General features: G+C 52.0%; 3 protein-coding genes across 8 annotated transcripts; all 3 read right to left on the reverse strand.

Annotated features, from left to right (window-relative positions):
• Window positions 1-755: 755 nt before the first annotated feature.
• DGCR6 (DiGeorge syndrome critical region gene 6) lies at window positions 756-8,176 on the reverse strand. The gene is made up of 5 exons (XM_050318727.1): window positions 8,034-8,176; window positions 7,806-7,966; window positions 7,263-7,363; window positions 3,513-3,653; window positions 756-1,495 (listed from the first exon to the last, which is right to left on the reverse strand). Exons 1-5 carry the CDS (start codon window positions 8,168-8,170, stop codon window positions 1,412-1,414), a joined length of 624 nt encoding a protein of 207 aa, XP_050174684.1. The 5' UTR covers window positions 8,171-8,176; the 3' UTR covers window positions 756-1,411.
• Window positions 8,177-17,974: 9,798 nt separating this feature from the next.
• SCARF2 (scavenger receptor class F member 2) lies at window positions 17,975-37,567 on the reverse strand. 5 transcript variants are annotated; one of them, XM_050318483.1, is made up of 12 exons: window positions 37,173-37,299; window positions 36,485-36,692; window positions 31,761-36,364; window positions 30,021-30,122; window positions 29,196-29,715; window positions 28,874-29,092; window positions 28,388-28,516; window positions 25,787-25,890; window positions 25,591-25,708; window positions 24,052-24,173; window positions 20,316-20,468; window positions 17,975-19,990 (listed from the first exon to the last, which is right to left on the reverse strand). In XM_050318483.1, exons 3-12 carry the CDS (start codon window positions 32,017-32,019, stop codon window positions 18,786-18,788), a joined length of 2,931 nt encoding a protein of 976 aa, XP_050174440.1. In that variant the 5' UTR covers window positions 32,020-36,364; window positions 36,485-36,692; window positions 37,173-37,299; the 3' UTR covers window positions 17,975-18,785. The 5 variants fall into 5 exon arrangements, with proteins under 5 accessions (XP_050174440.1, XP_050174443.1, XP_050174441.1 ...); XM_050318486.1 differs by lacking the exon at window positions 36,485-36,692 and having other exon boundaries at window positions 31,761-31,819; window positions 37,173-37,567; XM_050318484.1 differs by adding an exon at window positions 30,817-30,859 and having other exon boundaries at window positions 29,196-30,122; window positions 31,761-36,692; window positions 37,173-37,298.
• Window positions 37,568-41,532: 3,965 nt separating this feature from the next.
• PRODH (proline dehydrogenase 1) lies at window positions 41,533-54,055 on the reverse strand. 2 transcript variants are annotated; one of them, XM_050318657.1, is made up of 14 exons: window positions 53,920-54,055; window positions 52,968-53,164; window positions 47,454-47,488; window positions 47,001-47,150; window positions 46,791-46,855; window positions 46,303-46,419; window positions 46,076-46,155; window positions 45,769-45,850; window positions 45,354-45,446; window positions 45,118-45,264; window positions 44,794-44,969; window positions 44,609-44,707; window positions 44,160-44,248; window positions 41,533-42,499 (listed from the first exon to the last, which is right to left on the reverse strand). In XM_050318657.1, the coding sequence occupies exons 2-14, from the start codon at window positions 53,111-53,113 to the stop codon at window positions 42,318-42,320; spliced, it is 1,461 nt and encodes a 486-aa protein (XP_050174614.1). In that variant the 5' UTR covers window positions 53,114-53,164; window positions 53,920-54,055; the 3' UTR covers window positions 41,533-42,317. The 2 variants fall into 2 exon arrangements, with proteins under 2 accessions (XP_050174614.1, XP_050174615.1); XM_050318658.1 differs by lacking the exons at window positions 52,968-53,164; window positions 53,920-54,055 and having other exon boundaries at window positions 47,454-51,650.
• Window positions 54,056-140,910: the final 86,855 nt, after the last annotated feature.

Below are 140,910 nucleotides of genomic sequence, written 5' to 3' on the forward strand. Positions count from 1 at the left end.
ACGGTAGCAACCAGCAATCCCGGACCAAAGTGGGCTCCAGTCCCCACCCCCAAGGGCAGTGCAGTGGGGCTGAACCCACCAACAGTAACCCCAATCCAAGCTTCTCCAGCCACACCATTGCTCTGTTGCTGCTGCAGTGATTCCAGAGCACTTGTGTAGAGGAAGGGGGGGGACTTCTGGAAGGCAGCATGACCCCCAGCATCTGGGCATCCTTTCCTGTGATAGAACCCATCATTATCCCTGCCCTCCTCATTCTCACCTCGGGAAGCAATTCCTTGCTAATAGCTCTGGCCACAAACACAGATGCTGACTTCACCTGGTCAAGTACCAGTGACTACCATGTATTCCCACTGGAGGATGAAGGTGTCTCCAGAGGAGAATATTGCCCACCTTGCCTGTCACCATTTCAGCAGTGGAGTGCAGGCCCCACACCAGCCCACTTTCCAGCTCAGAATTTTCATCCAGGAGGTGGAGACCCCATACAAGCAGTGGGTCTTGTCTCCAGCTACTGAACCATGGTAGCATCATCCCCATGAAAAGGGGTCTCAGTCCTGAATTTCCAACAGCCTCATTGGTCCTTGTAGCTCAGATCTTCCATGTGTTTGTCTTCTTCACCACCAGCTCCCCCCACTAGTTCTTCCAACACCCTGAAAAGTCTCAGAAACACTCCAGGTTCCTTCTCCACTTCCATCTAGCACACCATGAGCCCCATACTCCTAACTGGGGATGGGACAAACCTAACCATAACCACTGGCATTCAGAAAGCTCCAGCCCCAGAAGGTAGGGCAGAGCATTTTATTTCTCTCCATTTGGAAATTGGTCTCCAGCCTTCTCTGCTCTCTGAGACAGTGGGAACACTGCTAACATTAGTCCAGTAAAACTGGGTGAGGCCTGAAATCCTTCTTTAATACAGATGATACTGGTACCTGCCTGGAGGAGGCTCTGTGAAGGGTCTGCCTGTCTAAGAGGCTGTTTCTGCTTCAAGCACACAGAGAAGCATCTTCCGGTAGATAAACCTTGGAATTGTTTTTCCCCCAAGTTTTATTCATCTAAACACAGGGCCACCATCACACAGCAGGTCTGGGTTTGCTGCCTCGGGTGGTGCAGCCTTGGCTCAGTAACGACCTCAGCAACACTGCAGAATGTTTGTGGCAGGTGAACATGCACCATCAGATCCCAACTGAGCCAGATGCAACTGACACCTTGTTCTGATGACCAGAGAGGCAGCCCGAGGCTCCCAACCCCGCTGTGCTGGGCTCTGCTCACCCCAGCTCTAATCCAAGTGTCCCAGCGAGTTCTTCTATACCCAGAGCCTCTTCCTGACATGATACAAAGCATTTGCATGGACAATTTGTCCTTCAGAGGGAAGTCAGAAGAAGAACTATGGAAAGTGAATAGCAGATTTGCTCCTTCAGGAAAAAGCTTTCTCGGCCTCAGCTTCCTTCTGCTGCAACTTCCGAATCAGCTCCAGCAAATTCATCTGCAGAGTCAGCTCCTGCAAAGGGAAAGAGACATATCTACAAGATGATCCCATTCCCTCCTACAGAAAGCAGAAAGAACTGGCTTATACCAGCCCCTCAAGAGCTACACCTTTTAAGGGAACAAAAAAAACCAACCAGGCAAATAGAAACCAAAGGCTTCATTCTGTTTAAGCATTTCTCTAAAATATAGAGCAGTAACATCTTAGCAGACCTGCTGCAAACTGTGGTTGTCTTAGGAATGCTGGGGCTTTTGGATTCCTTAAGGATTCAGAAATGCTCGCTCTTCTTGACGGTGATAAATGTGTAAGGGCCATGAGGGCTGGCCAGGGGCACTAGCATCCCCTTGCACCTGCACAGCCACACACCCCAGAGGATGTTCTCCAAGTTCCTCCCCTCCTCCTTCAGCAGCATCTCCAACTCCTTGACCCTTTCCCAGCACAGAAGGGTAGAAAGAGGAGAAATCACTTTAGGTGCCTTCTAAAGTGGGGTCCAAGCCAGGAGCAACACATGGCTGTGCTGGTGCATCATATTCCCTGCAGGCATTTCATTCCCCATCAAAAACTCCCTTTCCCATGACTGCAATCAAGTGGAGACACTGTCCCCTGTAGTCACCACCAGCAGCTTATGGTTTCTTTACCATTGGCTCCTTCTTAGTTATGTTTATCTCAGAGACAACACAGTGGAGCTGCTAATTTGCAAGTCCAGGGCTGTGACTCAGCCCTGCAGACATGATGCTATGGAATTAAATATCTATTTTTGTAAAAATACATCCACTGTATAAGCAGGTATTTTACACAGACTGGGAGGAAACACATCAGCTGATGGGAACCATATGGAGAACAGATTCCAGCAGGGATTTCTTGGTGGCATTCACAGTCACAAACCCAGCAAACAGGAACCCTGCTACGGGTTATTACTTACAAAAACAACATAAAAGGCAGGGCAGGAGTGCGAGAAAGGACTGCCTGCATTATACAGCTGGGGAATAGCAGCACAGGGAAAATGAGAGGCTTATTCAAGGCTCCACAATTGGGAATCATGTGGGTGGGTGTTAGAAAAATGCTTGTTTCGCTCTGTTTAAGCCATCTTTTCTCACCAGTAGGTCTTTATCAAACTGACATTTAATCAGCTGAAAAAACAGAGTTAAGAACAGCCTGTCTCTGCGTTCCCTGCAAACTTGTGTGACTTTACAACAGGACTTGGGAAGTTTTTCATTCCTGTGGTGGCATAAAGACAACAGGGACAAACAGAGGTGATTGCTCAGATGTTTTGAGAGCAAATGCACTGAGCAAACTGGGAACAATTCTCTAATCACAGTCCGAGATCATCAGATCCAGAAAGTCACATGCAAGAGGGAACAAGGTACCTAATAAACAGACTCCTGAAGCCAGTTTGTACAGCTAAGCTAGATACAGAAACAGTAAATCACTTATTTTCGTGTTATTCAGATCCGTTTGAGAGTCACAGGACTGCAGGCTGTTGGCACAGTGTTTTTTCTCTCCATACTGGGAAAAATATTGCAGGAAGTTGGGAATGCTGCCCAGTGGTACCTGTGTTTCTGCTCCTTTGTTACAAACTGGGTAAGAGGTCTGCCCAGAGCACATCACCCACCAGCTGAGAGGCAAGGGACAGATCTTTCTGACCCGGAGATCCACAGTTCATTAACAGCAGCTTCTATTTTAAATTAAAGATATTAACCCAAGATTACTGTCAAACAGAATCATTAAATGGTTTGGGTTTTAAGGGACCTTAAAACTCATCTCATTCCATCCCCCTGCCCTTGGCAGGGACACCTTCCACTAGCCCACGTTGCTCCAAGCCCTGTCCAACCTGGCCTTGGACACTCTTCCAGGGATGGGGCAGACACAGCTTCTCTGGGCAACCTGGGCCAGGGCCTGCCCACCCTCACAGGGAAGAATTCCTTCCCAATATCCCATCTAACCCTGCCCTCTGGCAGTGGGAAGCCATTCCCCCTGTCCTGTCACTCCAGACCCTTTTCAAAATACCTCACCCGCCTGCCCAAACACCAACCTGGGGATTGGTGGTGATGTAGAATCCAGACACCCCGGCCTTCTCCAGGGTGCTCTGTTGGTCGATCACTTTTTGGTCCAGCTCTAGGACTATCTTCTCATCCATCATTCGCTGTTCCTCTCGGATCTGTTGCTCCATAGCCTGAAAAACATAACAGTCAATGGAAAAAAGTGGAATATCTGCCTTTCTCCTGGCTTCTTCTCATCTCTAACACTTTTACTGGAACCCAAGAGCAAGAGGGCCCTGAATCCCTCCTGATGAGCCCGGTGACAGAAGCGGGCAATCCACACAGCCCCAAAGTCTTACCACCTCTGCCTCCAAAGTTCCCACTCAAGAAAATGCAGGGAAGTCATGGGAGCAGCCTGCTCTCTGTGTGTCTGGAGACCAAGAAAGACCATGAGGAACCAGCCAGTGTCCAAACGACTTTTCCTGATGAGCCACTGCCTGAGCTATGGCTGAGCTCAGTCCAACAGCTGTGTGCTCCTCTCAACTGAGGCTGAAGGGGGACTTGGAGGAGTAACACAGGCCACTAAAGCTCATCAAGGTGTCAGCTCGAATGCCTCCCAGAGACTCCCTGGACACTAACACAGAGCTGGAGCTATAAATCCCACCCAGATCCCATTTATTCATGAAAGGATCTGAACGCCAGGGCTCTATCTTTGACAGACTGAGAACATTAACAAACAAGGACATTGCCAGAATAGTTCCAACCAGGAGGACACGGCCCCTCCTGCCTTGCCAACATCTGCCCAAACCTCAGCAGAGAGAAGAAATGGAGCACAGCAAACATGTCAATGCCAAAGGCACTCTGGAAATCGGGAGAAGAAGCAGAGAGCAGGAGGACTGCAGGAGATGAGCAGAGCCCAGCTCAAATAAACACCTCTTGTGTGTGCACAGGCAAGGTGACACACCCTCACCAGGTGCACTGAGCAGCAGAATTCCTTTGCAAGCCACATGGAAAAATAGGAAACATCACATTCCATCAAAATACAATGGCAATATCATTCTTCTAGGGTGAGCAGGAGCATGGGGGAGGGGATTCTCCCCCTCTGTTCCACTCAGAGGTTGAAACAAGGTAATCTTTAAGGCCTCTTCCAAACCGAACCATTCCATGATTCTGTGATTCTCCTGCATAGAAATAAATGGCTCAGGTTTCAACTTTTCAGTCATGCAATGCTGTCCCTATATAACACAGAGAACAGAGGCACGTGTTCAGCTGGAAATATCCATGAGGTTAAATTATCCTCATTGCACAGAAAGGGAGAAGTCACAAACCCCAGGATTTCCTGCACCACTGGCTGGTGATTTAACAGACCTGAAAGGGGAGATGAATGCATCCATGCTGCCAGAATTCCTAGGGAAAATCCAGAATTTGAGTGACAGAGATCTCGACGATGAACAGTCTGGGAAAGAGCTGTGTCTGAAGCATGGATATATCCATGGTTCTGCAAAAGGCCTGACCTAATGAAGAGCAAGAGCTACCTCTTGGAACCTTTCCTGGATGCAATCAGCACATCACAGTGAGAGAGTTTCACAAAACCACTTGCTATTAAGGAGGATGCAGGACTTGGATCCACCAGAAGATGATCCTACACCATCAGCTCCAGAGAAAACACTCAGGGCAAGACCTTACTGGAATAAACAGGAGAAAATTCAAAACAGCTCAAGCCCCAAGCGGAGAGGCAGAGGGGTGACTGTTCCTTCGCTACGGGATGCTGAGGAACCCAAGCAAGCTCTGTCCTCACACCTTCTTCAGTCCAGGGGTTCATCCCTCGTTCTCCAGATTTTCCTTCCTCCCAGCCAGCTTAGTGTGCTGCCCACACCATCCTCTCCTCCACTTACTTTGCTGGAGGAGTGACTTCTCTTGGACCGGAAAAAAACCCCAAATTTATGTGCCTCACATTGTTTTAGAGTTGGCATCTGATTCTGGGTTATAGAAAAGTGCCAAATCTTGAAGGAACTGAGGCTTAAACACAAGTTTTGCTTCAGCTCTGATGACTGATGACCCTGTATGATGGGCAAAGCTTTTCTAAATGCCGCAGGTTCCACTGAGAAGCCAAACATCTAAACCCTACACTTTGTATGACCTCTCCTGGGAGCCCAGTCCCAAGCTGTCTCATGGGAGCTGGTCTTGGAAAACTTTAACCACAGAGAGCAGCTCCCGTTAGACACAGATGTTACAGATATGATTGATCTGTTCCCAAAATGCTCTACAGCAGGCTTGTCAGAGCACACAAAAAGGAAAAAGTTACCCTATTAACACCTGGGAGAAGAAAACTGAAGACAGGCGAGGAAAGGTAAAAGGAAGTGGGAAGAAGTTTGCACAGCATGTAAGACAAGGCAAAATGAGATGTATGTGGGTGACTTAATGAGTGACAAAACATTGGAAAATGTTTAAAACAGGCAGGAGAGATTATTACTTACTGCAAGTCTAAGTCACTCAGAGAGGGAATAACAGGGATAGCTTGGCTTTAGTCACCTTGACAGGAGGAATATGGAAACACCAAAGGATCCAACAGTGAGTGCTTATCATGGGCAAAGGCAGGAAAGAGCCTTTCTTTAAGCAATTCTCGTTTGCCTAACATGGAGCAAAATAACTTCCCCATTTTCCTCCATCAATTAATATAACTGGCTACTTGCCTGTAGCTATCAACAACATTAAAAAAAGTCCTTTGGGACTGGACCTACAAGTGCCTTTTCCAAATACCTGGGGATGCTCTCAGAAACAATTGCTACACTTAGGAATCTCGAGATATTTCCTTCCTATCAGTGCTACTAAAAAATGTGGTTTTGAGTATTCTCTGCTTTTGACTTGCTATGACATTATGGCAGATCTTGGGCACCTTCTCCATGTTTTCTATCACTTGCTTCCGTCCAACAGTGATGAATCATTAAACCACTGTGGAGAGCATCGCCTTTGGAGAGGGCTCCTGAACTTCCATGATTCCCAGATCATACCTGGACCGCAGCTCTACTAGATGGCAAGAGCCTGGGCCCTGGGAGGACAAAGGACAGAGCAAGAGGAGGAGACCTCCAAATTGGGGTGGGGGAACCTTGGTCTGTGCTAGCAAGGCCAGTCAGGATGGCTGGTGGCTCCCAAGGCTGCATCCCCTCTGGGGGTGCTTTGGTGCTCCTCCAACAACAAGACCCCCGGGAAGGGACACAGCTCTGCACCCAGCCCCCCTCCCCTCCATCTCCCCCACAGCTCCCCTCCCTCCATCTCCCCACAGCTCCCCTCCCTCCATCTCCCCACAGCTCCCCTCCTCCATCTCCCCACAGCTCCCTTCCTCCATCTCCCCCACAGCTCCCCTTCCTCCATCTCCCCCACAGCTCCCCTCCCCTCCATCTCCCCACAGCTCCCCTCCCTCCATCTCCCCACAGCTCCCCTCCCTCCATCTCCCCACAGCTCCCCTCCCCTCCATCTCCCCACAGCTCCCCCTCCCTCCATCTCCCCACAGCTCCCCTCCCTCCATCTCCCCACAGCTCCCCCTCCTCCATCTCCCCACAGCTCCCCTCACCTCCATCTCCCCACAGCTCCCCTCCCTCCATCTCCCCACAGCTCCCCTCCTCCATCTCCCCACAGCTCCCCTCCCCTCCATCTCCCCCACAGCTCCCTCCCCTCCATCTCCCCACAGCTCCCCCTCACCTCCATCTCCCACAGCTCCCCTCCTCCATCTCCCCACAGCTCCCCTCCCCTCCATCTCCCCACAGCTCCCCCTCACCTCCATCTCCCCCACAGCTCCCCCTCACCTCCATCTCTCTCTGCTGGGCGGCGCGGAGCAGCGGCAGGTTGTGGGGCCTGCAGCACTGCTGGGCCTCCTTGTGCCGGTGGAACAGCTCCTGCTTCAGCCCTGCCATGGGCACGGGGGGCTCAGGAGGGCACTCTGCTGCCAGGTCCCCGCCGGTGCCACCTCCTACCCCGTGCCCTCCCCACGACCTGTCCCCTGCGGCATCACTCCTCGCAGTCCCCTTGTGCCTTCACAACCCAGCCCTCAGCATCCACAGAACCTGACCCCTGTGTGTCCCCCTCCCCAGTGCCCCCACAACCTGCCCCCCCGTGTCACCCTCCACCTCAAAAATGCCCCAGGCTCCCCAGCGCCTCCCTGCACTGCTGCCCCCGTTGCTCCCGAGCTGGCCCCCCGTGTCCCCCCGTATCCCGGGACCGCCCCCCCGTGTCCCGGGATCCCCCCGCTGTGTTCCTCAGTCTCCCGGGACCGTCCCCCGGGTCCCCCCGTGTCCCAGGACTGCCCCCAGTGTCCCCCCGTGTCCCGGGATCGCCTTCGGCCCCGGTACCGCGGTGCTCGCTGTGCAGCTGCCGCCGCTGGCTGTAAAGGTTCTTCTCGGTGAGGTGCTGGATCTCCAGCAGACCCTGCACAATCTCGAACACCGTCCCGTCCAGCAGCGCCAGCGCCAGGTCGGAGAGCGTCGTGTACGAGAGGCGCTGCTGGCAGGGGCTGCGGGAGCGCACCGGGTCAGCGCGGGCGCCGCGAGCGGCCCCCGCCCCCACCGCGCGGGGCTCACCTGGGCAGCGCCTTGACGAGCGCCTGCAGCTCGGCCAGGAGCCGGCGGTGCCGCTCCTGCTGCCGGGACAGCCCGAGCTGCGGCTGCTCCTGCTCGGCCTCGGCCTCCGCCGCGCCGGGCCGCGCCATGGCCGCCATGCCCGCGCCACCGCGCGCCGCTACCGCCCCGCCCCTCGGCACCACCAATCCCCGCCCCCATCGCCCCGCCCCTCGGCACCCACCAATCCCCGCCCACACTGCCCCGCCCTCGCCCCGCCCCTTTCGTCCCGCCCATCGGCATCTACCAATCCCCGCCCCATCCCTCCCTGGCCCCGCCCCTTTGCCACGCCCCCTCAGCCCCACCGGCTCCCGGCCGCTGTTCCCGGTCCCGCTCTCGGCCGCCATTCCTGGCGCTCCCTCTCGACATTCGCGGCACGTCCTCGGTCCCGACCTGTCCCGGCGGCACGGCGGAGCACCGCCCGCCGCCCCGCCTGCCCTGCGACCCGGACTGGCCAGCGGTCGGAGATTTCCAGGCGGTTCCTCTATAGACCATCCCATGTGATGCACGGGCGGGGATCCCGAAGTGTCTCGCTGCTCCGGCTTGGAAGTAGCTGCAGATGTTTTAAATTACTTTGTCAGGACAGTTTCGGATGGAATTCGTCCGCTTTGGAATGGGTGGCACAGGGTGACTTCAATGCAGGCAAAAATGAGGTGACCGCCGGCATCACCGGCACCGGTAGAATTTCACTGTCAGAGGCCATTCCAGCCCGTGAGCTGGGTAACATTCCCTACGGAGACATCGCCAGGGCTATGCTGGGCAATGTTTTCGGGTGCCCTGGGAAGGTCGAGGCTACGTGGCTGCCCAGATCCCTTCCAATCCTTGAAAACACACGGAGTCGTGGAACAGTGATGGGTTCTCCTCGAGAGTGCTGGGGTGTGGGTGATGAGAGCTGGCACAGGCAGAGCTGTGCATTCATGGCAGCAGTCAAAGGAAAAGGTGCCTGGCTTGAATCAGCAAAATGAAAGACTTGTTGAAATGGATTAAAATGCCTTAAAAATATTGGATTTAATAGGACTTCAAAGCCTACAGAAGCTGTGCTGCCTCTTGAGGGAACTGGAAATGGCTGTGCGAGCGATCATGAAGCATCCCCAGTCAAATGGAAAAACATCCCTGAGTAGAGATTGCCTTCTTTCAGTACCCCTGCTTCCCCCCTTCATTGCCTCAAATTTCCATTCAAGGATTCCCAAATCCCAAGTGCTGTAGAGGCTTTGGGTGGGCTGACTGGAGATCCCTCTGCCTCTAGGCTGCTTAGACCTTGTGCAGTTAACCCTGCTATGTCCATCTGTCCTGCCCATCGCCCACCCTGCCTGCTCTTCCTCCAGCCTGGGGGCAACATCCCCACGGAATGACTTCCTCATATGTTGAACAGGCAAATTACTCCAACCCCAACCTCAGGAACCACCACGAGGTTGTGCTGTGCTGAAGCAGCCAGAGGATGAGTGCTGCAGCCTGCTGAGCTGCCAGGGAAGGGAAAAAAGGGTCTTTTTTTTTTAATGCAGAGCTATGAGCTGTGCTGGCCAGCTTTGGCTGGGGCAATATCCTGGATCGGTATGAAAACATCCCCAGCAGTTTGCCATCCTCCACCGTAAAGTTTTGATGGCAGCTTTTGCTAAATATGCCTCTCTGTTTGTCATCTGCTGTCACAGAGTTTTGCTGCCCCAGGGAATTCCCCCAGCAGCACAACCCAAAATCTCTTTGTCAGACTGGGATGCTCAGGTATGGTGACCAAACTTCACCTGGAACAGAAGCAGACCAGCTGCCTCCCCTCACACAACTGGCCACACTGGTGAGGACCTAAATGCCACCTTCCTTGTCCTCTGCAAGTGTCACATCCCCAAAGGCACAACACAGAGCAGCCCCTGCCTTGACTTCACTGCCCTCATGGACTCACCAGGCTTTGCTCCCTTCCCAAGGCTCTTTCGAGGGGGGTTCAAGCCTGGGGGTGTCTGCCTGTGGGGAGGGTTGTGTCGACCGCAGTCCCTGAGTGGCAGCAGGCTGGAGGGAAAAGGCCGAGGAGGCTCCAGTGGTGCATGGCCAGGATGGTGGGCAGGGGCCATGGAGGTCACCCCTGCGAGTAGAAAGGGGGGCAGCCGAGGGGCTCAGCCCAGGGAAGAGGGGGACACCTCAGGGGCACTCTCCGGCCATGCCAGCAAAGGAGTGAGCACGATCTGGTGTCTGTGCACCCCTGTGAAGGCAGAGGGAGGGGGACGCCGGGCCCTCTGCTCTGCCGCGGACATTCCTCTCCCTTCCTTTGTGCTGCAGGAAATCTGCGCTTCCTCCCTTCCCAGTGCTGCTCCCGCCTCAATCGCTAACAGATGTGGGTCCCATGCACTCCTCGTTAGCCTGGCAGCTCCGGGTGCTGCCTTTGCATCCTGCAGGGTTGGGGATTCAAAAGCTGGGATTTGGGGGGTCCTGGGAAGGGAACTGAGCTGGCGTGTGCTCCATGAAGTACCTGGCCCTGATTTGCACAGGGATCATTGCTGGGCCAGGATACTCGTGGGGATGTAGGGCAGAGTAAGAGGGGCTGGGGAAGAGCCATGCTCCCACCACATCATCCTGCTCCAGCTGCCTCTGGCCAATGTGCATTGAGTGATGTGCCCTGCCAGGCAGGATGAGCCCACATGCTCATGGCCATGGGAGCTCTGCAGCGGGAGAGCAGGATGCTCCTTCCCTTGGCACAGAGGAATCTTTGACTGATCCTGTCCTGCTGCTGCTTCCTGAGCCCTCAGCCAGCCACGGGGCTTTCCTCACACTTCCAGTGCAGAGGAGAGTGGACGGAATGAGAACACTTCATGGGATGTAGCCTGTGACCTGGTGTGGGATGAGTGTGGTCATCCAGAGGGCCATGGGATTCTGTATCCCTCTGGAGCCACTTGCCTTGGCCCTAAGAAAGAGGTGGGGTTCAGGCTTCTTGCACTCACCTACACGGAAAATATCTCCCAGGATGGAGAGATTTGGAAAGGTGTCCACTGCCTGTTTAGGGAAGGGATGCCTCAGTGTCCCTTTCCTGCAGCAGGCACATTTGCACATTCAGAAATGCTGGAAAACGGCATTTTTAGGGCTTTGCTGGATCCTGAGTTGAGCAAAGATGGCACCAGGAGTGGAGTGTGCACAGAGCACAGTGCACCGGGGCACACTGCCATGAGGAATAATCCTCCAGAGAAGCCCGAGCGCACACCTGTCCATGGGAGATGGCTATCCAAGCTTGGAGTTCCTGAGGACTGCCACGTTACCACGGCTCTGAATCACTGCTGCAGAGCTGGGAGCACCTCCACAGCCTTTGGTGAGAGCAGTGTCACCGGGCAGCCAGCTGTCACTGAAAGAGGCCACTGCACTGCCAAGTTTGTACCAAACATGGCTTTACTGCCTTTACTGTGGAGCCAGGGACAAGTCAGTATGATCTGATGCCTGTGCTGGGAGCTGACAAGCATGCCACCAGTGGCTCTGCTCCCTATGGCATGTACCAGAGCTGGTGACTCGACAGCAGCTCAGCCTGAGCCGTGGTGCCCTCAGCCCAAGCCCAAACCAGTCAGTCCCTTGCTCAGGCATGGAGCCAAAAAGCAGCAACCTCCCACAGGGCTAGGTCTGGGGGGCTCCTCTCCTCAAGGGCTGGATCTGTCTCTCCTCAGCTGGCTTGGCTTGGATGGTTTCCCCAAGTCTCCTCCAGCTCCTCTGGATTCTCCAACACCTGTACCAGCCCCCTACACCCCTGGGGAAGGGACTACAGCAGCAGCCCCCTGACTCCTCTCTGCAGTGGGTGTGTAGTCACCCACCACAGAGGCTTTGCTACCCATCCCCAGCTTCCTGTCTCCTTTTTCAAGCCGCTATAAGCTTGTGTGGGCCCTCAGCCACATCCCCCAGGTGAGGGGAGCACATGGCTGGGACCACCAGAGCCTCAGCCTTGGGCTCACCGGATTTATTTCAATTTAAACACTGTGGAGTAAAAGCATTTCCCCTGCTCTGGCCTCTGGAGCTGAATATTTGAATGGGAATTTCACCCCCGAGCTGCAGCTAAAATAAGATCTGGATTGAGGTGGTCGCTGTCTCTCAGTGGTGCTGGGTAAAGCCTCCGAGCTCCCTTCCTGGCTTGGCTGGGGGTGTGGTTGGGAGAGCAAGGGCTACTGGGCTGGAAGAGCTCGGCTTGACCTGCCGTGAGGAGCATGCGTTGTTACAATGCGTTGGAGAACATGTCCAGGCTTTGGTTGTCTGGGCTGAGCTCCCTGGGGACTCAGAGGAGATGCTGCACGCATGCATCCTGACTGCATATCCTTCCTTGGGATGGGACGTGGATGCTCAGCCAGGGCAAATTCATGTTGGTTGTGGCTCAGCATCCCACAAACATCTCGTTTCTTCACTGCCTGCACAGAGAGGGGTGTTAGGTCTGTTTGAGGTGGGGTTACGGGTCTTTACCACCCTGTGGACAACAGCCCTGCCTGGAGAATCTGAGCAAGGGGCAGGAACTGCTTCCCCTGGATGCGTTGGAGAGGCTCCCAACTGGCTGGTGTGGGTGCTCCCAGATCAGTGCATAGGGTTTCATAACCAAGAATGATCTGTGATGAGACAGAAGTGTGTGGGCTTGGCTGGGAGTTGTGTGCAGGGGCCATGGGTTGTGAGGGGTGAGAGAGTGCAGAGGATGTATGGGATGCCAGGGACACACCAGGCTGCAAGGGATGTAAAGGATGTAGTGAGATACAGGGGATTCAGAGGGCTGCAAAGGATGCAAGGGCTGCAAAGGCTGCAGTAGGCTATAAAGAATACAAGGCATGCAAGGAGGCTGCAAGGGATGCAGGGAATGCGACAAGATGTAGGGGGTGCTATGGCATGTAAAGGATACAAGGGATGCAAGAGTTGCAGTGAGCTGCAAGGGATGAGAAGGCTGTGATGGGATGCAGGGATGCAGCAGCCTGCAGACAGTCCATTCCATCCTTTGGCTGGGGCTGCTCAGTTGCCATCCATGCCCCTCTGTGTCAGCAGCCAGACTTTGGCCAGGGGCAGTAACCCCAACTCGTGGGTCCTGAGGACCACTTGAGCAGGGGGCAGCTGCAGGCTGCACTGCCCTGCCCTGAGGGGGACCAAACTCCAACGAGGCAGCTGTGACTCCTCTCCTGCAGACAAGGCACCAATTTAGCCCCCCCGCCCCGACCCCGCCCTGGCATCCTGCACAGCTCTGCGGGGGGAGCACGGCCAGCAGCCAGGGCCGATCATGTGTCTCATAATGAAATGCAGGCCCGGGCAGAGTGATGACATTGCACCGTGATTTGTGCTCCCGCACAGACTAAACAAGGGCGGATGCGGTGTGGCTGCGAGCATAGGCCTGGGGATGAATAAGGTACTGGCAGTGCCGGAGCCTCTGCTTATCTTCTGCCTAATTATTCTTCCTCTCCTGCTCGAAGTGCTTGGATAGACTGCCCTTGTGCTTTCCCTGCAAAAATAGGGATTTTTCTCAAATGATACTTTCAGAAGCTGAAATAAAGGCTCAGGCTCTTGGATCTGCCCAGTGATGTCTCCGTGTGTCCCTTTGCTCTGTGCAGCTCATTGTGATCAGGGATTATTTAGGGCTCTGGAACACATGGAAATGCTTCCACTACTCCACGGGGTGAGGAAGAGCCTTAAAATGGAGCCAAGGTGGGGTTGCTGGGTGGGCAGCCCAGGGAGGTGCTGCCTGCGTGCCCAATGCCTGCTGAGCGGGGAGCTCCAGCTGCAGCCCCCTTCTCACACCCAGTGCTCAGGGCACTGCACTGTGCCCTGCAAAAGGCACATTCGTGTGCACCCCTGAAGTTTGAAGCCCATATGATGCATGGCAGCAGAGGGCAGAGAAGCATGACTGGCTTTGCCTAGCCGTGAGTGCCCATCAGTGGGGACAAAATGACTTTAGAATGGTGCCAGGTCCTGCTTGCAGAGCCTCGAGCTGCTGCTAGGAGGTAACGTCCTTGCCAGGCACCCTGCTGCCCTGTTTCCCAGCAAGTCCTTGCTGGAGCCCCCTGAACTGCAAATCCTCAGGGAAGTGCCCAGCATAGCACTTGTTGGATTCAACATCAAAAGACCAGGTCTGTGGGCATGGTGTTGGGAGGTGCCTGAGTGCCACTGCCATGTGGCCAGCTGCGATGGAGCTGGCACCTGGATGCTGCAGGCTGGGGGCAGGCTGAGCCTGACCTCTCCATCCTCACCTTCAGCTCCTACAACCTAGATAAATAGGTAAGTGCATAAGTGTTTGTGTGTGTGTGTATGCACATATGTATATAAAATAAGTAGAAATTAATATAAATATATAAGCATATATATAAACATATAGAAGGGTATATATCTATACTTATATTCTTATATAAGTGTAAGTGTATGTACTATGTACTCCAGGAGTATATGGGAGAACGTATGAAATATAGGAGTATATAGGAGAATATATGAAAATAAATATTGAAATATAAAAAAAATTTACTCCTGGAGTGTACAGGAGGGCATACATATATATATTATATATATACCCCCCCACAAAAATATGCATGTAATATACATACGCACATATATAAATAAATATAAATAAATATATTCTCCTGGAGTGTATATATATCTCAGTGTCCTGTGTCTTGTGGCATCTTGGGCACAGGGAAAGGCAGCAGTGACAAAACCACCCCCTACCTTCTTTCATGAGGGAAAAGGCTGCAAACACCCACCCAAACACTCCATCATCCCAAGGGAAAGCTGTGGGTGCTGGATCAAGGTGTCCATGCCAAGCTAGGGCTTGGTGATCCACACAGCCTGGCAGCAGGGAGCCCTGTGCCAGCTGGATGGTGGCTGCACAAGTATATCACCCATGTGGCCTGGGGACATCCCAGTGCCCCCAGACTGGCTGTCCCTGCAGTATCCTGGGGAAGGCAGTCAGGGACCCCTGCATCTGTTTTGGGGGGCAAAGAAGGAAATGGCCATTTCTCCATGTGTGATGTAGCCACGTGGAGCCACTACAGGGAGTGTCAGCTGAATAGATATTTATATCCCTATAACCTTGCTGGAGTTCCCCAAGCTCCTCATAATCCCCCTACCCAGCATGAAATTGCCCCTAAAGCTGCTGTACCTCTTCCCAGTGAACACTGAGGGATAAATTTTCTATATAGTTTTGGGAGCCCTGAGTTGTCTCCTGCATGTTTTGTTCTCACTGGAGTTTCCCTTCTGAGTTTATTTTTGGTAGGGCCTGAAATAGGAAATGAATTGTTGGCAGCAGGCTGGCTTTTATCGCTGCTCGCCAGCCAAGCCAAAACAAACGTGCTGTTGTCCAACCCAAAGGCTCCTTCTTCGCTTTGGGAAATTGGGAGGAAATGGGAAGATCAGTGTTACAGTGTTGGTGGAGGAGGGGATGGGCCACAAGTGTGGTCCACACTTGCACTCCTCTGATTCCATGGATGAGGTGCTGGTGGAGCAGAGGGCTGGTGGCTCCAACACAGCATCTCCCGCCAGTCTCACCCACTGCTTCTCCTCAGCCATGGCCACCATATTGTCACCAAATGCCCTACCTGTCTATCAGGGAAGGTGGATCCTGCTCCATCTCAAGGGAGCAGAACACTTGGATTTCTCCACATTTCCCACATTATGACTGGGTTCAGCTGTTTTTCCCTGAGGTCAAAGTTTTCTGCATGTCCAAGAGAGAGGTGGAAAGCAGCTCAGAGCAGCAAATGTGTTCAGCATGTATGATCTTCCTGGTAAGCTCTCAGCTGCAGGGAAATGGATGGTTTTCAGCCTCTGCTGATTTGTGGACCTCTCACCAGTGTCTGCCATGGGGAGCTGTCAGTCAGAGATATCCAATGTGTGGCAGTGGGAGGGAAGTCTGCAGGATGCTTGGAAAAGAGATTCACGGTCACATCATGAGGAGACATCAGTCCTTCATGATGCTGAGGTGTGGTGATGTCTCACCCATGTCCTTTGTGGTCCATGGTGTCACAGGACATTGCTTGAAGAAGATTTTAACCTATCTGAACTGGAAAGGCCCTGTTAAAAAGACCCTGGAGGGAACAGAGGACCTCAGGTTGAATATCAGCTTGTTTTTCCTCATAGTAAGGCAAAGCCCACAGTGGTGGCTGCTGGGAAAGGCACAGGCAGACACCTGAGGCAGGGGTCCAGTTGTGGGTCTCCTAGTCCAAGAGTGATGTGAAGAAACTGGAGAGGCCAGGATAAGGGATATCAACATGATCATGGAGCTGGCATGCACTGCTAGGAGAAGTGGAGTGGGCTGGGCTGTGCTGGGGGAAAGGTTCCAAGAACAGCCAGTGACTAAGATCATAGAATCAGAGAATCACAGAATATCCTGAGTTGAAAGGGACCCACAGAGACCATCCAGTCCAACTCCTGACCCTGCACAGGACACCCCAACAATCCCACCATCTCCCTGAGAGCATTGCCCAAATGCTCCTTGAGCTCTGGCAGCCTTGGGGCCATGACCACTGGACCACTGCCCTGGGGAGCCTGTTCAGTGCCCAACCACCCTCTGGGGGAAGAACCTTTTCCTAATATCCAGCCTAAAACTCCCTTGAGAGAACTTCATGATGAAGTTGAACCCTTCTTGGTGGTGCCAGGTGATGTGATGGGGTAAAACATCTATCAACTGAAGGTTCATGTTGGACCCTCAAAGAAAATTCCTCCCTGGGAGAATGGCCTTGGGACAATCAAAGGGGACTGGGGCCTCTCCACCCATGGAGATTCCCAAGACTCAGTGAGACATTGCCACAGCCATCCTGATGTGATAGTTGGGCTGGAGCCTCTGGTGACCTGTCAGGACATACATGAGTGTCTGTGATGTGGGATTTTTGAATTTATCCATAGGCTGCTCACTTGCAGGCCCTCCTCTGGCTGGCTGGAGCTGTGATTGGAGCCCATGGATGGGCTCATGCTTGGATGATGCTCTACTGTCCCAGGATAGCCTAGGGATTGGGGCGAGCTTACAGTGCCTGATTTCCTGAGGGTTTTTTTCCAGTTTTGTATATAAGATGATGCTTCTCTGGCCAGTGTCAGACACTGAACTGGCTCCAGCTCCACAGTGCTGAGCAATGCCCAGCAGTGTGCTGGAACCCCATCCTCCTGTGAGTGCCATGCTGGGCTGGTTGCAGTCCTGGTTCCAGGTGGTCTCATCCCATCCTGGTGTCCACCAGCTGCATCCATCACCTCTGAGATTGCTGTGGTTGACCTTTTGGTCTGTCAGTCTTCTGGGCCACCATCCCCCACTGTGGGCAGAGCTCAGGATAGCTCAGTAGTGGGCACCAATGCTCCTGGCTCCCACGGAAGCAGGCAGCCCCAATTCTCACGGCAGGAAACATCCTTCTGGTCAGGAATCTTGGGCAGGCGCCATGTGGGAGAAGCCCCTGCCTCTCAGCTGCCTCCAGGCTTCTCCCAGCCTTACCCATGGCAGCATCGTGTCTGGGGCTGTGTGGAGACCTCAAATACTGCCAGGGTTGGCAGCCTCTGGGCAGGAGGTTAGAAAGCTGGGGTCAGAGCCTTGCACCCACTGCCACCCTTAGTGTCCTCCCACATTTGTGTCCCAACGTCCCGAGCACCCTGCCAGGTCTGGGCTCTCTTTGCCCAGTGGCCAGAGCTCTCTTGAACCTCAGGTTCTTGACCTAGGCTACACTGGGACGTGTCACTCACCAGGAGGATGCTGGATGCTGGGGGATGAGGGGCTCTTTGTCTTTTCCCCCACAGCTGGTCTCCTGAAGCCAGGTGAGTACATAGCAGCAGATCCAGCAGGACCTCCCTTCCCTTCTGTCTTCTGCTAGTTACCACCTGCTTGCACCTGCTGCAGTGTCATCCATCTCCCCACTGCATCCCACTCAGGACCAGGATAGCACCCAAGCAAGACTAGGTGATTCCCAGCACTTTGCCAGCCCGTGGGGAGCCTGGGGCAGGGAGAGATGGCGTCCAGCTATGGAAGAAATACATTTTTATTAGTAAAGCGCTCTGCAGAGGTGCCAGGCTCTCTCGTACCAAACTAATCCCTCCAACTCTGCTGGATGGGTTGTGGGAGCCTGAAGGGTGTCCAGCTCCGTCCATAAATAGCGCTTCCTCCTGGACAGGAGCAGCCCCAGGGCAGAGGGGAGGGTGGCATCAGTCGAAACCAGCTCGACCCCACGCCGGAACAGCGCAGCTGCGGCAGGACCGGCGATGGAGAGCTGTGCCTGGAGCCCAGGGCACTGGGGCAGGGGGGCTGCTGCCAAGGATGGTTGTGGGCCATCCCCGGCACTGCCCTGGGCACTGAGCAGTAGCTCAATGGGAGGAGCTCTCCGGTGCTCCGCAAGCCCAACAGACCAGAGTGGGATGCAGGAAGCGAGCGGCTCCATTACTGCAGAATATACCGTGGGCACATGGAGTACAACAAGCACTGCTTATGCGATCAATAATACTGCTACAAAAAAGGGGGGGATATGCCACGCACGGACCCCCCTGGGGTGGCGGCCAGGCCGGCTCCCTGTGGTCCTGCCCTGCGTGGGGAGGGAGGGCGAGCTGCCAGACCCAGGCAGGGAGCAGGAGCGGGGCATGGATGGAGGGACCAGGTCCTAGAGTGGGGGTGACTAAAGGAAAAAGGAGGATGAGAGTGGTGGAGGGGCATAAATGGAGGCTCAAGGCTCTTCCAGTGCCCCCTGCCCAGTCCAGGCTCCCCCATCCACTGGTTGTGCTGGCAATGTCCTCCTTCCCAGTGTGTGGCCAGGCAGTGTGGGGCCGGTGCCTGGCTCCTGGTCACTGTACTGCCTGGGCGGGCACAGCAGCTGCCCTGGGTGGCTCCAGGCTGGCTTCTCGGCTCTTCTTCCTGGGAGGCTTCTTAATGGGGGTTTTCTTGGCTGCCTGCTCACCAGGGAGAACCTGATCCTGGCTGCTGCCAGCACTTGGCTTCTCCACCCACTTGGGCTCCCCGGCTGCTGGCTCGGCCGCTCCAGGGATCAGTTTTTGCAGGTGGGGAGAGGTGGGCAGCAAGGGTTTGCTGGTCTTCTGGCCGCTGGCGGCCGCTGAGCGCTTGGCTTTCTGTGGAGGGGTGGGCTTCTCCCGCTGGGTGCCCACCCCATTCGCCCGGATGCCTACATCCCCCTTGTTGAGGCTCTGAGTCTTTTCCTTCAGCTGGGCAGCCAGCTCGGAGGCCAGCTGGGGATGCAGTGGCTCAGAGCGGGGTTTGCTGGTGCCGGGGCTGCGAGGAGCATCCTTGCCATCCCCGACCCACCGCTCGGGCTGGAGGGCGCCCATCTTTCGGAAGGCGTTCTGCACTGCCCCATTGATGTTCTCCATCGGCTCTGAGCTGGCTTTGCTCCTCTGCTTGGGCTTGGAGGGTGACTGGGGCTCCCCTGCGAAGCTGGCTTTGCCCTCAGGGACACCAGGCTCTTTTGGTTGCTTCTGCATTTTCTCCTTGCCCCGCATGCCGCCCTTCTCCTCCACTCTGCCCTGCATGCTGGCTGATGTCTCGCTCGGGCTCCTCTTCCTCTTGGCCAAGCCCTGGCCTTGCTTGGGGCTGCTGGAATGGGCAGCTGCTCGGTCTGGGGATTGGCTGGGTGCTGGCAGCGAGTTGGACTGGCCAGAGTTGTACCTACTGTGGATCCAGGAGACTTTGGGCTTAGTGCTTGGGTCTGGGGGTCGGGGCTTGGTCCTTTCCGGAGATGGTGGCTTCCCGGGGCTGCGGTGCTCCCCAGTGGCATCCTCCTCCTCCCTGGACTGCTTGGACAGGCGGGCGACCCGGGCGTAGAGCGCGGCACCGGCCGAGCCAGAGCCGCAGGAGGAGCGCTCGCTGTCCGAGGACTTGAGCAGGGGGGTCTCACTGCTGTCGGCTGGGAAGGCTCTGACAGAGCCCGTCTCCTTCAGGAATGTGTATTCGCCCGCTTCCTCCCCGCCAGTGGGGGCCACCAGCTTGTCCTCGGTGCTGGCGGGTGTCCCTCTGTCCCTGCTGTCACCCACGCTCTCTGTGGGAAGAGAGCACGGGGATGTCAGGTGGGATGTGCCTAACGAGGGGAAGAACCGAGGTGCTCCTGCAGGACAGTGGGCTCCCCCTGGACTCCCCATGTTCCCACCTCCCAGTCAGGAACCTCCTGGCTCTTAACCCTGGAACAGCAAACACTGGAGGAGGGAGCTTTGAAAATGCGTGGGAGGCAAGACTAACACCTTCATCCCTTCCTGGGGCATGAGGAACCAGGTGACATGGTCCCCACTGTGCATGGATGACACTTCTTCTTCGAGCAGGCCCCTGGTAATGTCCCCAAAGTCTCCTGGGGATGCACCCCTGCTCACCTTCATGGGGAACGCAGTACACCGGCCCCTCGTCCGTGGTGTCGAAGGAGGAGAAGGAGCCGCGGGATGACCAGGATGGGGAAGGCTGCTCCACCACAGAGGGTGGCTCGATGAAACTGCAGTTCAGGGTGTTTTCCAGGTCATGGTGGGCCACTGCAAGGGCAAGAAACTGCTGTCAGTGCCTGTTCTGTCAAATCCCCCACTACCCTCCTGCCAGCCAGGAGGGTGGGATGCTGCACAGCTCCCCTTGCCCACCTTCCTGGTGGTGTTGGGGACAGGGACAGCATCCAAAGCACAGGGACAGCTCTCACTGCACCTCCCCACCAGGTCCTCCAACCAAGTGCCCACAGAAGCCATCAACCAGCAGTAGTGGTGACCAGCATCCCCCATGCTTGAGCCATGGGCAGCAGAGCCCACTCAAGCCTCACACCTCCATCTATCCCCCTCTCCATGGAAGGTCTCCCCTGTCCAGACTGAGGATGCACATGACAGAGGGATGAGCCACCCAAAACCCTGGATCCCACAGGACACAGTGAGTGGCCTGGTTGTCACCCATGAGCTGTGTAACCTGGCAAACCACCCCACAAAGAGGGTCCTGGCACTGTGGCTATTCCCTTATCAGGGGAAGAAAATAGCTGCCAGCTTTCATTCCTCTAATTCCCACTTCAGCATCACTGACTGCATTTTTCTTTTCCATCTGCTCCTGCCCAAAGATGCAGAAGGATGATAAAAGGATGACTGCAGCAGGGGACGCACATCACTCTTTTTTTCCCATCTCTGCCACTTTTCGATCCCTTTGCCAGCTTCTCCCATTCTGAAGCTGAGTAGGAGCAACCCACACTGCTGAGGGGCCACCTGCAGAGAAGCCAAGTGGAAGAGACAAACCACCAGAAAAAGAACTCGGTTTTTAAAAACGAAATAAGGAAGCTGAGCAGTTAAAGTTGTCTGGGCTGGGGGGATAGGTTTTTTTCAGTTTCATCATTTTTAAGGCTTTTTACTGGATAAGTTAATGTTCCAACACACCCCACATGGCTTCCCCAGATGCTCACAGCTTCAGCATTGCCACTGGATACCCATAGGACCATGACAGCAACCAGCTGGCAGGAAGGACCCTCCCAGAAAGCCAGGCAGCATCAGATGCACTTGTCCCAGTCCCCATAACGCTGGCTTTTGTCCCCTGGGACAGTGACAAGTTGCCTCCAAGGCCAGGTAGGGCCTTACTTTGGAGCAAGGGCTGCAAAACTGTGGTCTCAGAGGGTGGTTGGGCACTGGAACAGGCTCCCCAGGGCAGTGGTCACAGCCCTGAGGCTTCCAGAACTAAAGAAGCATTTGGACGATGCTCTCATCACATGGTGGGATTTTTGGGATTGTCCTGTGCAGGGCCAGGAACTGGACTCAATAACATTCCATGATTCTATGAAAACCCTGTGCGCAGACAGGATCCCAGCTGCACATGAATATTTCCAGGTATTTGTAGGCTCTGCCTGTACATCCCATCTGCATCCCAATCCCAATTGTACCCCAGTCATGCTGCAATTTCCTGCTCAGACTGTTTGATTCTTGCACCACATCCCTGTTTTACAATAAAATTCAGTGTTATTGGGATGCCCCCTGGAACGCTTATCCGTTATTAGGGAATCTGGCCTCAGACATGCTGGGCTGTTAAAATGATGGCAGTGCTGCACATTTGTCCCTGCATAGTTTGGCTTCTTGGATTAAGGTAAAAAAAACCCAAGCAGAGATACTTAAAGAGCAAACAACCCAGAGAGGGGGAAGCAGCAGTTCCAAAATGGCTTTCCTTAAAATAAAAACCAAAAAGAGAAAATTAAAAGCAGCCAGCTGGAAGCAGATGAAGGGAGATGCTTCCTGAGAGGAGGCGTGACAAGTGACTGGGACTTACAGCCACGAGGCATCTCTGGTACTCCAGTGAGACCTAGGATACAGCCAAAGAATGAAATGAGGATGTGCAGCTCTCCTAGAGATTTTGGGTGGTTCAGGGACTCCCGCATGGTCCCCAGGGATTTACCTCCCCTGGGCAAAATATCATGGGCTGGTGGGGCTGGGAGAAGTGTGGACGCTTCCCGCATATTCTCTCCTGCCACTGCTCCCTGAAATCTCCTGGAGCCACAGCATCAGGGTGCCAACCCCAACCTCGCTTACACAGTGGCCAACTGATTTCCAGACCAGGATGGGGCAGTGAGGAGCTGCAGAAGGACCATGAGAGGGCGATCCCAGTCAGCCCAAGCTCCTCATGATCAGCATCACCCTCAGGGCTAGTTGATCTTTGCTGCTTGGTGGCTTCTAGCTGGGGCCACACGCTGATGTGGCAGTGTGGTTACCAGGATCAGGAATGCAGCTGCCACAGGCAACTCAACAGGTCCTCATCACCCCATCACCCCAGACCCAGCAGGGACTGGGAGCTGCTGGAACCCACGAGGGCTCTGCTGTGCTGGATAACACAAGGCAAGCCTTTCCCTCCAGTGAAATAGCAACCTTCAACCCCGTAACAGACTCCAGGAACAGCCCCAGCCCTGCTGGGACCTGAGACCATCCTGAGTATCCTTAGCCTTTCCTGAGGCTGCTGCTGTCCTGCATACAGACTGGCTGAACAGGTGCCAGCTGCCCATGGACTGGTATGGGGAAAGCACAGGCAGCCCCCCGTGAGCCCCCCCTGCCCTCACCACACACAGGCACCCTCTGTCCTCCCCAAGCTCTTCCCGGCCCCTTCCACAAACATGGCCTCTGTGATCCTCTGTTATCCTCTGTTATCCTTGCAGCAGGAATGTTTCTTGGGCCCCAGCATACCCTGCTCCAGGGAGAGCTTTGCTGTGCCCCACGTGGTGAGGGCTCATCCCCCCAGCTTTGATGCTGAAGCTCAATCATGATGTGCAGGGATGGGGGTCACCACAATTTGGCCTCACGCTGAGCCACTGTGCACTAGGATGTGACTGCTTGGGACATTCTACCAGCATGGCATGCCCAGGAAGGTTCTGGGCTCAGGAAGGGAGGCTGGGGCTGAACCCTATCCAGCACAAGGTGGGGAGCGCTGTCTTCACCCCAAGTTTATTCAATGGGTTGCAGCATATCCCCAGCTCCTCATGCTGCAGAGGTGCAAGGAGGGTTCAAAGCACACAGGGGACAGCATTTCCCAGCTGCCTGGATGCAGGGAGTCCCCAACAGCCCTGACAGCACCAGGTCAGGGGTTTTGCCAGGTGTGAGCAGTCCCCTACAAGCCCACTCTTTGCGCACAGTGTGGGGAGTTCAACCCGAGTCTCTGCCCATGATTCTGCTGCACACAACAGCAAGGTGGGCATCCCCCGTGGGTGCTCTGGGTCCAGACAAAGCTGGGGCAGGGTTAGCTCAGGACCAAAAGTGTAAAGGAGGCATTTTGCTAAGTGACAGGGACCATTCCTCTCCATGGAAACCTTGGGAGAGTAAACTCAAAATCCAAAACTTCTAAGCAGAGTTCCAGCACCAGGTACCACCCTTGCCTCACAAGGCAAAATTATGTGCTTGGAGATCCAGAGGCTGCAGTCAGAAAGGGTTGAGCCCTGTGAGCCAGGCGGCTTGCATTAACCATGGTAACACTTCTGAGGACACACATGTCCCTGTCACTGCTCTGCTGTGCTCACCACCCTGGTTTGAGGCTCAAAAGGAGCCACGCACACTGCCCTGATTGGAATAAAGCCCCTGAGGCCTGCCTGGCTCTGCTCCCTCCCCAGCTCCAGCACCTTACCCACGACCTTGGGCAGCTTCTGGCGGCGCAGAGGGATGCGGGGCAGCTTCATCCCGATCCGGCTGAACCGTCCACACAAGCGTTTTGGCGGCTTCTTGGCTGCTGCTGGGTCCTGGCTGGAGCTGCAAGAGAAGGTAATGGCACTGTCAGAGAGGCACCATTTCCCTCCCTGCAGACAGACTTCACGGGTGACAGGGACAGCCTTCACGGGTAACAGAGAGAGGCAGGAGCTCAGGGATGCTGCAAACACAAAGAGGGTTTTGGAATGATAATAGGGTGGATCAAAGCAGGGGCATGCCCAGGGTACAGGGAGTTGGGGACCCACTCAGGCTGCTGCCAGCCCTGGGCACCAGTTTGCACTGCACCAGGAAGCAGAGCAGTGCCAGGGGATGTTGGCAAGACCAGAACCAGCCATGGCCATTGGCAGTACAGCCCCAAAACACCCATAACACACAGTCAAGACTCTGAATCTTTTAAAAAAATAAAAATCCAAAGCCAAACACGTGGCTTCTCTTTATTTGCTCTCTGGTTTGGAAGCCTCCCGGGGCTGAGTTTTCAAGTAATTTTCTGCAGCCGTAGGAGTGAGTAGATTTGCATGTGGATGGAAGGGAACCCTCACGTACCCACTGCTGCTGTTACCCCTTGGGATGCTCGGGTAAGGGGCTGCACTGGGACAGCACCACGGGTCACCCAGAGGTTTGGGTACACTGTGGTCTGGACACCCTGGGAGAGATGAAACTGGAGCCATTCCTCCTCTCCCAGTGCCATACCTCACCCCACTGGGCTGCCTTTGGGCTTTATCTGCAGGATAATTTCCTGCAACCCCCAGGCTCTCCAAGCCAGCTATGCTGGGCTGGGATTGAGCTGGCAGGGCTGCAAGGGGAGGCTTCTGGAAAATTCCTGTGTAGTGGCTGGAGGCACGAGGGGTTTTTCTCTGCATCTGGAGGAGCTCCAACAGTTCTCTCATCCCTTGCTGAGCAGTGGAAGCACTTCTCCTTGCTGTGGGTATGTCCCCATCCCTGTCCTCACGGCAGAATGTTACCTGGTGCTGCGAAAACCCTGACCTTGCTTCAGGAACTCACTTTCCCAGCCAAGATCATCCTCATGCAGAACAGTCAGCATCCCCCCTGTTCCCTAGGTCTCATTCCATGGCCCAGGGGTTTGTTCTGGGGGTTTTGACCACGTCTTAATGCCCTTGTTGTATTTCAGGATTCCCTTTGCAGATCAGTTCCAACCCCCTGGAGACTGGAGGAGACTTGGTGGGTCTCCATAAAGTGCTGGTCCACAAGAGAGAAACAAAGTCAGGGAGAGCAGAAGGGGGCTCCCCAGGCCCTCACCCTGAGCCCCTCTATCAGCCCCAATGACTCAGCAGGACCTGCTCAGACCCCAGGGACCAGCACCGTGCCATGTGGGCAGCACTGCTCTGTCTGTTTCCCCACAGCACCGCTGTCCCAGCTTGGTCCCTGCATCCCCCCGTCAATCCCAGACCCCACTGGTCCCCCACATTCCTAGCCTGGTGAGATCCCTCCTGACACTCACCTGCAGGTTTCGTCCTTCTTGCGGCAGACACAGCAGCAGCAGAGCAGAGAGAGCAGGAGGATGAGCAGCAGCGCCAGGAGGGCCCCTGCCCCGATCACCCCCATCCTCTGGTTGGCCTCTGCAAGGCAGACCCGTGGCTCAGCCTGGTGCCAGCCCTGTGGCAGTGGCAGCCCTGGCCGTGCCCTCCAGCACTTACCCATGTGACAGGCGCCTGTCAGGGGGTCGCAGGCGCCATCGTGGCAGCTGCAGGATTCAGCACAGTTGGCTCCGTAGCGTCCAGGAGGGCAAGTCAGGTTACAGCTGGAGGGAAGGGGCTAGGTGAGAGTGGTGCAACCCCTACCCCAGGCACAGCAATGCGGAGCCGCTTGGCTGCTACCTTATTCCAAGTCCTCCTTGCTCCAAGGAGCACTTCTGCAGCTTGCTCTGACAACTCAGCCACACCTGAGGGGCCCTGCAATCTACAGGGATCAAGAGCCCATTGTCCACTCAGCAGTTTCGCCCAATGCTCTGGGGATTTGGCCCAGCTGGATCTCAGACACTGTCAGTGCTCCCCTTCACCCATTTACCATTCCCATTCAGCATTCCCCTTCACCATTATCATTAGACGTGGTAATTAAGAAAGGTCATTAACCCAGCAATCACATCTAAAGACACCTTGGCATCAGGCACAGGGATTCCAGCTCAGCTCAGCAGTGATGTGGCTGCAGTACCCAAAGGCCCATCCCTACCAAGCTGTGCAGAGCCGCAGTGGCCACAAGCTGGGAAGGTGCCCAGATCAACTTTTTTTTTTTTTTTTTTAGCCTCCAAGAAGGAAAAACAACAGAGCAGCCCTGAGGCACACACTCCATCAGAGTGGGCCTGCCCCATTCAGCTCTGCCTGCTGTCAAATCTCCACCACTGGTAAAATGACCTCCATGTGGAGTCACTGAGGAGAGGGGGACATGCATGAATGGGCACCAATCCATGAGCATCAAGGACTCTAGCATGGAAAACATGCACCAGGCATATGCCAAAGCACCTGAGCCTCTCGGGAGTGGGACCAATCCAACACACCTCCCCAGCTGTGGGCCAGGCACTGCAGAGCCTGACTCGGATGGATTTGGAGATGCCAGCCGCACTGCAGGGCACCAAACCCTCCACCAGCTGCATCCTGGCTGCAGCAGCTGCAGCTGTAAGGAGCCAGTGGGCCCCAGCCCAAACCTGCTCCTCCAGGGATGCCACTGCCCCCAGTCCTTGGCGCGGTGCCTGTAGGCAGCTCAGCCCATTTCACACTCCAACCACTTGCAAAGCACCGCCTAGGCCAAGCTTTGTGCCCACCATGTGCCCGTCGTGTGCCTGCCGTGTGCCTGCCGTGTGCCCGCCAGCATGGGCGCTGAGCCCCCACATCAACTCCAATGGCTGTGCTGTGAATCAAATGCAGTAGAACAGAAGCAGAGATGTTCCTTCAGCAACACAAAACCTCTCACCCCACCACTTGGCCCCACATATCTGCCCCATGCTGAGGTTTTGGGAGAGCAGAGGGGGGTGATTTTTTTTCCAGGACGGTCTTGACAACTCTGGGAAAGACAGGGAGAAGATAAAGCACTTTGTGCACACTTTAGCAGCTGTTCCTTTAGTATCCTCCCGACACAGAGCTGAGAGGACACCCCTTCATGGTAAGGACAATGCTTCTGTCTTCCTTCCAAAAATCCCGTTTTTAGCAAAATTACACACTACTGACAGAAACGCTGGTTTGCACATAGTCACAGGGATCCGCCTGAGCGCTGGGAATGTCCCTGAGCCCGCCTGGCGTGCACCGCATGGCACAGCTCAGCTCGCAGTCATGGCACCAGGACACTGCTGGGGCTGGGCTGCATCCTGAGCATCCTCCAACCCCACAGTGCTGGTGCTGTGCTAGGCTCAGAACAGTTTCATCTCAGGTTTTTTCCAACCTAGTTGATTCTGTGGTTCCGTAATCCATGCTCTGTCCTCTGGCACTGTGCCAAAAGCACCACCGCACCCCCATGGTGAGTACTGGGACCCTCTCATCTCTGCCTTCGCTAACAAAGGTGGTCGTGATGCCCAGGCTGAGCATCCTGAGCTGGTGCCTGTGCCAGTGGCTCTTTCAGCACCGTGGGTGATTGGTGAAGCCCCACAAAAATGAACCCCAAAATGAAAATGCTACCTGTTTCTACATCCTGAATGAAATGCCAGCATGAACAGGATACCAGCTCCAAATCCCTGCCCTTGCCATCACCCTTGCAGTTAATTGCTGAGAAACCCTGAGCACCACCTGGCAGGACCTGTCTGCATGTCCCAGCCAGGCAGGAAACTCCTTCCTCTTGTTTTCAAACAATATTTCAGTCCCATGCTGAGAACACCTACCCAGGGATGTGAGCAGACCCTTGCACCCCTTCCCTGGACAGGGGGAAGGAGAAGGCCTGGGTAAAACCCTGGCCAGAGTGAGAGCTTGCAGCAGGACCCCCTGTGGACTCCATGCCTGTGAGGCTGTTCGTTATTCTCTCTTTTTGGAAAGAAATTCCACCCTGGACTTAAAAAAACCCCAACAAACCACCATTTTGTCAGGTTTTTTTGCCAAATTGGCATTTTCTAAAGCACAATCCCTGTCGCAGAATGATCTTGCTGCTAACGGTTCTGTGGGCATGTCCTTCCCCCTCTGCTCCCCACATCATCCGAATTAACACCCGCGAGCACTTCTACAGTAGGAAACCCCTCAGCTGAGAACCACATAGGGTCCAATGGGGCAGGAGGTGCCTGAGCATCACCCCACAAAGTGTGCCCCCTGTGCCTCACTTACTAGGTGCCGTGGGAACCAGGTTGGCAGAGGCACTGCCCGGTCTCGAAGTGGCACTGGCCGTTGACGCAGTCGCTACAGACAAAGGCGCAGTTCTCCCCATACGTCCCGTTCCGGCACTTGGTTTCACACCTGGGGAAGAATGACGGCAGGTGGCTGGAGCATCCATGGCACTTGGGGACCTCTGGCATCCCCCGACATGCAGGGAGATGGGGCTGTATGTCACTGTGGTGGCTTAGGGTTTCTGAAGCCAGGAAAGGGGTACAGGGATGGACTGAGCTCTCTGACACAGCCATGGGACTTGGGCTGCAAGACCTATGCCCAGGTAATGCTGTATACTTGCAGTGAGGCTTAGCTGTCAAGCTTTCCTGCAGACTCTTGTACCCAGGATTGGTTGGAGGGCTGCAGAACCCCTCAGCAACCCTGTTTCCTGAGCAGGGAGAATCAGGGAAGCCAAGCATCACTCTGCCAGGATCCAGCTACACTCACCGATCTCCGATCCAGCCCGGGTTGCAGTGGGAGCACTTGCCATTGATGTGGTTGCAGGTGTGGCCATCCTTGCAGGGGGGACAGACCTTCTCACAGCCCTCTCCATAGAAGCCAGGCAAGCAGGGCTGGTCACATTTGGTGCCATTCCAGCCTGCCTCGCAGGTCAGGCAGCGCCCATCTGCCACAGTGCATGGCTGCAGGCTCTTGCACTGCCCACATCTGCAATGGCCAAGGGGGAAACCATCACTCAATGCAGCCCCAAACCTCCTGCTGCCGCCTCCCACCAGTGCCAGATCACAGCCAGCAGGGTCTGGCCACTCACCGTCTCCGGCAGCCTTGGCCGTAGAAGCCGGCTGGGCATGGCTCGCGGCAGTACTTGCCCCGGTAGCCCGGCTCGCAGGTGCAGGTCCCATCCACCTGGTTGCACTTGCCCTTGTAGCACTGGCAGTAGCGGTCACAGCGGGGCCCAAAGGTCCGCTCCCGGCACTGGCAGCGCCCTGTGAACTGCTCGCAGGGAGAGTTGTTGCAGGAGCACTGGTTGTTGCAGCCGCGGCCCCACCAGCCGGGCTGGCACAGGCAGTTGCCCGTCTGCTGGTCACACTGGGAGTTATGGCTGCAATAGCAGGAGCTGGAGCACTGCGGGCCCCACCAGTTGGGCTCGCAGGTGCATTTGCCTGTCTTCTGGTCGCACTTGCCATGCTTGCAGAGGCAGATGTTCTCACACTTGGGACCCCAGCGGTTGAGGTTGCAGGTGCACTGACCCGTCACGTCCTCGCATTGCCCGTTGGGGTGGCAGCTGCACATCTCCTTGCAGTCAGGACCCCAGAACTGCCGGGGACACTCTGCGGGGAGATCCATCAGCCCCAGACTGCCCAGGGGGACAACCCCACCACTGGAGGGACCCGCAGTCCCAACAGGACCTCTTGGCCACCACTGTCCCTCTCTTCTCTGCAGTGCATTGGATTTCAGAGGAGACCCCGGCACAGGGACAATGCTCAGGGGACAGAGACAGGGGACAGGCAAGGGCAGAGCAAAAACATTCACAGACCCATCCCTGATGCTCTGCTCTGGAATGCTCACCCCAGGATAAGCTGGGGACACCCCAGTGAACCCCACTGAGGACACAAGGGCTCCTGCCAGTACTCACTGGTGTCGCAGTTGGCGCCGAAGTAGCCATGGCGGCAACGGCACTCGCCAGGCCTGACGCACACCTCGTTCTCCTTGCAGGTGAAGTTCCCCTCACACACGGCTGGATGCACAAACAGACAGCAGGCATGAGTGTGAGTGCTTGCTCCCCCAAGCAGTGCCTGCTCATCCCTGCTCCCCCAAACCCTCCCAAAGCCCCCTAGAGCAGGGAAAGGGCTGTGCAGTGGCCCTCTGAGTGCTGCTGAGCTGTGGCACTATCACCATCCTAGCAAGCATGGTGGCTGGACGGGACCCTTTCCAGGAAAATGCCACCAGCCTCCTGTCACCCAGCTCAGCTCCAACCCTGCCACCCACATCAACTCCATCCTGGCCACCAGCCTCCTGCCACCCAGCCAAGCCTCGCCCATGCCAGCAGCTGCACCCAGCGGGGCATTGTCCCTTGCTCAGCTCCACCTTGCCAGAGGGGAGAAGGGGGCATGGGATAGAGGGGTTGTGGGCAGCCACAAGCATGGTCCCCTTCCTTGCACTCCTTATGGACCACAGCAGTGCCACTCCCATACCACCACTGCCTCTCCCGCATGGCCACCAGCCCCCAAAGGCCACCAGCCCCTCTCTTGCTGAAGGGAACTTGTGCTGAGGCCGATGCCTGGAGCCAGGCAGGCACAGGATGTGGGACAGGCAGCATGGACAGGCAGCACTGTGGTGCAGGCAGGTGCTTGCAGATCTCACATGACCCTGGACAAGCTTCCTTAGGTATCAGGAGAGGGAGAGACAACCACCCATCCCAACCACCTTACCTGGGAGTTGTTAGACCTACGGTGATGGATACTATAGAAACCCCTAAAACAGACAGATTACACAGGTTAGGAGCAGTGAGTCTAACAGTTAGTGAAGGTTGGGGGGCAGGAGATGGGGACAGCTCACTGTGGGACTGTCCTCCCCACACTGTCCTGGCAGATCCTGTCCTTCTCCCTTCCAGTGGGGATGCATCCCATTCCCAAAGCATGCAGTGAGCGGTTACAGGGCTCATGCACTGTGGGTTAGTTGGTTACATGGGCTTTGCTACCAGCTGCAAACTGCCACCTGTGGCTCTCCCGGGGTGTGGTGAGCCCCGTGGCCAGCCGAGACTGCAGGGAACCCTGAACAGCCACCTTCACTGTGGTAGCAGTGCTGGGGATGATGCTCCCAGGATTTCATGATGAGCATCCATGCCGGGCTCACTGTGGCCCCAGTAAAGAGCTTTGACACCTTGTATGGCCCCAACCCAGGTGAGGTGGTCCCTGCCTGCCCCAGCAGCCTCTCCCCATTGGGGGCATGATAGACATGTGACTGGTCTGGGTAGCTTCTTCTCCACCAGTGTCTCTGGCTCAGCTCCCTGTGCTGCTGCAACACTTGTGGGGAATCTCGGTCCCATTCCTGCAGCTGCACCTTCACGCCACGGGACACCTTGCTGTCCCTCGAGTCCCTGAGCAGCAGCCCCAAATCCTTAGACCCAGAGCTGTCTGTCAAGGAGAGAAACCCCCACAGCTCTGTGACACCGAAGTCTGGGCCTGAGCACCCTTTCCATCCACATGATGCTGGCTTGGAGCACTGCAGGGAGGCAGGACCCTGGCTGCAGGTCCCTAGGACAGGGGATCCCAGCCACAGGACACACCAGGGTGGCCCCCGACAGTGATGGTGAGGCCAGGAGGGCTCAGCAAAGGATGGGCAGTGTCCAACGAAGCAAAATGCCAGTGTTTACCTATTAAACACTCGCTTCCTTGTTGCCTCCATCCCAGGCAGCACACAAGCACCGAGGAGCTGCAGGGGGGAAAAAGCATCACGAAAGTTACAACACTCAGAAAGTCCTGGTCCTTCCCAATAACCCACAAGGAGCACTGAAACCACGGTGCTGAGAGGCCCTGTGAGGGGTTGCTGCATCCCCATGGGGCAGAGAGAGCTCTTGGCTCTTCCTTCAGCACACAGGGGGTTGAGTTATGGATCTGCAGGGGGGCACCCATGGGTGCTGCTTCAGATGTCCCACCAACCACTGAGGTGACTAGAGGAGCAACAACAAGACCACTTCCTCCCTTTAATGAGTGATGAAACAGCAAAAGTCATGTTTACAACCTCTACAGTAAAAAAAATAAATAATCCACAGAACCCTCCCCAGAGCTGGGAAAAAAGGGAAGATTCTAAATGTCCCAGAGGAAAACATGACCTGAACCTCAAGCTCGCTGCTTGGTGGCCTAGGATCAGCACCCTAAAGGCAGGCTGGAACCACCTGGCCAGAATAGCTGGAGCACAGTCGGTTCCCAGGGGATGCCCCCCAGCAGGGGGATGCCAACTACAGGCAATTGGAATGTGTCCCTGAGCACCTGGGTGTCCTGCAGAGCCACCACCTCCAGGGAGCACCAGGCACAGGATCATCAGGCAAGACCTATTTGGCACAAGCTTGATCAGACCCCCTCAGCGGCTCAGCCAGGGATGCTCAGCTCCCTGCCTGGATGGGACATGTAGGGACACCTCATCTGCACTTGGGGGTCCAAGCAAATGTTCAGGGACTCATGATGCTGCAAGCAAACGTGGGGAGTACAATCCCTGTGCCACAACCTCACAGAATTCCCTGTTTGGGGACCCTTGCTCATCCCCAGAGCCACCCACTTGTCCTCAGGGTGATCCACGCTGCCTGGTCCCACGGGTGATGGGAGTGATGCTGGAGGGTCACAAACAGTCCAAGCAGTTGCTGCAGCCAAGGAAAACTTCACCCGGGCTGGTCTGCAGCACAGCCTGGAATGCATTTGGCTTTTTTTTTTTTTCTCTTTTCCTCTTTATACGTAACAAATGCAGAAGAGGAGGAGACAGCAAGGAAGTATTCGCTTGAAACCCAGTGCAGTCACAGGACCATGTCTGGCTGCCAGACCGCCTCGTCCTGGGGCCAGGGAGGGAGCTGCCAGCAGCCCTTTGGCCAAACTGGGGTACTGGGGATGCAGCTCCCACCACCGGCCCCTGGGCGGGCAGCACCCACATGGCTGAGCCAGGAGCATCGTGTCTCCCTTTTCGTGGATGGTGAAAAGTTGGAAAGGAGGCAGAAAAGAACCACAAAAATGATTCGAGGCCTGGAAAAAATGCCTTGCAGCCAGAGCCCAAAATAGCTCCATCTACGCAGCCCGTGGAAGCAGTCGCAAGATGCTGTGGTGGCAGTGGCGCGTACATCCCCCACCACGGGGACCCCGGGGCTCGAGTGGAGGGCTCTGCTCTCGCCAAACATGCAGGGGGATGCAAGGGGTTTACAGCAAAGGGGGGTCAACCACCAAATCACCTCCCTGAGGACTGAGTGGGCTGGAGTCAAGGTTCTCCTCTGCAAGAGGTTTCAGGCTGCCCTCTCTGAAAAGCTTTGTCATCTGTGCTGGGATGTTCAGATGGGGAAGGGTCCACAGTGCCTCTGCCTTCCCATGGTATGGGCAAAGCCCCCACTGTTCCACCTGGGATTGCTTTCACCACTCCACTCTTTATAAATTCAGTTTGGTGGGGTTTTAGATGAAACCATCATGGGTTTGCAAGAGGGAACCCCTCAACTTGGTAAACCTCCTCCCCCCAAAGGCTCAGCCTGGCCACCAAAAAGGGCATCATAGGGGATGCGCCAAAAACCATCATTCCTGATGAAAGCCCCAAGCTGACAGTGGGAGCTGGGAGTTGCTAGAACACACTGGTAGGAGGAAAAACTCTTCTGCCATGAGCTGGAGGAGGTGAGTGGCACCTTGACCACCACCAGCTGGGATCCAGCCCGCCACCTCTTATCTTTTGGGCTTATCTTTTTCCTGATAGCTAATCTCTCTTTCCCTGTGCCTGTTAATGGCATCCCACACCCTGCTCAGCCCATGCCCCGTTTATCAGCAGCTTTGACAGCAAACACTCTCCCGTGGCAAGGAGAGGTAGCCAGGACAGCACTGGGAAACCAGTGCTCACAGCGTGGTACCTGGCCTGGTCCCCGAGCACAGCCAGCCAGGGGAGGGGCAGTATTGGCTGCAGGGGACCAGCGCCCATCAGCGTGTGGGACTATAAGATGTTTCATGGCCTCAGCTCCTTAAAAGAGGGCTTGCTCCACGTGCCCCATGATCACTGGAAAGGGATAACTGGGAGAGGTGTTTCAAAGCTCACTCCTGACCCACATGAAGACATCCAGTGCACATACATTTCCTATTTCTTTCTCTTTCCTTCAAAGTGCTACAAATGCTGGGAAAAGAAAAAGGAAAAACTGCCTCTGAGCTGTGGCCAGGACTGGGAAGCTCAGCTGATGTGGAGGAAGAGGAGCACGATGTGGGCAGACACGGAGCTGTCACCTGCAGGGATGAGTGCTCCATTCCAGCCTTGGCCCCAGCCCGCTGCCACATCCTGCTCATGCTGAGCATCAGTGGGACCTCAGCAAAGGATCTTGGGGTTTCCACAGAGGCAGAATATTTTTCTTGTGGATTAGTATCCTACATTGTTCCCTGTAACACATCCTCTCTACCAACAGCTATGGAGAGGGCTCCTGAGGCAGGAGGGGTGGCTCCTCACCCAGACCAACACAGCCCTCTCTGAACAATGAGGAGCAGGCTCACACCCCTGAAAGCAGGAGCAAGACCCTGGGGATTGGGTGGGAGCTGCTGCCCATGGTCTCAAGTGAGACCTCCCTGCTCAGCCCACTGCAGAGGAGCCCTGTGGACACCTAGCATATCCCCGGCACTCAGAGCATCACTGGCACCTTCCCCATTCCCTGACACTCCCATCAGCCCTGCTGCTTCTCCCAAGCATCACTGCAGTGCTAATCTCCTTCTTTCTTTGTGTTACCCATCACTTGGTGCCACCCAGCTTCCACTGTGTGGCACACAGCACTCTTGGTACCAGCGGGTCCCAGCCAGTGGCACGCCCCCAGCCAATGCCAGCTGCAGCTCCCCAACCCCAGCTTCAGGGTGCAGGCAGACAGAGATCCCCAAGGCAGGCAGGAATAGGACTGTGTACAAAAACAGAAACCCTTCAGGCAGAGAAAGAAAATAAAAGTAAGTGAATCCCAAAGATTAGCAAATGAGAGCGTTGGCAAGAGAGCAGGACAGGGACAAAGCAGTGCCTAGGCTGTCACCAGCCTGCATCCCCGCCAGCACCTTTGGAGAGGGTCATGCCAATGGGCAACCAATTACAAAAGAGCTTCAAATTTAGGGACAAGTTGCATTTAGAACACAAAACCCAGAAGAACCCCAAACACGCCCTTTTCTTCTGCCCTAAATAGTTTCTTGAATTGCTACTTGTAAGCCAGATCTCAGTAAGTCACATCATCCTCCCCCTGAGCCCTCCAAAACCTGTGGTGGCATCTCCATAAGATGCCCAGGTGGGCTTTGTAGAGCCTAGAATCCAAGCAGCAGTTTCACCAGGCTCAGGTGAGGGACACTGGGACCCCAGGCCACCTCTAGCCCCTCTGCCCCCAGCCCCAGGCACAGGGCAGGACCTGCAGCACCAGGGCATTGGGGTCACCAGGATGGGTTTGGATGGTGAGATATGTCCTCCATGCCCATTGTACACAGTCATGATGGTCTTGGGTGCCAGGCAGGTGGGTGGGGAGGGAAGAAGGGTTTGCGGAAGGGTGAGGGGCGAAAAGTGATGCAAACATCATCTGAGCTTCCTAGGGACCATCCCTGTCCAACTATCCCCAGCTCCCAGGTTGTCTTCAGGTCCTGTTCCCACAGGAAGATGGACACCACCCCCTGCCCATCCCACGGATACTGTGCTACTCAACAGCCAGTGCCTCTTGCACATCCCCATGGTACCCACGAGTGGCACAAGGAGCGAGTCCAAGCCCTGCAGTACTGGTGCAGCATCTTCCCAACCTTCATCCAGTGTGGATGGGGGGGTCCCTGTGCAAGGGGAAGCACCCAGGCACCCCATCCCCAGGACATGGTGGCAGCTTTGCTGGGCAGGTCACAGGCAGCAGAGGAGGGACAGCTCCCTGCATCCTCCCCTGTCGAGGAACAGCACAGGCAGGAGCTGTGGCTGCTCTGGCTCGTGAAATGCCTCCTTAGGAAACTCAGGTTGTAATCTGAGGAGGGGGCACCAGCGCCGTGCGGCCCTGCTGAATGGAGCCATTATGCGGCCCCTCTCGCTCACAGCACATGTTTTCCTTGTGGACTCGTCTGACCTCATGGGTGAGATGTAAAGGTGCATTTATGGCCTGGGCCCCCATCAGGGGCAGGGGATCCAGCTCTCTCAGGCAGGAGGCATTAGCTGTGGGCAGTCTTCCCCTTTGCTGGGGCCAGCCTGGCCCAGGAGCCTGGGCAGCACCATGCCTGAGCTCTGTGGAGAAGCTCAGCTGAGCTGATGCTCTGCAGTGACCTGTGGGACACAGAGAGCATTGGGAGTGGCGACAAGGCAGTGCCACCTCCCAGGACCCTGCCCCCAGCCAGGCAGGCAGGATGTGACCCCCCAGGACAGCTAAAGAGTGCCAGCACTCACTTTCTGAAGCCAAATCCGAGGGTCCTGGAGCTGCCAACTCCATCATCACCAGCAGCCCGGGGCAGCTCCACCATGATACCCAGAGCATCCTGCATCCCACCAGTCCAGGCTCAGTAGCATGACGGGCCCCTGGGCGGTGCAGGACTGACCCCTCCACAGTGCAACCCGATCCCTGGAGGCACCCAGGACTGGCTCCCCACCGCAGATCCTGTCTCAGGGATGCAGGGTTGACTCCCCACCCCTACCTCTCCCCTTAGTCCATTCCCAGAGTCCATTCCCAAAACCAGCTCCCCACAGCAGAACCGGCCTCGGGGTGTACAGAACCGGCTCCAAAAGAATTCAGGACCGGCTCTCCTCAACACGACCAGTAGCGGTGGAGTGCGGGACCGGAGCCGGGGCATTCAAGACCGGCTCCCCGCAGCTCCCCGGAGATCAGGACCAGCCCCCGCCCCGGCCCCACTCAGGCTCGGCTTCTCACCCCCGCCCCGCCGCCGGCTCCCCCCGCCTCAGCCCCGCACAGGACGGACTTTGTCTTGAAAGGCGCCCAGCGCGGCGGCTGCCCGGGATGGGGGATGGACCGGCGAGCCCGTCCCGTGTCCCGTCCCGCGGCCCCGGCCCCGCACCGCGGTGGGAGTCCGGTCCCGTCCCGCACCGCACACCCCACACACCTGCCCGCCCCCGCTCCTACCCGCCGGCCCTGCAGACGTTCCTGCCGCGGGGGCTCAGCTCCTGCGCGGCTCCGCGGCTCAGCACCGGCAGCACCAGAAGAACCAGCAGCGGCAGCAGCGCGGCCCCGGCCCGGGGGCGGCGGGGCGGCCGCAGCCCACGGGCCTCCATCACCGGTGGAGCGGCGGGGCCCGGCCGGACCCGGCACAGCCCATACGGGGTCGGTCGCTGTCCCCCCGCCCCGGCTCCGCCACTCCCGGTCCCCGCCCGCCCCGGTCCCCGCCGGTCCCGGCTGCCGCTCGGCGGGCGGAAGCCGCGGTGCGATCGCTTCGCCACCGCCTCCCCCGCGCCCCTCTCGGCAGCGGCAGGAGGGGCCCCGCCGCCAGTCAGGAAATTCCGCATTGGTTCCCCTGACGGCGGGCCAGGCTCCGGGGGCTGCCGCCGCCGCCGCCCCGGCCCCGGGCAGCGCCGCTCCGACGGCCCCGGGGAGGCTCCACTGGGTGGGCAGCGCCGCAGAACCGGGGGAGGGTCCCCGAGGGAGAATGGGAGGATGCGAAGTCCTGGCTTCCAGAGCAGCCCAGGGGTCCAGCAGCTCCCGGGAGTCCTAGGAGTCCAGTGTACCCGGGGTTTGGAAGGGACCGAGGTCCGGTAGCACTGAGGATCGGCTGTCACGTTGGTTTGGTAGCTCCAGGTCCCCGTGAGGCCCCGGAAGTCCGATGGCCCCGTGGTCTGGCTCTCCTGGGATCCAGCAGCTCCAGGGGTCCGACAGCCCTGGGTGTCCAAGAGTTTTCACTGTCCCAGGGGTCTGGCTGTATCTGGGTTCTGGCAGCCTCAGATGCACAACAGCCATGGGATCTGTCTGACCTGGGGTTCCAGCAGCTCATGGGGTCCCATGGCCCTGAGTGCCCAAGGGCCCGTGGGTCAGTCTGTCTTGGTGGTCCAGTAGCCCTCAGAAGGCTGAAAGGCCCATTATCCATCTGACCCAGGAATCCAGCAACTCCAGGTGCTTGACAGGCCCACGATCTGGCTGTCCTGGAGGTCTGGTAGCCCCAGGTGTGTGACAGCCCCAGAGTCAGACTCTTCTGCGGTTCTCTGGTACTCCAGGTCCTTGGGAGCCAGGTAGACCAGGGGGCCAGCTGACTGGGGGATCCAGCAGCTCCAGGTGCCAGACAACCCCAGGATCTGGCTGTCCCAGAGGTCTGGTGGCCCCAGGTGTATGACAGTCCCAGTGTCCAGCTGTCCTGTAGGTCCAGCTGTCCCAGTGATCTAGCATCTCCATGTGTCTGGCAGCCTGGACCAGACTGTTGGGAACCATGCAGGAACCCATGGTAGCTAAGTGGTGCCTGCAGCAGCAGTGCCAAGGAAGCATGACCCTGCACAGGGACACAAGGGCTTCAGAGCAGCCACAGGTTAACCCACTGTAAGGACACAGCTGGGAACTGGGGGAACACCCTGGGCACCCACAGCGGTCCCACATCTCCGGCCTGGTAGAGGTCAGCAGCACTGCAGTAGCACTGGATGGGCTGGGGCTTCCTTGGCCACCACTCTAGGCCAGCTGCCTTTTCAGCTCAATGGTCAGTGCAAGAGATGCCTCAAACTTCTCTGAGCTCCTGGGACATCTGATAATGGTATGGGCAAAGTGTGGATAGGGACACCCTGGCCTTCTCCCCCCATGGTGGCACAAATGCAGCTGAATAGCTGCATCTGTCTCTTGTGGAGTGCTGGCTGCTTGCAAACTAAGAGCTGTGGAAGGTGTATGGACAGTGCATCTCCCACGGAGCTGACTCTGAGGGTCACACACCTCCAGGGGTCTCCTGTAGATGTGGAGCCTCCATCCCAGTAGGCATGAGTTGGGCAGCATCATTTTGGAGGGGATTAGGGAGTTCTGGGTGGTGTCCTGAGCACCTTCCCAGCCCAAGGATCCCTGCACTGAGCAGTGAGTAAGTGCATTTGGTGGGTTCTCACCACCTTCAGTGTTTGCAGGGACTCACAACGGAAAAGTCTCTAGTGGTCTTACCAGTGGGAATATAACCACTGGGTAGCACTCCCTCTCTCCCTCCCTTTTCCGCTCTGTAGCCCTGGAATGTTCCATGTGTATGGCAGCAGCACCAGGAAGCAGCATACCTGCATCTCCCCCTGCCTCCACAACCCTGTCCCTCTTGTTCCATCCTGCTCACAGGAGTAGGAATGTGAAGACCATGGAATCACAAATTGCTCCCTTAGGATGACTCGGCCTCAGGCTGAGCTCACCATCCCTTTCTGTCAGGGAAAGTGGGATGGGGAGGGGTCAACTCCAAAGTTAGGCAGGAATCTGGGCTTGGTGATGGTATTCCCATGCCTCCTTTGGCAGCTGTGCCCACCTCGAGCTTTAGCCTTTCTCTGGCTCTTTCCATCCTAGGATTTGCTTCCTACCCTGCTCCCTTCATCCCCTCCCCATTGTGCTGAGCAGCCACGGTGCTCCACTGCCCCGGTCATGATGGGCCAGGGCAGCCTCATGCTGCCTCACCTTCCCCTGCTGGTGCTTTGTGTGAGGATGTGTTTGCTTTTGGATGGTTCCTGGCTTCTATAAACTCTTCCTCTTCACCAGCAGACAACATACCCCAGCTGCTCCGTTTTCACCAGTCTAACTCACAGAAGGGTTTGGGCCATAGCCAGGGAGATAAACTGGTCCCTCAAAAGATGCTGCCAACTGGTGTAAAAGACTGTAGAAGCTGAGGATGCTGTGGGACAGAGGTGGAGGGAGATTTTACAGTGCTCTGGGCTGGCTGCTGCTGCCAGGGCCTGAGGGATTGCACAGCCCACAGCTACCAGCCACCCATCCCTCCTCTCCCTGTGATCCTGGCAAGGTTGCTGTCCATGCAGAGCATGGCCCATGCTTTCCATCACACACCACTTACATTTCCTGTTTCAGACTGCCAGGTGCCTGTCTCCTGTGGAACTGCTTTTGGAAAAATACCACAGAAGAAGGAAACCCCAGCACTACAGTATTTCTGAACACAAAACTCAGCGAAAAGATGCTGTTTTGTCCATGGTTCAAAAATCCCTGTGGCTGCTTTGGTGGGCAGGACTGCATGGAGGGACATGGGGTGTCATAGGATGTAAGGTTCTCATCACCATCCTGATGTGACCAGGCTGCCCAAATGGTTGCTGCAAGGCTCTTTCTCCTTCCATCTCCCCCACTGTGGCAGCTAGCATCCTCACACACGGGAATGCTGCAACATGGCTCCTGGCACCTGCACCACCATTCCATGACTCCTCTTCCTCCAGGACAAGCAGAAAGCAGTGTTCAGCAGCAAGAGCTAACACTGAGTACAGTGGGGAAAGCCTGGGACACGGGGTGGGTGTTGGTTGTGTCAGTGCACCCAGAAAAAAGAGGTAGTTGCTGTTTTCTGGCTGAGCATGGGTACAGCTGTGCCAGGGAAGGTTTAGGCTGGATATCAGGGAAAAGGTTCTTCCCCCAGAAGGTGGGTGGGCACTGGAACAGGCTCCCCAGGGCAGTGGTCATGGCCACAAGGCTACCAGAGCTCAAGGAGTGTTTTTACAATGCTCTCAAGCACATGGTGGGATTGTTGGGATGTCCTGTGCAGGGCCAGGAGTTGGACTCGATGATCCTTGTGGGTCCCTTTCAGCTCAGGAGCTGAAAGGTTGCAGGGAACCAGGGATTTGGAGGCTTCAAGGACATTCAATGCCTTGGGCGTTCAGGAGGCAGCACCCTGCACCCATACACTGCCTCTGCAAACAGCAGCACATAACACCTCTGAGACAGACTGTGGAGTCATCTTGTCCTGGAAAGAGGGTTGGGGAGGGAGTTAACTCCAAAAAAGGAGGGTCAACAGGGGCTCCTCCTGCCATGCTACACAGATGCATGGGGTCTTTGCATAATGTCATAGTAGATTACTTCTGCATCCAGAATGCAAAAAGAATGCAGTAGAGCTAAGGCTCTGGGGTACCAGTGTGTTGTATGCCACTGCAGCAGCATCCTGCAAGGGCTGGAGGGGCAGCCCAGTGTCTGGAGCATCTCCCCCCTTCCCTGAAACACAAGGAGCCCAGCTGCTGCCTGCATCAGTCCTGTTTATAAATCCCAGCAGCCCTGACCCTGTGCTCCAGCAGTGCTCCTTGCTCTGCTCCAGGTGTTTTTTTAAGGCAGGAGAGCCTCAGCTAGAGAACAGCAAGGAGGTGAACAGCTCTGGAAATCTAAACATCACCCCTTTGAGGGACTGATCCAGGGAAAAAGGAGACACTGCCACAGCTCTAGGCAGGGAATCCAGAGATGCCTGTGATCCTGCAGAGCCCAGGAATAACTGCCCCTAAGTTGAGATGTGAAAACCAGGGCAGTGTCTGGGGACAGGCGGCTGCCCAATAACTCCAGGGGAGAGACAGAAGCAGGAACAGTTGTGATTTAATCATTTCCATTCTCTGCAAATCCAGTGTACAGCACAGCTGAGCTGTGGTCCCGCTCTGGGTGCTCCCACAGCCCCTGGTCCATCACTGGAGCCAGGGACTGTGGGCAGGGCAGGAATGGCACAGGGATGGGGCCAGCCCGTGCCCCTGGCCCCTCCTGCTCCACTGGACATGAGCCTGAGGATGGACAACCCCAGGAGGTTTTGGCTCAGCTTATCCTGGGGGATGGGGGAGAGCCTGGACCTGCCCAGCTCTGATCAGTGCAAAGCTGCTGAGCAGGCAGGGAGTGGCTGTCCTGGGACAGGCAGCAGGGACTAATCCAGCCCTTTCACAGGTGTGGAAGAGACAAAGCCCCAGCCAAGGCTGGAGATGCTTCTGGTTTGTCCCCAGCTGGTGCCCAGGTCACCCAGCCCACCTGTACCTGAGCCCATGGCACGAAGCAGACAGGTCAATCTCCCTGCACAATCCCACCAGGGGGAAACTCCGGGACAGTGTTCACCAAGGCATGGGGCAGGGCTGGCAGGAGAGCCCCAGCATTACCCCCTGGGACAGCTCAGGAGGCTGTGGGATGGCAGAGGGACATCCCTGGGGCAGTGCCAGATGGGGCAACCCCGCAGCAGTGACTGCCGGAAGGTGTGCGTGGTTCAACAGCAACAAGGACACTTCTCTCAAAAGGCACAGGGTGCTAGGGGGAGCTGCAGCACAAGTGGGATGGGGAATGGTGACAGTGGTTCTGGCTGAAGGCACAGGAGCCCCGGGGTTGGGGTCAGTGGCTGAAGAGGTTTCCTGCGAGGAGGCGCCTCTTGACCTCTTTCCAGAGCAGGTCCCGCTCCCGGTTCGCCCGGTGCATGAAGCCCCTGTTCTCCTGGGCCCTGCGGGACAGGTAGGGCAGCACCTCGTTCACGGGGCCGTAGGGCACGTACTTGTACACGGGGAAGCCAGCCTGGCCTGCAGGGAGAGAGGAGGCTCAGGGGAGTGCCGAGAACGCAAAAAAATGGAACAAAGGGAGAAAGGAAAAAAAAGAGGAATAAAGGGAGAAAAGCCGAAAGGGAAGAGATAAAAACGGGGAAAAGGGGAAGAAAGGGGCCAAAAGGCTACAAAAAAGCAATAAAGAGGGCAAGAGGAGGAAAGGGAGGAAAAAAAGGGGGAAGAAAGAAAAAGAAAGAAGGGGTGAAGAAAAAGAAAGGGGGTGAAGAAAAGAAAGGGAGGAAAGAAGAAAGAAAGAGGGGAAGAAAAGAAAAGGGGGAAGAAAAAGAAAGGGGGAAGAAAAGAAAGAAAGGGAAGAAAGAAAAAAGAAAGGGGGGAAGAAAAAGAAAGGGGGAAGAAAAAAAGAAAGGGGGAAGAAGAAAAGAAAAAAGAGGGGGAAGAAAGAAAGAAAAAAGAAAGGGGGAAGAAAAAGAAAGGGGGAAGAGAAGAAGAAAGAAAGGGGGGAAAAGGAGGGAAACAAAGAGGGGGAAGAAAAAGAAAGGGGGGGGAAGAAAAAGAAAGGGGGGTGAGAAAAAGAACGGGGAGGGGAGAAAAAGAACGGGGAGGGGAGAAAAAGAACGGGGAGGGGAGAAAAAGAACGGGGAGGGAAGGAACAGGAGAAAAAAGAACAGGAGGAGGAGAGAAAAAAAAAGGAGGAGGAGAGAAAAAAAAGTCACCCTCCTTTTCCTGCCAGCTCTCCCACGCCCCTGGGGCTGTGCCGATGCAGCAGGGATGGGTGTGCAGGAGGCTGCAGTTGGGCACTGAGAGGGGGATCCTGGGAGTGGCTGAGCCTGTGAGGAGAGCTGCGGCGCATCTCTCCTGGCTCAGCACCGGGAGCTTGGGAAGAAGCCAGGGGGAGCGGCCCGAGGTCACCAGGAGCCCTGGGAAGGTCAGCAGCTGGGGCTGGGCCAGCTCAAGGAGCGTTCAACCAGAAACATCAAGTTAACACATTTTTCCAGTATGACCAGAGGAGGCTGCAGATGGTTGGCCATACCCCACTTCCGAGGGAACTCCAGGACAGAGCAGTGTCTGTGCTGGACAACTGCCCAGTTTGCCTCCTGCTGCTCTCCTGGCCTTAGGACTCTGCTCTGGACAGCAGTGTGGGCAGGGGGATCAGTCCCTGACCTGACACTTGGACCCTTGCATGCCCCTCTGTCCAGGTCCCTGGCAGTGCTGCTCCGCTCCTGGGCCAGTGCTGAGGACAAGGTCCGGCAAGCGGCTGGTGCAGAGAGCCCAGGACTCAATGTGCACCTCTGACGGAGCCAAGTGACACCCCCAGACCGAGGAGGTACAGGAGGGGCGTGCTGTCTGCCAAGATCAGTCTGCCCCACCTTAGGGCACTGCAATCTCCACTTAGAGTCCAAAGTGGGAATCTCCCTGCCCAGTCACCATGGGCTTATGGAACTCCAGCAGAGAGATGTGATTCTCTACCTACATCCTCACCTACATCTTGCCCAAACCTCACACAGGGGTCACAGCACTCCCCACAGCAGGGCACTGTGCTCAGCCAGTCCTGTGCTCTGTGACAGGCCTGGCTTACTTGCTCCTTCCTTTGGACGCCACAGCAGCTGCTCACAGAGACCCCAGGGGTCCAGATAGGGCAGGAGCACCTCTGCCAAGCCCTCCCCGCCCCATCACTCACCCAGGGGGAAGGTGATCTGGTCACACATGCCCAGCAGCTGCCCAAAGCACACCTTCTTCTCTGAGGGATGGATCCCAAGCTCCATCATCCTGCAAACCAAGCCTCAGCATTAGGGGAGAGCAGAGGCAGCATGGAGCTCACCGCAGCAGTGTGTCCCACCAGAGGATTGAGGATCACCTCCAGATAGGACAGCATAGCACTGACCACATTCCAGATGGATGCTGAGATGTGGAATTTGAGGGATTTGTTTTCACAGCAGCTCCTGGGTGCTGCACCTCAGCTCTAAGCCCCATCTAAAGCCCTGAGCACCAGCTGGGAGCCAGGATCCCTCCAGGTGAGCTCAGCGGGGACCTCAGAAGCCACAGCACATCTTACCACAGCTCTGCTAGGCCCCCACATCCCTCAAGCCCCTAGTCCCTGCATTGCCACACTGCCTCCCCAGCACCCACCTGCGCAGGGTGAACTTCACTGTGTCCTCATTGTGAGATGCCACCATCACGCTGGCTTTCCGTCTGTGCTTGATCTCCTCCAGGACATAGTCCAGGCACCTGAAGGCAGAATGGGCCTCTGGTGAGGCTGCTCGTGCCTATTCCCACTGAGGTGGGAGAGGAGTGTGGCTGGGGCTGTCCCCTACCTGTGGTACATCTCATTGGTCTTCTCATAGGTTGGGTTGATGGGATCCTCATAGCCCATCTGAGCCGCCCTTTCCCGCTCCTGCTCCATGTAGGCGCCACGGACCAGCTTGGTGCCAAAGTGCCAGCCCTCCCGGCGGGACAGCTCCACGTCCCCTGTCACGTTGTCGTAAGCCTCCTGCCACCAGGTGGAAGGGATGGCAACAGGTCATCACTCCGGTGCCACCCCTTCACTTCAGCAGCTCTGCCATTGCATTGGCATGGCTTCAGGAGCTGAGGTCTCCACCCATCTGCAGCAGCAGATGCTGCAAGGTGCTGGATCTCACCCTCAGGTAGCACTGATAGGTGTTGAAGATTATGGGCTGGTTCTTGTTGAAGCGGCGCTGTGTCTCCACGGTGAGGCGGCTGATGGCTGGCTGGAAGTAGCTCTGCTCTGCGTCCACCATCAGCCTCACACCCTTCTCCATGGCTCTCTGGGCGTGAATGACACACAGGTTGGGTTCATAGGGCTGCCTGCTCCATGTCTCTCCCTGTGACTCCCCCAGCCCCAGTGCCCCCTCACCTTGGCAAGGACATCCATGCGCTGCAGCACCCGCTTCATCTGCAGATCCTCCTCCTCACTGAAGCGTGAGAACAAAGGTTCAAGCTGCCCAGTCTGAAACAAGCACAGGTTTGTGGCACCCTGCCTGCACCCAGCTCTGCCCATGGGAGACACAAATCCCCCTGGAGGGAATCCATCCCCAGGGCTGCTGCCTAACCCAGCCTCACAGCACTCACCAGTGAGCACGGTGTGACAGTGCCCACCCTGCCAGCCTGGTGGTTGCACAATGTGGTTACAGCATGGCCAGGTTCTGGCAGTACAGATGCCACCAACACTGCAGCCACCAGCAACCTACTGGGAAGAGCTGGAGACCCACACTCTGCTCCCCCAAACTGCCCGTGGGACCGCTCTGGGCTTAGCATAGTGGGGTACTCACCTGCCTGTTGGGGATGAGCAGAGGCTTGGAGATCTTGGTGCGCCTGTCCAACACACTGTTCCAGTGAAGCAGGTCCACAGTGCTGGGAGCAGAGAGTCAAGTCCCTACCGGTGTCTTGCAGTCTACCAGCTGCCAACCCCCACCAGCAAGCAAGATGCATGACACGTGCTACCCTGACCTGTTTGTCACCTCCACCCTTCCCTCCACTTGGTTGCTGTGGAGACCTCCCCTTGCTGCTACCCCAGGAACAGGGACAAGGTCCCCCAGCGTTCCCACCCAGCTGCCCCCCCGGTCCCAGGTACCTTACCTGCTTGTGCCCAGGCTCTCGCCCACAAACCACTCCTGGCTCTCTGCCTTGCTCACAATGCCGAGGTTGGCCAGTGCCTCCTGCCACCAAAAGGAACATCAGGGGCTACAGAGGTTTTCCTGCTTAAGATGTCACAGCTCAGGGTTGCTCTGGGATCTCTGTGTCCTCAGCCGCCTCCTACAGCACATCCCCAGCAGCACAGCCTCCCTCAGGCCTTCCTGCCTCACCTGCAGCTTCTCCACCTCCAGTTTCATCTCCAGCACTGCCCACCCAGCCTGGCCCTGCTCCGCAGCCATTTGGAGAAAGAACCTCCGCCACTTCACCAGCACCTCCGAGAACCGCACCTGTGGGGACAGAGCTCCAGGTGAGACACCCAGGCTGGAGCCTCCTGTCGTGCCAGGGCTTTGCAAAGTCATACCCAGCCTGAGGCAGATGCTGATCTAGAGTGGGACACCTTGGCCAAGCCGAGTAGTACAGACCCCCTCCCATCCCCTTGTGTTGGGACCTTTAAACTTCTGAGCTCTTTGTATCTCCCCAAAAGTTGAGGCAGGGTCTGTAGGGGTCTCGGGCACACAGGGAACAGCCTGCTGGCGCCCACTCCTCTCTGCCATTACTAGAGATGCCACCGCAGCAAGCCTGGCACCTGCCCCGGTAGAAGCATCCTCTGTGGCCCTGGCTCTGCCCCACCTCACTTGGTCACAGCCCTGGCACTTACCAGGAACTGAGGTCTGGCCAGCGCCGTCAGCTTGATGGCAGAGAAGCCGTCCTCTGAACTGCCACCTGGAGGGAGCCAGGAGGACAGAGTCAGCCCAACAGCAGGGTACTTGGGCAAGAGGGAGGTACCTGAGATACGGTGGTGGTGGGACTGAGGCACCCCTGTAGTCCCCAACACAGTGGGGCTGCCCAGGACACATGGAGCACTCACTTGAGGCATCGATGCAGCGGAGGAAAGTCTCCATGTGCTGGTCACACTTGGCCTCATCCGCGTAGAAATAGGTGTGGGCACTGGTGACCCCACCATGGTGATCCCCAAATCCCTGATGGGCTCGGTATTGCTTCTCCTTTTGTTCTGCTCCTGGGGTGGAAGAGGATGGAGATGGGCCATGCAGCCAAGCTCCAACAGCCTCCCCAGGACCTTCTGCCATGAGTGCAGGGGAGAGGGGCTTTGGCTTGGACCTCAGAAGAGCCTCCAGGGCTGACACATGCCCTGCCTACTCTGTGCCTGAGCAGAGGCTGAGTCTTTGATGAGGAGTAGGATTGGGCCAGGAACCACATTGTTCCTCATTCAGCTTATTTTTTGAGGCTGTGGGAGCTGGGTCCTTCTCCCACAACACAAGGCCCACGGTGCCCAGATCAGCTGGACCTTCCAGTCACTCACCTCCCAAGTCCTTCTCGGCTGCAGAGGTGCGGGAGCTAAGAAGAGAAACAGGGAAGATAAGGGCCAGGTCAGTAATCCCCTGCAACCCCACACTGGTGGCCAGGGCAGCTCTGAGGCTCCTGTGCCACCATCCTGGTGCTGGACCCTGCTCTTCCCTCACCATCCCATTACTGGTGGGATCCAGCTGGCAGATAAGATGCCCCAAACGCATTTGTGGAAGAGAATGGGGCTTTACCATCCATTCAGGGAAGACCTGGAGGCCATGAGGCAGCACAGCAAGGATGCTCTGTCCCAGAGTCCAGAGCTGCTCTCCAAGAGTCCATCCTGTGGCGAGAACAAGGTAAGCCCTGGTGGCGGCTGGGATGCTCCATCTCTAACCAGCTCATGGTCCTTGCTGTGGTAACAGCAAACCTCAACCCAGTGCCTCCCCACCTTGATGGCACCTGCAGCTGGACCACAAAGCACAAACCTGCTCCAGACCCAGAGCACATGGAGCCAAGGATGTCCTGCTGCCTCAGGACACTCCTCTGTGCCTTGGCATCAGCCAACAACTCACAAACAACATCTCAGCTTCAACTCCAGTTGACCCCAGATGTAATTTTAAGTCCAAGCTCTCCTGCCACAGAGATAACAGGGCTCTGGTATATTGGGGGATGCAGGCCAAGTCATGAGATACTCCCTGAGCCTGAGCAGCTAAGCCTTCTTGCTGACATCTTAAACCCAGCCACAGACCTGAGGTCTCATTCAGAAACAGGGCCAGCCCATGAAGAGCAGCCTTGAGTGACAGCAGAGCCATCTCCTCCAGGAGGTCTCTGCCTTGGCATCACTGTCCCAAAACTGGCCGTGCCCAAGGAGGGGGAAGCACATTGTGAGGGAAACAGCAAAGCCACCCATCCAGAGACAGTAGGTCTGGACAAGAGAGCAGAGAGGCATGTGGCATGGTCCCAGGACATGTTGTTCCAAATGGAAACCCAGTGACAGGGATTAGGAGCTGCTGGAAGCATAAACAAGCCATTCCCTCTGGCTTCCTGGAGCCAGAAACAGCTCCACATGGCTCAAAGTGCCACAAAGCCTGAGGTGAGCTGGGGCAGAAGCAGCTGGAGCTCACAAGGAACAGAAGGTATCCCACCTAGCAGGCTCTGCTCCCTGATTCTGTTCCCCTGAGGACAGGAAAAGCAGCTTTCTGGCCCTGAATACAGAAAGTGAATGAAAGGAAGGAGAAGAGATCATACACTTAGGGATGGAATGTGCCAGCAAAGCCCTCAGCAGGTGGCAGGTCCTCTCGGAGCAGACAGTGTGGCACAGGGAATGGCCCTGCTGTGACATGAGGACACACAGACATGGGTCCTGTGGACAGGTTCCAGCTGCAGCTGAGGACAGCTCTGAGCCCAAGGCACACTTGGGCCCAACATCCGAGGTGCTGGGAACAAGCGGCCGGGAGCACTCCTCCAGTGAAGGTACACAGCTCAACTAGCAAACAGCACCCTTGGAGCTTGGTTTTGTGTTCCCAACAACAAACACACCCTTCCCAGGAGCATTCCTGCTGCATGACTGCACCAACCCTTCCTTCATCCCCCAGGGGGGCATTTAAAGCGGTGCCACAGTGCTCACTTTGTTCTTCTGCAACAAGCAAAATAAAGGAAGCTTCTTCCAGCTGAAGAAATAACTCCGTCCTAGATATCAGTTGCTCGCTTTGCAATATTAATCTTGGCCAGCAAAGCCATTCCCTTGTCCACCAAGTGCCACTGAACCTCGCTTGTACCTGGCCATCCAGTTTGCAAACTGACAGCAAGTCTCTCAGAGCAGGATCCATCTCCAGGCACTGCCCAAACGCTCCTGGCAGGTTATATCCAGAAAGGAGCAACCTCAAGGTTGAACTCAGGACCTGGGAGCTCACACTTGCCTAAAGCAGGTTATGAGGACTTGCCACAGCCCAATAGATGGCTGGGAAGGGTAATCCAGCTGACACAGCATCCAGGGGCTTTCAGGAAGTTTTGGATTAGGCTAAATAAACCATCTCAGGAACAGCACAAAGGAACACTGTCAGAAATAATCCCTATGGCCTTGGAGGTTGCCCAGAGGGTACCAGCAGCACAGTGTGTTTGCTCTGCTCATCAGCAAGTGGGTCTGGCAAAGAGGATGTGGGACCAGGGAGAAGTTGTCCCTGAATGACCTTGGAGAGCTTCAGGTTAAACAGAAGCCACCCCATGATCCCGGGCACATGCTGCCAGAGCACTGGGCAGGGTTGGCAGCAGCTCTGGGAGCAGGAGGAGAAGGGGAGGTGGCAGTTTCGGGAGCAGGATTGGCCAGGCTGGATGGTGATCCCACACTGGGGCAGGTATCAGGTATCCACACAAGGAACCTCTAGAGGAAGTCAAGTCCATATGCTGCATGGCAGAGCCTGAACAGTATCTGACAATGCTCAGGGCAGGACTGTCCCTCCCTGTGTTAGCACAACCCCAACCCATTTCAGCCTTGGGATGCCCATTGGCCAGCATCAGCCCCAAGGCTGCCAGGGCACCATAATCACCTCCACTATGGAGGTGGACTCCCTCCTTCACCCCATGGGTACCAGAAGCCCCTGCCCAGCCATGGCACTGCCTCTCCAGCCCCCACCCAGGCTGGCACCCACCTCAAAGCCCCCAGCCCACAAGCAGCATCCAGGGCAACACACTTATTTCCAGCTGTGTCACCATGACATGGCAGAAGCCTCCAGCACATGGCTGAGGCCTCCTGGGACAAGCTGGCAGAGTCCTGGATGCCAGCCTGGGCAGGGCAAGCAGGAGCCTGTGGCAGGCAGGATAAGCCCATTCCTGCCCACGTTGCATTGCTGTTCCCAGATGGAAAGCCTGTGGAAAAGGTGGACACAGCCCATTGGTGAGGTAGAAAGGGTATTTCCCTGCCGTTGCCTCCAGCTTGCTTCAGAAGAGCAACAGGAGACAGCACGAGGAGCCCCAAACACCTGCTGGCTGCTCCTGGTTTGTGCCTCTGTTTCCTGGCTGGTAGCAGGGCCCGACACTGAAGCATTCCCGAGGGGAAGGACATAGCTCCAGAGCTCAGCAGCCACAAGCCCGGGACTCCTCACCCCTCTCAACCACGTGCAGGCCAACTCAGCACCAGCTCTGGCAGAAACACTGAGAATTTGGCATTCTGCCCTAAAGAGAGCCAGGAAGGACCAGAGCAAGGGTTGGCAAGGGGCAGGGTCTGGCACAACGCTTTCAATGCCACCCTGGGCTTTGTCCCCACTCTGTGACATCCCTGGGTAACCTCCAGGATGGCATTCATAGAATCACAGAACATCCTGACTTGGAAGGGACCCACAAGGATCATCAGTCCAACTCCTGGCCCTGCACAGACACCCCAGCAATCCCACCCTGTGCCCCAGAGGATCATCCAAACCCTCCTGGAGCTCTGGCAGCCTTGGGGCTGTGCCCACTGCCCTGGGGAGCCTGTTCAGTGCCAACCACCCTCTGGGGGAAGAACCTTTTGCCAATATCCAGTCAAATTCCACCAGGGCTTGGGGCAAGGATACATTGGGGGGTGCAGAGAATGGGCTTTGCCAAACTCTTGGGTGTAGATGGCCCACACAGCACAGGACCATTGGGGGATCTAGCAAAGAGTACCACACATATGTGACCTCCAGATCTGCTCCAGGGGAGACCAGCACAACCCAGGCAGCTCACAAACCACTGGCACTCAGCAGGCAGGATAGAGGTGCAGAGCCTGCCTGTGAAAGTCTTTTGTGGTCAACCACAGGAAAGCCCTTGGCACAGGCACAGTCAGGCATGGAGGGCAGTAGAGCCAGCCTGGCAGCACAGGCATTGCCAGCTCACCCCACAGGGGTGCTGAACACTGTGCTTGGACTGCAGCTGCATGTGCAGGGAAGAAACACCACTGCTACACATCTTCAAAACAGCCCCCCAGTGCCAGGCTGCAGTGGGGTGTTTTGAAGCTTTTGTATAAAAATAAGACGTTTGTAGCCCAATTTGGGATGGTGCAGCTCTGCCTTCCCCCCACAGCTGCCATGCCAGCGTTGCCCTCACACGCTGCCTGCTCCCGTCATGGCCCTTCACTCCCAGGGGATGTCTGGCAGCAGCAGCGAGGGGCACCCGCCATGGCACACGAGGGCCCCCGATAAGCAGTGCCCGGGTGTGGAGCAGAGATAAGGCTCCCAGCGGCAGCACCTGCAGCACCACCCTGACACACACCGCACTCACAAACCACCCCAAAAAGCCGTTTCCGCTGTTTTTATCAACACGTAACAAGCACGTGACAAGCGTGTGACAGCCGGACAGTGTCCCCGTCCGTCAGCAGGGACAGGGCTGTGCAGTCTTGCCCGGGGGACGGAGCTTCTCCAGCCTGTGGCCTCTGGCCTCTTGTCGTGGGTGGGGAGACACCACCCTCCCCCGTGACCGTGAGGTGCCGGCCAGATCGATCCAGAGAGCGGAGCTGCCCGGAACTGGAGCCCGAATAATGGAAAGTTACCGGCAGCTTTGGGCTGGTGCCCGCTGTTGGCAGAGGGCAGGAGGCAGGGAAGGCTGCCCAGGACAGTGGAGGGGCATTGAGAAAAGAGTGTCTCCACCCTAGTTTGACCGGGTTGGAAATGGTGGGGGAGTGGAAATCATGGAATTGTTAAGGTTGGAAAAGAGGTCCAAGATCATCGAGTCCACGAAAATGTGGGGTGGCACACCCCAGTGTTTGTAGGGTGAGGGATGGAGGGGGTAGGAATGGGGAGAAGCACCCCAGTGAGGGAGAGGGGAGACTTCAGGGGTGGCAGCAACGCAGTGTGCACAGAGCGGTGGGGCGGGATGGGGACACAACACCCCACTGGGGCTAGGGAAAAGTGGGACATGATTGGTAGCAGCCCAAGGGGAAGATGGAATGGGGGGTCCAGTACCCCAGAGGAGACAGGGGATAGAGGTGGTAAACCCACCAGGAGGGTTTAGAGGGGTGCGGCACTGCGGAGCGGGGGCAGGACCCCGGTGTGTGCAGACCCATAGACAGGGGCAGAGGGGGCGCAGCAGCTCGGGGGGCAGCACCCGGTGTGTGCAGAGGGGTTGGAGCAGGAACACACCCCATGGGGGTCACAGCCCCCGTCTTCGGGGCCGCTCGCCGGCTTTGGGGGGACCCATCCCATAGGGCTCTGAGCCTCCGTGTTCGGGGCAGGCGGGGGCGGGGCCATGACGGCGGCCCCCGTGCCCAGCCAATGGGAGCGGGGGGACGGGCGAGCACAGCCAATGGGAGCGGGGGGACGGGCGAGCACAGCCAATGGGAGCGGGGGGACGGGCGAGCACAGCCAATGGGAGCGGGGGGACGGGCGAGCACAGCCAATGGGAGCGGGGGGACGGGCGAGCACAGCCAATGGGAGCGGGGGGACGGGCGAGCACAGCCAATGGGAGCGGGGGGACGGGCGAGCACAGCCAATGGGAGCGGGGGGACGGGCGAGCACAGCCAATGGGAGCGGGGGGACGGGCGAGCACAGCCAATGGGAGCCCGGTCCGGCCTCGCACTCACCGCCCGTCCCGGCGCTCCCGCAGATCCTCCTCCACGCTGTAATCCAGCACCGCACCCACGCCGAACGCCTGGTTCCGCCGCAGGAGAGGCTTGATGGCCTCCTGGTCCTCTCCGGCCACGAACTGCCCGTAGAACGTCATCTTCATCAGCCGCTCGAACAGCGCCTGCCCCAGCACGCGCTGGCACAGCTGCAGCAGCTGCGGGACAGCAGCGGCTCAGCACCCCCGGAGCTGGCACTCCCTTCCCCCAGAGGGAGAGCCCCACCGGCATCCCCCAAAACGGGCACCCTCCGGACCGAGAGACCCCAGCCCGCGCACCCCTCGGACGGAGAGTCTCCCCGGAAGGGGACTGACGCCTCCCGAATTGAGCGCTACCAGGACGAGAGGCCCCGGTTCAGGACCGTCACCCCCCGAAACGGGCACACCCCTCCCCACACCGCCCTGGAGCGGGTCCCCCTGGCCCAGGATCCCGGCACTCCCCAAAATGGGTACCCCCGGAGCGAGAGCTCACTCGGCCTGAGTCTGGCATCCTCCAAAACAGCCACCCCCAAAGCGAAAACCCTTTCGGTCCGGGACCGAAACCCACTGAAACGGGCACCTCCTGGAGTGAGCCCCCCGGCTCGCACCGGCATCCTCCAAAACAGGCACCCCCCGGAGCGAAAGACCCCCGGCCCAGGACCGACACTCCTTTGGAGCAGGCAACCCCGGAGCGAGAGAACCCTAGCCCCCACCGGCACCTCCGGAAAGGGCAGTCCCCATCGCGCGACTCGCACCCCCAAAAAGGGAAGATCCTGCAGCAAGATCCCCGCCGAAATGGACTGACCCCTCCCAGAGCGGGCGGCCCCGGAGAGAGAGCCCCGCCGGTCCAGAGCCGGCAGCCCCCCCACCAGCCGCGGACAAACACTCCCCAGATCAAGCCCCCAGCCCCCCAGCCAGCCCCTCCCGCCACCCACCTCCCGGTTGTGCTGCACCAGCGGCTCCACGGCGCACAGCCCCAGCACCACCAACCCCCGCAGCAGCTCCGCGCTGCTCTTGCTGCGGAACGCCTCGCGCGGGTCCCCGAAATCCACGGCGGGGGGCGGCGGGTGCCGCTCCGCGCCCCGCGGAGGAGGGGGTGGCCCCGGCCGGGGTCCCCTGCCCGCCGGCGGGGCAGCCCCGTGGGAGGCGGTGGCGGGCGCGGAGCGCGGGCGGCGGGAGGGTTCGCCCAGGCGGAGGGCGGCGCGGAGCGCCCGGGCCGCGCTCGGCAGAGCCATGGGCACGGCGGGGCCCCCGCCCGCCACCGCCTTAAGTACGGCCCGCCCGGCACCGCCCCCGGGGCTCCCGCCGCCACCGCCCCGGCCCCGGCCCCGGCCCCGGCCCCGGCTCTGGTTCTGCTGCGCCCCGGCACCAGGACCGGGACCGGGACTGTGACTGATTCTGGGATAGGCACGGGGATCGGCGGCGGGAATGGAAATGGAACCGGCACCGAAACCAGCATTGGAACTGGGAGAGGCACCAGGACTGGGACCGGGATCGGGACAGGAACCAGGAGCGGCACCGGGACTAGGAATGGGAATGGGACCGGCACCGAGACTGGCACTGGGACAGGGACTGGGATCGGGACCAGGACTAGGACCCAGACCGAGACCGAGTCTGGGATACGAACCACGTCCAGGAGAGGGACCGGAACCGGCACCATCACCGGGACCCGCACCGGGACCGGGACCAGGACCAGGATCGGAGCCACCCTGCCCAGTGTACCCCTCTCCCGCAGACCCCAGCCCCAACCATCCTCTTGGCTCAGTCTGTCCCGGGTACACATCCCTCCCCGGAAGGGCCTGGAGGGGCGGGTGCAGCTCGAGGGGAACCCTGAGCCGGGGCTGAAGGGAAGCCTGTTCCTTGGAGCAGTGCTGGGAGTGGGGCAAAGAGAGCCCCATTCCCTTGGAGGAGCCCTTGGAGAGTGATGAAAGTCTTAAAGCCTTGGAATGGTTCCTGGAAGGGACGTGGGGAAGAACTGGGGCCAACCCTGCAGGGCCAAAGCAGCCCCAGGGAGGGCCAAATGATGCCCCAAGGAGACCCTGTCCCCTCGTGACCAACCCTGGGGCAGGCTGTGGCATGTCCAGCCCACAGAGCTGGGCGACCCTTGGGGAGGGGATCTCAGACCTGGGGGACCTGTCATGAGAGAGGTGTTTCGAGCCCCTGCACTTACTACTGGTCTGTGCACGAACAATTTAGGGGTTGCAGCTGAATCCACACTCATTTGGTCTGGGTTCGTGGGTGCTGGGGTGCTGGGGGTTCTTGAGGCAGCAGGCGGGCTGTTTGGTTTTATCTGCTCTGCTGAGCTCCAGAGAAGACTGGCAGGGCCTCGGGATCTTCCCTGGCAGGCTGAGTCCCTGCCATGTTCCTGGCAGGCATTTCCCTGAGCTGTTCCTCCCCGGCACACCCAATGCTGAGTTTCAGAGATCACCCAGCACCTCCCCGACACCCTGAAGCCAGAAACACTCCCAGCTCGGCATGGGAGAGCAGAGAGCAGATACCTCCCTTCCTTTTCACAGGATTGTTTCACAGCAGCATTACAGTTGCATCCTTTCTCTGTGCCCATGTCCCTTCTCCTTGCCCTCTTCCCTTCTCCGTGCCCTCATCCCTTCTCTGTGCCCACGTCCTCTTTCTATGTCCCTTCTCCTTGGCCACCTCTCCAGTCCCTGTTTTCAGCGGCTCCTGGAGGATGACTCCGGGCTGATGCAGAGCTGCCCAAATCCAGCTCTTCAGTGACATCTCGTGCCGGGAATGCTCAGCGCAGGCAGGAGCTGGGAAAATTAGTTCCTGCAACTGTTTTTCCTGTCCTCCACAGTACTGACATTGCAGTGAAACCACGGGGGTTCCCTGAGCTCATTTACAAGCTTTTCTTTGGGAACAACTTGTCCTTCCAGGGTGATAGCCAGACAGTGGCATTGCCCCTGATAGAGCTGGGTACAAAGCTCTGGAAAAGCATCCACTTGCTTCAAAACATTTCCTGTGCTGTGTTAACTCTTGTGTGCTATTTAGAGCAAAAAAATTCACTTGAAGTTCCTCACTGTGATGAGGCTACACACGTGAAGTCTTGGGCTGCAGTTCAAACCTCATTTCTCAGCCAGGTGCCACAGAGAAAATTCCCTTCAAAGGCTCTAATGGCACCAATCTTCCCTGGGAAATACTTGCCTGGTCTTAGCAGGGAAAGCTTCCGAGCACTGCCTGCTGTGCCAGCAGAGCTGCAGCCCCAAACATCCGGCTGAGACTGGAGCTTTGTGGTGCAAAACCAGGTCTGAGTTTCTGGAGAAACTGTAGTCTCAGATTCAAATGCAGAGATGAAATGTAAAAAAGCCATTTCTTGGTGAAAGCGGAATATGATGGTGGTACCCAAAGCAGAGGAAATCTCTGAGCTAGCAGCTCTGTTGATGGTAGGGAGACCAATAAAGGATTCTCCAGACTGCTGTGGGGACCATGCCAAGGTTCCCTCTGGGTCACTGCACTGTGACCTTGCAGAGCACTGACCCCCAGCTCCTGAGCCCCCTCGACTGTGACTTTATACCCTCAGGACACTGCACCCAACCCTGCCATGCCCAGTAGATGCTGCAGGCACAGAGGGTGCACACTCAGGGCCTGCTCCAGCTGTGCCTGCAGCCTGTGGCTGGAACACACACCACGAGGACAACTGTGCTGCTGTTTCCCACACAGGGAACATGCCCCAGGCTGAATAACATGCATCTGAGTCCTTCCATGGGCACTCTGGGCCGCAGCAGTGATGAGAATAAATCCAAGAGATGTGGTTATGTATGACTTGAGAAGCCATAAGATGTGAAGAAGTATTTTTCCTCACAAATGGGTGAGGAGGGAATTTGGCACAGGAGGAGATGGCAGTTCAGAGGGGAGGCCATGCCATGGATATTTCATGGGCTGGCGCCAGGCAGAGGCTTTTTTTGCCACCACAAAAATAAGAGATGGCAAGGAGCAATGGCAGCTGCTCACAGCATCTGGGAGTGAAAGTTGTGGGATGATCGCTCTTCCTGCCTTTCAGCAGAAGCAGGCATGGGCCCAGGACCTGGAGTCTGTTGGTGGTGCTATATACCCTCACTGTTTTCTTCCTCTAGCCCAGTGCTAAGGTAGGGGCAATCCTGCCCCATCCTCGGGACTGGGGCTCTGTCCTTGCCATCCCATAGCTCTGCCAGCCCTCCAGCCCTGCGTGCTCCAGCAATCCATGCTGCCCCGGGCACACCGTGCTCCCAGCATCCCTCCTCTGAGGTTTCCCTGGAGAGTGCTGATTCAGGTCCTTCTTCGGGATATTCCTCACACTGATCATACGCTGGACTCGTGCCCAGCACCAGCACTTCAGCTCTACCAAATTGCTTACACCCCAGGCCAGGCTGGGAGGGGCATCTACACCCTGTCGATGTGGGGAGCTGGGTGGATCCTCATTTGGCTCCTTGGAGCAGGAGGCGATGGCGTGGCAGGAGCTGGATGGGTCAGAGTCTGATGTGGACCCACTGGCAAAACCCAAGAGAAGGTGGACATGAGAATGGCACTTCCCAAATTGCAGCTGCCTGTGGCTCCCCATCTGGTTGAGAGTTCTTTTTCTTCACAAGATGCTTCATCTCCTGCTGTGCAACTCTTCAGGGAGAACCCCGGACCCACTAATGCCCACTGTGAGGGAATAAATCCCTGTGGGGTGACAAGAGCTCCCAGCCTTAGAACGAGGTGTGTTTGGATGATGAGTTGGTTCTCTAACTCCTCCCTGTCACCCTCCCAGGGCGGTCTCTGGCTTGTGTCACAGTACAACGCTCCCAAAGTGTGGTGGAGGAGCCAGCCTGCCCTCCCACAGCCAGGAGGGAACTATGTCCTTCCCTTGCCACCTAAGGTGGCAGAGGCCCCAGGAGGTTAAGCTGCCATAGGATTTGGGGTGGCACAGCACCGGCAGGTGAGGCTGAAGCACCCCGTGTCCTGCCTCCTTGGGATCAGAGCAGGGAGTTTGGAGGACTTGCTGGTCACCCCAGGAGTCACAAGATGAGAGCTCCAGGTTTTGGGGTGTTCTTTGTAAGTTGGGGGCACCAGGGAGAGCAGCTCAGAGCTGCCACAGACCCTGCAGAAGAAAGGGAGGCTGGACGACTCCTCTTGCAGCTGATCTCCCAGCCACTTCAGAGCTTGCTCTCCCAGTGTTGTCCAGATTTTGAAAGCTGAGCTGAGTTATGATCCCTGGCAATTTTCACTTGCATCCCAATGATTTTTGATGAATCACTTGCAGCCTAAGAAATAAATGTCCTCTTGATTCCACCTGTGAGTTCCTGGGTCTGGCATGGCTCAACAGCCATGAGGAAATACCCAGGTGAACTCCTGTCTCCATAAAGGTCAGTGCTATTAAAATATTGGGAAAGTTTTCCCTGAAAGGGAATCTAGGAAATATTCGAGACAGGGAAAGGCACATCAGACTTCTCATATCAGCTAATTAATTTTTTTTGCAGAGGGTCCTTCTGTTTTTTTATTCCCTGGCAGAAGGGAGTCATATGAGATGTCTACAAGTATGCCTTGGGGAACAGGAAGATCAGCAAAGACCTGAACAAATTCTGCTACTCTTATGGCTGAGAAAGGATCACGCCAGAAGGTTTCTGTGTAAGTGTGGCCTTGGGAACGGACATAAAAAGCCTTTTTTCCAGGCTGTCTCCCTTGGCGGGTGAGTTGTTTATGGAGCCTGTATGTTATGTCAGAACATTTGGAAGGGAGCCAACTCTATTTTAGCCCTTTGTAAACGATTTAAACACCTCGTGCTAGGGGAACATTCCTGGGAAAGCAGCGGGGAAGGAGCTGCTTGGCTCTGCTTCCCAGGAGGAGCAGGGATGTGTGTCCCCAGGAGATGGGTGGGAAGCAGAAGGGGCCAGCCCTGTCAGGGACAGTGGGAGCATGTTGGGGGGGGGGGCTGGCTGTGCCCCTCCTGCCCCCATCAAGAGCTGTTGCTGAGATCTGAATCAGGGAGTCCCCCAGGGCCAGCGGCCTCCGAGTACAGCTGGCCAGAAGCATCCCCCAAACCTTCAGCTTCGTCCCAGGTGATGTTACTGAGGAGCCCCTCTACTCCTTTTTGCACCCTTGCCTGCAAGAAGCATCGCCTGGGAAGGTCAATGGAGCTGAAGATCCCCAGGTGCCAGGTGGGACCCCAGTGAGCTGAGGGCAAGGGTCCCTACAGCAACTGGGAGCCAGACATCATGGAACTGGGGCTCAGCAGCACTCCTGATGCTGTAGCAGATCATCTCCAACTCCCCTTACCTTGAGGACCTGCCTGCTCCTTATTGATTAATGTGGTGGCTCATTTTTCTAAGAATAGGCTCTTAATTACGGAGTCTCAGGAAGCAGAGATATCTCATAGCAAAATCTGATTGACTCAAGGGTTGCTGCAGCTCCAGCAGAGCCCCATTGGTTGCAGAGCCTGGATGGCCACTACCAGAGATGGCTCCTGGCTGGATGAGGGTTTCAGGCTTGTTCAGGTCTATTCTCAGCTCAGAGCAGCCAATTGATACTTGTCTTTTTCAAAGTGTCACTTAGTTTTGTTTCTTAACTTTCCCTGTATTTAATTGCAAGCAGGTAGCACTGAGTGGCACCTGGATTTGTCTTCCAGCCAAAGGAAAAATGTTCCTTTTTCCCTTGTGCTCCTGAGGTGTCCATAGGGAAGGGGAAAAGCTGTTCTCTTTATTTCTTTATTTCTTTGTTTCTCTATTTCTTTATTTCTTTATTTTTGTTTTGTTTTCCTGCCTTCTTCTTTTCCACAGACAAATACTTTGTGGGAAGCTTCATGCTTTTCCCTTATTCTTCTGTTCCAGGGAAGCACTGAGCTATGCTCCCAAAGAGAGAGCACTCAGGGAAATGGCCTGATGATTGAAGATCCCAAAAAAGCTGAAAAGAGAAAGAAAAATGGAAGATAGAATTAAAAATTGATTTATTTTTCTATGTTTACTCTTCTCCAAGCTCAGGTTCCTGTGTTGGGAGCAAGTGTCTTGCCAGGTCCTGAAGATGGAGAGGGGTATGTGAGGGCCCTGTGGGCCCCCATCCATCCACCAGCACCATGACCTCTGTGAAAGCAGAGCACAGCCTGACAAGGTGGGGTCAGGGGCCTTCTGGGGACAAATTAAGGAGAAAAAGGAAAGAGAGACTGAAGTTGTTGGCTGCCAGTGCTGGCCATGTCTCCCTCCCCAGCCAGCATGCAAACCATCCGTCATCTGACAGATCAGCTGGACACTGCTCTCCCTCTCCATCTGCTCCTGTCCAGGCTCCATATCCACCCTGTCTCCCATCCTCCTCCATCTTCCCTGCAGGCTCTACCCTGTGATCCCAGCCAGCCCTGCCATGGATCCTGGAGGAGTCACAGGTCCATTGGGTACTCAAAGATCCCTGAACTCCACGTCCAAGCCCACATATCCTTTCTCACTGCATGGGCTGCAGATCCATGCTGAACTACTCATATTTTTTTCACCATTTATACCTTATTTTTTGAAGGCTGAATCCCATCTTTCACTTTGGTGGTTGTGGGGCTTCATTTTGCACATTCAAAGTTTCTTTTGGTTTTATATGTAATCTTTTAATTCCTTGCCCTAAGAAGTATCAAGGGAGCCATGACTGAATCTAATGCTCCTCCATGGGTAGGCTCATCTAGAGATGCCAGGGGCCCTCCCAGCTCTGCTATCACTGAGCCCCATTCCTACTGTCCCACAGCCACTCCAGGACTGCAGGATGGGAGAGAGCCCAGGACAGATTCCACCCCAGAACTCTGCAGAGTGCTCCACAGGGGATGACCAGGGGACACTGGGCCTGGTATAACAGCACTGGCAGCTGCCACCAAAACTTGCACCCTAAGTATATGAGAACTCAAATAATTTTTCAACATCACCGGCCAAATTTCCACAGATTTTCCTGGGGACAGGGGAAAGCAACACTCCAAGTCCCTGTTCCACAAGCTGGCGATGTGACAGCTTTCCACTGGAGTGACCAATTTTTTTAATTCATGAAGGCTAAAGTAATTTTCTCTCATTACAGCTGCTGATACAGCTGGAAAAGTGAGCTTGCTCTTCAAAAGCTCATCTGCTGCTCCAGCGAAGGGCAGTGTCCCCCAGCAGAGCTCAGGGTGTTCGGCTGCCCCAGCTCCAGCAATTTTTGTCCCTCCAGCTGTGACACCTTGCATTGGAACTTGGAAAGAAAAAGACTCCAGGATGGAAAATTTCCAGCCTAAAGGATAAAGTTGGGCAGAATACATGTGGGACTTGCCAGACAGACCCAGCAAAGGTTGTTCCTTGTGCTGACATTTTTGCCTCTGTGCTTTCGAGAGCTGCCCTGTGGCTTTGCTCCAGCCAGGTCAGGCTCTGCCAGTGTAAGGGGTGATGTCAACACCACCACGTGACTTTCTCTGGGCTTACCCAAGTTTTCTCTTGTCTCTGGAGCTGTGGATATTCCAGAAGCAGACACTGCAGTGGTGTTACATCCTGTGGGAATGGTCGTCCCATCACCCCATTGCATTCCCAGAGGTGGCCCAGAGGTTTTGACCCTCTAGTTACTTGTCCACAGCAGATGCTGCACAACCATGGTTGCACCACAACAACCCTGACACAGCCCAGATAAACCACTTGATGGAAATGAGGAGCTGGGATCTTATTGCAAGCTCTGGTTACTGGAAATCAAGAGCAAACCACTACTCCATGTCCGTGCAATGCCGGCTGGCTGGTGTGCACATGAGATTGCTTTTAACAGGGGGCATGCTGGAGACAGGTGTGACTGAATTCACCTCTCTCCTCTGAATTCTTACTTTCAGGCCTTGTCAGGAGGATGTCAGACTATCCCTGCAAGACGTGAGGAGCTCGGCAGAAGGACCTTCGTGGGCTATGCTACATCCTGAGCTCCTCTGCAGCAGGAGGAACCCCACAGCAATCCATGGGGACCCCACGAGTCACTCCTTTAGGAAGTTCCCAAATGCTGAGGCCAAAGGCTGACCAAATTCAGCTGTGGAGAAGTAGCTGTACAAGGAGATTGGGTCTGAGTAATCTCAAGGATTTAAACCTTTTTGCATTATGAAAAATATGTCATTATGGTTTGTTTATTTTTTCTGTTAAGAGAAAGGCAGCTAATTCAAGGTGAAAAAAAGCAGGTTGAAGATGAGTGATGAACCTGCTCCTATGTAAGTTTGGAGAAGTCATCACCAAACGTGATGTGGGATTGCTCTCCTCTCTTTCCCTCCAGGGAGCACTGTGGCACCTCCTTTCCCTTGGATTTTGGAGAGAACAGATTTATTTTTCTTACCCCGAAACAGAAGGAAAGCTCCAACAACCTGCTTGTGCAGGTCTCTTGTCCCTGCTTTGCTGAATATGTTCTGCTGTCAAGAGGATGATCATAGACTGAGGACACACCAGGACCCCTGTATTGTCAGGAACGGGCTTCTCATTCCTTAGGAGGTGGATGCACCTGTGTTATGGAGTAGAGAGGGTCAAAGCACTGTGATGCAGATGTGATGATCCTCAGCAGATGCATCTGGCCTGCCTTGGGTCACATCACCCACCTGAGACAGCAATGCAGCTTGGCTATGTTTTTTGGGGAGTACATGGTGATGACCGTGGTTCCTGGCTGTCCAGTGCTAAGAGGGGGTAGAGGGGGAGCAGAATGTGCTACGGCTGGATGTGGGCTGGTGTGAGGTTGTGTGCTGGTGGACCTGTTGGACTGAGTTCAGATGAGCCCATGAAGGTGCTCTGAGGGCTGGAGCCCCTCTGCTCTGGAGCCAGGCTGGGAGAGCTGGGGGGTTCACCTGGAGAAGAGAAGGCTCCAGGGAGAGCCTAAAGGGGCTCCAGGAGAGCTGAAGGGGACCTGGAACAACGACCTGGAGTGACAGAACAAGAAGGAGTGGCTTCTGACTGACAGAGGGCAGGGTTACATGGGATATTGCGAAGGAATTTTTCCCTGTGAGGGTGGAGAGGCCCTGGCATAGGTTACCCAGAGAAGCTGTGGCTGCCCCATCCCTGGAAGTGTCCAAGGCCAGGTTGGAGGGGGCTTGGAGCAGCCTGGGCTAGTGGAAGGTGTCCCTGCCCATGGCAGGGGTTGGCCTGGATGGCCTTTAAATGTTCCTTCCAACCTGAACCGGCTCAGACTCTGTGAGGGGCGGGTGGGGATGCGGTCGGGGCAGTGTCCCCTCTCCGCCGCTCGGTGTCGCTGCGGCCCCGCCCGGGCCGGGCCGGGACCCCCGATCCGGCCGTGCCCGCCGGCACCGCGGGCTGAGGGACCTCACACACCGGGGACCCGCGGAGAGCCGCACGGAGGAGTCGTCCTGATCTCCGTCCCGCTTTCTCCATCCCCAGCGCGGGGTCTGAACCGCTTTGGAAGAGGCTGCTCCTGTGAATTTATCGCCTCGCAGACCCTCAAGCTCCTTCAACCTCTGGCCTCCCCTTACCCCTCCGTCGGCAGAGCTCTGGGGACCCTTCCTTTCTCTTGTGAGCTCAAGTTATCCGTGCTCCAGCTGTTATCTAGCCGAGATGTCCATGCGTCCACCCTCCAGCTGATGCTCGGGGTCCACGGGCAGTGGAGTGCACAGGGGACAGGGGTGTTCAGCTCTCCCATAATACGGATGGGATTTGCAAGGTGTCTAGGATTTGACAAGGCCCCCAAGGAGCCCTAAGATAGGTGTCCCAGGTGGATGGGACTGAGGTGCCAGACTGCCCTCGGGTGGCTGTGTCTATTCCTCCCCTGCTCTGACCCCAGTGGGCTCCTGAAGGGTGCTTGCAGGTGGCAGGTAGGTTGGGGACACCCAGGCTGGCCCCTGTTCACATGCCACGGGGCATGGCAGCTCTCTGAATAAGCCTTCCTCCCATGTGCATGGCCATCCAGCTCCACCAGTGCCACTGCACGTGTGGGATGAAAGTGTGGGGGTGTTGGGGTGCAGGAGTGAGCCCATGCAGGGCTGTGCACACACAGTGCATGGGTTGTATCTGTGGCAGTGCATGTGTGAGGGGTGTTTGGGCGGGGGGAGGTGTCTTTATTGGGGTACACGCATGTCCAGAAGGTGGGAGGAGGAAGGGGTGGGTGCACGGAGCAGTGCCCAGAAAGATCAAGGTAGGTCTACCAGCCCTGTCCCTGCTGTGGCCCAGGGGTGCCTGGCTGATGCAGGGCTCCCCAGAAAGGCTCCTTGCCAGGCTGTCCTCCCTGTGCCTCATCCCGGTCCAAGTGGCAATGGCATTTTATTGCTGCTCCTGGGATCTGCTGCGGAGAGCATCCTGGGAGGAGCTTCCAGCCCATCCATCACACGATCACTTGGCATTTATAAGGAATCGGACGTAAGAGATTCCCCTTGGGCCCTGCCTGGGTGTTGGTGTCAAGAAGAAAGGCTCATCAAATGCCTCGCAGTCCATGCCCGTTCCTGCTCCCTCCTGGTTCTCCCAGGACCACCCTTTGGCTGGCCCAGGCTGAGGGCACTGCCCTTTCCCACCCTCCAGAGTCCCCTTGGCCACACTGCAGCGTGCCCATCTGCCAACCTGGGAAGAAGTGGGTACAGCTGGGGCTGTGAGCATCTCTCCAGCCGCAGGTCCCACAGCCTGGCTTTCTAATGCAAGAATTAGTGGAAAACCAGTTTTATTTTAAAGAACAAGTGTGGTGGCATCTGGAGTGTTCAATCCAGCTGGGGGTTCCCCGGTACAAGACAGATTTTGGCTTACTGGACTGAGTCCAAGGAAGAGTGTGAAGATGATTAAAATGCTGGACCTCATTGTGACAGAAATGGTGCTCTCCATCCTTGGAGATATCCGAAAGCCCGTGGGATGTGGTCCAGAGAATCCAGCTTTAAGTGACTCTGCCTGACCAGGGGATTGCACTGGGCCATCTCCAGATGTTCCACAACCTCACTGGTTCTGTGAGTTTGTAATGAGTGTCGAACCCTGGAAAGATGGGGCAAATGTCTAAGACCAGAAAACAAAGAGAAATCAGAATCCAGTTTTGCTTTCTTGTGGAAGTATCTCTAGTTGCAGAGGATGGACAGCAATGAAAGGACAAACAGGGTTGTGATGGGAGATGGAAGAGAACCAAATTCCCAGACCTCATTTAACTGTCCAGCATCATCAGAGGACACCAAAGGGAAATGTGGTATGTTCCAACAGAAAAGAGTAATTCAGGCCTAGGCCCAGTGCCATATTTCTTCAGCCATAACTGGATCGTGGTAACATAACTGGATAAGAAAAAAAATGATAAACAATACACAATTTGGCTTTTTTTTTCCATGAAAGGAGCTGGGATTCTGATAAAACCTGATTTTATTGTCATATTTTGCTCTCTGCAAAAACTCTTCTTGGCTGTGCCCAGCACTGTATGTTGCTCAGCAGAGCACAGACAACCTGACAACAATTTGGCTGCTAAGACTTCTAAAAATAAAAACGATCTTTTTTCTTACTTTCTTTTTTTTTTTCCCCCATCCAAAGAAACATTGCAGCATCATACCTTATTATCAGTCCAAACTGTCAAGCATCTCCAGGCTGAGGGTCTGTACACGGTGAACTCTGAGATTGTGTCATTTTGGTTTTCTGCACTATTTAATTATGAAAATGGGGCATTTTCTCAGGTCTTGGTAGAGAAAAGAGGGAAGCAAAGGGCACAGGATGGACTGAAACACTTGTTGTTTGGGGCTGCCCAGACAGGAGCATTTGGGGGAGCTCTTCAGTAACCATCTGCTCTGATGGGAAGGGGGGCTGGAACTTATACCTCTGCACTCTGGGGTGATGGATGGTTCCTGTAGGTTTGTGCTGGACTGGTTCAAACTGGAAGCTCCATTATGCAGCATCACCCCTCACTGCAGCTGCCTGGGGTTCACAGCACCAACGCTGAGCCCTGGGGCTGAGCTGGCAGACGGAGCTGAAGCTGCTGCTGGTCACTGCTTAAAAGCCAGGAGGCTTCCAAGTGGAGAAAGAACTGAATTTTTAATTTAGTGCATGAGCCATAATTAAGTAATAATAATAGATTAATTTCATCTGAATTTGTGTGTATATATGTATTTAACAGGCCTTTAAGCACAACCATGCACTTCCAATCACCTGAAATGATTCAGTTAAGAGGAATTGCTTAATCTTGCAGATGTTTTGAAGAGTTCTTACCCTCCTTACCCAGGGAAACTTGGCACCACTGTCTGTCAGGGGTTGGGGGAGGTCCCTAATGACTTTGGAGTTCCACAAAGGTGTCACCCCTGAATTTTGACATGCCCACCAGCTGTGCTGTAGGAAAATAAAGTTTTCCAGCCCACCCTGGACGGATCTGCCAGCCCCCTAATCCCCAGCTCTCAGTCCACCTGCTTTGCTTTGAGCATTTACTTGCTCTCAGTTTTACTCCTCTCCCACATTTTCACTCAGATTGTACTTCCTTGCCTGTTTATGGCAATGCTACACAGGAGAACACCAGAGAATTTGTCTAACATGTATCACATCCACTCTTGCTTCTTCCTTCACTAGACCGAATACCCTGGCAGAAAAGGAAGTTAGATCACCCTGACATCATTTGTTCCCAGTAAAACTGTGTTGGCTGGTTTTTGTCCTTCATTTTTTACATTATTTTCCTCTAGATGTTGACAAATGGATTGTTCAATAATTTGTTCCAAATTTTTTTAAGTAACTGAAGCCAGCCTGCCTGATCTGTAACTCCCCAAACTCTAAATTTCCTTTATTTATTTATTTATATTTTTCATAGATAAACTTCTGCACTTCCCCAGGATCCTTTGAGCCTTCAAAATTTGTCACAAACTGCTGCTAACTCTTCAAAGACTGCTTACATTTTCCAGGGTGATTTTTATTGTCCCCTGATTGCTGATATATCTTGGCCTCCTGTCCCTGCTTCTTCCCAGACACTGACCTCAGTTCCATCCCCTGGCTATTGGTGATTGCTCTAGGCATTGGTTACAGCCTTGTACTTGCAACCATGGTGAAGAAGTCACTGTTTACATCTCTGTAGGATCACTTTTGTTCCTTTTTCCATCACAAAACGGGAATGCTGAATCTTTTTTTCCCTTCATTGCACTTCCAGTGTGTTTCTGGAACTCCTTGTTTCCTTTTATACCCCTTACTGGCTGTAACTCTACTCTTTACCCTTTCTTGTTCTACCCCATGCACTTGAGTTTCACTTTGTGCTCATCCTTATACCCTCATTCTGAGTTTTATAGTATTCCTTTTTGATTTTCAGGACACTAAAGTGCTCCTGATCCAGCAATATTGGTCTTTTACTGTTGTCCTGTTGTTCCCCTGCAGCAGGATGTTTAGCTGCTGTACACCTCATATACTCTCTTTTAGTAACTTTCCACAGTCCAGCAGTTCTGCTTTTTTCCTTAGGATGCTCTCCCAAGTGACTGTTGCTGGTGGTAAAACATCCCCATGAGTTTGTTCGGTTGTGTAGCTACCTGCCTTTTTCTTTTGGATATTCTCTTTTAATGTCAAAACCAATGAACCCCAATGTTGGTGATTGCTCTGCCCCACAGGATGTCCAGCTGGCCCTTCCATAGGGGTTAGTGTCAGGAATTGAAGAACTACCCCCACCCTACTACCCCAGACCAGCACTTTGGAAGAGAAAAAGTATCCAGAGAACTTTCCTAATGATCTTTGGGTAGGCTGTGTCCTCCTGCATTTGTTTGTATGATGGAATGTCAAAATGAGATTGTTTAGACGTAAAATTTGCTGTTTATCCAGTCAGATGCTTGCTGAATGGAACCTTAACTTGAGAATAATTGCAGATAAAATGAAGCTGTATTTTTGATGAATAAATTCTTCTTCTTTCAAATGTGCTCAATTTGAGGTTTAGTGCTATGATAAATCTTCACTAACTTCTCTTCCTGAGAGAAACAGCAGCAGGGAGGGAACGTGCTCAGCCTCGATGTGGGACAGATGGTCCACACAGGGATTTTGCAGGGAAGCAAATTTTTCTGCAATTTTGTGGCCTCTGCATTTGATACTTAACGAACACGTGAGTGAATATGATTGCAATAGCCCACTAGCTACAAAAAACAATCACCACCAGTCTGGTTATGTCTTCAGAGAAGTGGGGATTGTCCTAGTGAGAAGGTTCTCCCAGCACAACCTTTTTCAATCCATGTCCTTGTTTGTTCTATCCGCCATCTGAGACCACCGGATCAAGGCTGGGAAGAAACAGGCTGTCTCCATGGGGATTGTACCAGCCCAGAGGGATGGAGGAGACTGCCCTGATGGGAGAGGTGGTAATGCCCATCACTGTATGCTTTCCTGCCCCTCACATCTCTCCCATGGTCTGAGAGGAGAGCGGGCTCTGCCGTTTGTCTGGCACAGTGTGGGCATTGTGGGCCCTGGGGCCACAGCGTGGACCTGTCTGGGGACATCTGATGCTTTTGCCACCAGGGAGGGCAGGACTGGTCCCTGACCCAGCGGGCTATGAGGCCTGCCCCATCCTGCTCTTGGAACAACAGTGGTTCAGAGGGCCACGCATCACATATATGACCTCAAAAGGGAAAAACTAAGCTGCTCTTCTTTGGGAGAAGCTTAGCACTTAAAGCTGATTTCAACAGCTTTTGCCTAAAGTTTTAAGACCCGTCACTACTCAGCAGCTGTTTTATGGCTGTTGTAAAAGATCAGAAAAAAATAAGGAAATCTCCCAAAGCGGGGGAGGGGAGCGCTTCCCTGCTCTCCCATCCATCACTGGTGGTGCCGGCATTTACGAGTGCAGGAAGCCATAAATCCACTTGGGGCCGACACTGGCCCAGGACTCTCTGCTGTTTTGTCTGAATCTGTGTCCTGCCCTGGGAGATGCTTATATCAATGCTTTGCACAGTGAGAGAGATGCGTCCAAACCCCAGGACATTCATCTCCAGACTTTGCAGGCCGTCCTGCCCACTCTTGCAGCAGCCTCTGACTCCTGATGGGTTGTTTGATGCTCCCAAGCCTTCTTTGGGCAGGAGATCTGGGTGTTTTGTTGGGAGGGGGAACAGGAGGTGGCACATTTTTCTGTGATTTTGGTTATCTTCTTGTCTCCTCTGATTCGTGGAGCCATTCTGGTGCAAATTATATCCCTCCTCAGATTAGGAATTGAGTGGAGGAATTGAGTCCAGGTTGGTCTTCAGTACAGAACCATTTGTTCCCTAGACAAAACTGCTCTGCTTCACGTTCTGGGATGCTCTGGGCGTTTTCAAGGCATGACTATGGTCTGAGGTGTCTCTTTTTAAGTTCTTCTGCAGACAGCAGGTGCAGGAACTGCTGCTGGAGGAACCTGCTGGGCAAGGCTCCCAGCTCTGTGCCCTAGGTTTGCAGTAAAATTGCAGCCCAAGGGGACTGTGTTGTGAGCAGCACAGCAGTGTCCTGGCTCCTCTCTTTGGGCTGGGATCTCCTGAGGCAGTGGGAGTTGAACTGCCACAGGGGATTGGAAGAACTGGAGTGGTTTCGTTCAGCCTCTGGTGCTGGAGCTGGAGATGTCTGTGGGTTTGTTCAGCCTGGTGCAACCCTGAGTTGAACCTGCTGCCAGCACAGACCAGAGCCAGCCATCTCTCCTGCTGCTGACAGCCATTCCTGACCAACATACCTGTGCATCAGCCTTGCTGCATGGCAGTTATTGCCCACTCTGACCAAGCCTCCGCTCCTCAGGGCAGCCCCATGGTCCTTTCCATGTCAGCCAGGGAGCAAGAAGGAACAAAGGGCAGCTGAAGGGAGGGGGGAGGCCAAAGGAATGGCTCCATCCCCATCTTGGTGACCACAAGCAGACGAGGTGCCTGTGCAAGCCAGTGACTTGTCTCAAAGATGCCTCCAGCAGCCGTGCTTCCAGGGTGAGACCTCACTCCGTTGCCTTGTAAATTATTTTCTTTGCAAACCCAAGGAAACCATATGTGTGTGTACAGGGGGAGAGGCTTGAGATGTCCCCAAGTGCTGCCTTACCCTGCTTGAGATCTTGTAGGAGAGCTGTTGAGAATATTGAGTAATTATAGCTCACAAGGAATCACAGTTGTAAAGGCCCTACAGATTAAACCCTTCTTCCCCCCATAAAGGGGTGCATTTGTGCTCTAAACAATAAAAATAGTAAGTGCTCTTACTATTAACAAGGATGTGCCACAACTGCTGACTCTGATGCACAGCACGTCTCCATATGGCCATTACAGTTGAAGGACAAAACCAGTATTTTATGTTTCTCACAATTATTGTTCATCAAATGTTTATGAAAATGCATAATGACTGCATATGATGAGCATGTTTTTCAATAAAGGGAGTGAGATAAGGACCCTTATGAATTTCCAATCCAAATAAGAAAGACCATTAAATTAATAGCTTAATTACAAGATAAATTTTAAAATATTTTCTAGAATGCATTTTATTTTCGTTTAACATTAGATCACGTTTCACTGCAACTCTTTCTGGGATTCATATAATAAACCTACAGCAATGGTGATGTTTCACAAGTCTCAGTTTCCATTTTTATTGCCCCTCTGGGAGGTGCTGAGGGTGCAGGTCCTGCTGTTGTGTGCCCACAGCACCCGGGCTGGGGGTGTGTAACACACAAATGGGTTCTGAGCAGGGTTCTGAATCACTAATCCCAGAAACACGAAGACATTACAGTGCCAATCTCTGTCCGACAGGACCTGGGTGGATTTGTCCTCCCACTCACACACTCTGAGGTGCCTTGCTGCCAGCTCATGGCCCTGCACAGTGGGCTGTGCAAGGGACATTCAGCACTGCATATTTCCAAGCAAGCAGTTGCTGTTAATTACCTTCACTCTGTCACTGCAACTGTCCAGCTTTTAGCCAAGTCCAGTACTGGGCATGGCCATACCCAGCTCTGAGTGGGTGACTGGATGCTCTGCCAAGGGTGACATCCCCACTTTGGCATGGTGTTGACAAAGAGGGACATGAACAGAAAAGAGCTGCAGGAAGGGCAGAGTGGCTGGGCAGTGAGGGGCAGGTGCACCAGGTTAACATGGTTTGGGATTTCAGGGTCTTCTCAGACCAGCGGGTTCACAGCTGAGCTGCAGTTTCTCTCATTGTGCCCGGTGGTGTATCAGCCGAGCTCAGGGGTCAAATCACACAGAGACACCAGCTGTGGGTGCTAAAGCTGATCTAACTTTATTTTACAAAATGGAGGGTTTTTATATGCAGATAAGGAAGGTTCTGGAAAAAGGGGATAGGTATATATAAACTTGGACAGGGCATTGGATAGGATTTAAGATTGATATACTTAATAGGAGGGATACATGCATCTTCAGATAACTACTAGGTTCTTAATTGGGAAAACTAACTGTGTCTGACTGGACTTTGACCAATCAGAGAAACCTGCTCTCCCCCAGCAGGAGAGAGAGCTCACAATCTAACAAACAGTCTGTCTGTCTGATGCTGTCTAGCCTATGTTGCCAGAAGTCATTTCTTTCCACCTTCTAAACTCCTCTTCCTCGTCCAAATTACTCCCAACACCAGGTGACCTGCCTGCAGTGCAGGAGCCCTCATTTTGGGACACAAGTGTTGGTGGGAGACAGGTATTTGGGTGAGAGCAGCACAGAGAGAAGAGATTGTGGTAGAAACAGTCACTAGGACAAGTCAGGCCAGAAATAAAAAAAACATGTGTTAACAGCTCAATTAAGGAAGTATCAGATTTGATGTCGCTAACCATCTCCTACCAGGGAGCTGTCAGGGAGCATTGGGTCTCTGCTGCCTCAGAGCTTTGAGTTCAGTGGAGAAAGAGGCTGAGAGATGGTCTGAGCTAAATCCTGCAGAGGTGTGTAGGGGCTGCTGGGGTCGGGATCCTTCCTCCACATTCCTTTCCCTTGCCTACCTTTCCTACCCATGTCCTCATCCTCTTGAAGCCACATGCCCCTGTGCATCTTCACTTTCTCCTGTATATCCCATATTGTGCACACTTGCCCAAAATACCAGGGCTCACCTCACGGCTTCATGGGAAAAAACCCTCTTGGGATGGGTTGTGTAGCATTTTTGGGAGCAGTTTCTTGTTGTGGGTCGAGGCGGGACACGACACAAACCCTTATGGATCCAGAGGTTGGAACACTTTATTGCACGATGTCTGCTATTTTTATACACTTTTAGGCTACAAATGTTAACTCTTTATTGGTTCCCAAATTACATAAATATCCTTCCATTGGCGGCTAACAACGTTGTGCATGTAACTCTGCTTACTGTGCATGTCAGTCAACTATGACTCAGCACATTTTACCTGAAAACCATATTGTTACATCTTTCGGGTCCGGGCGTAATTCTCCCCTGAACAAAGGTTCCTACTTAGCTTTAACTCTTCCAGAATCCCCCAGGCCAGCTGGGGGAAAACCACCACAGTTTCTGTGCTGTCACTGTCCTCTGATGGCTGAGCTCTGGGCTTGGCCTGCACACATCACTTTGGAAAACGGGCAGTTTCTCTCCAAATTCATGACAGAAAACAGAAATTGGGGTATTTTCCATTCTATTTTCTGGCTGTACTATCAGTGGAAATGTCCCTGCATGCAGTTAAAGTGTCAGACAGGGAAATTTGAGGCTTGTGCTTCTCATCAGATCTACTGAACCCTCTCTGAACCATAGCTACGGGTATGTCAGTAATAAGCAACGCCCCATTAACAGCAGCAGGGCCTTACAGCAGCTTCTGAGAGGCATCATGCAATTAGCTGAAACTTCTGTAAACTATAAATATATAATTAGAGTCTGTCTAACAAACTAGTGGTGGAGAGAGAGTGCGTGCCCAGTTCTCAGGCACAAACACCTCCCTGGCTGGGAGCAGTACATTCCTGTGGCTGTCTCAGCTTTTATGTCCCACATAATATTCAACTTGCAAAAAGGCATTTTATTAAATGAAAATTAGAAAATTAATTGTATCGTTTTTTCCATTGATTGCATATCTCATTCTAAATGAACTCACTGGCAACTCACTTCCTTACCTGCATATTGAATTAATCTCTACACGGTTGACGTACTTGCAAACACAAGTGTGGATGGAGTGGAGGGAGCTGCAGGTTTGTCGCTTGCCTGTTACCCACTCATGTAGGTGCTGAATATTCACTCTGCACCAAAAGGATGGAGCCAAGGCTTTTGCAATGCAGGGGCTGGTGCTCTCAGGGGTTTCCATCCAGTCAGGTCTCTTGGCCTGACCTTGGTTCTTGGCTTCCTCTGCTTGTTGAAACCCTTTTGGAGGAAGCTCATGATTCACGCCAGGCATGCCAGTGTTGTCACCCTCAGCAGGTATGAGACTCTGAGAGCTTGTGTCCATGGCCTGATGCTTGCTCCAGAGATGTCTGAGCCTCCAAAGGAAGAGGATTGCTCTCCTTTTGCTTGGAAGTAAGAAGTGCCTCTGACCAGGGCCCTCTTTGTGTCCCTGGATTTCTCTTCTGTTCTTTTCCATGGGGATGTGGCTCTCTGTCCATGGCCACCACTGGTCCTGAGCCATCTTTCAGGCCTTCCTGCTGCAGTGGTAGCTCTGTGTCCAGGCAATGAGATGCACAGAGAAGAGCGCAACCCCAGGGGTGTACAGAGGGGTGGAATAGCCTGGGAAGACACACTGAATTGACCACAGCTCATCTACCATCTACCGCAGCCCCTGCTGCTCTCCTTGGTGGGTCCCATCTGCCCCTGACTATGCCTGTCCTTGTCACCTGGAACTGTGCTAGGTCAGTGGCCTTGACTGGTGAATTGAACTCTCTGTGGCAAAGATGCATGACGTGGGAGGATCTATGACACAGCTGAAATTCCCTCCTGTACAAGAATGAGCTTTTGAGGTATGGGAGATGCTGTGCAGTCCCAGATGCTCAATACACTCATGTCCCCTGATGTTGGCTCCAGAAGATGTTTCTTCATCACCAACTGGGATCCTCAGCTTCTTTATCCATAATCTATCCAGAGCTTCCTCCAGATACTCCTGTGACTGAAGAAAGGAGATGTTCCAAAGAAGAACTATTTTCAGGTGCCAAGCAAGGATGTTACTGAGCCCATGAGAACCTCCATGGGCTATTCTCAGTGCCCTGCTGTCCTGGACCCTGCCCAGACCCAAATCAGTGTTCTAGTGAAAACAAAGAGCACATCTCACTCATGAATACTCATGCTCTGGTTCCCACTCCCAGAGAAGTTTCTCCATCCACATTAGGCATGAGAAGAGGCACTGCCAGATGCCCAGTCTCAGTTTCCTGGATGGGCAGGGTGATGGCAGGAACCTGCGGGGAAGGTGGGAGCTGTCTAGTGGCCAGGATGGGGGTGGTGATCCTTCCCTTCAAAGGGACCACTGGGGTGACTATGGGATAGCAACCTGTGTGAAACAGGCACATGCATTGCCTGGCAGGTTTCTGGGGTACATGGCTGGGTATTCTCAGCCCTGTGGAATGGGAATGGGTGCAGGAGCTGGGTAGTGTTCTTGCATGAGGAATTGCTGCAGGAGCTGGGCAATGTCCTTGCCCCAGACACTGGTGTCCCTGCTCTTGCTGCAAGCAAGCTCAGCATCTCTGCTGAACATGAAGATTGTCCCTTTTATAAGCACTAGAGCAGCCATTGCTTTATTCGAATGGAGGTTTCTTACAGTTTAATATCATTAAATACAGATGCAACTTGTATTCCTAAAACCATAATGCACCATCCTTTTACTGCCTCACAATTAACTGGGCTATAAAGCTTTCAAACATATTGCAGGCACAAATTCAACGGGATGGTTAAGAAACACGGTTTTATTGGGCAATTACAGTGCTTGGAACATGTTTCAGCAGTGCGGTACCTTCCCAATAGAAATAGGGGCTGCCGGGCTCTGTGACTGAGAACGGTCCAAAGGTGACATCCAAATGACCAAATCTCCAGGATGCAGGAATGGTTTTATTTACATGTTAATAAAGTGTTCTCCAGTAGCAGTAAGAGCTCGGTGAGCTGTGCAGGTTCAGGGCTGGGCCAGCTTCTTTGCACCTCCACTCTGCACTGCTGACCAACCACCCTCCATCATGTTGCTGCTGCCCATCTGCTCATCCTGGTGCTCCCAGTTTAGCTTCAGATTCCTGGTCTATGCTCCCACATTCAGCTTACACCTGGTGTTTTTTTCTCTGGAGAGCTGTGCAGAGAATCCCTCCATTCCCCTGCTCCTGCTGGACCCTGAGGATGTGCAGATCACTGGGCAGGATGAGGAGTAGGGGGCACAGCATCTCTCTGGGTCTTGGTCCCATGTTGGGGATTCTGGTCCTTCAGAAGGAACCTGTCCTGGTGCCAGTGCACACTGGGAAGGGGGTGAAGAAAGATGCTGAACTGAGTGTTTCTGGGATGCCAGGGGAGTAAAGGAGTGTGGGGAAGCTGTGAGGGTCCCTGGGAGCATTGCTGTGATGGCTGTCAAATAAGAGAGAGTCCTTGTCTCCTGAGGTACCTGCAGTTTGCCCCAGAGACAGATCTCTCAGTGCCTTTGCTCTTGACATGGGACACACATGACATGACATGAGGCACAGCAGATACGTGGGCATGTGGCTGGGCAGGAGATGAGAGCAGGTGTCGCGGTTGAGGCGGGACACGACACAGAACCCTTGTGGATCCAGAGGCTGGAACACTTTATTGCACGATGTCTGTTGCTTTTATACACTTTTTAGGCTACACATGTCAACTCTCCACTGGTTCCCACATACATAAATATTCTTCCATTGGCCACTAACGGTGTTATATAACTCTGCTTACTGCGCATGTCACGAAACACATTTTGCTGTGTTCAGCACATTTTACCGGAAAACCATATTGTTACAACTTCCGGGTCCGGGCGTAATTCTCCCCTGAACAAAGGTTCCTGCTAACTTTAATTCCTCCCGAATCCCCCAGGCCAGCTGGGGGAGAGCCACCACAATTCCCCCTGTTTTTGTATTAAAGAAACCGCCAACGAGTGTCATCCATTGCGGGGCCCCTTGCAAGGGAGACACAAACCACGGCGATATCGATAATACAAAAACAACTAAACAAACAGGCAAGAGTTACAGTCCAGACAGTGCTTTCGTTATTAGTCCATGGCAGTAGCATTCAGTTGTCAGGTGTGGCCATAGATGGACTTCACGTAACTTGTGGGCGTGGTTCATCCAGTACAGGGCGGACACATCGAGCAGGTACCCAGCGTGGTCCTTCATCTGTGGAAACACAAGCATACCCTCTACCCCAAGTTAATAGTTCGCACGGTTGAGACCACTGCCCTGTGTGCAAATCTTTTACCCTGACTTTCACCCCAGGGGAGACAGGTGTGGACTTTTGTAAGGAGCCAAAATGCCGGACCATGGGTGGATCCCGCTGGCCCTCCGCGATGTTAACAAAATTGAGCACATAGGTAGCCTTAGCGAGGCGAGCTTCGGGGGTTTCCCCAGACATTCCCGCCTTCTGTTTTTCTAATTGACGCTTAAGGATACCATGTGCTCGTTCCACAATACCTTGACCCTGGGGAGAGTGAGGAATACCAGTGACGTGAGAAATTCCCCACATTCGGAGAAAAGATTGCACCCGGGAAGAGAGATAAGCAGGGCCATTATCAGTCTTAATTTGGTGTGGCACTCCACACGTAGAAAAGGCCCGCAGCCAATGGCGAATGACATCCCGGGCAGTTTCACCTGCATGGGCAGTAGCGACTATAACAGAGGAGAAGGTATCCACAGATACATGTACGCATTTCAAACGGCCAAATTCCGCAATGTGGGTCACATCAGTTTGCCAGATCTGTAAAGCTTGCAGCCCTCTCGGGTTAGTGCCATAAAAGGCAGGTACCGATTGACCTTGACAGTCAGGGCATGCAGCAATAATGGAGCGGGCTTCAGCAGACGTCAAATGAAACTGCCGTTCCAAGGCACGCCGGCTTTGGTGAAGAAATTGATGCGAAGTGATGGCCTGTTGACGAAGATCGGGCACTGGACCCAAAGCGGCTGGTGAAACAAGGCGATCTGCGCGAGCATTCCCCGTGGCGATGAAACCTGGCAAAGTGGTATGACTGCGCACATGTAAAATATAATAAGAATTAGTACGTTTTTGAATCGTTTCCCACAACAGACGAAGGACCCCAAACAAAAGGGCATTTGAAACCTCTCGAAGGACCGCTTTATCCAGGCGTCGAACTAAGCCAGCCACGTATGCAGAATCAGTGACTATATTGAGGGGGCAGGAAAAATGCTGAAACGCAATAGTAACTGCGCGTAATTCGACGACCTGGGGTGAACCTTCCTGGAGTTCGACAATGTGTTGCCAACTGTGACCATCGTGCCAAGTCACAGCAGCCTTGTTTGTCTTTCCGGACCCATCAGTAAATACAGTGGGTCCAGGCACAGGCGTTGTGCAAGAAAGCAGCTTCTGACTTAACGTGACTTGTTCGTGCAATTTACACAGGGGGTGGGAGGGTAAATGGTACTTAATAGTACCAGTATAATTGGTCAGTGCCGCTTGTAAGGCGGAACTGTTGGCCATGCACCATTCAAAATAGTCTAGTTGCACAGGAACTACAATGACCTCAGGGTCACGTGCAACAAGTTCCGTGCAACGGGTACGTGCTCTGACAATTAGCTGTGCCAGAAGCTCAAACAAACCGGGAGCTGTTTTCTTGGAGCGCACTGACAGGAAAAGCCATTCTAGCACATGCAGGGGATCTTGCCAGGCAGGGTTCCATTGCGCAATCATGGCAAAAGGAACCATGCTTTCGATAAGAATATACACATGAATTGCAACATCAGTGGCAATTCTCCATAAGTGTTTAGTTTGCATGCACTGTTCCACTAAAGCAATAACTTGCTTTGCTTGGGGGGTCAATTTCCGAGGAGCTCGAAGGTCAGAATCGCCTTTAAGAAGATCAAGTAAAGGCTGAATTTGGGATGGAGTCAGGCCAAGATAGGGACGCAACCAATTTATAGTCCCTGCCAATTTTTGGACATCATTTAGAGTCCTAATATTTGTTCCCAATTTGAGGGCCTGTGGCTGAACGGTACGTTCGAGTACCTTCATGCCAAGGTAAAGCCATGGCTGAGCACGCTGTACTTTCTCAGGAGCCACAATCAAACCATACTGTTTCAGAGAAGCATGGGTGTTGGACTCCATGGCAGACAGCATCTCACTGGAAGGAGCCGCTAGGAGGATATCATCCATATAATGGTAACAATACCCTTCCGGATAGGTCTCTCTAACAGGGCTCAAGGCCTGGGCAACAAACCATTGACAAATTGTGGGTGAATTTTTCATGCCCTGTGGCAAAAACTTCCAGTGATACCGTTTAGAAGGCTCAGCACGGTTTATCGAAGGAACAGTAAATGCAAACTTTTCCTTATCGTCTGCATGTAGGGGAATGGTAAAGAAGCAGTCTTTCAAGTCAATGATAACAATAGGCCAATTCATGGGAATCATTGTTGCCGAGGGTAACCCTGGCTGCAATGCTCCCATGGTAGCCATCACCTCATTGACTCGACGTAAATCCTGCAGGAGCCTCCATTTCCCTGATTTCTTCTTTATGACAAACACAGGAGTGTTCCATGGACTGTGTGATGGTTCGATATGACCTGCTTCCAACTGTTCTTTAACTAGAGTGTGCAGGGCAATAAGTTTCTCTTTGTTAAGGGGCAACTGTTCAACCCACACAGGCTTCTCTGATAACCATTTTAAAGCTACTGTGGGTTGTCTCACACCCTGCATCACAGTGACCCCTAGGGAAAATCCGTAGTGAGACGGACTCCCCACTGAGAAAGGCAGTCCCGTCCCCACAAGTTCAAAGGTGCTGCAACCACATAGGGCCGAAGGGTGGCAGCCTGGCCCTCTGGGTTGGTGATGAGCACTGGTTTAGCCGCAAGAGACCCAGTGGAAGTACCTCCCAGACCTATAACAGCCTGAGAGGCCGGGACCAAGGGCCAAGAAGCAGGCCAGTCCTTTAGGGAAATGATGGTAATGTCCGCACCAGTGTCCAGCAAGCCAGATACCTTTGCTGTAGCGGGAGACGCGTGTGCCATACTCAGCACGCAGGTCATTTGAGGCCGACAGTCCTTCACAGTCGTTGTCCAATGGACTTGAGGAACTCCAGTGGATCCAAATCCTCCTGTGCCTCGGGTGACATCTTTTGTCCTAGGAACACAGCTCATAAAGGGTATAAGTTGAGCAATGCACGTTCCCTTTTCAATACAAAGAGGGGGGGTGGGTGTTGATACCATGGCACATATCTGTCCGGTGTAATCGGCATCGATTACTCCGACATGCACCATGATCCCCTGGATGGTAGCACTCGACCTACCAATTAGCAAGGCACTTAAGCCCCTCCCAATAGGTCCCCAAGCGTCCAGAGGGACTTTATGAACCCCCATGGTGGAAATGGTTACTGTTGAAGCTGTGGATACATCCATCCCGGCTGCTCCCCTCGTCTCTCCTGACAATCGGTCGCATAGGCCTGTGGTCTCTGGAAGTGCTGGGTTAGCTGATTGATCGGAGCAGGTACTTGTGTCAGAGCGCGCTGCCTCGCGCTCGTCTTCCCGTTTCCCGACAGCACATGTCCATCAGCGTGATGAGTTGACCGACAGTTCTTAGCAAAATGCCCTGCTTTCCCACATCTAAGGCAAGTTGTTATTGCTGATTGTGTGGGTGAATTCTTTTTTGATTTCTGGGAGCCCTTTTTACCGCAAGAGACACAGCGATGGCCTGTGGTATTAACCGCAGCCATAGCCTTAGCCAATGCAGCCATCTGGTAGTCCACTGAGTCTACTTTTGAACATGCTTGAATCATATCATCAAGTGAGGCATCATCTGGTAAAGTATGAAGGATCTTCCGACAGTCTGCATTGGCATTGTCTCTTGCTAACTGTTTCACCATGGCATCACGCAGATTAGCATCATAAATCTGCTTCTCCACAGAAGCCAGCAGTCTCTCAACAAAAGGCAAATATGGCTCATTAGCACCTTGCCTGATAGAGGCATATCTGGGTTTAGGAGCTGACAGCTCAGCAGTACGAAAAATTACCTCCATGCCTACAGCTTTAACTTGCTCTAATACTAAAGGAGGCCATTGTGCCTGATGTTGAGGGTTAGAAAACTGTCCTGTACCAGTAAGGACATCACCACCATTTCCATACCGGGGGTCATCTTGAGGCCATTGCAAATTTCTTAGTCCCTGTGCTGCAGCCCTTTTAAACCAGACTGACTGGAATACTGAGAATTGCACTGGGGGAAATAGAATCTGGGCAAGCATCTGTATATCATATGGGGTCATTTCCTCCATAGCCAATAGCCTAAGCATACGCATAATAGGGGCCGAGTTGGACCCATACTGTACTGCTGTTTTTTGTAACTCCTGAATCACCTTCCATGAAAATGGGCGGTGCTCATCAGGCTGTCCATTAGCTGGATCCCCCCTCACCACCGGGAAAGCCCCAGCCTCCCCACTTGGTAAGCAGGCTACCTGATGAGAAGCACCCTCCCACGGGGCATCAATCTGATCTGCTAACTCCCAATTTCCCTCTTGCATCGCCAAGCTTTGACCTTTTGCCAGAATGTTAAAGGATCACGGGGCCGGACGGTAACTTGTGCAGGGGGCAGCTTCCATTTTCGAGAAGGCTTCTGACGGACGATACTGCTTTGTGCCTTTTGTGATTGTACAGGCACCAAAGTGTCCTCCTTAGATGTCTCCTCCTCACTTTCATCAGAATGGCTATCAGATCCCAGTGGCAGAGGAGGATACATAGGAGGATCAGAAGGCTCTGGGAGGTGTTTATGAGCCTTCTTGCCTTTGGCCTTGCTGATTTTTGCAGGAGAAGTTTTTGCCAATTCCTGCAGAGATTTATAGGACCTACTCTTGACCGCAGGGGACCTAAGTTTGTATATCTCATCTGAATCGTCCCACAACAGCCCCCGTTTTGCTGAACGAAACCCTTTTACTTTTGAAAGTTTCGCCCCCCCGCCCTTAGAGGGGGGAGGAGGCGAAACTAAGGGAGTTTCGCTCTCACAAGGTTCGAGCGGAGGGGCCGAGGGAGTCACAGCAGGAGAACTGGCAGCAGCAGGATTTACAGGGGGAGGATTTGTGATATCAGGAGTTACAGAGTTCCCAGAACTTTTCCCTTGAGCATTCCCAGAGGTCTCCCTAGGAGTTTCTGTGGAAGCTCCTGTAGAAGCTTCTCTAGGGACAGCAACCGACACTGCCCCAGAACTTCCTGATTTTTTATGGTCTTGCAGTGTTTCCCTTAACACCCGCCATGTAATTAGTAATTGTACTGCTCTCTCATCTCCGTGTGTGGATGCTTCAAATAACCGACGGTCTAAATCATCCCACACAGATTCACTAAAGGCAACCTCAGACGTTGCCTGAAAACCCTGGTCTTTGCTCCACTTCAACATTTTTTGTAGGAACAAGGCACTCATCTTAACTCCATGTTCTTCCAACAGCATTTGCCACATTTGAATGATAGTTTCATCCTCTTTGGACAACATGGAACCCATTTTTGCTCCGGTGGCTCACCTGTTTTTTAAACAGGTGTCTCAAAAATATTTTTGACCGACCTATGAACGACTCCCTTGTCGTTCTTTACTAGCTACACTGGAGTTTTCCCGCCTCCAACAGCTATCTCGAAGCTGTCTTTCTCCGTCCTCGTTCGGGACGTGTAACTATTTACTTGACCAAGTTAGAGGACTGACTTACAGAAATTACTTTAGACTGTAAGGCAGTTTAACGAAGAGAAAATTAAGCAGCAACAAAGGCAGAATAGCAAAACAGTAGTACGGCAATATAGCAACTAAAGTTCGCAGCCGCAGGGGTTAAAAATCCCAGCCACAACTTTGTTACTCAGCTATCATTGTTACCTAGCAACGGGCCAGCAGGCGCAGCTCAGCTCAGATTCCTCAGCTCGGCTTGGCTGGCGAAAGCAGGCGGGGGGGCAGACGCGGCAGCAAAAGTAAAGGCGGAGTTTTCAAAAAGGCAAGCAGCGAGTGCAGACTCCAAGTTCGATCTCCTCAGCTCCGAGTTAGCAAACTAAGCTGCTGCGGCAGACGATTGCAAAAAGCCTGGCTGCTCCGTAACAAAACCGGAGGCAGAGGTAAGGCGGAGACCTCTCCTCTTTCGGTTCAGCAGAAGAGCAGCGGCAGAGGCTGCCGCAGCAAACAGCGCTGACCCCAAGCCCCGGGTCTGCCGTGCTGCGTCTCTGTTTCGTCTTCTGCAGATCGCCGGTCAGGGCTCACTCAGAGGCAAAGTCCAGATCTTCTTTTTCGCTGCTTCCTCTCTTCGCTCTTCCTCCGTTGATCGCGTCGGGGTCTCCAATTGTCGCGGTTGAGGCGGGACACGACACAGAACCCTTGTGGATCCAGAGGCTGGAACACTTTATTGCACGATGTCTGTTGGTTTTATACACTTTTTAGGCTACACATGTCAACTCTCCACTGGTTCCCACATACATAAATATTCTTCCATTGGCCACTAACGGTGTTATATAACTCTGCTTACTGCGCATGTCACGAAACACATTTTGCTGTGTTCAGCACATTTTACCGGAAAACCATATTGTTACAACTTCCGGGTCCGGGCGTAATTCTCCCCTGAACAAAGGTTCCTGCTAACTTTAATTCTTCCCGAATCCCCCAGGCCAGCTGGGGGAGAGCCACCACAAGCAGGCATGAGTTTCTTCAAGTACACCAAATACAGGCCTTTCTCTGGAGAACATTCTCCCACACAAGTGTCCCTACACATCCTACAGGCCCTTGGAAAGGCGAATCTAAGCACTGTAAGCAAACATGCCACAAGGGATGGGTCTAGGCAGGCACAAGGGAGGCAAAGGAAGGTGGCCATGTCCCTACAGCATATTCAGCCCATTCAGAGTGACCTGCTTTGGGTCTGTGCTGAAGACACTTGGCTTTGCTAATGATACTCTGCTGGAGGTGTCAGTGTCAGACTTGTGGGCGGTTGGGACACAGGTGACAGTACAGAGAGGAGCTGGGTGCTCCTGCTGTAGAGTCACAGCTGCTGGTTCCAGTTGCATCCTGAGAAGCACCAGAAAAAAGTTGTTTTTTGGTTCTCTGCGAGGTCAAGCAAGATACAGTTCACTTCTAGCTGGCAGAAACAATGAAAAGCTGAATGGACAGATCTGGGTGTGAGCACCCACTCTGCTCCCATGGAGACTTTCCTGGAAGAGGCATGACACTGTGAATTCTCTGTGCTATTCAGCGGTGGAGGCCTCCACCTGGGGCAGGAGGATAAATCCCCCCAGTCACTGACTGTCTCTGTCTGTGACACCCCTTCCTTGGCAATGAGCTTGCACAGGCAAAGTTGAATAGATCCTCTTCCTCCCTCTTCTCCAGAGATGTTTTATCTGTGGTGTTCAACTCCCCTGGGAACATAAATCCACTCCCACCGTGGTGCTGGCTGTGACTGCCTTTTGCTGCTGGTGACCATGGGTGATGCAGGCAACCTTGCTGGGAGGAGTGAGGGGACAACCTGGTTGGGGAATGACTTTCTTCTCTCTTCTCAGCAGAGGGGTTATTTCCTCAGTGTGAAGAAGGGAGGAGAGCACACCACACTGCTAGCAGACTGTGTTTATGCCAGCGCAGCCCTCCCCATGTCCTCAAGTGGAAGCAGAGGCTTTTTGTAGGTTACAAACATCCAGTTCCTGAGCTCTTGGGACTGGTGAAAGCAGGACTAAGAGAGCAGCTGGGGGCTGTGAGGTAATGGTTCCCTGTCCCAAGTTCAGGAATGCTCTGTGCCAGAGGAGAGCTTAGGTAAGGGCTGGGATGGACGCTGGTCAGAGACTCATTGATAAAGATGTGCCAAAAGGTAGCAAATGCTTGAATATCAACAGCATACAGGCATGATGTCATTGTCTCCATCCTCCTGGATGGCCATTCCTCCTACAGTGCTTTGCCATCCTGCATAAAATAATGTCTCATATGCAGGTGGTACAAGGAAAGTGGTGAAAGAACTGCTTCCTTATCGTGTGTGGTACCTCTGCCAGTGCAGGACTGAGGAAATGATCTCAGAGAGGTGTCCCCCAGGCACGAGAGATGCTTTAGGCTGTTTGCAGTGTGGAACACCTGGTCACATGATGTAGGATTGCTCAGCAGAACTGAAAAGCAAAACATTCAGTGCTGAGGGAAAAGCACCCTGGGTGAGTCTTTGCCCTCAAGAGCGTTTTGTGGTCACCCTTGGAGGTCAGACACAGCAACCAGCTGTGAGGCAGCATGGCCAGGAGCAGCCAGAGGGTTGGGAACAACTGCTGGTGCCAGTATGGCCCTGAAGCCCAACAGCTTCTGCAGGCAGGAAGAGGGGGCAGGGTGTTGGTGGTGGTGGTGGTGGGGGGGTGGTCAGGCTTTGATTTGGGGATTTCTTTGGAGGTAATAATGGAGGTAACTTGTGAAAGAAATTGGAGCCAGATACTCCCTCTTGACCACAGTGGTTTACACTTCACAGACCGGCAGTAAAAGCAGACTATATTAATATTATTTTTTATTTTTCCTCCATTTTGGAAATGGAGAAAATGTCTTAAGACTTGAAGGAAAAAAATTTTTATTTCTGCTCTAATAGCAGATATTTCTCTCCCTGTTTATCCATATATGACTGCTGCTTTCATGGTATTGCCTTCAAGAAATAGCTTCTCATTTATTCTTTCTTCTCTGGAGAGGAAGGTCATATCCCTCACAAATGGGAAAACTAATTAGATAAGTAATTCAACAGTTGCCTGATGGGTCAGATATTGGAAATAAATATACAGGTTAATGCATTATTATAACAACTGTTTTCACTCCTTTAGTGAGTCATAATGAAAACATGTTGTATTAAGAAAAGATTAATTTTATACTCCCCTGGTGGAGGGGACAGGCTTCACACACAGAGTGCTCTGACACAGCTTGCACACAGCTGGGAGCCTCCCAGAGCCTCCCTCTGCAGTGATGGGGGACACCACTGCAAGGGACCCAGATGTGGGCAGCAAAGCCTGCTTCAGAAGAGACGTGGAATCATGGAACCATAGAAAAGCCCTCTAAGGACATCGAATCCAGCCATTAACCCAAGACCATTGTGTTCATCACTAAACCCTGTCCCCATATGCCCTATATACATGGCTTTTAAGTCCCTCCAGCGTTGGCGGCTCCACCACTGCTCTGTTCCAGTGCCTGACCACCCTCTCAGTAAAGAAATTTTCGCTAATATCCCACCTAACACAATTTAACCTCTGACACAACTTGAAGCTCTTTCTTCTTGTCCTGTCCCTTGTTCCCTGGGAGCAGAGCCTGACCCCCATCTGGCTCCACTGTCCTGTCAGGGAATTGCAGAGAGCCAGAAGGTCCCCCTTGAGCCTTCTTTTTTCCAGCCTGAGCCCCCCCAGCTCCCTCAGCTGCTTTTGGTTCTCCAGACTCTTCCTCAGTTCTCTTCCCTTCTCTGGATATGTGAACAAAGCCAACAGCATTAGCAAGTGGATATTCCCCTTCCCTACCCTTTTGCAAAGGGTGCAGCTGACACACAAAGCTTTAGCAAAAAGCAAAGCACCACTTCACCAGCAATAAGCCTACTCAAAATCTCTTAAAATATCTGCTGGGTTTAGGCACAACCCAGGCAAGGCACCGCGAAACAGCACCTCTGGACATTGTACCCCACAGTTCTACATACTGAAGACTGGCACTCTGTTACTTGCCTATAAATTTTCCTTTGAATGTGTCTGCTGGGGTGGGCTGACAAGGCTGGTGAAGGTGGTGGCTGTTCAGAGGCTCATGAGTGATTTCATGCTGCCTGCAGTCCTTCGATGAAAGCCCAGTGTTTCTGCAGGGGTTGCTCATCTGGGTAAATCCCCCTCAGACCTGAGTCCAAGGGGCAGGAGCAGCATCTCCTGCAGTAGTAACCTTTGGGTGGGAAGGCAAGATGTCCCTGCATGGCAGCCTCGGAGCTGGAGCAAGTGCAGAGGGGCCAGCGAAGCAGCATCCCTGTTGTAGCTATTTACTGCTTGCAAATGAGCCACAGCCTAAGAATTGTTCACAGAAACGACTCCAAGTTACAAATTCATTTGAGAAAGGCACAATCTGCTCATGGCTAATTCAAGAACCGAAAGAGAGCAGGGCTGGGGCATGTGATGAATTATTCTCAGGGTGCTGAGGGGGGTGCAGAAGGCTGGTGGTGCAGGGGTGTGATGATCCATGCCTTGGGCTTTGCAGCTTCAGACAGGGTGTGGTCCCCAGTCTGGGAGCAAATCGCTGTCCTTTATCTTGAAATGGTGAGGAGCAAGTACTGTCCTGTCAAAACTCGGTTGCAGGCAGTGAGGTACCTGTGGAGGTTCTTGTGCCTCAGCACACAGTCACTGTGCAGGGAGGAGAACAGACAAATTGCATTAGGTGTTCCTGAACTGGGAAAAAAACCTGTTATGGGTGAAAGAGCATCTGAGTGAGCACCTGAGAGAGCAGGTTGTACAGCATGTGAGTGTGTGCCACAGTTTCAACACCTTTTGGTAGCTGCGGTTGGGCACCTGTGACCTGCATGGCCAGGGCAATTGTGGACATTGAATTGTCTAAATGCAGCTCCAGAGCTACATGAGGACCAGAAACAGTGAGAAAGGGGGAGAGTGCAGGAGGACAAAATTGGGATTTGCATTTGAGAGTGATGCTGAAGTTTATGGTGAAGAAGGGCTGAAGGCAGGGAAGAAGCAGGAGAGATGGAGGGGCCAAGGTTTTTGACCTCTTCAATAAACCTGACCCTGGGAGCCACGGTCACAGTCATGAAGCCTGATCAAACTGACTTTTTTTTTTCATGTGACTGACAACAATGGTCCAGACAATCCCACAGAGAGGCTACTAACAGGACTAGAGGCTTCTGGACCATCATGGTCCTGCCTGGCTGGGAAACTGCCCTAGAGGTGGGGCTGTGAAGACACAAGTCAGCTGCTTCCCAGGAGTCCTGATAGAGTCAGGAACTCCTCAAACTGGACATCAGGAGGAGAAAATATAAGGTTGGACAGAGAGCAGACTGGGAAATTAAACATCACCAGCAGCTGTCTGGCCAGTGCTGATCTGGGGTTAAACTAGAAGAGGAAAATGAGATCAGTCAGGACTGAGAACAATCATTTTCATCTAAAGGGACCAGAAAAACAAACCCTTAAGCTAGAGATAGTGTATTTTCTCCTTTAAGAATTATTTTTCCCAAGGATCTCTCTGGCCTGTGTGGATGAGAGGGGATGATAAGGAGGGTAATCAATCTTTAACCCATCTTCTGGAGTGTCCTGAACCCCTTGCACTCCTCTGCCTGTTGTCAGCCCTGGCAGGGGTGGTTCAGGTGGCTGTAGGTGCCCTGTTCTTTGAGCATCCCTCTCCTACAAATGCCATCTCTGCTCCTCAGCAACCTGAAGGGCATTTCAGTGCCCTGTCATCCAGCCCATGGTGCAGTAGATTTGGCTCTCCCCTTTGTTTCTGCAGGGCAATGCTTGTTGTGAACCTCCATTAACCTGCCCTGTGCCTGTGGGAGGAGGCACTGACCCTATGGAACCATGCTGTTTTTCACGGCTTTGTAATTTAATTTGAAATTAATGATTTGTTTGTCAAAGAGCAGGAACTCAGGTGCTTAGGATCCAGGGCTTGGGAGATGTTGCTGCCCCTCCTGCTCCTCCTGGTCATCCTGGAGCAATCCTCATAGCCTCATAGCCTGTCGATGGGATGTGAGGAGACTGGGGGCCTGTCATTCACACCACCCACAATGCCAGGCTCTTTTGGGAGGGACCATGGAAGGCAGCCAAGCAGTGACTAATTAATAAGTGAAAATTGTAGGCAGAGTTCTGATGTCTAGAAACACTTTTGTATCTCAGCAGGACTTTCTGAGTGATGGAAGGAGCAGTGATGAACATTAGGGCACAGTGTTCCAATATACCTTCCCAGGGCAGGAGCAGTCTGATTGTTAGGAGGGACATCTCCCATCAGAGTGCAGAAGGAGCACTTATGTGGTCAGAACACTCAGAGAAGCAGGTGGGAGATGTGGTCCTGGCTCCTTCAGGGTTGAAGGGATCTGCTTCTGTAGGTTTACTGTGAGGCTGGTGAGACTCTGGCACAGGTTGCCCAGAGAAGCTGTGGCTGCCCCATCCCTGGAAGTGTCCAAGGCCAGGTTGGATGGGGCTTGAAGCAATCTGGGCTGGTGGAAGGTGTCCCTGCCCATGGCAGGGGATTGGAACTAGACCTTTAAAGATGCCTTACAACCCAAACCACTCTATGATTCTATCATTCTACTAGAAGCTGCTGGATTTGCTGTGAGAAGTTGTGCAGAAGCATCTAGCAGGGACTAACCTCTGGTGCCACAACACTTTCTCATCATTTGCTTGCAAGTCTCTGCTCCCAGAGCATCCAGCTTGATGGAGCTTATGATCCCCAAATCCAATGAGGTAGGCTCGCTGTGCTCCACAGCGCTCTGGACACCTCTCACCCTGGGCACGCTGTGGATGCTGTACATAGGGCGTCAAGCTGCTGGCTACAGGTCACCAAAAATTTGGACAATGGACCAGCCAGGCTCCATCAGCTACAGGTTAATGGGGACACTGCCAGATGCTGAAGAGGAAGGTGAAGCACCAGGGGTTACATATTGTGGGATAATTCTGGTGTCTGAGATCTAGAGACTGGCTTCTTCCCGAGGCACCAGGCAGAGTCTCTGCCAGAATTGCTGCTGTGCTCACCAGCATGTGAATAATCTTGTTATCAGTGTAGAAGTACAAGATCTCCTTCTGTCTTACTGCATTTCAAGACTAAATTGTCCTCTCATACTGGGGAAGACCACAGGGGCCTTCTGCAAGAAAATGTTGCCTTTTCCCTTGGGAGCTGCTGATTTCCAGATTCACTGGGTGTCCTCGGATTTTAAGGCAGGGAGAACAGATGCTGCCAATCACTATTATCTCGATCATTTATCACATCATTGTGCCCCTCTGGCCTGTGCTTTCTCCAAAGAAGCACTTGCAGGCTGTCTGACCTCGGCTGAGATGCTCCAGGCGCTGACATTCTCCAAGGGGAGTTCAGCTGTGCTAATTTGTTCTAGTGGATCCATTTTCCTTTTTTAAACCATGACATCAGCACAAACTGGGATTTCAAATATCCACATTTGCTATCAGATCATGGAGGGGCATCATATGCAAATTCTTTCACGGCATGTGCTCTTGGACTCCTGTTTTCTGGGTAGGGGCATCTAGAAGCCTTGCACCTTTCCCACCCCATTAGTGAGCATCATGCCCAGTTTGCATGGCTGGAAAACTCCCAAAGGGCCCCAGGAAAGCTCAAGCTCCTTGGCCAAAACAGGACACCTGTCCTATGAAAAATATATTTAATTGATCAATGTTTTTGGTGACAAGAGGCTCTGGAGGCACATCCCCAGCTGCAGATGCTCTGAGTGCAGGGGGAACATCCATAGGCAGATTTTTTGGAGCAAAAGCAGCAGTTTCCTCAGCTGCCACTGCCCTCAACAAGGAGAATGCCTTGTCTGCTTGATGGGAGGTTTGCCTTAGTGTGTGTTACTTCACAAGATGTCTTGTTTTCTTGGAGAAAAATGGAATTATGGATGGGACTTTGACTTCTAACCTGTGGTGAACAGTCATTTATTTATAGGATATGGGGGTTTTCCTATGGAGTTTATCCTGGGGGAGTGGTGAGGGTTTGCTGGGCAAAGATCCTTGTAACCAAAGTGTTCCAAGTAGGGGAGGAGAAACAATTAAGACACAAGTTCAAGTGGCTTCCTGGTCTCCAGTCTCCAGCATGTCACAGCAAATTGCACTTCACCTGCTCAGCTCTTGAATGGAGATGAGTCACTGGCTTTCAGTTCAAGCATCCCCAGGACAGCAATCTCTCTCCAGGAGACAAGGAGACATGAGGAAGGCATCTGCTTCCCTTTCCCAGTCACTGGGGTATTTCTCCACAGGTTAAAGATCCTTCCAGCACAAAGTATCTCCTCCACAGGAAGGAGATACATCCTGCCTGTCTGGGGTGAATAAGCCAGCCTGCAGAATTTCTATTTGTCAAGACAGGCATTTTTTAACTCTTTTGAATCCTTCGTTTCCCCAACCATCTCATCACTGACTGGCCTAACAGCCAGGCTGGACTCAACACACCCATCACTTGTGCCTGTGCAGAGCTCAGAGGTGACATCATTGCCCTCCTCTCTCTGCCTCCCAGCCCACACACTCACAAAACCCACTGGTGACCTTCAGAGTCCCATGTCCAGCCCTTTAGGGTTCCATGATGAAGTACTGGGCTGTAACATGAGTGTATGGGAAAGGGTTCAGTCTCCTGACAGATCCCAGCCTCTCCCCAAACCTGCTGATAGCTCCATGTGATTTATTAATCCCTCTGTATTTTGTGTTAGCCAAATTTTTTTTATAAATTAATTTTTAATATGTATGTTTGAATCACTGATGAAAATATTGACTACTCTGAGCCTCCCTCTCCAAAATATTTTGAGAAACACAGTTTTAATGAGAGCTCCCCATCAGTGGCTGCTACCTGAGCTCTTCCCTGAGCCTCAGTCTCATCTGTGTCTCTGGATGCAGCTGAGTGCTCATTTTTAATCAGCCATGCAGCACCAAGTCAGGTGCATTCCCCAGGCTGAACTCCATCATATCTATTCAGCCACTTCTATCAGCCACACATGTAATCTCCTCTGTGAATGAAATGAAGGCTGACTAGACCTCTTTTCCACAAAACCATACGGATAGGCTTAAATTCTCTGACTGCCTCCTGGATCCCTTTCATTTGGCTTTTCCTATTCCTGGTGCTCAAAGGCAGATTCACCCAGCCTGCCGTCTCATTTCGGATGCTCCATCTTCCCCAGCCATCCAAGATTTTCTCTTGCACAACCATCTCCAGACCTGCCCATTGTGTAACTCATCCCCATTCAATGCTCTTTAACACCATCCATGATCTTAAAAATGCTGGTGACTTTTTCAGAATCCTCTTGAGATACAGACACAAAGGCAGTCCAGAAACACTTACTGCATTTCTGTCCTATCAAGAATTAGACCATCTCTATAAATAAAACTTCTGCACCAGTTTTTTTTTTTTTTTTTTTTTTACAGTGCATTTCAGTTCTCTCCTTATGTCATTCATTCCTGAAGTCAGGCATTTTCAACTGATGAGTGCAAATTCTTGTATCAATTTTCTCTACTTCATAACTTCTAATTCAATATCAATGGTCATTTATTTCCCCCTACACTCCATATCTGCCTCCACTTCATAACTGAAGTGAATGGGCATCTGGCCAAACACATCCTCTCACTTGATTATGACATTATGGCTCTTTGCCTCTAAGAAAAATTCACTTTTTTCACTCATATTTTTCTTTCAGCGTTGTGTCTTTCCCATTCAATTATAGTATCAATTCATCTCCCTGCTGCGGATGTTCTCCTGTCACTCCAGGTGAATGACTTCAGGTGGTGCATCCCTGTCTACCACAGCATCGGGGAGAAGTGTAACTCTGTCTGCTTTTAGAGTCCCTTCTAGTTCAGTTTGCAGCAATTCTACAAATATGATAATTACAGGAGTCCTTGAGCCACTCTGGTTGTTAGTTTCCCTCCCAACTTCCATCTGAACACCTCCCAGCCAAGTTAACCACTTTAGAGGTGGATTTCCATTCATTACAGGTCTGCAAAACAACCTGTTCCCACTTTTTTTTGTGGTTTTGCCTGTGTGTCACAGTACTGATTCTATCAGAGTGGCCAGAAAAAAGCCCTCTTGGGACTGATGTGGAAGGACTTAATGCCTCCAAAAGACAGAGTCACCCTATTCTGGTGCATGGTGGAGGTGCTGCCCACCTTCATTAAGCCAGAGCATTCCTGGGGCAAACCCTCAGCTGCTGCCCTGGCTCCTTGAGAACATACAACACAGAAAAGAGAAAAAGACGAACAGAAATTAATAATTTATGAGTGACAGTAACAATTTCCAGCATTTGAGGAGGCAAAGAAAATTGCTCCATAAACATTTTTCTTTTCAATTTCCTACCAGTTACTTGAAATTTGATTTCCATCTAGTTTGTTTCATTAAACCTCCCCAAAGTGATTTAAAAGGTGTCACTGGCAATTACCCACTTGCAAAAAGAAAGAAGTAGCTGTGGGGGAAGCTCCAATTCACCAGTCCAAAAGGAACAGGGAGGAGGAGGGTTGGGTTCACTGGCAGAGAGACAATTAGGCAACATCAGAAATTGCTTGTGAGTAGTTCCGCTATTTCAGCCTTGGCCATGCTCAGCTGCACAGCACAGCCCTTGATGTGACAGGGGTAGCACAGTCCACTCACTGGGATAGGGAAGAGGTTCAGGGCCTGTAGGTACAGTGGGACACCATCTGAATGTGCAACAACCTCGAGGTTGCCTTCCCTCTACATTGCCAGTGGGTCCAGCACACACCTGGGGTTGGAGCCCCAGACCTGCTGAGCTGCTCCTTTCTAAGCCTTGTGTGGCTGGGCTTGGTTTCCACCATGTTCTGTTCTGCCTTCACTGGTGGGAGGGGTCCCCTGGGCTTGATGAAGCACACATCCTGCAGAGTGCTGAGGGCAGGTGGAGCTGGTTTGTCTTGGGGGCACAACTCACGGGGTTGCTTCCGCCTGTCTATGATCCTTGACTCTCCCACTTGTTCTCTGCTTCTGTCCCACTTCTGGGGATATCCTTTTCCAAGTAGCCGAGGCCAATCTTTTCTGCACGGCCATGTCTCTCTGATTATGACTCTCTGCATGAGTAGTTCACCATCAGCATGCCTTTCTTTCCCAGTTATTCACTCACATGGCTGATGTGACCTTTAAGCACCACCCTGTGCTCTTCAAGACTGCCATGGTACTGGCACTGGGGCAAAATTATTGTGAGTGTGTCAACAGGTGTTGACTCCTGGCTCCGATTCGTTCCAAAAACTGGATCTCTTCAAGTGCCTCCCAGACCCCAGAACTGCTGGTGGGACTGGACTGGCTCACACTCACTCCATGCCATAATCCAGTGGTAGGGATATATTTCTGGAGATAAATGACAGGTGTTCCTTTGCAGCTGGAGTTCCTCAAGGCACTTGGCTAAGAGGCCACTGGAGCCCTTTGGCTAGATCTCCATGTCTGCCATCAACATTGCCACTAATCTAAATACCACAGACTGAGGCCAGGAAAATGGTCATCTAGAAATGAGGGATTCAAGGGATAGAAGGCTGGTGATCAACAAACATCCACAGCTTGCAGCAAAACACTGCTTATCCTTGAACATCCCTGGATACAGAGGCACTAATTCCAGGGGTCTGGGGAGGGTGGGGAGGGCCAGCTACTTACTCTGAAGGCCTCTGCAAAAATTTCCCATCCTTCTAATAATTGAGAAAGACAAATGTTGAAAAGGCAGGAACCCTCAGTGGACTTCATCCAAGCCTAGAAATGTTTACTGTGTCAACTTGTTGAGCATAAAAGGGAATTACATGAATAGGCTGCCTGAGTTTTTAAAGTAATAGCTTTGTTAAAAGAAGTTAGGATCAGGCACTGCTCATCAGTGCCATGGCTGCCTCATGGTCATGGCAGACACAGATTTGCCATCCTGTGACTCTCTAGCCAAGTAAGACAATTATTTCTCCTCTAAATAAATGAATAGCAAAATTAGGAGCAATTCCCAGCACCTGTTATGTAGGAGCTCACTTAGTGTCTGCTGTCTTTTTGTAGAGCATGGGCAGCACTAATATCTCCACTCTGGCAATGAGCTGTTCTCTTGATCATTTGCTTTTAAAGAAAGACCCAGGTTGGCAATAACCCCTTCAAGTGTGAATACATTGGCAGGAATGGGTGCAGAAAGGTCAGAGGTGTGGCTGAGTTCAGGAAAGAGGCAGCACGGGGTCCACTCGTGGGTATCACAGATGTGTTTTGATGTTGCAGTGCCCATTATTTGCCTCAGCCCCAAGGGAGAGCTTAGCACATACCAGAGGAAGTACCACCACACATGAAGGGCAGTTGTTCCCCCCAGAGAAGAGCATGAGCAGTGGGATGTGTAGTGGTCAAGACAGGGGTTCAAATGGGACATGACTTTGCATGGGTCAGACCCTCTTTGTTGTGCAGACTGATATTGATGTGCTCAGGTAAAGTTGAGTTTAGCATATTATCTCACACTATTTTTTACCACAAAACCCACCGTCCTGCCCCCCAGACCCCATGTAACAGAATAAAATGCCCCACCAGTATCACATCCTCTCATCATAAATGCTGAAGAGGTTTCCATGGAGGTCCTGTTTTTAGCATTTCACCCAGCTACATTGCTCCAAGGACTCCTGGCTGTGCTTTGAAAGCTAATTAGAAGTTTCTTGCAAATTTTGACTGAATTGGTCAACTTGTTATGGAGATTCTTGTCAGGAGGCATTACTTGGATTTGGAATTGCTCTTTAAATTTTAGTTTTTGGAATAGGCTCATTCATCTTAAGTAGAAAATCTTTTCACACGTTCTTGCATTGGGCAGCCTAGGCCAAGGCTGGAGAGCAACAGTAATTAAACATAGCTGCTAATGGTGTTTTTAATCAAGGGTAAATGCACCTTTTGGTGGCAATTCTCAGTGCAGAGGTCGCAGATGTGAAAAACTCCTGAGTAGCTTTCGGCATATTTTTATTAAACAAATAGGAGTGTTGAGTTTCTCTTCCATGTTAGCCCCAAGGCACAGCACAACCTGCTGCTGATCACTGACTCTCCTCCCTCTACTGTCTTTCTCTGTCTTTCTGCCACCAAGCTTTGGGGCGGGGTGGGGGGAGAGGGAGATGACCAGGAAGGCTGTGAGGTGTTAGGAAGAAACAGCTTTGCTGCAGAGGAGAGATGAAGAATGGGCCAAAATTTGGGTGTCTTGGCCATAGTTATTTTGGGTGAGTGAAGAGCATGGTCTGGGGATTTAAGGAGGTGAATGAAATACTGCTGTCTCCAAGGAACTGAGACACGAGTGGAGATGCTCTGTGCACAGAGTGAGGCAGAGCTCTTGGTGCTGGTCATGTGGCTGGCCATGGCAGTGAGGCATAGGAAGGTCAGTCTAGACTGGACATCACCCACTCTTGCAAACAGGTTCTGCAGATCCAGGGCACAAGGGGACACCTCCATGTCGGTGTCATCGCCTCCTGTGCGGGCAGGCTCAACCCAGCTCCCCTCGGCAGACCTGAGGTTGGGTGGCCATTCGTTCCTGTGACTGCCTTGGCCCACCAACACCAGCATGGGCATTGGCCCGGCAGTTCTCCCATGTGTTTGGTCTCATATCATTGCCTTGTCTGCAAGGCCATTCAGTGACAGGGCACTCTGCTCGGCCCAACAGCCTCAGTGGAAGTGGTGTAGGTGGTGCTTTGCCCTCTGCATCCTTCAACATAAAAAGTCTTGAGTTGAAGTGTAACCTTATTTCAGCACTAGAGCCCCACACTAGCCTGGCCACCATGAAAGATGATTTCTGGGATCAAAGTGACACTTTTGGCTAAAAAGGCATTCACTCAAACCAGGAGGAGCACTGAAAAATTGCTGCAATTTTTGCAGGTGTTTGATGGCAGACAACAGCAGATATTTAAAAAAAATTCAGTGATCACATGTAGGACTTCCCTTTGCTCGTTGGAAGGATGTGGTTTGGAGCTCAAAGCAGGCTCCCTCCCTCCTGCCTCCTGCCCGACACAGGCACAGCCACTGCCTTTGGCAGCTCTCACTGGGCTCTGTCTGTGTTGCTGCTCTGCTGTTTCAGAAAAACCAGAGCCCTGAAAAATTCTACGAGGAAAAAACCCAATTTGTGTTTGCATGACACACAAGCCCTCTATTAGGCCTTGTAAACTTTCTCTGACATTACCACTTCATGAAAACTTTGATTTCAGCTGTTGACTAAATCTTTAATCTCCCTCTACCTGCTAGGTCTATCTCCTTTTCTTACTTAAAAAAACATTTTGGATTTGTCTTCAATGGCATCTTTCAAATGTCAGCAGTTACCAGACTAACACAGAATGCAAAGGCCTTGGCAAACAGTCTTTTAAAGAGCTGGGACATATAAATTTAAAGGCATGATATTATCTAGGAGGAATCCATCAGCCAGGGGAACCTCTTGCATGAAGTATATTGAGAAGTAAGCACAATATGAGCAAAGAGAAAATTGCTTTTTCCTTTTTGAATTTTTATTCACTTACCAGCAATATTTACTAGTAGCAGGCAGAACCTATTTTTCATTTTCTGGGGAGATGGGAGAATTCCAGTGCCACTCATCTTGTCACCAGATTAAATCTGTCTACTTGCTGCCAGGTCACTCTTGTATTAATGATACACTAGTAATCCCTTTCTTTTGGAGGCCTGTGGATAGAGAAGTGAAACACTTGACCATTGTTCACAGTTGTAATAGAAAGAAAAATAGCATTTCTGAAATCCTGGGAAATTGCAGCTCCCTCTCTCATTGATTCCCTTTGTGTTGCCACAGCCAGACTGTGATCAGCTCTAGCAACTCCGAATGCAGATGCCTCGCTATGGCCCACTTTGTTTGTTAATTAATGATTAGAGGGGAGCCTGGTGCACTCAGAAGGTGCCCAGGCTCTTCTGCTTCCCAGTGCTTCCATCTTTCAGTCACCCAGGAGCAGCCTGGGCACAGCTGCGGTGCCAGCTCTGGCCTCCATCTCTCCTCTCTGACAGGGGGATGTCACCCACCCCTTGTGCTGTTGTGGAGATGAGCAGCCACCACAACTAATTCTCTTCCAGAGGGACAAACTCATGGCATGCAATGAAGGAGAAGCCCCCAGTAACAAATACAGAACACAGCTGGTGTCACATCTCCTGCTGCTGTGACTTTGAGTAACTGTAGAACTCTGATGTGGTTGGAGAGTGCTTTGGGAGCTGGGGTAACTCCAGGGGGATCTGAAATCTTCAGTGTTCATCATGAGCCAGCTGGGTGACGAGGGTGAGAGCATGGCCATCTCTGGAAGTGCTCAAAGTCAGTAACCTGCTCTAGTGGAAGGTGTCCATGATTACGGCTGCAGACTGTAACGAGATGAGCTTCATGGCCCCTTCCAAAACAAACAGTTCTGTCATTCTGTGATGACTCAGGGGCAGGTGTCTTGCAACAGATAAAGACTCTTTCTCTGTATTATAGTGGGAATTGTTCATTATTTCAACTAGAAAATTCCTCTCATTCAAGGCTCCCAAAAATACCTGCTGTGGTCCAGCTACAAGTGATGAGGAGAAAGCTGGGACATCCTTATGGGGCTTTGGAAAAACAACTTCTTTCTTAGGACAGCTATGTATAAACACAATTCCAGAAAAACTGAGCCCTTTTAAACATTGTACACAGATCAGATGTTCTGTACTCCCTTTCCTTGAGGCTTTGGGCTCTCCAAAACCTGGATGCAGGGGGATGTTTTGGAAATGGAGCTGCTATGGGAAGGGCTGAACTCCTAAGGAGGGTTTTGGCTTTGAACTTCCCCAGTGAGAGAATATCCTCAGAGTTGCTATGCCCCCAGGGCACGGGATCCCACACAGCCTCTGTCCTGCTTTGCCTCCTGGGATGGGCACAGCTTCTCCTCATGCACCAGTCCCTATTCCTTCCCTCCCCTGCAGCAGAGGAGCCCGGAGCGTTCCTTATTCCAGGTTTCCTGCAAGGATGATTGGACACGAGCTGTGGGCTAAGATATTTGGCACATTCCCTCCATTTTCATGTAACAACCTCCAGCTATTGATCTCTCATTAAGAATTAAAGTGCAGCCAAGACCTCAGAAAATGAGAATAAAATGTCACCCTGAAACGTGAGCTGGCCTTGTGCCTCTGGCTACCTGTTGAGGAGCCTCCTACTGCCCAGCCTCTTGTGCTGCTGGAGAGGATCCAGCTGCTCCAAGAAGGGTGGATTCCTCCACTGTGCATGGATGTTGAACCTGGAGGAGAGACCCAGGGAGCTCAGGTTCTCAAGGCTCTGCCATCCTCAGTCATCTCTGGAAAGGAAGAGCCTTCCTCCAGGCTGGGCTCAGCTCTGGCCTGACCCTGGGCAGGTGTGTCGATCACCTCATGTACGGGTGACTCCTGTCTCTGCTTCAGTCCATGTGAGGGTTGTGTGAGGAGCATTCTCAAGGGTGGTGTAGGAGGGGGTGTCACTTTTTTATGTGGGAGAAGAGACTGACCCCAACCTGGCTACAGTCTCCTTTCAGATGGTAAAACTGAGCCTCCTTTTCTCCAGGCTGAGACCCCCAGCTCCCTCAGCTGCTCCTCATCAGGCTTGTGCTCCAGCTACCTCTCAGCTCTGTTCCCTTCTCTGGACACTCTCCAGTCCCTCAATGTCTTTCTTGTAGCATGGGGTCTGGAACTGAACAGAGTAAGTCTTCAGATCCTATTAGTCCCTCAGGTGCAAGGAGGCACAGTCCCAGTCCCCAGTTTGGTACAGGACACTGCGTGTGACTTGTTGCCACCAGGGATCTCATCTGTGGCGACTGTAGGGGACACACATAAAGTGTCCAGCAGGGAGAAGCAAGGTGAGGAAATGCTGAGGTAAGGAAGAATGCTCAGTCTATCCCTACTGAGGGGGTCTGAACCAAAGATGGCATTTGGCAAACACTGAGCTCCATGCACTGCCCTAGCGTCCCTGGCAGTGGCCATACTCAGCAGAGGGAGCTATGCCTGGCTTGCAGTGAGAGGTACACGTGCCATCTGCAGTTACTCACTGTGCCATCCCAGGAAAAATGCAAGAAAGCAGCCAGAAATTCTTCTTCTTCTACAGGAGGCTTTATATCTGCCTGGAATTTCCACATTACTACTTCTGACATTTTATTTCTTTTTAATATGAAAATTTTCCTCTGTGTGAGGATTTCACCATCAAAACTTCCTAGTGGGAGAAACCTAGCAGGAGGTTTGCTGGTGAGTTCTGCCTCCCAGCTCTCTAGCACTGTAATTTTTGCCACTCTGTTGTTGCACCATGCAGTCACTCTGCTTGTGTTTTTCACAGGTTGAGTGATTATTTCCTGTGTTTCTTTTCATATGTGTTTGGATACAGAGACCTGTGCCACAGGGCTACTTTTGATCTGTTTTGTAAGGAAACCAGAAACCCATCAGCCACCTTTAGGAGGTGGAGAGAGAAAACTTGTTCTCATGGAGTCATGGAGTCACAGGATGCCCTGAGTTGGAAGGGACTCACAAGGATCATCCAGTCCAACTCCTGGCCCTGCACAGACACCCCATCAATCCCACCCTGTGCCAGAGATCATTGTCTGAACAGTCCTGGAGCTCTGGCAGCCTTGGGGCCATGACCACTGCCCTGGGGAGCCTGTTCAGTGCCAACCACCCTCTGGTGGAAGAACCTCCCTTCACACATCTGCAGCCATTCCCTTGTGTGGATACTCACAGGGATTGTACCTTTGAGAGGTCCAACTTAGCTGAGGGTGAACCATCACTTCTTGAGAGCTTGGAGACCGTGTCCCAGGGTCCTGCCAGGGCTGTGAGGGGCTGTTGAAGGAGGGTGGACAACAAAGTCCAGAACTGTGAATGGTGCCAGTGGAGGCAGAGCTGCTGCTGCATCCCTCTGGAGTTGATGGAGAGGAGTCACTGGAGTTCGTGGAGAGGAGCAGCGTGCCCAGATGGGCAGGACTGCAGCAATCCTTCCCTCAGTGGGGTCAGATGGAATCCCAAGTGATGAGACAGATCTTGATGTGACTGTATGCCAGAACATCTTATGAGAATAAAGACATTATTGAGAGTTATCTTACCAGTTTGTAGTCTTACTATTTCTTTCTGGCTTTCAGCTCACTCATTTTATTCAGCTTGGGCCAGAAGGGAGTGGCTAAGGCAGAAACATTCAGCCCATGGGGCTAAGGAAGAAACAAAGTTCCTGCAGAGGAGGAAAAGTATAAAGAAAACTGAGAAGAATGGAAAGCAGATGTAAAAATTTGAATGAAAATTTTACCTTGTGTAAGAAATGTCCAGAAAAAGGAAAAATGTTTGAGGATTGATGTCATATGAGAGTAATTGTAGAAAATAGACACAGGCATGAGTAAACCTCATGCTTGGGCTTTGTTTGCATGGTGCTGCAGTAAAATTTGTGTGCCTTGTTCTTTTGAGGTCCACTGCAAAGTCCAGCCCAGCAGAAGTCTCCAACAGCCTCAGAAGGGAAGGTGCTGCTAGAGCTGGCTGTGCCAAAATATTCCTGGACCATTGGTACAGCTTCAGGTGTGCTCCTGCACACAGAACGTGGTTTGTTTGAGCTTCAAGGGTGAGTTTCTACTTTCCCTGTCTTGTTTCTTGGGGTGACCTACTTGTGGCCTTCTAGTGCCTGAGGAAACATGCAAGAGAGATGGATAGAGACTGTTTACAAGGATCTGGAGTGACAGGTCAAGGGGGAATGGCTTCAAACCGAGAGAGTAAGTTTAGGTTAGGCATTACCATCTTGGTTACTTTAATGTCCATGTGGAGTCAGTGTTTTGTATTTTAGCTCTGATTTGAAGGATAGCAATTCCTATTCAGCCCAGTAGTTAAACTGGATTGTCAAAGTTGAGAAGAAAAACCTCTATCCTGGTACTTGCTGTGCTGTGCAACCAGCTCACCTGCCAGTTTTGATATTACAATCATGTTCTGCTTCTGGCTACAGAATCTATCAGCAATGTGGGCACCTCCAAAAACCCCATCCACTGGGATTCTGGTGGGTTTGCTGCTCATATGAGACCTTTTCCTTCCCCATCAACATTCCGAGCCATCTCAGAGGTTTCAGCCAAATCAAGGTCCACATCTTTCCCTGAGCAAGGGAAGAGGAGATGTTTACTGTTAAGACTTTCCAGAGGCTGAGGTGGGCTGGATGTTCCTTTGACCTCCAGAAGCCGGATGACAAAAGGGCTCAGGTTGACAGAAATATTTGCAGCCATTTGAAAATCCTGTCAAAAAATGTCATCCTCTACGTAAATGTGAGTCTGAGGCACCTGCATCCCGCCTCAAGTCTGGGAGGTAAAAAAATATCACTTTTCAGCCTCTGTGTCTCTCTCTGTGTCTCGGTGCTTATCGCAGGGACCTTGCCAGGACACTCGGGCTGAGCCACTGCTCTTGGTTTTGGCCGACTGTCTTTCCTCCTGCCAGGTCTGCCCTTTCTCTATGCCCTGGAACACTGATAGGTGGGCTACATGTCACACATGTACAGGGTTGCAACCTTCCATGTCTGTGCAGAGGAGAAGTTAATATACACAGAATATGCACAGAAAAGTTTATATATCCATATCTATATATGCACATGTGTGCATCCATCTATGTATCTCTCTATGCGTCTATCTATCTATCTATCTATCTATCTATCTATCTATCATGTTTGCATCTAGGGAATAGGTATGCAGGGCTGTGGTTGATCCCTTCCAGGGCAAAACAGGTGCTGCACCAGTGTTTGTGTCACCAGATAACCAAGAGAAGGAAAGAGAAATTTAGTTTAGTGATTCATTTTATGAAGAGCTGATCATAGACTCATGGAATGGTTTTGGTTGGAAGCGACATTAAAGCCCATCCAGTTCCACACCCTACCATGGGAAGGGACACCTTCCACCAGCCCAGGTTGCTCCAAGCCCCGTCCAACCTGGCCCTGGACACTTCCAGGGATCCAGGGGCAGCCACAGCTTCCCTGAGCAACCTGGGCCAGGGCCTCCCCACCCTAACAAGTAATAATTCCTTCCCAGTATCTCATCTAACCCTGCCCTCTGGTGGAAGAAGCTTCCTCAGGAAAATCTGTACTTGCGGCCCCCAGACAGCCTGGAGCCTGGCAGGGACCTTTCCTGTCTCTCAGAGGCATCCAAGCTCAGCAAATAGAGTTGGAAAAGGGTTTTCTGTGGTCCAGGGAGGACAAGGTCTGATTTATTTAATGCGACCCCTTTTTAAAGCACTTGTGATGTTTTTACCTTATTTTAAGTCTGAAGCACTCAAATCCCACTCTACAACCCCCACACTCTCTCCATACCCAGGCTTTTTTCCACCCTCTCTTTTCCCTCCTGTTACATCCCCTCTTATTTTCCCCATTATGTTATCTTATTTATGTTACCTTATCTTTATGTTATTTTGTTCTGTTAACTTATGTTTGAACTTCAGATGACTCAGGAGAAGCATCTGGCTTTTGGATACACCAGCTTGTGGTGCAGGCTGTACCCAGGTAGCTCCAGCAACAGCCAAGTTCTGCCAGGACCTCCTGGCTGCAAACTGTGGTGAGCCTGTTTCCTTTGATAAAATGAGCTCACCTGGGACATTTCATCTGATCTTCCTGAGCCTCTAGGATTCAAGCCCAGGCAGGGCCACATGTGCTCTGGACTCCATCTGCACCAGCAGACAGAGATGGTGGGGTATGAATTTGTCCCACAGCCTCGGTACCTGATAACAGGGGGTAGAAGTGTTGCTCACGCAGTACCTGCAGTGTTTCCACCAAGACCCTGCCTTCTCATGTTTGAGTTTTTAATGGTCCAGGTTACACTCTGAATGGGACAATACTGGCATTCTAGAACAGGGATACCGCCAAGGTGCTTCATCCCAAACCTCTGGCATTGATTTTTACTAAGAAAAAAAAAAAAAAGAAGGAAAAAATGCTGGAAAATTACACGAATAAATCCCAAGCGGAATCTTGGGATTTATTGCTGCCTCCTGAGGGATTACAGTAGCAGGAAGGAGCTCAGCCTGTATTTTTTTTCTGATAGGTGATTGCAATGGATACTGCCTCCCCTCAGCCTTCCTGAACAGAGCTTTGGCTTTGCGTCATGCATCTGAGCTGTGTGATAAATTGTTGGGGTGATCCCATAGACCTTGTAGCAGCTTATGTTACTGTATGGTTTTCTTGCTTCCCAAAGTTCCTGGTGAAGTGGGAAGCAACCCTCCCATGACTGTACATAACCCCAGTGCTGTGTCATTTTGGCTGGGGGTCTTTGCTGTTCCTGTGCTCCCCAGAGCCTGTCACACTTGCCCCTGCAATGATGATGTTTGCTGCACAGTACCTGTATGCTGTGGGGTGTCCTTGGATTGCTCTTTCTGGTCCCATTTTTTGTTTTCATGGGTGTTTCTCAAAGGGCCTCTCTGGAACAGCCCCTGTATGACTTTCAGGCACTGGCCACCCTAGTGCATCCAAAGGAACCACCAACATACATCTCCTGACTCCTTTAGATGCTGCTCTTCCCAGCATGAGCACCATCCCCTTTGGTGTCTGCAGAGTGCCAGGCAGACACATGGCTCCATAATCGTGCTATTATATCAATATCCCATTATCCTAATGAAACCCAACTCAGCTTCATATGGAACAAAGCCTGCCAGAAGCAGCCAATGCCTTAATTACCAGTTCTGACAGGATCACAGACTGCATGACAAAGCATTTCTGCTCCTCCAATGTCTCCCCACTCCCTCTTCCTGTCAATACAAGCTCGTGGCCTTGCACAGGTGTAAATTCAATTATTTGCAGGCACAGGCCCCATCCACCCAATGAAGACAATAAAGAGCAAAGCATGACTCAGAGACTGAGCTGGATAATCACCTTGGCAGATCTGACAGTGACACTTTGTATTTTTAAAACCTCTTTATTCTGCCACCATCATTCAACAGCAATGTATTTCATGACCAGGGCTCCCCAGAGGTTTCCCTTGTCTCTTTTCATCTGGTTCTTGCCAGCTGATGGCATCACTCCTGTCTTTTCCAAGTTGTCCTTCCTGTGTGCCTGCATAGCCTAGAGGCACTCTCTTGCTAAATCAGCCCGTGTTTCGGGTCCTTGTGGGGTCAGAAGGCAGAGGGACAGCAGCCCGCATAGCACACCTGAGCTGGGGTAAAACACTTGATTGAAAAGCTCACAAACCTTCCTGGCAAAGCCTCAGATGTCCTTGGCTTTGATAGCTGCACAGACAGGTGGAGAAGGAGCAGCAGTCCCTAATGACAGAACACCTCCTAGAGCCAAGGGATAGTGGCTGGGCTCTGCGGGGGATGGGTGCAGTCTGGATTTCACAGGGAACGTGGAATGAGCACCAGCCTTGTCAGTGTTCTTACACCAGAGTTTATTTGTGATGCAGAACCACTCAAGGCAGGGCATCAGTTACTGAAGAAATGCCTGCCAGCCTGCAGGGCTGGTTTGGATGGGTTATTAAGAAGCAACCAAAGACCATCTATGTTTGGAAGACAGACCCGAAATATGGCTGATGAACAAAACCCTGTCTGGGCAGAGAAAATGTGCCCAGAAGCTCTAGAATTTTGGTGCTAGAGCAGCTGCCTGAGAGCAGCCCTTTGTCCTCGTGCACATGCCATAGGAGCAGCCTTGAGACAAAGGGACATGGTGGCCATGGGTGTGTGTCCACACTTGAGCTAGTGTGTGAAGGTGAAGGAGATCCCAAGCTAAGATGTGGATGGGACATTTACAGGAGTTACTAGGAAAAATTTCTTCCCTGAAAGGGTAGTCAGGCATAGGAACAGGATGCTCAGGATAGTTGTGGAGTCACCATCCCTAGAAAGGTTCAAAAGGCATTTGAATGTGGCACTTGGGGACACGGTTTAGTGGTGAACATGCTGGCACTGGGTTTATGGTTGGAATCAAAATTCTTAGAGGCCTTTTCAAGCATAATTTAGGTGTGACTCTGTGATTTTATCTCTGTGCCTGAAAGTTCTGAGAGACTGAAACATCTCAGGAAGGACATTCTTACCATTTTATTTTGCTTGGCATGACCCTCTCAACCTGTCTTTCAGAGATGCAATCAGAGAGATTGAACCTAGATGTCCCTAAATATCTTCCCTCTCTGTCCCTGCAGGAGCAAGGGACAAACACCTGGGAGCCACAAAACATGTAACAGAGGAACAGCATTCCAAAAGAACTCAGTGGGGGGACTGAAAGAGAACATGAAGGTGCTAGAGCTACTAGGAGGGATGTGGAAAATAGACATCAGCAGGCATGGAGGAGGGTATTTGCCTGGTCTAAGGCTGGTAAGAACACAATCAGTATGAACCAGTACTATGTCTGTGGTTCCAGTCAAAACTCCTGCATGGCATGGTCATGGAGATGCTGGGTTATGTAGTGATAGAACTAAGGGAAAGAGTTTAAAACTGAAAGAGATTTGGTTTAGATTAGTACTTATGAAGAAATTATTCCCTGTGAGGGTGGGGAGGCTCTGGCCCAGGTTGCCCAGAGAAGCTGTGGCTGCCCCATCCCTGGAAGTGTCCAAGGCCAGGTTGGATGGGGCTTGGAGCAACCTGGGCTGGTGGAAGGTGTCCCTGCCCATGGCAGGGTGTGGAATGGGATGAGCTTTCAGGTCCCTTCCAATACAAACCATTTTATGGCTCCACAATTCTATGATCTCAGCACTGGCAATCTGTGGTGGGGGTTTAGGAAGGGCGAAGTCCCCGGGAGTTCAGATGACGCGGCGCAGTTTTGGCTCAGTCCAGGCTCACAGAAGAGCTGGAAGATGAAGGGTGCCAAGGGAGAGTGGGGTTTGGACTTCAGAGCTGGGGCATCAAAAGGCACTTCAAAGCCACCAGTCTTAAGTGGCCCTGGGGTTTGTGACAATGGATTTCCTTGGACATCGGGCACGTGGTAATGAGCCTTTGTTGTTGGAAATCAAAGATTAGGCCTTTCCCTTGAAAGCTAAGGAAGAATGGCTGGTACCCCCAAGTGCTCAGTAAACAAATACAGCCTGGAGAGGGAAGGAGCCAAGCTTAGATCTCATAATGTGGTCCAGAGAGAAGCAGACTGGTTTTGTAAAAGTTCTGTCAATGCATTTTAGCAAATCAGTACATCCTGTTCGGCCTGGCTTTCCTCAAGTAGGTCACTGGTTAATCTGATGCAAGCAATGAGCCACTTTCTTCCTATTTATTCTTTGGTTTTCTTTTTCTACCAAGTATGGCTTCACAACCATCATGATGAAAGAGTATTTATTGCTGGCACAGAAAATATTCTGCTCCAATAGGTGTCTGCATTTAATTTCAAACACATCAGGATGTCCCTAATTCCCCAGCTGCAGGAAGTTGGGTGTTGTGAAATTTGGAATAAATTTTTATTATTTCTCTAGTAGGGCTGTAGAGAAGCTGAATTTTGAAAGTTAAGATGAAAGATCTGCTTGTCTGGTAAGAATAATCTCTCTTAAAATGGTGGAAATACCAATATTATGTGTGCAAATGAAGTTATTGCAATTAAAAGTTATGCAAGAAAGAAACTTCTCCAAAGTCTTCAAAAGAGTAAAGAGAATATCATTTATAGACTCTAGGAATGAGAGCTGTTAAAGGCAGAGTCTTGGGAAATATTTACTCCAACATATTAAAAGAAGCAGGAAGGCAACTTACTGAAACCAATATTTTTTGGTACTTTGCAGGATGATCAGAGAATTTTCTTTTGGGAGCACAAGGCAACATGGAAGCACTTGATGTTTTTGTTCTCTGTGTTTGTTACTGTGGGTTCTGAGATAAGCACACTCCGAATATTTGTGATTGATAAATCGGCTGGGAAATGATTAACGATATTTAATTTCAAAATTATTGCCTTGTCTCATTAATAGGCAGTTGATAGCTTTTTTGGAGCTGTTATTTCAGGCTGCCTTCAGGTGTGGGGAAGGCTGCCTCTGATTCACATCTGCAAGTTCCTCCAGCAAGCATTGATGCTATAAACTTTTATTTGTAATGAACATTTAGATTATGGAACATTCTGAGGATGATTTCAGAGCCATGCACCTAGTCTACTTTCATGTTTGGAAGATTTTAGGCATTATGACTTTTGATACCTAGATTCCTTAATAGAAATATGGTTGAGCTTCTGAGCTAAGACACTGCCAAGCCATCAGCTCAAAACATGAAAAATTAAAATCTAACAGAATACTAAAAATCTATAATGGCTTTATAGTGGTCTGTCTTCAAATAAAATAACAAATCCAGTTTGACTTTCTCTCACTTTGAGGTTTCTTTCTCAGCTGCTCTCACAAACACACTGTAAGGCAGTGCTGGACAGGGACAGCTGGGTGTGGTTCCTGAGGTTCTGCTTCTCGCCCTGCGTGGGTGTGCAGCTCATCTCCCTGTGATCCAGTGAGGCCTCATACCCAGAGAGCCATTCCTCCCAGTCAGTAGAGGGGAGCTGTGCATGGCACTGACTGGTGTGTGCTCTACCTCCCTTGAGGCACGCAGCCAGCTTCGCTTCCTCCTCACATTTCCCACAAATGCTCTAAGATACAGAAAATCCATTCTCAGGAAGTTTTCCCTGCTCATGGCTCTGGAAGCCACTGTTTTCCTGACCAGCTGGTCCAACACCTTGGTCTTCTTGCAGCTGGACAACTCTTTGAGCTTGATAGGCTTTGACTGTGCATGGAGAATCTGCAATTCCAGGTCGAAGGGTGCAATTGCAGGGCCTGACAGGGTCATGATCACCTCACAGGTGAAACAAAATGTGGGAGTGAAAATGTGGGTGCAAATTACATGTACAAGAGGAGATGCTGTTTGGGACGAAGATACAGCCTGTGAATAAAGGACTGCTCCCACAGCAGGGAACAACCACTGAGATAAACTCACTTCTGGAGAGAGTCCAGAGGAGGCCACGGAGATGCTCCCAGGGCTGGAGCCCCTCTGCTGGGAGCTCTGAGGGTGTCAACCTGGAGAAGGGAAGGCTCTGGGGAGATCTAGAGACCCTTCCAGAGCCTAAAGGGACTCCAGGAGAGCTGGAGAGGGACTGGGGACAAGGGATGGAGGGACAGGACACAGGGAATGGCTTCCCACTGCCAGAGGGCAGGGATAGATGGGATATTGGGAAGGCATTTTTCCCTGTGAGGCTGGTGAGGCTCTGGCACAGGTTGTCCAGAGGAGCTGTGGCTGCCCCTGGATCCCTGGAAGTGTCCAAGGCCAGGTTGGAGGGGGCTTGGAGCAACCTGGGCTAGTGGAAGGCGTCCCTGCCCATGGTAGGGGGTGGATTGGGATGAGCTTTAAGGTCCATTCCAATCCAAACCATTTAATGAATCAGTGATTATCCTTCCTGATCCCTACAATGAACTCAGCCCCCCAGGGCCAGTTTTGGCATGTAGAGTGTGATGTCACCATTCTCCAACCTTTTGGGCCCCAGGTTGGGCTCCTAAAAGGACTGTTGTGGTTTTAAGCCCAGATGGAGATAAAACACTGCACAGCCACTTGCTCAACCCCCTCTCCATTGCCCCCCTACTCCCTGGAGTAGGCAGAAGAATCAAAGTAAGACTTGTATGCTGAGATAACAACAATTTAATAATTGAAAATAAAGTAAAATACAATAATGTGTAAATGATAATAATAATGATAAAAGGGAAAAGCAAGTACTGCTCAGTGCAATTGCTCACCACCTGCTGACTGATGCCAGATCTCCCTTCCTGAACACAGCACAGCACCTTCCCAGTAACTCCCCCCAATTTATATACTGGGCATGACTTTCCGTGATGTGGGAGATCCTTTTGTTCTCTTTGGGTCACCTTTCCCAGCTCTGTTCCCTCCCAATTTCCTTTGTGAACCTCCTCACTGGCAGAGTATGAGACAGGGGAAAAGAAGTCCTTGTCTTTGAAGAAACACAAATTAGCAAATCCCCAAACCATCATTGTTTTATCAACACCATTCTCATTCTGAATCCAAAACACAGCACTGGAACAGCTACTGAGAAGAAATGAACTAGACACAGCTCAAACCAGGACACACTCAAATGAAATAGCCATAGTACATGGCATGGAAGTCATGGAGCATTTTGAACTTCCTTCAGTGCTGTGGGTTCTCAAACTCATTCAGTAAGAATTGGTGTAAAGTTGAAGAATTTCTCCCTTTCCCCCCCTGTCACCTGACAGAGATTCTATAAACTTCTGTTTCCAGATGAAACAGAGTATAGAAAAACAAAATGAAGATTAAATGAGCCCACCTGTCCATCCCCCCTCCAAAATGCATCAGCTTGATGGGTGCTCACCTGGCTGACTAGTACCAAATCCCTGATTAGGAGGATTTCTCCTGCTATTCCAGGGCTCTGCTCTTCAGATTATAAGTAGGTTTCTCGAAACACCAAATAGTGTTTAACCTTTGCTGAACTTCAGGCTCAAACCTTTTTTGAACTTTCCTTTTTTTTTTTTAACACACTCATCATCTTTCATCTCCTGTTGCAAATCCAAAGTTTATGTGCAATTGAGAGCCTCACAAGGGCTGAAGCTGCATGAAAATCTCAAACCAGAGAATGCTTAGGCACTTTTCCCTGCTCTTTATGCATCAACAAAGAGCTACCAGGAAAAAAAGGAAAGTTTGAAAGCAGTATTTTTGGCAGTTGTTTTATGTGAAGCTCCTCAAGAGTTTCACATTTTTCAGACAAGTCAAGCAGAAGAGGCTGAGTGCATCCAGCCAAGTACAGAAAACTGAGGGGCGCTGCAGCCTGTGTAGAACATAAACCCCATGAGTAATGTGCTTTTAAGCAGAGGGCGCACAAAGAAGGCAAAATCTTAGGATTACTGGCAATTGTTCTGGAGAGAAGAGTAAATCCTACAATTCTGGGGGCTTGCTGAGTCTCTGATAAAAGACAGGCCTGTGACAGAGATCTGAGAAGGAGGGAGCACAGGGAGAGAGGGAGTGAGAAATGATTTAGGGGAAGACCCAGCAGTAACTCCAGACAAAACAGTCACAATTTGCCAAGTAAAAGGATTTCCATGACTGGAGAATTTGGTCACTGGAGGAAAAAATGGGAGTCCAGATGCCACAGATGGGACTCAAGCCATGGAAGGAAACATCGAATTTCTGAATATAACAACTATTTCAAAAAGTTCCTGATGTCATCAGCACCTGGTGGTATCTGCTAACCTAAGCTTGTGCAGGGACAGGGCTCTGACCAGCTCCACCAGAGCTATAGGTGCTTGCAAAGCTGCTGCTCAAACTGTGTCAAGGATGCCTGGTGTGCACCCCTGTGGATCAGGTTTGGGAGATGGTCCAACAGAGGGATTGGGGTCAGGAGGTGAGCAGGCATCTGCCTACCCTCACCAATGCTCTGCACTGAGCAGCACCAGGACACTTCTCCTTGCAGAGCACATTTATGCCTGCAGCACAGAACCTGTTGGGTGTCCTGAACTTTTGAACAAGTGTAGGCTGCCTCTCTGATGACAGTTTTTCACTTACGTACTCTCAGGTAATGCATGATGAAGACAAATTGCCATGTTATGTAATTTAAAGTGAATTTTGCCTGTCAGCATAGTTAAAATAAATGTGTTCATTTCCACAAAATGGCCAATCTGTCACATTAACCTGAATCCTCATTGTCTCCCCAGTCGAGTCTAATAGTGAGAATTGGAGATCTGATTGTTTTAAAAAGTGAATTTATCATATCCTTAATTTCCCTCTCCTATGAAGAGCCATCTTTAATGTTTGTTTGTCTAGATCCCAGACAGTGCTTTCCCTCAGATGAACCCAGCACGGGCAGGGTGAGGAGCTGCAGCTGTGCACCCATGACAGGAGCACCCTCAGTGATGCTGGTTGTGGCCATGTCAGATCTCACTGAGCCAAGGCTCACCTCACCATTTGCCCAAAAGCAGCATCTTTGTGCTGGTTCCTGGTACTGCTTGTCTGTTTGATCTCCAAAGCAACAGTTCGACTCCGGTTCTTTTCTGTGCAGCCCACCATGAGACATTTACCTGCATCCAGTTACACTGATTGGTGTTAATTCTATAATTTAATTCTTTATCAGCTGAAACCTGTGTTGGTTTTCCTATTATTTTCTGTGACTGATTTCAGATTACAGACCTACTTTATTCTTTAGGCGCAGCAAAGTAAAATGTCAATGTTCTCAGCATCTTCTTCAGCTCCCTGTTGTCTCTGATGAAGTCAAAATTAATAAGGCCCAGATATCTCCTTGTTAGCTCACGGGACGCTGGGGGTACCTTGTCTGGTGTGATTAGTCTGGAAGTGCTTCTCAGCTAGAGGCTGTGCTTAACCCTCTGCAGAGGCACAAGAAACACTCCACGGCTCTTGTGGTGCACCAGCACGTTCTGAGGCTCCTCTCCACACTGCACATGAATATTTCTGCTCCTGTCTTCCCTGCCTCATTATTAGCAATTTTATGATCTCTGTCTAATAACAGTCCTGCTGACTTCTATTCTTTGATAAATCCTCTGTCTCCTTTCCCAGTGGGAAGTTGCTGCGGTTATTTGCATCCCAAAGAGCTGGAGAACTGGTCCTGGTAGTGGTGTTTCCCAGACTGCTTTCAAGCCCTGTACCTTCTCCTGCTCCACTCTCTACTCCCAGAGTGCTTTGATGGACCAGGTGAGCTGCAACCTCCCAGTCCTGCTCACTGTCCTGCTCACAGAATTGTAGAATTCCTGAGTTGGAAGGGACCCACAAGGATCATCAAGTTCAGCTCCTGGCCCTGCACTAGACACCACAACAATGACATCATGTGCCTGAGAGCGTTGTCCAAATGCTGCTTGAGCTCTGGCAGCCTTGGGACCATGAGCCCGTTCAGTGCCCAACCACCCTCTAGGAGAAGAACCTTTCCCTAATATCCAGCCTAGATATCTCCTGACACAGCTTCATGCTTCCTGGTTTCTCCTGCACCGCTGTGGACACCCATCCTGCTGGCTGTTGTAACTGCTTATTGTCATCCCGGCACTCACACAGGTGACTGCTGTGCCTGCAGAAGCTGCATCCAGAGCCCAGATTGCTGAGATAAACTCCTGCCTGAGGACCAGATTGCAACCTGGGTCCTCTGCCCAGACCAAGAGGCTAGAGGAACAGCCTCTGGATGAATTAGAGCCCTCAGGAGCTGAGCTGAATAAACTGCTTTTCTCCCTGGCAAAAGCCCTTGGTTAAGGAAAGGCTGCTTGGGTCCAGGGATGAGCAATCTGAGCTGTGGTGCATCCCCATGTTTGCCACCAGCTGTGTGCCAACCCAGGAGAGCCCCTTGGCAGTCCTGGATGCATTCACACAGGGCTGGGCTGGGATGCATCACCACAGGCTGGGAAGACAGGGATACAGCCTCACACTTCCATTATAGCCTTGCAGGGTGAATGTCTAGTGGGCATGGACAACCTGGTCTAGTGGAAGGTGTGCCTGCCCATGGCAGGGGATAGAACAAGGTGAGCTTTAAGGTCCCTTCCAACCCAAACCATTGCATGATTCAGTGTTTTGAAGAATGTGCTATGGGTTAGGGCTTTGGATACTGCAAGGTTCTCCCTTGCAGTATCAGGGCATAGATCTCCTCTATCCAGGACTTGGCCCATGTCAGGAAGGTTAAAGCCACTCCAGAATAGCCTGTTGATTCCATGCACAGTGCAAGTAAACAATGTTTTTTTGTTAAAATGACAGTTTATTTAATGACAAATATTTAAAATTTGATTTTTTGAGTAATCCAAGCCTGATCTGTCACTTGTAAAGCATCTTGCAGCAGCACTGCTGTGGCTGGAATGAGGTATAGGGGACTACAGGCTGGGAGATGGGACAGCAGAGACCTCACTGTGCAGCAGGACAGTGTGTCTCAGACTCTGCCAGCCCCAGCCCCAGCCCCAGCCCCAGCCCCCCCTACCCAGTGCTCTGAGCTGTGTATGAGCAGAGGGACCCTTGGTTTAAGGAGGGGTGGGGATGGCTTTTTTGCCTCTTCTGCCCTTCATGAGGTGCTGTTCACTGAGATGTGGGAAAAACAGGTGCCACCAGGGTTTTCCTGTCTTCCAACCCAGAGTCCTCCTTCCCATCCTGTGTGTCGGGATGCCAAACCCTCTGTCTCCTCTGCTGGCTGCTTCCAGGGGCACTCCATCACTTTTTAATCAATTTTTAAGGTGAAGTGTTGTATCATAAAGTTCATACAATTGTCCTTCCCCTCACACTAACCTGCACTCCAGATCTTACTGTGCAGGTTTCCCCTTGCTGGGAATCCAGCTCATTTCCTCCTGCCCTCCCTGCCCTGCAATAGGCTCAGAGACAGTGAGAGCATGGGCTTTTCCCCTGGAAACCTCAGCTCTCCTGTCATAACACGAGGACTGGTGGGGTGGCCATGCACGGGGCAAGGGAACAGTTAAAATGTTTTTTATTCACTACATCTCTTCCCTCCACCAGGACCATTATTTCAATACGACTTATTCCTTCCATTGAAACCTTTGAATAATTTCCCTTTATAATCAAACTTTTCTATCCCTAAATCAGTTTTATAACCACCTTATTATACCTTGAAACTCAAAATGAAAAATATCTGTTATAAATAATTGGGCTGTGCTGTGAATACTAAGCACACCGGTGGTTTCCAGAGGACGGGATAACAGGGATGTCCTCTGCCACCTGTCCAGGGAAGGGGTTTGCTGGCTTAGTTTGTCTTCTTCACTGCAGGGTGAGGAGAGGGGAGGTGGGGGTCAGTCTTTGCCAAGCCCTGGACCTGCTCTGGAGGTAGCAGGAGACACTGTGCCACTGCTTTGGGTTGTGTTTGTTAAAATGCAGTGATCTGGGCACTTGCTCGAGCTGGGAGCCGTGGGGTGTGCACCAGCCTTTGAGCTCAGCTGTCCCCAGAGTCTGCACCACTAAAACTGGTCAGTCCTGGGATAAGAGCATTGTTGGATGCCTTATTGGAGTCCTTCCACCTTGTCTCTGCCCACAGGACAGATCCTGAATGGGGCTGTGGGGCTGCTGAGCCGCTGCCCATTCTCAGCTCATCCATGCCTTCCCCTGCACCAGGGGCTGTGGCATCAGGTGCTGTGAAACCTCCAAAACCTGCCTGAGGATCGCAGAATCACACACTGGTTGGGTTTGGAAGGGACCTTAAAACTCATCTCGTCCTACCCCCTAGGCCTGGGCAGGGACACCTTCCACTAGACCAGGTTGTTCCAAGCCCTGTCTAACCAGGGATGAGGCAGCCACAGCCTCTCTGGATCTTTGATCTCAGCAATGTATGCGTCAGTCTCAAACTACAGTAAGCTGACTTAAGGTAGAAAAGACTTTTCCCCCAGTCTCCTCCCTGGATATTGCAGTGATCTGTCTTTCCCCAGAGCAGTGTGTGCCTCAAAGATCTCCAGCCACCTCCCCATTTCCAGGTGAGTGGCAAGAAGAAGGAATTTGTTGCTGGTTTGCAGCTTGTGTGATGGTTTTATTTAATAGATTCATAGAGTCTAAGGCTGGAGAGATGCATTAGATCATCACACTTGATTTCCTGTAAATCACAGGCCATTACATTTCACCAGGTTGATCACGTACTGCACCCAGTGACTTGGATTTCACTGAAACACATCTTTCAGGAAGACTTCTTCAGGCAAATTCACTGGTGAATAAATGTTCTCCTTCCAAAAAAGCGTCTTATTTATAATTCAAATATTTCTGGCTTCAGCTTCCAGCTCTTGTTCTACCTTTTGCAGTGCAGTCACAGAGTCTTTATTACTCGATATTTTCTCCCCCTGTAGGTGTTTAGAAGCAATGACAAAGTCACTTCTCAGTCTTCTTTTTTAAAAGCTAACCAGCTTGAGGCCTTTAAATCTCTGCATGGAAGGTGTTCTTCCTGGCCCTTAAATGTACTTTGTACCTTTTTTTCTGTATCTCTTGAATATTCCAAATATTTTTTTTTAAATTTATTTAAGCAGAGAGCTACAGAAATACTGCAATTTAGCAGAACATGGTGTTAAACTGAAGAGAGGGGAATAGACCAATCCCAGGCTCTAGTGAATGGACTATGTCCCTGCAACCCAAACAAATAATTACAGAGCTGCAGATGAGGTGTAGGCAGCTCATTTATCCCTGGGCTCCTTCAGCAGCTCCTGGTTGTGAAGAGAGTGGTTAAAAAAGAAAGGACCAGTGGAGCAATATCCACACTGGTGTGTTGAACACTCCTCTCTCCTCCCAGGCTCCAGCTGTGGGGACATGAAGAAGATGCTGCCATGGGAATCTGCTGAGATCTCTCTGCTAGAAACTCCTCATTAGGATCCAGCATGTCCCTGTGAGACCTGGACACATACAGACCAATGCTTGGACTGAATTTTTACATTTATTTTTCACTTTCCAGGTGCATCATAGAATGGTTTGGGTTGGAAGGGACCTTAAATCTCATCCCATTCCACTCTTCTGCCATGGGAAGGGATACCTTCCACTACACCAGGTTTCTCCAAGCTCTGACTAACATGGCCTTGGACATTTGCAGGGATGGGGCAGCCACAGCTCCTCTGGACAAGCTGTTCCAGGGCCTCACCACCCCTGGAGTGAAGATTTTTTTCCTAATATCTAATCTAAACCTGATCTCTGCCAGTGTGAAGCCATTCCTCCTTGTCCTGTCCCTCCCTCCAGGCCCTTGTGAATAGTCCTTCTCCATCCTTCTTATAGGCTCCCTTCATTTACTGGAAGGCTACAATTAGGTCATCCTTAAGATTCTGTTTTCCAGACATTTTGTTGATAGTTTAACTTCATGAAACTGAATCCTGCTTTTTTCTTCTGTAGAAAGAATTCAGTTTGCTCATCTAACTCCAGACTGATGCTATGGAAAGCATAATCTCATACTCCATGAACCAGGTACATCACTTCCCAACCACAATTACAATGTTGTTTTGGAAACCAGAGAGTACAAATCAAATTATTTCCCCTGTCTAGTAGACTATGGGATTCCTGCACCATTTGACACTATGGACATACAGCAATGACTGAAAAGGAGATCGTTACACAAGTTCTGTTGTTTAAAGTGCAGGAACATCCCTTGTCACTGCACAGCACTTCAAGGCTGGCATAGGGTGATGCTGCTTTATGTCACAGATCAGTGAAAATATGCTTCAAATGGAGAAGCTGGCATCAGAGAGCTCACCTAGGAGAACTCATGACTTTGCAAAACCATACCACGATAACTATTCCAGTGTCTTTGGTTGCATGTTTGTTTTGCAGTAACACCGGCCTCCTAGCCTGGATTACACTACCAGGAATGAACTGGGAGTCAGCTCAGGAAGGAAGTTGTCCTCCCATGGTAAAATTGAGAAATTTAGTTCTCTGGAAAGGTCTTCAACCAGATTCTCAACCCTTCTGTAACTCCAGCCTGGCTCCCTGCCTACAGATCATCCCCTATAGGAATTGTCCTTGGAGACACAAATCCAACCGCCCTACTCAAACTTCCAACAAAACCATGTCAGAGCTCTATATTTCCCCATGGAATTCCGGTGTCACCCTGTCATGTTCATGGCAGGAAAGTGGAAGAGCAAAGTGTGGCAGCTGCAGCCCACTGGCAATATCCAATGGACTCCAAAACAACCTCCTTTGGAGGACCAGATCTCCCATTCTACCCAAAAGCGTGTCTGCCCTGTAACACTCACACTCCTTAGAGGAGACCCTTAGTCTTTAGGCATCCAGTGAAAAGATGGGTTCTCTAGCAGTTGTCACTTTTGCTTTCCAGTGAGCTGGGATGTCTCTTCAGTAGATGTGTCCCACGTGCCCACAGGTGATGCTCAGTCACTGTATGCAGTTCCCTGGTGTGCACAGGAGGCCAGACCTTACAAGAATAACTGTCCCTTCTGATCTAGGAATCAAATACAGTATTTAAACTAAATCTGTCGCTAGAGGGACTCCTGCATCTCATGCTCTCCTCATACTCATGTTGAGATTTGCACTGTACCTGCAGGTCATTGACCTCCTCAGATGCTCTGGGGATGCAGGTAAAACACAGAGGAAGGTTCTATGCAGAACTGCCCCCCAGGGATCATCACACAGTGCCCCTCCCATGCTGCAAAGCTGTGTGTGGCTGCAGATTTGTGGTGAATGAAATCAAATTTCCCCTCCATCCCACCTGTGGATGCTCTTGGGGCCATTGCTCTCGTGGGGATCACCTTGCTGACTGGCAACAATTCTCTTTAAAAACAGGCTGAAAATTAGCTGAGAGACATCTGAATGCCCAAAACTAAACATTCTTCAGTGTCTCTGCTGACACCGAGACAGTGAGTCGGTCCATTATCCACCGTGGGTGAGGCAGGTGTGACAGTCACAGTTAATACTCACGTCTCTTTAATTATTAAGGAAAGGAGACAGAACAAGAATGGTAAACAGTTGTTGCAGCCATTACCTCTGCTAGGAGCGGATAATTGAGATGTGTGGGATAAGAGTGTATGTGCCCAGAGGATCCCTCTTCTCTGCAAAACAGGGACAAAGCACATCCTTGCTGGAGTTGCTGGTGAACTTCCCCTTATGCTTTTTACACAATTAAAGGAGCTTAGAGATAGGCACAATTGCCAAGTTCAAAGGCTGGAGAAGCATCTTTACATATCTCACATAATCTAAATAGTATCTGCATATGCAAATCTGATTAATCTCAGTTAAATCCAATGCAACTGAAGAAACCATTTAAATCAGTTACTTAACAGAAGTCACTCAAAGGAGTAGTGTTGAAAACCACCAAATGTCTGGATAATGAGAGTCCTAAACCCGAATTAAATCCCACTGTTTCTCTCTGTTTACCAAGATTAGTTCATGTCTTTTCTCAAGGAACACATGGTCTAAGCAAGTTGATATTTAACAAGAGAAGATGTTAATACCTTCAATTACAACAGCATTTCATTATCCCATTAAATTCATTATGAAAATACATTAGCTCAGAACACTGACAACCTCCTATTGCTCCCAGTGCTGAGGAAATAATGTTGTGCATGGCATTAAAAACCTGGTGTGTCATTGCTCCTCTTTGTTCATCACTGTCTGCATTACTCTCTGGCCACTGCTAACCTGAAAAAATTCAAGTGTGTAAGCCAGAAGGAAAATGTGGTTTCTGTCATCCTTTCTCTGGCTGGATGCTTTGTCCTGCCTGGCTCATGAATATGGATCACCTTTGAGTGTGAGATGTAACCCTGAATGCTTCTGCTGTTGTGGTAGGAGAGTCCCAGAGCATCTTCAGTGCTCATTTCTCTGGTTTGGTCCACTTCCTAAAATGTCTCTTGATATCAGCAGGAATTTAAAGTAGTTGACACTTTGCTTTTTTCATGGACAAATCTCTGTTCTATGACTATTCAACATAACCAGGCAGCTCTCAGTAAGGCAAGAGGGCATGGTCTTAAGCTCTGCCAGGGGAGGTTTAGGTTGGATATTAGGAAAAAATTCTGTACAGAGAGAGTAATCAGGCATTGGAATGGGTTGCCCAGGGAAGTGGTGGATTCTCTGTCCTTGGAGATTTTTAAGATGAGACTGGATGTGGCACTTAGTACCACCATCTAATAACAGAGGTGGTAGTGGATCAAGGATTGGACTTGATCTCAGAGGTCCTTCCAACCCAGATGATTCTATGATTGTATGATAACTACTGTTTTTGAGAGAGCTAAATTTTAGGGAATTTTGAAACAGAACAATCATCACTCACTGCAGACATCACTGTCTTGTCTGTTCAACTCTTTGGAGGCAACTCGTGTCCTGCTGTGTTTATCCTGGGCAGTAGCACTCTCCCTGTGAGAGCATCTGTGACCAGCAGAGGAAGGTCACAGATGGCTGAGGGGCTTTTTGACACCCGAATGAGGCAGCCCAGCCACCACAGGTCTGTGTGTCAGGTAAGGCATCCACAGCACTGTTTAAATCAGGGCTGGGCCCACTTCTGTTCCATTCTGAACTCAAACAGCGCCTGCTTTGCAAGCCAATTATAACATCAAATGGCCTTGCTACACTTGAACACCTCCCTCTCCTGCACTGAGAACAAAAGCAACAGGAGTTATTATATGAGGCTTACATGTGGAAGCAGATAAATTTTGTAAATAAACACCTCTGAAGGAGCTTATCAAAGAAAAAACACCCAGAGAGGCTTTGACCTTTATGCACAAACATGAATTGAGATGTAAGGAAGGTGTTCAGTGATACATTCTCCAGTTCTAAATGTTCTACTTAACATTTGAGGAATAAAGATTTTAGTATGCTTATGAAATTGATTCATTTTAATAAGAGCCATTTTTAAGCTGCACAGAATATTCTTGAAAGGAAGGCACTTTTTTTTGTGAGCTTGGCTAAAAGTTATTTCACTTTTATGATGTAGTTTACAGCTTCTGGTAAGGATCCCTGGGGTCATCCTTTTTGATCCAAAATAGAGCTCTTCTCTCCTCCTAAGGATGGGCTCTTCTACTCCTGAGTGACTGGGAAAGTTTTTTCTCTTGCTACAGTGCTATTCCTGTGTTCGAGAGGCATCTTGTTTTTCAGAGGGCAGTTGTTCCATTGTTTCTTTCTGACCTGAAATTTCTTGTGGTACATTTACAATATGCAATTAAAGACCTCGGTAAAAAAATTTGCACAAGGCACAACTTGTAGTGACAATGCTCCACAGTCTACTCTCAGACTATAGCACAAAGGACAGCAGGATGTAAAGCTTCAGCCAGGAGGAGGAATGAAGAGCAGACCTGAGGACCTGGAGCACTGTAGAGCCTGGAGGAGCATTGGGTGTGTTGGGGCAGATCTGCTTGTGCAGGTTCCATGCCTTGAAGAACCTGTCCCTGCACTGGGTGTGACTCTGTGTGACTCAGTGCTGAGCCCACATTTCCCTTCAGATCTTTTCAGTTTATTTTCATCCTGACCCCTCCGTGATCCAGGCAGGCAGAGGGTCCAGCCTGTTTGAGGCTGAGGAGAGCTGCTGCCCTGCCCCTGCGACTGGTGCTGGGGGTGTGAGTGGCTGTTGCCTTCTCTGACTGTGGCTCCAGTGCCCTCGTGAGGCTGAGGGGGTGGGAAGCCCTTCAGGAGCTGCTGCATCACACAGCCCTTGGTGCCATGGGAGGAGCAAAGGGGAGGTGGACCCTTAGCACAGTCTCCAGGACCTGCCAGGCTTGAGGTCTGGGCCAAGGATGGCCGTGCCGTGCCGGGGCACACGGACCACTTCACACCCTGGCAGTGTGGGTGGGGAGGGCCCTGCTCCTACTGCTGGGGCCCCCAAGGCTGTGCTTTCTTATGTCCTCATCTCTCACCCCAGTGCCCTCCAGCACCACCCCTTCCCTGCAAATTGGACAGGCTGTGCTGCTCACTGCTGACTGTCCCAGCAGCCAGGGGAGGGTTTGAGCTCTCAACCCATTTCAGTGGACCTGGCAGAGCCCAAGGAATCCCTCACTCATTCCCACCACTCCTGACAGACTGTTCAGGTGCCAGCAGGCAACACACCTGCAGACTTCACTTACAACAATGTGAAGCTACCAGCTGAGTTAAGACCACCTGAGGGACCTCTTGCCTTTGCAGCCTTGGACTTCCTTGACAGGACAAGGGGGAATGGCTTCTGACTGCCAGAGGGTAGAGTTAGATGGGATAGGGGGAAGAAATTCTTCCCTGTGAGGCTGGTGAGGCCCTGGCACAGGTTTTTCTGAGGAGCTGTGGATGCCCTATCCCTGGAAGTGTTCCAGGCCAGGTTCGATGGGGCTTGGAGCAACCTGGGCTAGTGGAAAGTGTCCATGGCAGCAGGTGGAATGAGATGAGCTTTAAGGTCCTTTCCCATCCTTGCCATTATGGAATTCCATGATTCTGTGGTCTCTGAGCTGTGTCCTGCCCTAGTTGTTTATTCCCTCCCTGTTTTAATTACCTGCAGTTCATCCCTTCCCCTTTACACCCTAGTTCCCTTCTGCCTGGGCATCCTGGTGCTTGTGAGTGTGAGCTTGGCATTTGCTCCAGCTGCTCAACAGGGCTGCACCTCTGCTGGGGCCTGTGCTGTTGGCTTTGAGCGGCATTAAGAGCAGCCAACACGAACCCAGAGGCATGAAAGGTCTTTTCCAGGGACATGGGCACATTCTGTGTTCAGCTGGGGCTTCCCTGCTGTGTTCTCACTTTATGGTTATTTGTTAGGGGGTGCTGCTGGCGCATTTGTCATAACTTCACAGCTCATTGCGGTGGCACCTGTCAAGGTAATTGCTCCTTCGAGGTGTGACAACACTTAGATCTATTTTTCCACCCAATGTCTCAGTTCCCTGCATGGTGCCACTGCTGGGGGCCAGCTGCCTTTCTGGGATGATCTGGGATGGCTTGGAATGGCTGCTCTGGGAGGCTGGGCTGGACACCCTTTGATGCTAAAGGTGGGTAACTTTGGTCTGGCCCAAAAGCTGGGTTCAGTGAGCAGCCTGTGCAGAGACAGATCTATCCCAAACCCTTGGGATAAGTGATCAAGTAAATAGAAGGGGTATTTCCTCTTCTATCAAAAACCTGAAAGCAACAGATGTGCTGGGCCCATTTACCTGGAAATGAGGGCTGTAAGCCTTTGCTTGTGGTGGGTGCAGCAATATGCACTTAGTCAGCAGAGAGCATCATGGTGTGTTGTGGGGTGTCCTAAACCCATCAGGTCACGAGGGAAAGCCACACTGCATCACTGCCCAGCAGTGAAGGGCTCAGGCAGGACTGGATCCTATATCCTGAATTTCCACTTTCCACACAGGTACTTGGGTGAGGCCCAGAGGCCACTGCAGCAGCTGGGAGCAGGGTGAGGGGGTTTTCCTGTTGCCTTTGCTATCATATGACCTTCCCAGGAGAGGTGAGGTCCCCCTGGGGGCAGAGCAACTGTGAGTCTCTGCTAGTGGGACCATGGGGCCTGACAGGGAGGAGTGATCAAGTGTTAGGGGACATTTTCCTGGAATGGGGCTGAAGGGACTAGAAGCCTGACTGTGGGATAGAAGGTGGGATGGCTGTTGAAGGGTTTATATGAGGGCCCAGCAGGATGGACTGGGCTGTAGAAGGTGAGGAAGGAGGGAATTTAGTACTAGGAGCAGAGGCTGGTGGCTGGGATGGAAGGGGTAGTAGGGCTGTGCAGGAGGGACGGAGGGACCTGAGGTGAGAGGGGAATCATAGAATCATAGAATAGATTGGGTTGGAAAAGACCTCCAAGATCATCAAGTCCAACCCCTGATCCAACTCTAATTACTATATCATGGCACTAAGGGCCATGTCCAATCTCTTTTTAAAAACTTCCAGGGATGGTGAATCCACCACCTCTCTGGGCAGGCCGTTCCAATTCCTGATCACCCTCTCTGTAAAGAATTTCTTCCTAACATCTAACCTAAACTTCCCTTGGCAGAGCTTGAGCCCATGTCCCCTTGTCCTGTTGTTGGTTGCCTGGGAGAAGAGACCAACCCCCACCTGGCTATAACTTCCCTTCAGGTAGTTGAAGAGAGTGATGAGGTCACCTCTAAGCCTTCTCTTCTCTAGACTAAACAACCCCAGCTCCCTCAGCCTCTCCTCATAGGACTTGTGCTCCAGTCCCTTCCCCAGCCTGGTTGCTCTTCTCTGGACCCGCTCCAGCACCTCAATATCTTTCCTGAACTGAGGGGCCCAGAACTGAACACAGTACTCCAGGTGTGGCCTCACCAGTGCTGAGTACAGGGGAAGGATCACTGCCCTGCTCCTGCTGGCCACACTGTTCTTGATGCAGGCCAGGATGCCATTTGCTTTCTTGGCCACCTGGGCACAGTGCTGGCTCATGTTCAGCTTCCTGTCAATCAGCACCCCCAGATCCCTTTCCACCTGGCTGCTCTCCAGCCACTCTGTGCCCAGCCTGTAGCGCTGCAGGGGTTGTTGTGGCCAAAGTGCAGGACCCGGCACTTGGCCTTGTTGAAGCAGTGTGGACCTGACTAATTCTGTGAGTGTTGCTCTTCACAGTTCCTGTGCCCTCTGCCCATCCATCCTCTTGGGCCATCTCCCAGGGACCCCCCCCCAGGCCCAGAGGCACAGGGTGCTGCCACAGCTGTTGTCTCTACAGACCCTCCAAGCATCAAGACTCGTTAACAGCTGGTGCCCATGAAGGCACTGGCTGTGCTGAGCTCAAAGCACCTACACCCCCAGGCCTTTGAGGTGGACCAGGAGGTGATGATGTGTATGTTCTGCCGTGTGCAAAGTATCTGGAATTAGACAAAAGGTGTGATTTATGCTGCACGATCAGTAGCATAAATAAAAGCCTCTGACATTTTCTAATTGGGGTGCTGGGAGTTCTGAGACGGTTCTGCAGTTTTGTGTAAATGCCTCATCAAAGTGGTAATGTATTCTAATTATTAGCAGAGCCCTAGCTGCCTCATAGATCTGTAATATTTTGTGGCATATGACATTACAATGAAAATGTATGAATAACAATTTTTCATTTAAATTACTGCCTGTATGATCAACTTTTTTTTGTAGTATTATGAGGTTTTGGGTAAATACTCCATAAATATGTAAATAACTTGTGATGTTTTTGCATTGGGTAATTGCAGGAGGAAGCGGCTCATGCTGCAGATGAACCACGAGTGGATGCACTCCGAGACCCTGCTTCTTTTGGGCATGTGGCTGTGGCTGGCTGCTTCTTGCATTTGCTCCCCTGTGCCTGGGGTCCCACCCTTGGAGGACACCTGAAACACTTTCTCTTATGCTGCACCTTTTCCAGCCACTTTCCCCCCCTGAGCTTCTGCTCTTGCTGTGTCACCTGCTGCTCTGGTGTGGAAATCTTCCTGGGGATTCATCACCGTGGTCATCCTGGAGCTGCAGGACCAGGGAAGGGGTGTCACTGGGCCAAGTCCTGCTGGTTTTGTGGGATAAATTCTTCTGAAGAAACTCTTTTTTCTCTTTCCTTACTCGGCCTGGCCCTGGGGCTGACTGTTGCCACCAGAGAAGACACACCGAGCCCAAAGGGAAGCTGTGAGCACAAACCAAGTATTTTTCACATCAACTAAAAATCAAGATATTTGTCCTGGAAAAACAAAAGATCAATTTGGTTTAAATTTTTTCTTTATTTGTTTTCTTAAATTATTTTCTAATCTTTATCCAGTTCAAAATGAGGCAGAACTGGTCAATAAGGAAGCAGGTTTCAAAACCCCCATTTCCACCATTTTTTTTCATTTTTGACCCTGAAACCCTCCCTTCCCATGCTGTGCCTGCCTCTGCCAGAGCCACTCTGGTCCTTCAAGCACATGTGGTCAGAGGCAGGAATTCAGCTGCTGGGCCAGTGAGCCTCGACATAATTCATGTTCTCTGTGGCTCCAGCTGATATTTCCACAGGGATAGTGGAGCACCTGAGGCTGCTGAGGTGCAGGGAGGAGCTACAGGGACAGGACTGGACATGCTGACCCCCAAGTGTGTCCCTTCTGCCATTACCTGAGTGAAGATCCTCTTCTACGCAAATGGCTGCTGACCCATCCATTTCTGTGTCCATCACTAGTTCTCCCTGGTTGGAGCAGATGGTCCCTGGACACACAGGCAGGGTACCCTGGGATGGGATAAGATGCTCCAGTCTTGTTTTGGTTTTGTCTGGGGAACATGAGCAAGGCCATAACAGGTCTGCTGGAGGATGGGAAGCCTGGCCAGTGGTTCATGAGGTGTCCTTCTCCACCACCTGGAGAGGGAAGCTGCCCTTATGTGGTCCTGTGGGAGGAGGTGAAATGTGCTGTTCTAAGTCAATTTTTACAGCGGAAATACTAGAGAGAAAGTTGAGAATTAGAACCTGAAGGAGAACAAAGTGTTTCTACACCAGTGAGAGGTGAAACAATAGCACTTTTGTAAGGAAAGTGGTATTTCTGAAAGAAAACAGCAGGAACACAATCTCCTGGAGTGTTTGGGGGCAGTTTGGGAGTGGGGAGAGAAGAATTTCCAGAGTGAAATTTTTTTGAGAGTGGTGATGGGCCAAAGGGGGAAGGAGACCCACTGCAGCAGCCTGCCCATCACCAGCAGCCTCATGCTGTGTACACCGTCCTGCCTTCAGGGCTGAATTGGCCCTGGTGCTTCCTCTGCCATGCCTGGGTCAGAGCATCTCCCTGGGGCAGGAGCTGCACAAGGTCCACTCAGAGCCTAAGTTCAGCCACTCGTGCTCCACAGCCTCTGCCATGACCTTCCCTTCCCAGTCACCAAGACATAGAGGAGGATGGAACTCCACAGCTCCCAGGGCAGTGGTAAGGGAGGTCCTGCTCTCGTGAGCAGGACTGTGAGCCACTGGCTCACAGTGGTAGCTGTGTGTGCACACATGAAGCTGTGGCAGCTGGAAGATGTTACAGCACAGCCTGCTCTGCTGGAGGTCCCAGCAGATGTTGTCGAGGGTCATCTCCCTCACTTACTGCCTACTGCTGTGGCCTCTGCTGCCTCCAGGACCTGGGAGTATCTCACGGTCTGGTTCCCTACTCTGCTCTCTGAACAGGAGTGCTGGGATGCTGGGGGATGGTGGGGAGAGCTGGGGAGACCTCACCTCTGCAAGCCCATGCTCCCTGGGATGCTCACACAAAGCAAGGCACAGTGACCTGCCCATGCCCTGGGACCAGCTGGCAGCAGCCCTGGGAGCTCAGAGGGAGCAGGGGCTGTGCCAGTGAGGCTCTGCCTGTGTTTGGTACCCCTGGCAGCAGTGAAGTGCTAGCAGGGAGCACAGCCTGCTCCTACCCCTCCTGGCAAATGAAGAGAGAAGGACTTTGTGCTGATTGATTATTTAGATTAGAGCAATCCAAAAGGGTTTAAAATACACCTGGAACATGGTGACTTAACAAGTGTACTTGGGGGGGGTGACAGTGCTGGGCTTCCTTGGTGCTGGGGAGGCTGAGGTGGCCACAGCCCCTTCTTCTCCCTGGGAGCAGCAAACAGAAGAGGTTTTCATTTTTCTCTGCCTGAGCTCTGTAAGCAGCTCAGAGTGTGACTGGAAAAGCAATGGAGCTGGGATAGGGAATCCCACCATCGCAGAATCTCAAGAGAGGGAATATTTGATGAAGCTGAGTCCTGTGAAGAGAGAGCAGAGGCTGTTACCATCACAGATTCTTCAGCACAGATGCCACAGAAGAAAGAAGTCGGGCTTTGTAAGGAGTCTTTGTATTATTTCCTGCCTCTACAGATGCACTGAAGTGAAAATGAGGGTTTTTTTAAGAGCGAGGGGGAAAAAAAAGAAAAGAAAGGCAGGAGAACAACTTTTTCTTTCTGCTGAAAGCTGGTGCTGTGCTTTAACTCTTCCCAGGCTGCTCATGGGCTCTCTGGGCTTCAGTGCAGAATGGATTTTCTTTAGCAGAACCCTAGTGAGCCAATCCTCTTACCAGATGTATTTTGGGCTGCCAGAGGGGAGGTGTGCTTACTCTGGGGGGAATTAGCAGAGAGTGACTGCAGATGAAAGACACCAAATGCCATCAACCCCAGAGTCTCTGCAGGGCGAGGGAAGAGCAGGGGTTATTCTTAAGCCTGACTTGCCATGATTTTCCAGGTGGCACCATCCTTCCCTTCATTACTGGCATTATTATGACTCCCTTTCTCCAGCTATGACTGTGCCAATCTCTGCTGTGCCAAGAGCTCTGCTCCTCTTGGCATCAAGAACTTCCTAAGTTTGAGCCAAGGCTTTTGTTCCCCTTGCAAGCATCACAGATGAATGAAGCACTCCATTCCTTCCTTTGTTTTACTCCTTCCAGAGCAAGGCCACTCTGGCTTCATGCAGGGCAGGGAAGAGCAGGAGGAGAGGGAGCATACCAGCTGTGTCACATCAAGAAGTGGATGTGCATGCACAATTCTACCTCCTGTTCCCAGGGAACTGCCTGAACGACTGGCTCACGATTTGCCTCGTTACCCTTGGATAAGCTGCCAATCATCCCCTTAAACACTTCCACCTGCACCTTGATAGCTGTGGAAAAAATCCCCAAAAAGTTGGTTTTTACCTGTGTTTTCTAATGGGAACAACAGGAGGAACCAGATGCTGTTCCTTGATGTGGTGGGTGAAAAAGGCCACTGAAAATCCTGTTGGCACATCTTGGGTTTTTGGGAAAGTCCCCATGTTCTGGGCGCAACCCACTCCTGCTCATCCCCTGCATGTTTACATTGTGATGCTCCCTGTGGCATTCTCGGTCCTCTTGTAGGATTGCCTGACCAGACGGGGATAAGGATTTTCTCCTTAGCCTCCAGTTGCTGGGACATGGCCACAGGTCTGGTATGGCAAGAAAGTGAGGTACTGCCTAAATGATTACCCTCTGGCCTACCAATAACACATGACACTCCAGACCATGGATGATACAATTCATAGGGCCATGAGATTAAAGGATGTTTGGAAAAAACCTCTTGAAGTCCCATAAACTTCACACATTTTTATTTATTATAGAATATCCTCCATTTTCTACATACATGTTTCTCCATACCTACATACTTATAGGACTAGAGGGAATGGCTTTACACTGGCAGGGGGAGATTTACATTTGATACTAGGAGGAAATTCTTCACTAGGAGAGTGGCTGGACACTGGCACAGGTTGCCCAGAGAAGCTGTGGCTGCCCCATCCCTGGGAGTGCTCAAGGCCAGATTGGATGGGGGCTTGAAATAACTTGGTTACTCCAAGGGAAGGTGTCCTTGTATGTGGCAGGGGGCTTTAAGGTCTCTTCCAACCCAAACCATTCTATGATTCTATGATACCTACATATTCTACACTTCTTCCTGAGGTGGAGCTGGCACGTGAGAGTAGCAGGAATGTATGGCTGGACGTGTCCACCCCATGTCAGCATGCAGTGCACAGCAGCAAGCACTGAGAACAGTCTGCAGCAGCCCATAGTAGGCAAGTTGCTGATAAAAGTCATGTTAAAACTTTCTAGACAGCAAAGCCCTGTCCAGAATGCAGGAGGGCCTGTGAACCTTCTGAGAAGGCTGCTCTGGGTAATCTGGCCATGCCCATTTTTTTCCCATGGGTTGTTATTTTGTAGACTTGGAGCTTCAAAAACTTTCATGGAAACATTCAAGGCCAGGTCAGATGGGGCTCTGAGCAACCAGGTCTAGTTGAAGATATCCCTGCTCACTATATGGGGTTGGACTTAGTGGCCTTTAAAGGTTCCTTCCAACCAAAAGTGTTTTATGATGCAATGTAGAGATCAAACAAACCAGCATGTGGAGCTCCCATTCCAGACACATCTGAATCTTAGACACTTCCTCGTGAATCTTCTACATTATAAAAATAATAGACGTGGAAATTAAACAGTCCTGAAGGCATTTGGCAGAATGCTAATGGGGAACTGTGAGGCAACCATCCTCCTTGCCAGCTTGTCAGTGACAGAGATGAGTTGAAATTCACTGTTTTCAAACACCTTCTGAGCAGTGAGAGGGGACAAGGTCGCTGGGACCTCTGGAAGCTCAGAGGGACGTGGTTCCTCCTCCCCATTACTGCAGTGCTTCTCAGCGGAGCAGAGCTCCTGCTGCTACGTGCTGACCACTCAGCCAAGACCAACACTCACCACAGAGGGATAGATGTGACTCCACAAGTGAAGCTGCAGGAGTGATTTAGGAGTGACCTCTGCTTCCAGTTCCTGCCCATCTCTCTGTATCTCAAAATCTCTAGATATAGTTGGGCTGAAATTTATTGAAAACTGTCCTGGTTTTGGCCAGGACCCTGATGTGATTCAATACACCCTCATGTCACTGCTGAAGTGGGGGAAAGGGACTCAGGATTTCAAGAAGGGTGGGGCTTCTGGTTGAAATAATGCTGTTGGAGGAGGGAAGCTGTAACCCTTGCTCATTGCCTGCCCTTGCTCATTGTCTTGGGGCCTAGGGTGAGCATTTTTGCATAAATCACTCTCTCTTTTGCATCCTTCAGTTATTAATGTTGTTGCTGCTACTGTTCCTTTTCTTATCTCATTGCTGTTTTCAGTAAATTGTTCTTATCTAAACCCATGATCTTCACCTTTTGTGTCTCCAATTCTCAACTCCATCCCACTGAAGGAGGAACAGGGAGAGGAAGGGCGAGTGAGGGAGCAGCATCTTGTTTGGGAGAGTCTTAGTATGGGCATTGAATTGGGGAGTATCATTCCTGAACCATGACAAAACCAAAAAAATTTGGAAAGTTCTGCAAAAAAAAAAAGTGTCCAGCCATTTTTGGCTCTGTAATGGTGAACAAACGGGTAGTTTGTGTTTTTCACAGAAGATTGCAGCTCTCTGTTGTTACTTATAATTCAAAATTTTCTCCATTTTGGGACTCTCTGGTGCCATGCACTCAGCCTTCAGATGGGATTAGAGTTGCTGCCTAGTTTGGAGAAAGTTGTGTCACAAATAATAGAATTATGAACCTTTAAGCATGGGGCACTAACCATGTTCCGCAGCTCCTTTTTGTCCTTATTGTAGTTCTTTTCATGGGTTACAGTTCAGCAATAGGGCCATGAAGATAAAGGAGTTGCAGAGAGCTCTGCTTAACCAGAAAAGATAACAAACCTTCCAGTGGAAGTTCCTTTAGCAGATTGGTTGAAAGGTTTGCCAGTTAATTCCCTAACACCAACTTCCCATCACGCTCATGGATGAAGAGTAACCCAGGATTTTGGTCGGGCCTGCACTTGTTGTTCCTATCTCAGCTGAACCCAGCAGATCCCATGGGATCTGTCAGAATAGCTACTTTGCTCCATGCAGTGTGGCTGTGGGGGAAATAGGCACTCCTGGTCCCTGGGAGCAGCATGAGGATCTTGGGAATAGCAAAGCGAAGCACTTAGATGTAGGAAAAGCCAGCACTGAGGTTGTACAGGAAACTTAAGATACACACTGTTCCCTGGGATAGTCTCCAAGATCCCTCCAGGAGACTCACTGATACATCATTTTAACACTGATCCTCATTTTTAATTTATTCACATATGAAATCTTCCCTTTACTATTGGTTTTCAGCCTGTGCTCAGGTGGAGTCTGGTAACAATGATCCTCTGTGACAACCGACTGTGACACACTATCATCCCCAGGGGTGCCCCAGTCCTCACCAGGGCAGGGCTGAGGCTCCTTCTGCAGGAGGAGATTCCATTAATAAACAATAGCCAGAACAGCATACCTTAAATATTGTGTTCAAGAGCAGGCTATGGACCCTGCTTGCATCTCTTCCCTGGGGCTTGGGCAGGGCTGCTCTGAAGCACAGGAAAGCTGCTGATCAGGGTGTGCTGAAGAGCTGCCTTTGAAGGCAACTGCCATCTGAAAGGGAGATGTACCCCTCCAACATGCCTGTGGGACAGCTCTGAGTGTGGGATGCTGAGGCAATGTTTTATGAATCATCTGCCAGGTGGAGAGGTGGTCCCTGTGGCATGTGGGTGCACTGCAGAGATTGACTCAGGTATGGTGAAGGTCTAAGACTGTCACAATGATGAGGCAAAGACAACATCTGCTCTTTGGCCAGCCTGGGCACTCCCTGCATGAACAAGCCACCCTCTGAGTGATCTTGTCTCTCCCCCTGTCCCTGGTGATGAAAGCTGCATCTCTACTGTCTTTTCCCCATCTTCCACCACTGCCCAGTCTGGAAACAGGTCACGAGGTGAGATACAAACCAGAGAGATGTGCTGCAGCAAGTGGCTGTGCTGTTGAGCTGGGGAAGACTGTCTAGAACTCGTTACTAGGCTCTCCTTCCCCACAGCCAGAGCCTGGTACCACCTGGTCCCCACCATGTCCCAGAACATGAAGAGCGAAGAGCCTGGATGGAAGAGCCAGCCCAGAGCATCCCCTGCTCGGCACCATGTGGATGAGACGGGATTTAGCAGAGTAATAGAATCACAGAATCAGAGAACATGCTGAACTGGAAGGGACCCACAAGGATCATCCAGTCCCACACCTGGCCCTGCACAGGCCCACCCCCAAGAGGCACACCCTGTGCCCAGAGGATCATCCAAACCCTCTTGGAGCTCTGGCAGCCTTGGGGCTGTGCCCACTGCCCTGGGGAGCCTGTTCAGTTCCAACCACCCTTTGGGGAAGAACCTTTCCCTGAGATCCAACCTGAGCCTGCCCTGACACAGCTCCAGCCATTCCCTGGGTGCTGTCCCTGCTCACAGGGAGCGGAGATCAGAGCTGCCCCTCCACTGTCCCCTGGGAGGAGCTGCAGACCCCGATGAGGTCTCCTCTCAGTCTCCTCTTCTCCAGGCTGAACAAACCAAGTGACATCACCTGTTCCTCATAATGGCTTCCCCTTGAGACCCTTCACCAAAGAATAACCTTGTTGGTTGGAAGGGACCCACAAGGGTCATTGAGTCCAGCCCTAACTCCAGCTCCAGCAGAGTGAGGTGAAGACTTGTCTCCATGGCTTGGATCTGCACTTTGGTCCCTGCCCAGGGCAGCTGGTGTTACTCCCACAGGCTTTGCTCTTCATCACTTGGATTCCATGATAATTCATTTTAATGCAATTGCACAGTATATGGGCAAACTCTGTAGAATTGCCATCTCCAGCACCAAGCTGCTCCCTGTGTGTGGACAGACAGGTACATTAGTATGGAAGCTGACACTGAGTGATAAGCTGTGGGGTGAAAATTGAGTTAGAAAAAATTAGCTTTCACTGTTGTTGTGCCAAAAACAGAGGAGCAGCAGCAATCATGAGCAGCCCCATCAACCCCTCCACGAGCAACCCAAGGTAACATTCCATTGCCAGACCTCACAGTCAGCCCTGGTGTTTGGATCAAGGAGATCTGAGCACTCCTCTGGGGTTAAGCATGGGCTGAAACGTTGTGTTGAGTGGGACATGCAGCAGGAAAACTCCGATCCTGCAGTGTTATATCACAGATACTGCTGTGTGTTTTATGGACGTGGGGAGGCTCATGTTTCCTGTGCTTCTGGTTCATACCAGGGCTCAGAAAACTGATCCCGTGACAAGGATGTTCTTGACCAGCCTTCAGAGACCCCAAGGCAGTGTGACAAGTCTTATCTGCAGAGACAGATGAGGGTTTAAAATTGAACTGCAACATAAAATTCTGCTGAGAGCTGTCACATCCATGGTGTTCTATCATGACATCTCTCTGTCAAATGCATTGCTACTGTTTAATATCAATCACATCAATGAATACAAGTTTTATATACATTTATGCAAAATATCAATTTCTGCTTCCATTTGTTCAGGTGTTAGAAATCACATTACTTACATTTTTCAATAGCAGCCTAGCTTTTTTTTTTCTGTAGGAGAACTATCAATAGTCTGATGTATTTTTATGTGGATCACTTTCTCAGTGAAAATATTTATAAAGATTTACTCCCATATCCCATCCACTTCAGCGTGGTGCAGCCATAAACAAGTGTGGGGAGGGTGAACTTGACGTGTTCCTGCACAGGCAAATAACTCCCACATTGCAAACTTCCTCAGGTCAGGAAGAGGAGGGCAATAACAGGGCAGGAAAAAGATTCAAAAAGGGGGAAGTGAGGACTTTAAAACAAACCCAAAGCAAGCTTTAAAGCAAACCCAAGTGGATCAGGCATAAGGACAATTAGCTGCTCTAAGCCTTGCTCCATTACAGTGAGACCTCATCTTGTTTGTCCCCACAAGTTCTGGAAGGCCCAGCTCACCCCACGGCTGTGGGAGAGGCTGGAGGAAGGTGGCTCTCAGGGAAGGTTTCCATTTACACCCTGCCTGCTGTGCCCAAGAGCTGAGTGAGGAGGGACCTGGTAGCAAAGCACTCGGGATTTGTGAGGAACGGCTGCCTGGCATGTGCCTGCCACTGCCGCTTCCACTTCAGCCATGCTTGGACCATCTCCCCAAGAAGGAATTTCTCTCTCTGTTGCATTTTCCTGGGTTTCTGCATCCTCTCCCCTGCCAGCTGTGCACGGTGAATCTGCAGGCCCATGACACACCTTGGCTGCAGGACAGCAGCTGATCTTAGCAGCTGGCCACTCCAAGCTGGGGGCCACTTGCACGGCCAGCGAGTGACGCTCTCACTGCCAGAGCGGAGCACTGCCATGGTCAGGTCAGCTGATGGAGCAGCCCCTGCATTTGTCGCACTTCAGCCTCCAGCTGCTGACACAGAGGGAAGGTGAGGGGTGTCATGAACATACCAAGTGCTGAGGTAGGGCTTGGTTTACGCCTCCGACCACTGTGAGCCCAAAATCCATCACTGGATTCACACCTCTGTGGCAGCAAAGGAACTGATGCAGACCTTCCAAATGTTTTCCCAGTTCAAGGGTCCTGGAGGCAGAGAGAAGCCTCCATAATAAGGTGTACAGTCCTCTTGCTGTAGGCAGTTATCACAGAGCCACCTCAGTGTCCTACAGGGTTTGTTTGGCCATTATATCCTTACCTGTAGCAGAAGTCTCCTTGGCCAGCAAGCTTGTCACATGGAAGTAGAAGTTGTTGCCATTGTTGTTCTTCTTCTTGACCACAGATACTATTTGTTGTTTGCATTTTTGGTGCCCTGGAATTGTGCTGGGTACTTGTTCTGTGGATTTGGTGGAAGACAGACATCCAGATCCTCTGTGTCTCCCCTTGGTTCTTCAAGGATGGCACAGGTTTCTGTCAAAAAGGGTGAACTCTGCTGGTTGACTCAGAGGTTACTGTATGACCAAGATGCCTCTTTATCCTCCTGAAACAGCTTAGCAGTGGTCAGAACTCCAGGAGGAGGAGAAAAGAACACTTAGGATTCCCAGGAGCTGCAGTTCATGCCTCTTCATCAACAGGGCTCTGTTAACAGAATAGTGATCATGTGTTTAGTGTGGTTAGTGAGACATGCAGAGCCATTTGGTATCTGCTCTTGCAGTAATGCAAGCAGAGCACAGGCTGTGCTAAATGTTTCAGGGCTGTGTAAGGAGATGATAATTAAGCAACAACATGCAACCAGGGCTGTCAAAGGGTGAGACCAGAGAGAAGCAAGGCTGTCTGGGCAAGGGAAAAGGATTTTCTCTCTCAGCAGCCTTTATTTCATTGATTTCAGTAAGATGACTATGACCAGACAAAGCCAGGGCATGTGTTTACACAATCAACAGCTCCACCCCACCTGCTGATCCCTCAAAAGATCATGAGGTAGCCAACCATGGGGAAATCCAGGTAGACTTGGGTAAGGCAAAGCTCCTGCCTGTCCAGGCTGGGAGACAGAGGAGGGTTTGCTGCACCTGGACTGGAAGGCTGCAGCACTGGGAATTTGTTGTAACTGGTGCTCTTTGTCCTCATGTTGCATCTTATCACCTGGTTACATCAAAGTGTGCATTGTTCGTATAGACCCAGCTGACCAGGCAGTTGGACCTCTTCTCCTACTGCTCCATACTTGACATTACTTGGCATCTGGCAGATCTTGTCTAACAAGCAAACTGCTCTCCTCCATCTCCATCTCCATCTCCATCTCCATCTCCATCTCCATCTCCATCATCTCCATCTCATCATCTCCATCTCCATCTCTTTCTCATCATCTCCATTTCCATCTCTTTCTCATCATCTTATGTCCCTGTGGTTCCAGTGTTTAGAGCTGTCTTTGCAAGAATCCCTCCATCCCACTCTTGTTTGTTGAGAATTCTCTGCTTGTTTGGAGATCTGCTATTTTTGTCCAGCACTTGGCATACTTACACATGAGCTTTACCAGCATTGGCTGGAACTGGTTTTAATCCAAATCTGTAAAGCCTGATTGCGCCTGGGCTCTTTATCCTATCAGCCACATATGTGCTCTCCCCTGCAAATGAGAACAGATTTGTTGGGCAAGGGCTGTGTTCCAGAACACTGTGCTGACTGGCCTTGATAATATTCCTAACCCTTAATTCTTTATTAATTCAATCCTGTATCAGCTTTGCTGTTTCTCTGCCAAGGACTGATATCACTGGAGGATGTCACCGTGCAAATTCAGCCTTGACACATTAATTTCTACTAAGCAACCCTGTGTTTTTCTTCAGTCACTCAGTCACATATTGAATTTGACTGTCTTTTTGCTTTTCATCAGCATCCAAGTATAACTGCTTCTATGTCCTTGATGGAGTGTGTAACCAATGTTTCCTGGGAATCTACCTCTCTGGGATGATGATCAACCCTTCCTCTTGATGCGTGGACTGTTGATTTGCTACTGAACCTCTGTTTTCCCGAGGAATATTAAAAACAATTAGCAAGACACTGTTGGGGTGTGTGTGGGGGACGTGTGTTCAACTACTGATGGTCTTTTAAGCAAGTTCCCTGACACCACCATGAGAAGCTGCCTCACCTCTCTCCTTGTCTTGCTCTCAGGGCAGGTGTGTGTCCTGCTGGAGGTGTGGGAGTAGGGCACTACCTGCCCTTCTCTGGGTCCAGCTCCTTCTCCACTGCCTACCCTGCATCTCTCTCCAAATTGCTGCCCTGGAGAAATCATGTTTTTTGTTCTATCAGTGCAACAGGGAACTTTTTCTTCCTTTTTCATCTTCCTGGACATCTGTGCTGTTTCTGCAGTCTCTCTCCATATTACAGCGTTCAAAACTTTTTTTTTTTTTTTTTTTTTTTTTTTAAACCTTTGGCAATTGTCCTTGCAGGTGCTTAGGAAGCTCAGATGGGACTCAGGGCTACCCAAGCTCTCCTGTGGCAATGAGCTGGGGCTGAGCAATTGAAGCTGATCCTCCTGGCACTGTAATTACATTGTGAAGACACTTGAAAGTTTCTGTTGTTAAATATTTAATGCTGTAGGAGGAATAAGACCCTGAATGTGAATTTTATGATGAATGTCTTGCTTGCCTGTGGATGTGCTGAGAGCCTCCACTCACCTTCCAGACACAGTGACCATGAATATTCATCCTGTTCCCTCCAGGGCTTGTCTCCTTTGTGAGGCTGCCAGGAACTACACACTGGGAGCTCAGATAAGCAAGGAGGCTAGTGGGGCATTTAGAGGGACAGGGGATGTGCTGAGAGTGGCTGTCAGAAGAGGATGATGTGATAGTAATTGAGAGCACCTCGTTTCAGATGTATCAGTGCTTCTCAGTGTGTGCCTGCAGCACAGGGAGAGACCAGAGAGTGTCTGTCTGGAACAGAACAGATGGGCTGTACAGGTGGCAGCAAGCGTGGGCTGAAAGGGTGCAATGGGGTCCTCAGCTCCATGCTCAGCCCACACTGAAGGAAATGGTCATTTATAGTGGCTGCTTGGTCCTAAATGGTGTGGTGCTAAATGTCCTTTGGGCTCTGCAGTGAGGGAATAGGGGCATGAGCATAAGGCAGGGTTGGGCAACCCCCTTCCATCCCTTCTGCTGGGTTCCTTGGCAAAGCCAGAGCAGTGACTTTGTTTAATGGTAGCTCCGAAGACTGTGAAATTGTTTTGCACCAAATGGAAACCAAACCCTTGGGCTGTGTTTGCATCAGGGTTGGAAGCTGTGGTTGGTGTGAGAGGAAGGACACTGCCTCAGGTGCTGCTGCTGGTTCAACATGACCAGGGAAATGCCACACCTGATTTTTTTCCTCTCTTGTATTACTCCTCCTTCATCCAGGGAAGCACCTAAGGGATGTTTCTGACAGTGCACGGGGCTGTGGCTCAGCAACTGTGGACTGTTCCCAAGTCAGACTTTCAGAGACTGGGCTCGTGCTGCTCAACAGAGAAGAAATGAGGATGAGTCTCGCTGGATGGTCCTCAAACAAAACTGACAGGCACTCACACTCAGACCATGTCCCTGATTGCTACAGTGGAGAGAGGTCTTTCTCAACTTTGGAAGTTGAGAGTGATGTCCCTCTTTAAAAGGGCCGTTGCTGCCATTGGCATCTCCCCTTGGGAGAGCTCCGGTGGGACAAGTGTCTGCTGCTTCCTCTGTGATCAGCAAAGAGAATGAGAAAAATTTTTGAAATTAAAAATTTTGTACACAGTAAGAATTCTCTGATTCTCTGATTGCTGAGATAAAAAATCACCAGGAAACTTTCAGAAACCACTCAGCTTGTGATTTTCTTGAGTTGTCTCTTTTGCAGTGACAGCATTTCAAGGGAACTATAGGTTTCCTACCTCTAGTTATTTTTCTTCCAAAAATCTAAGTTTTTTTCACTGAGAAAAGCTTTTGTAGCCAAGTCTGAATCACTCTTAATTTATCACAGACACTAGGTTGTCCTAGCTGGGGATGGCAGCTTTGACAGCCAGCCCTCTGACTGGTAGAGAGTCACCACTGCTTTACAACTGTATGAGCATGTGAGTGCACATGTGGGGGAGAGGAGGCACACTATCCAGCACAGCCAGATTGATCTCTAAGCAGTCTTGCTCTTTTTTGTTCTTGTTTAATGCGTTAAGTCCCCTGGCACTCACAGACTGCACTGACACCTGGACACAGGTACCTGTGTTTAAAGGGTGGCTTGGTGGCTGGTTCGTCCTTCAGGTCAGCACTTGTAGACACGTAGGAACAGAAAAGGAAATTAAGGGATTTATCTTTCTCCTGGCCCAGCAGATATCTGGAAAGCCTGTTGTCACCCCATCTGTCATCTCCTTGGGAGGCCGACTCTGGCATGCTGGGTGTGCTTTGGTTCTGCTGGAGGGAGTGTTGTGCCTTGGGCTCCCCCTCCTCCCTTCCCACCATCCTTGGCTTTAGAAATGCTGCTGGTGTGGCTGTGTGACCTCCTGTATCTTGTGGTCACCAGACCCTCTGACACCCCTCCTGTAGCCTTTGCAGGCAGGGCTCTCCCAGTCCCACCCCCACAGGGCAGCAGTGGTTTACTCCAGCAGTTTTCCTCCAGGCTCTCTTTGCAGCAGTGGTCCAGAGTGGGGCATCCCCTGGCTTGGCTTGCACCCCAGGAAACAAGTTGCATTGGAAAGGGATTGGGATTTGCCTCCTGCTCTTTGAGCAGAGCCCTGCTTGGCTGTGTGTGACATCAGCACTCAGCCTTCAGGTGAAGAAGCCCCTTCTTATGCCGACAGAGACTGCCAGAGCTGATGGATGGGTGGACACAAAGAGCCCCATTGGCTTGGAAAAGATAGAGGAATGAAGGTTTCTGAGCACAGAGAACTTCAAAGCCAGTAAGCAAAGGCCTGGTGACCTTGAAGGATGAAGTGTGGCAGGGACAGGCAATCAGAATTTTGTCTTCAGCAATAGCATTTATTTTCCTGTTCCTCAGCAGTCACAGCTCTGCCCTGGCTGCGGAATGTGTGTGACTGCAGCTGTTTACCCACACAGCTGTGGAGCTGCCCAGGAGGCAGATGGCTTTGGGAGCCTGCTGTGGGTGCACACAGGGGCAGGTTCCTGCTCCAAGGTGGGGGGATTTCACCTGAGGGTGCACATCTATTCCAGCAGTCTGTGGTTACTGGGCCCTGGGCAACAAGTCTGCAGGAAGGACTCGTCTGTCAGAGTTGACAGGATGTTTTCACATGGTGTGAAAGTGTAGAGGGGAGTTTCTGTGGCCACATCTGTGCTGCTATGACTTCTCTTCAGGAGTCCAGCCACCCCCTTGCTTTCAAAGAACCATAGAATCACGGAATGTCCTGAGCTGGGAGGGACCCACAAGGATCATCCAGTCCAGCTCCTGGCCCTGCACGGACACCCCAACAATCCCACCCTGTCCCTGAGTGCATTGTCCAAATGCTCCTTGAGCTCTGGCAGCCTTGGGGCCATGACCACTGCCCTGGGGAGCCTTTGGCTTTGCCTGTGGTGAGTGGCTCACACAGAGAGGGGAACCACACAGAGAGGGGAATCACCTGCTTTGGGCAGACAAGCTGTGGGCTCCAGGTGTGGTGTTGGATGACTCCACCTGAGAGTGAATGCCACAGAGATTATGCTCTGACTCAAGGTTAGTTTTCATTTATTATTCCCAGGACCCTTTAGTGCAACAAAGCTTTTTGTGTTCGCTGCAACAAGCGCTCTTTGTTTTATGGTCTTTATAAATCACTTGAGTGTGCAGAAATGTAGGAACAGAAAATGTTATTCTGGAATAAACAGTCGGTAACCAGTGAGGCAAAATAATCAATATTCATATAATAAAGTACCGGTGTAAAGTGAGCAATGATAATAATGAGGAAAAGAACCAAATCAAGAGGTAAGACTCCCAAAATCTTACTGCCTAAAGAAACAATGTCCAAAGAGCTGCTCTGGACTGTGTAGCTTACTGAAGGGCAATGGTCAGTGACCTTGCTTGCAGCTGGGGGTTCAGGATGGCTCCTTGGTTCAATCTGATCCATGTTAGATATGCAGGAGTGAACCTGAAGTGCATTTATTCAGCAGTGTTGGGATCATGCAGGAGAGATCAAGGACATGAGAATGGGGTGAGGAATAAGCGGGGGGATTTCAGCTTGGGAAGACACTCTTGGTGACACAGTGCATGAGATGTGGGCAGGATGACCCTAATGGCAACTGTAGTGCCATCTGAGGGGGAAGAGAGTGAGGGAAAGGGTCTGCAGAGTTAGTTAGAAGCATGAGCAACCCCAGTGGTAGGTGGGAAGAGGATAGAGACATTGCCAGTACTTCTATGCTACTGGCATTCAGCTCCATGGACACTGGGTCAAGGAGGGCGGTTCATCTGCATGGTCTGGGACAGGCTGTACGGCTAAGAGTTCTTGGCCCTTGTGTAGGACCTGCTTCTGGAACCCACCTTCAGCTGAAGCACCTTCTTGAATCTTCTCCAGAGCCTAGGACTGGTCCTGGCACCACAGGACAGTAAGACACTGATGAACAGGAGACTTTAGGGAAGGGACTAAGCAAGGAGAAGTTCTCTGTGCAGAAGGACTGCCTGGAGGGAAACCATGGTTGTCAGCTAATGAGTTGGCTGGGAATGAGGCTTGGGTGAATTTGGGCAAGCACCATGCAAAGACCAGGATGTTGAGGGCTGAGTGTTGATGTCTGGAACCAGACTAACTGGAGTGGTGCAGAGGCAGCAGCCTTGTGTTGTGAATATCTCCAAGTGGGACCAGGCCCCCCTGCTTGGTGTCAGGTGGCTTTTTCCTTCCAAGTGTAACGTGTGAGACAGCAAGAAGCTGTTGCTGAAGGAGCATCAAGTTTCATAGAAAAGCATCTTACAGGTCCCTCTGTCCTGCCTGGGTTTTTGGGACCCTGTTGGATGGAAACACCTGATGTGATCTCAGAATCTCATTCTCAGGCTATGGGACCTGAGCCCAAGGGTGAGGTCCATCTCTCCTACAAAAGAGCACGTCCCTCACTGTCACTCCCAGACACACCAGGGTGGTCAGTGGGGACAGAGGTGCAAGGAATCTCATCCTGTGCAGCCACTATGTCAGAGGAGTCAAACCCCAAAACAGCCCCTGCTCCTCCCCAAGCCTGACTGACCCTGCACCCCCAACTACCCGCAGTGCCCAGCCCACACATCCTCTGTGCAACCTGAGGCACATCCAGAGCTTGTGTGTGACAGCTGGGGACTGGCCTTCATCTCCAGAGGATGTGGCTCTGCTGAAGGTGGGTGGGTGTTGCTGTACTTGTAGTCTGGCAGAGGGGCTGGAACGGCAGCAGTGACCCAAGATCAGGAGCCAGGTGGGAGAGAAAAGGAGAGGTGTCTGTGTCCAGGCAGCCATGCAGAGAGGAGCTGAGAAGGACAGAGGACAAGAGAAATGGGCAGAGATGCAGAAGAGAGTATCTGAACTGTACAAACAAACACAGATAACTGACAAACCAGGTGCCAGATAAATCAGTAGAAACCTCCAACCAGGCACACATGGAGATCTCTATAAACAACTTAAACCAACAAAACCTTTTGAGGAAAAACTTGAAAACTTTGATCATTGTTGCCATGGTGATGTGATTGGAAATAAAGTGTGGCAGAGTATTTTTTTATTTTCAGCCTTTGTCATAAACAAATAATCTGCCGTAGACTTAGAAAAAAGGGATTGAGCTGGGCTCAGACCATCTAATCATCAGCCCCAGAGGCTGCAACTAATAAATCAAGGAAGTAGGAAGATTGTAAATTCCACCAGAGGTCAGCTGGTTAAACTGAGTGCAGGCGTAGGAGAGCAGTGGAACCAGTGGGGAGTGAATTAACGCCAGCTCTGGTCACTGGTGGGTAACGTTCACACTCTGCTTTATGGTGGCAGGTAGCTCATCTCCTGGAGCCTTCCAGGAAATCCTACCAGCATACCAAGCATGGGATAGTGCTGCTGAGGCTGTGGCTGCCCTGGGGACCTATTCCCTGTGATTTTATCCTCAGGAGGTGGGCTGCACTCTACCTTGGGTGATGTCAGCCAGCACTTTGTATCTAGTAGACGCATGAGCAAACCCTGCCTTGCCATAGGTCATAAATCACTGCAGTGATGGAGTCTGCTACTGCCCAAACATGGTTGCAGCAGACTCAGCCTTGTGTGTGTGGGGTTGCCCCATGGTCCTTGTACATCTCTGGGATCTCAGGCATTTAGTAAATGGGTTACTGGGCTGGTTCCCTGTCAGGAGGTGATGACCATCACCACTCTGGGAATGGGACTCTCGGGAGAAAGATGCCAAGACCAGACAACAAGAGTGTGGTGAGAAGAAATGTGGCTTTCCCCCTGCCATCCCAAGAGCTGATGTTACCTATGCCTGGCACACAAGCATATTGAGGGGAGGTTGGCTCCCTCTGTCCATGTCCTTGGGGCAGGGGGGAGACAGCACTGGGCTAATTGATGCTCTCAAGAATGAGAGCACATGGGTGCATAATCCAGAGAGCAAATAAAGCCCTGGTAAACAGGGAGTGCCTGTGCCTGTGTGTCTTTGGATTTATCCTGGAGACATGGTTTCTGTGGCCTCCATTTCTCAGACTTGCAAGTGTGCCAGTTTGGCAGCTGGACT

This window comes from Myiozetetes cayanensis, unplaced genomic scaffold (genome assembly GCF_022539395.1).
Source record: "Myiozetetes cayanensis isolate MyiCay16 unplaced genomic scaffold, myiCay2020 scf21, whole genome shotgun sequence".
Lineage (NCBI taxonomy): Eukaryota > Metazoa > Chordata > Aves > Passeriformes > Tyrannidae > Myiozetetes > Myiozetetes cayanensis.

Bases quoted from the DNA above. Each gene is read 5' to 3' on its own strand.
- DGCR6 (XM_050318727.1), bottom strand. From the start codon at position 8,170: ATGGCGGCCATGGCGCGGCCCGGCGCGGCGGAGGCCGAGGCCGAGCAG. The intron at 7,967-8,033 runs GTGAGCCCCGCG...GCGCTCCCGCAG, and splicing joins CTCGTCAAGGCGCTGCCCAG to CCCCTGCCAGCAGCGCCTCT. The intron at 3,654-7,262 runs GTGAGGGGGAGC...TATGTTTTTCAG, and splicing joins CCCAGCAGAGAGAGATGGAG to GCTATGGAGCAACAGATCCG.
- SCARF2 (XM_050318486.1), bottom strand. From the start codon at position 37,552: ATGCGGAATTTCCTGACTGGCGGCGGGGCCCCTCCTGCCGCTGCCGAG. The intron at 29,093-29,195 runs GTGAGTGGCCAG...TGGCCATTGCAG, and splicing joins GGCCAAGGCTGCCGGAGACG to ATGTGGGCAGTGCAAGAGCC. The intron at 25,891-28,387 runs GTAAGTGAGGCA...CCTTCCCTCCAG, and splicing joins CCTGGTTCCCACGGCACCTA to CTGTAACCTGACTTGCCCTC.
- PRODH (XM_050318658.1), bottom strand. From the start codon at position 47,691: ATGGTAAAGCCCCATTCTCTTCCACAAATGCGTTTGGGGCATCTTATC. The intron at 45,447-45,768 runs GTGAGTACCCCA...TGCTTGTTTCAG, and splicing joins TGCTCATCCCCAACAGGCAG to ACTGGGCAGCTTGAACCTTT. The intron at 42,500-44,159 runs GTGAGTGATGGG...CTCTCCCTGCAG, and splicing joins CCAGATCACCTTCCCCCTGG to GCCAGGCTGGCTTCCCCGTG.